The sequence below is a fragment of the Ciconia boyciana genome, chromosome 24 (genome assembly GCF_034638445.1).
Source record: "Ciconia boyciana chromosome 24, ASM3463844v1, whole genome shotgun sequence".
NCBI classification, from domain to species: domain Eukaryota; kingdom Metazoa; phylum Chordata; class Aves; order Ciconiiformes; family Ciconiidae; genus Ciconia; species Ciconia boyciana.
Window position 1 is genome coordinate 58,506 of NC_132957.1, and position 116,511 is coordinate 175,016.

Here is a 116,511-nt window from a genome sequence, read left to right on the forward strand (position 1 = left end):
TGGTCTCAGATGTTTTTGTTTCACCCTCCGCACAGACTGAAATGAGCAGATTTTTGCTCATGGAAGGCCCAATCCCAATCTTTGGAAGTCAATGGGAGTTTTTCATTGACGTCAGTGGGCTTTGGCTCAGACCTGAAAAGCTGGCTTTATAAATAAAGACGCTGCAGGTCAAGCACTGTTTTCAGTTGGTTGCAGTGATGCCATACGAGAGCTGCAGGACCACCACCTGCATGTAGGAGCACTGGGGTCCCCCCAAGGGGCTATGATACAGCCAGAGATTCAGTCTGCTACGAGCTTGATTGGGTGTTGCTTGATTGGAAGGGAGCAGGTGGACTAAAATATGTAAGCGAGAAAACTATAACAAGTCACTGTATTTGTTTTAAAATTTTTCACATTTCTATCTGCACAGGTATTTATAACCATGTTCATCATAACTGTGCTTTAGAAAAGTCTGGAAATAAAGAGCTGACGGACAGCATTTTAGTAAGATGAGAGAACAGTCTTAAGTGCTCCAAGAATGCATTATAGCATGCTGGCAAAGAATAATAGTACAGATGATCTGTGCTCCCAAGACTTGAAAGCAAGAATGATGGCATGGAATTTTTTTTGGCCTACATAACGCAAGAGGACAGAATAGATCATCTTAAGGATTTTTTTTCTGGCCTTAAAATCTACACAGCTGTACTGTACACAGTGATTCCAAAGCTGTGGTCCACAGTATTAGCTCTTTCTCCTTGTTTTGACTGAAATAATATGTAGTACTTTAACCACTGTTTTTCCATGTAAAGAGCAGCTGCAATTTGCTGAAGGACCTTATTTTTTTTTCTTTTTTTCTTCACTTGTGAAGAAAACACTGGGTTAAACTAAACATATTCATTGTTGGCAAAAGATGAAGTGTGGCACTGCAGAAATGGGTTCCAGCATCATCCACTCAAGTGTTTATAGGCTGCTCTGTGTCCTGCTTGATGCATGGTGTTTGGATTTTAGAACAGAACTGTGTGTGCATGCATTCATACATGTATTTAAAATGTATTTTTACACAAATGATAGAGCAGGTGCTCAGGCATGAAATTAGCAGATTTGTTGTAAAGAGCTTTAGGAGAGTAATGGAGGTAAAAGAAGAGGTTACGGGCAAAAGAAAAGGGGGGAAGCCTGCACGACAAGAAAAGGAGCAGAGGCGGGTTCAGCGGGGCAGTGGCGGGATGGCTGAGGGCTGTCTCTTCCATCAGCCTGCAACAGGAGCAAGGGTCTCATGCAGAAGATTCAACTTCTTTATCTTTTTATTTGCACTCCTGAAAGGTGCATATAAAATAACCGTTAGGCTAGTTCATTAGCCTTTCATTCTCACTTTGGCAGCTACAACTGGCACCATGCAAATAGCAGTATTACCTTGCAGCGACATATGTCAGAAAATCGGTTCTTTGGTGACGTTCTGCTGGGACTCCATCTGTATTAAGACTGCTATGTCATTTAGGTCACCTCATACATGTCCTAGCACGGCTGTCCCTTCCACCCTTCCACCCCATTCGTACCCTCTGGGGGAAGGCGAACAGGCCAAGTTTTCCTTTAATGCCGTAACACCCCCGGGCCTCCCTGGGTGCTCCACGGCTCCTGGCAAGGCTCCGACAGGGTGAGGCACTGCAGGGTGACCAGCACCTGCCCGTCCTCCCAGCCCCGCTCCGTGCCGCGTCCCCAGCAGGCCCGGGTGCCCCTGCTGACGGCCCGCTGGCTTTGGGTGCCCATCAAAGCCCTCCCGCCTGAGGGAGACCCGGCCCCGGGGGGCCGCAGGGCCCTCAGCTCAGGCCTCTCCGCCCGCGCCGAGAGCTCCCCGCGGCGGCCGCCCTGCGGCCGGGGGGCCCGGGCGGGAAGGCGGCGGGCAGGGCCGAGCGAGGAGAGGCCCGGCCCGGCCCGGCCCGGCCGGCGCCGGCGGGGAGCAGAGCAGCGCCCGGGCCGGCCCCGCCCGCCCCGCGCCCGCCGCCTCCTCCTCGCTCCGCCCGGGGCGCGCAGAGGCCGGCCGCGGCGCGGGTCTCCGCGGAGAGCGGGTGGGCGCCGGCCCGGCGGGGGAGGCTGGAGGGGAGCGGGCAGCGGGCGGCGGGTGAGGTAACGGCGGGCGGCCGTGGGGCTGGCGGTGGCGGGAGGGCAGGGGCGGCGTCCGGGGCGCTGGCGGGGCGGGGGCTGCCTGAAAGGGTGACGGGGGAGCAGGCGGCGGCCGGGAGGTGACGGCCGGGGAGGCGGCCGTGGCCGAGGAGGGAGGGGCGGCGGGGCCGGGGCTTGTGGCGCCCGGGCTGCGAGCGCTGCCGAGGGGCAGGGGCTCCCGCTCCGTCTGCAGAAACGGGGGCGGAAAGGGGGGTTTCGGGGAGCGGCTGCTCATGCCGGTGCCGGCCCGGCGGAGAGGCGTTGTGAGGGCAGAGCTGCGAGGACCTGGCTCCCCGCTGCCGAGGGGCAGCCGGCGGGGTGGGGAAGGGGCCGGGTGGGCTCCTGTTGGCTGCGACGACCCGGAGGAGAAGAAAACTGCTTCGCGCCGCTCTCTCGGAGGAGCTTCGCGCGGCTGGTACGGCGCAGGCAGATGGCGTGGAATCCATGGAGAAAGACAGGGTTCTCTTGAGGTGTCTTTGCGGCGAGGAAGGTCAGAGCAGCGATCGCAGTGGTACTTTTTGCGAAGCCATTCTGCTCTCTGGTAGGTAGCTCTTTGCCTGGTCGTCCGTACTTCGCTCTGAAGCCTTGGCATGAAGAACGATGAAATGGAGGGAAGATTTCCTTGCTGGCAATGAAAACTGATCCTGGAGACAGGGATGGCAAAGCTGGCCACGAGGCTGAAAGAATATGTTTGTGATTGTGATTCTTTTTACAAAGATTTGTGTAAAGGTCAAAATTCAAGTAGTAGAAGGACAAAAAAAATTCATGCTAGCTTAAAGCTGCCAAAACCCAAACCAAATGCTTGATGACCACTTCTGGAATGGTTTCAAGCCAGATCAGATGGTAGGTTTTAGGAAGCACTGGCAGTTAAGTAAGACTTGAAGTCAGGTATTGGAGCATGAGGTGAGTGTTTCTGGAATAGCTAATGATGCTTAATGTGAAGTCAGACATCTGAACTTTAGCTAGCCAGATTTGAAACTGCTTGCTCATTTATCTGCATCATGTATCAGCATCTAAAGGCAATTCCTTGTTTTACAAGTGTAATATGAAGTTTAATGACATAAATTTTGCAGAAGTCAGGTGGAAAGTGTGTTTGAGAGGAGAAATGTGGTGATTGTGCTCCAGAGGAGCCAATCTCTCCTTTGGCCAATAGGGACAACTGGTTGTGAGATGCGAGACTGTGCTGGTGACTGATGCATCTACAAGCTTAGGTTTATCGAGATAGTCAGGAGACTTACAGAGACTTGAAAATGCAGAGGAGCTTTTTCCCTACTTCTGTTTAAAAAAAAAAAAAGGAAAGAGCTTTTATGTTGTTAACCTAAGGTTGTATGTTGGAAGATAACGGACTTTGTGAGATGCTTGTGCTCAGAGGAGCAAAGAAGCTGGCAAAATTGAAAAGCTCATCTGATGTTAAGCCAAAAGTGCTTTTTACCTAGATTCAATGCTGCTGAGTGAGGAATACCTGTTCTGGATTATTAGCTATTACAAACTGGTGAAATTCATATAAAATATTAATTTTCTTAATCTAGTTCCCATCTCATGTTAGAATTATATTAAGGAGATAAAGCAGAGAGTAGAGATTTCTCAGCTTGATAGCTGCTTCCAGGCAGGAAGAAGAACAAATACCTGCCATGAAGAATGATTATTACATTGTCTTTCTGTTATAGTCCACCTAAATCCACAGAAACTGGATTTATTTGTGCAGTCTGTCACGCAGGTAATTCAGAGAGACTTGGCTTCTCTGTTCACATGTGGCAAAGATTCGATTCCTGCTGCCAACTCTACAGGCTATGCTTGAGGAGCTAATTCTGTATTTCAGCTCTAATCAAAATAAAAATGTCTCTTCTGACTTGGTGCCCTTTTCCCATGTTCTTAGACAGTGTCTGGGGAGACCCTGCTCTACCAAGAAAGAGGGACGAATGGTGGTGCTTGAGGATGTCTAAACTATCTGCTCCTACATCCCAACTCTACCTGGGGACACCAACCTGTCTGAACGCTGAAGCCGTGAGGTTGTGTACTCATGCAGATATCATCACAGACTTAAAAGTTCAGTTTCCTAGTATGCATTTTTTTGGCAGAAATAGAGCTAAAGAAGGCCCCTTTTTAAAACTTATCCACTTGATGGAGTTCCTTTTCTTCTCTTCATGAGGTCACCAGCTTGATGGAAGGCATTTTTGTTGTGGTTTTTGAAGGCTACTTATGGTTTTCCGACATCCTTTTGAGTGCAGAACTTAAATGGTATCTGGTCTGAAGGAGAGCATGAGCTCTAAGGAGTCAATATCACAACAACAGCCAATTTTTATAGACCTAGCAGTGTCCAGTAAACACAAACCCAATTCTGTCAGTCATTACTGCAATTGAGAATTTTTCAGAAAGGCATCTGAGGATCTTTGATTATATTCATGAGCCCAAGAGGGCTTAAGAAGCAAAAAGCTGTCAGGAAAGTCAGATTGCTTTCTGTCCTTTGAGATACATATCGAGAAAATTAATACTGTTTTTCTAAATTTTTATTCTGTATTATAACACCAGCTTCTATAATATTCTAAACTCTTCCCTGCAGAGCTTTTGGGGGAAAAATTGCTTTCGAGTTCATAGATTTAGACAAATTTTTCTTTTCTGAAATGTTTATGGCAGAGAACAATACTTCACAGGCCAGGAAAGGAACTGAAAGCCTCTGTAGATCATTCATTTTTGCATTCTCTGATTCTAGGAAGCAGCATATATGGGCTCAATATGCAAAAATCAAACTGCAAGCCAGTTGTTTCTACTTGTAAATAGCGATTATGGTAAATGAGTGTCTAGTCAATACAGCTGCAAGTGGTAAGGCTATAGCCATCTAGGCATACTTCTGAGCTTTGCCTCATTTTCTTCCAAGGTAGTTTACAACCACAGGACTTCTCTTTCTGGAGAGCACTGCACACAAAACTAGTATAAAAGAGTTTGGTTTGTGACCACAGCTTGCAGCAGATAGAGTGGTCTAACATCCATTCTGTAGCAGTTGGGTTGCCACATATCCAGGTTATGATGATTTGTCAAGACTTTGGAAGCAGTTGTTGTAAACAAAAGATCTCTCAGGGAATCTTCAGATCTTACTTCATAGCCCTTTTCTCTGCAAGAGAGTAAAACACAGCTAGAATGCTATCGTACACTACTTTTTCAGGTCTAAGATGAGTAGGGGAAAGTTTTATAAGCTTGCTGCTCACGCTTAAGAGAAATATGGGAGAAATACAAGCACAGAGTGTTTTATGTGATGTGATGCTGAGGTTCCCTGCAAGTTAGTTGCATGTGTACACTCAGAAATTGATTTGGGCTGCATATATAATATATTTAGGCTTAATTTTCTGGTTTGGTGTTTTTTTTCAGGTTTCTTTTGCAGAGGCCAGTAAGGACTTGATGACATGAATCCAGATATTTCCAGGTAAGGTGTAGCAGTTGGACATTTGGAGCTCAATGGAGGCATTTATTGCAACAGTACAGTTTGATCAGCTTGAGCTGCATTTCTGTAGAGACAAGTGACACCTTTGCCTCCCCCCAGCCACTTGTGCTTTTCTCTTTCACCTTGCGTTGAGCCTACACAAATGATTTTGAAGCCAGGTAATGAACTGCACTGAGGAACCGACGTGGGGTAAAATCAACCCCGAGTAAAAAGAAAAAATGTTTAAGTTTTAACCCAGATCTTTTTCTCAGCCTGGTTGTCTGTGAAGCCTCACAAATTCTTGTATTGCATACAGCGGGGTGGTGGCAGTGAAGTGGGAGTGCTGGTCAGGAACGGGTGGAGGCCAGGGTCTGGTCTTTGATGGCAGTGTTGGTTTACACTGGCTCTAATTTATAAAGAACCTGTCTCAGCAGGGGAATCTTTTCACGCTGGAAAGAACAGCAGTTTCATTTTAAGGATTGTCATGGATCTCTCCCCCCATTGATATAATCTTAAAGGAAACACGTCTGTTTCTTCCCTGGCTGTGGTTGCCTGTGCTGCGGTGTTTGGCTTTGTTCAGGTGAAAGCAAACTTACAAGAAATGAGGTTGTAGAATCTCAAGGTCTAACATCCACAAGTCAAAACAAATAGTCCGTCTTGATTTTCTGTACTGTGGGCCATAACTAACATGTACTTGTTCTCTGAAATGCTGAAAATTGAGTCTGTATCTCACAGCACTATCTGGAAAATCACATTTTTTTAAATTTTGGACTCTTTGGATGCATCCAAACATTGCTATGACATAACAAGTACACACTGAAATCCAGTTTAAAGAGGGGAGTGCAGTTTTGAAATTACTCTACTTGAGCTGTAAATGTAGAGCCTGTTGATAAGAAAAAAAGTGTATTAAGATTTCCAGGGTCAGGATTGTTTATTGTGCTGTGTTTTATCTCCTGCTTGTATTTCTAATGTCTGTTCCTGATTTCTTCCCTGTAGGAGAAAACCCATGCTTTCACCTAAAGGGAAAGGGGAAGCCAAGAGTCTTTATCTGATACAAGAACTTATTTAAAAATAGTTTGCTCTTTAGAAAGCCAAAATCCTGTAATTATTTCCTACTAGTAAAATTAATTATCCTCATTCTAGTTAATATTAATAGAGTAATTGAACCCTTCAATGGAATATGTCACAGGTTTAGAATTTACACTACCGTTTTCATTGCAGTCCAACACACTGCAGGTTGTGTTGTAAAAGCTCCAGCTATGTCTCCAGACCTGGAGTACCTCTGATAAAGAGGTGTATAGGAAGCTCTGCCAAGAGCTGGGGCACTGCATCCTTGCCCAGCAGGGTATAAAGCCCCGGCATACACAGTGCAGGTCCTTGTTTCGTTATGTCAGAGAGATCAGTTCCAGGAGCCATTACCCATCCCAGACTGATGTCTGGTGCAAAGCTACCATAAAGGGCTGAGGTGTGCAAAGCGTTGCTCTTCACCAATTGCATCCTTGCCACCAAAGGAATAAGACAGAGCTACTCCCCTTGGTCCTGCTATGCACTCATGATGTGACTCAGTGGTGGTCCTGGTCTCACACACTGGCCTTCTAGCTGTACGCTCTTTTCCACAGATTGCTGAAATATAGTGCAAGTCCTTGTTCCATGTCCTTGACCACCCTCCTCTTTCAAATAAAGACTTTCATTTTATTGTGGGTCTCTATCGTATGCATTTATTAACCTTTAGTATATCTGTATTGAAGGTTTAATATTTAATTCCACTGGCATTCCATGACAGGTTCTTCTTAAGTAAAGAGAAATCAAATGTCATCATTTTCCCGGTTTTGAAAATGCACTGAAGGCTGCTTGTTCTGTTGAGCGTAATTTTCATGGTGTATTCATGTTTACTGAGGAGTAGACCTCAGCATGTTGGTCCATAATTACACAGCAATGTCAAGAAGCCAGTGCATGTTCCCCACTCCTTTTTCCAATATGCTTTAGTTTTAATTAATTCAAGAGTAGCTTTCATTTGAAAAAATAGGAAATATGCTCAAAGAGGACCAACTGCAGTAGTTCCATTAACTTCAAGATTGATTCAGCTTTTACTGAAATTGGTTCTGATAACAACTAGTTTCTTTGTTTTAGAAGTCAGTTCCAAAAATCAAGAAATTCTTCAAATATTTTCCTTTGTAAGGTTGTTGCACAGATGGCCACAGACACGGGTATGGCATACGCCTTCCAACCAAACAAGTGCCAAGGCTTTGAATCAAAATAGATAAGGCAAAGAAAAAATCTTGAAAGATGTAAACTACAGGCTGTGTTCAAGTTATTTTTTTGTAGAAAGCAGTGTTATTTTTACCCTTGGGGTGCCATCAGAGCTTTTTGGGCAACTGCTTCCTTATTGCTCATCTGTCTGTCTTTCTTCATACATACATGAAAGATAGCCTCCTTCTGGAGGATTTGAAGGATGTTATGTCAGAGTTTGCATTTAATGTTTTCAAAGAAAAGATCAGAGGAATTTTTCTGTTTACAGATGATGCTGAAGTAAAAGCATGAAGGCAGAATTCCCAAAATAATAATTTCTATGTGATTTTTTTGTGTAAAGTTATTTGTGGTGAATTGAAGCAAGGAGAAAGTGACCCTTAGTATCTGTATTTTAAAAATAAATGCTGAGCTCAGCCAGCATGAATCAGGGCTGTGCTGCGAGAGCCACAGGTGCTGACTTTGTGCAGGGGGATCCAAATGGCTGTGGCCGTCACTCTGGCCTGTGCTCAGGGCTGGCGTATTCCCCCTCTGCAGCTGGTGTAGGCATGATTGTCTCAGCTCAGGCAGGGCAGAATAATTGGCTGCAGTGAAGATAAATTAATATATGTATTGTAGAGAGATTGGCCCAGTGTGGAATAAAGGTGGTGTTTGAGTTATCTGTCCCAGTCCCCTCATGCCTGCAGTGTAACACAGGGACTCCTCATTAGGAGGAGTAATTTATTCCTCCTCATTCCGCAGGAGGCGGAATCTGCAGCTTAAGGACTGACCATGTTGATAAGGAGAAGACTGAGAAGACCACCTCGCTAAGCAATCTGAAACAAACACTCTGTCTGTATTTGGCAGTATCACTCATTAAAATGGTCCCAATGGTACGCAAATTCAGAAACCATCCTGTAACGCCAAAATTGCTGGATAAATAACACAATGTGGTTGCAGCCTTCAGTATCATGACAAATAATATACTGTCCCATAATGAGTTGTTTATGTAATAGGTAATGCTCAGTTAGAGACAGGTTCTCTTGATGTTAGATATTGTTCCAGCAAAGATCAGAGAAGGACAGTGCCTGTTGAAAGAACGTGAGTTTTACATTCTGCTTTATAAGCTATCCATATTAAGGGCTTTTAAGTTATCTGTGTTAATCAAGAATAATTCATATTCAAATTTTTTAAAAAATAACCATCATCATATGATAGATTGCATTACTCATTAAGCAGTAATGGTTGTGAAAAGTGAGTCACAATTCTTTTAATCTTGGAGAAAGGGAAATCTTTCTATCGGTTGCTCTTTCTTAGTGTTTTTAATGTATTTTGCTTTTGCGGTAATGTTGGGAATGCAGATGTTATTCTTGGATAACATTTTAAGTTTTGTGTTTCGAAATGAAAAATAATGAAAACACGTACTAGTTTTAGAGGTATAAGAGTATTGTTTAAAAAAAAATCTTAATTTTAGACTAATTAATTTTTTTTTTTTTTCCTCTAAGCCTTGGAACAGCCTGGTGAGTTTGTGGGAACAAATACCTGGGAAACTGATGGAACTGTTGATACTGAAGTTCAAAGCCAGCTCATATGGAGTAATTAAAGCCATTGTGTTTCCTGCATGAGGGAGGAGAACAAGAACTGTGTGAAAAGTCATGCTCTGCATCTTGTAGGTGTACTAGGCTGTAATATAGGATGCCTCCCTCAACTTCATGCAAACAAATTCATCTCAACTGATAGATAAGCACTTTTCTAATCTGCATTGGCATTCAAGATGATCCAATTCCACTTTGATGTTTTCTCTTTGCTAGATCTGTGTCAGAGAAGTCATGCACATCCATCCCTTTGTCTTCCTATTTTATCACAACTGATTCTCTCATTTTGACCTAAGATTAGCAGTTCAGGAGTTCAGTGCTTCACTTAGCTGAATGCTCACGGTTGCTGGGGTGATCAATTAGAAAACACATCTTTGGGGAAATGACACATTTGTGGGACAGAGAAGGATAACCGAGTGCTTGGCTCACTGTAGGGGTTGACTGTACAAGTCAGAAGCAATGGTGAAGCTTTGAACTGCAGGTAAGTAGGAACTGTAAATGAAACTAGGGATGAAGAGCTTCTGAGGGCTGCTACAAACTGCAGAATTAAGCCTGTGGCCAGAGGTGGCAGGGCAGAAGAGGAAGAGCTCTCCTGGAAGGGAACAGAAAAGCTCGCCAAGGGTGATTCTTACAGGACAGATTAGGAGAGGGCCGTCAGACCAGAACCATACGACTGTTTAGGAATATTTGGGCTTTGAAAGGGCTGAAGAATCAGGTATTGCGTTGGACAAGCATTGCACTGTCCCATGAGCTTACATGAAAGAGACTTTATTGAGACCTGTGTGGTTTTTTAATGTGACTTGAGTATGGCTTGGAAACTTGAACCTACTAGCTGCTTTTTATTTTTCCCAGTTTTTAAGTTAGAATTAAACTTTTTGAGGCCTGATATGTGATTGTTGAGTAACAGATAGAGTCATAATCAGTTGAAAAATTTCAGTTGGCACTAGAAAAGATGTCTGGGGTATGTATCGTATTGAAAGGTCTGGGCAAATTATTTTCTGTTTCTCCAGCATCTGAACCTCCATGCACAGGACCTGGGTTGTAAGGCCAGAACTTGCCTTTGGAAGAGTTTTGAGGATCTCACAAAGTTATTGCTGCTCATGCTTAAAGTTTTGAGCCTTACTGAGTGTGTATTCTCACAGTGTGTGATTCTTTTTTGTCCCTTTCTCCTTCCAAAATCTGTGAAAATGCTTCTATTGGTGTACAAACTGCTTGTTGGTACAGTCTTTGGGGATAAATAGCATTTCTGCTTAGAGGGCTTTTTGGCAGTTTTTACTGTCTCTTAACTCAGTTTGAAGGAGAAGGTCTCACTAAGACTGCCTGACTTTTGCTTTGTTTTGGTACTGATGAATTCAGAGAAAGGAGAGGTGAGCAGTTCAGGCAGACGGAAGCTCCCTCTTAATTTCTTTGTGTGATCTTCCAACCTGAATTCTTAGCTCACTGTGGCCTGAGGCCAATAACTTTATTTTCTTCCTCAGTTCTATCAAGTGATGTCAGCCAGTGACTGCTATTTCTACAGTGAGACTGGAGGAAATAGCAAGCATTAGAAGAAAGAATGAAGGAAAAAACCCAAAGAACTTGCTGAGCAGCTCGTTTGGATTTTATAGGTGCCTCCTTGCATTTTACATTTGTACTCTCTCAAGAAACACATGTAGATCTGGGAATACATCTCTTTATGTATTTTGTGGAGATGTTCTAACTGGTACTTTGGATGCCTCAGTTGCCTTACTTGGACACTAGTCGTGTCTGATATTCTTACTAAGATGTAGGATGGTCTGTAGTTTTTTACACAGTGATGGTAGCACGTGGTGTTCTTGTGCCTTACCAAAACAATCAGCATGTGGTCTCCAGTGGTTTTTTGTTGAACATTTTTTTGTTTGTAGAGATAGTGTTCAGTAGCAGAATACTGACTGTTCCCAAGTGTCAGGACAATGAGGTTTATGTTACCTCACTCTGTGCTGGAAGTAATAAAGGAATGTTACTTCATTTAATAATGCAGCCATGGGGTAAGTGCCAGGCAGAGCCTGCAAAGGTCTTCAGCTTTTGTCTCTGCTGCTTTTTACACTGGTAGCTTAACACAGCACTTTATTTTATCACCTGATGAAATGCATCCACAGGTCCTGAGGGAACTGGCAAGTGAAGTTGCTAAGCCGCTATCCATCATATTTGAGAAGTCATGGCAGTCCGGTAAAGTTCCCACTGAGTGGAAAAGGGGAAACATAACCCCCATTTTTAAAAAGGGAAAAAAGGAAGACCTGGGGAACTACAGGCCAGTCAGTCTCACCTCTGTGCCCGGCAAGATCATGGAGCAGATCCCACTGGAAACTGTGCTAAGGCACATGGAAAATAAAGTGATTGGTGACAGCCAATATAGCTTCACTAAGGGCAAATCGTGCCTGGCGAATTTGGTGGCCTTCTAAAACGGGGTTACAGTGTTGGTGGATAAGGGAAGAGCAACTGACATCACCTACCTGGACTTGTTCAGAGCATTTGACACTGTCCCGCACGACATCCTTGTCTCTAAATTGGAGAGACATGGATTTGACAGACCACTCAGTGGATAAGGAATTGGCTAGATGGTCACACTCAAAGGGTTGCGATCAACGGCTCGATGTCCAAGTGGAGACCAGTAGCAAGTGGTGTTCCTCAGGGGTCGGTATTGGGACCAGTGCTGTTTAACATCTTTGTTGGCAACAAGGACAGTGGGATTGAGTGCACCCTCAGCAAGTTTGCTGATGACACCAAGCTGTGTGGTGTGGTTGACACACTGGAGGAAAGGGATGCCATCCAGAGGGACCTTGACAGGCTTGAGAGGTGGGCCCCTGCAAACCTCATGAAGTTCAGCAAGGCCATGTGCAAGGTCCTGCACATGGGTTGGGGCAATCCCAAGCACAAATACAGGCTGGGGGGAGAATGGATTGAGAGGAGCCCTGAGGAGAGGGACTTGGGGGTGTTGGTTGACGAGAAGCTCAACATGACCCAGCAACATGTGCTTGCAGCCCAGAAAGCCAACGTATCCTGGGCTGCATCAAAAGCAGCGTGACCAGCAGGTTGAGGGAGATGATTCTCCCCCTCTACTCCGCTCTCGTGAGACCCCACCTGGAGTACTGCATTCAGCTCTCAGGGCCCCAACATAGGAAGGACATGGACCTGTTGGAGCGAGTCCAGAGGAGGGCCAAGAAGATAATCAGAGGGCTGGAGCACCTCTCCTATGAAGACACGCTGAGAGAGTTGGGGTTGTTCAGCCTGGAGAAGAGAAGGCTCCAGGGAGACCTTATAGCAGCCTTCCAGTACTTGAAGGGGGCCTACAAGAAAGCTGGAGAGGGACTTTTTACAAGTGCATGTAGTGATAGTACAAGGGGTAAAGGCTTTAAACTAAAAGAGGGTAGATTTAGATTAGGTATAAGGAAGAAATTATTCACTCTGAGGATGGTGAGGCACTGGAACAGGTTGCCCAGAGAAGTTGCGGATGCCCCATCCCTGGAAGTGTTCAAGGCCAGGTTGGATGGGGCTTTGAGCAACCTGGTCTAGTGGAAGGTGTCCCTGCCCATGCAGGGGGTTGGAACTAGATGATCTTTAAGGTCCCTTCTAACCCAAACCATTCTATGATTCTATGATTTTTGAGACTAGTTTGACAACAGGTGCTGCAGTTCAAACCAGGTTTCTTCAGCCTTAGTAGGGAAGCATCTCCAGGTTCCTGGGGGAGGAATATGGCAGAAACAGCCGTGGTATTTCAAAATGTGCATGTAAGTTCTTGGGGTTTTCTTAAATTTCAGGAGGGTGGGTTTTGGCTTGTTCAGGGATCTGCTTGTCAGGATCTCATGGGAGACTGTCCTGGCAGGCAAAGGGGCCCAGACAGCTGGTTGATCTTCCAGGACAGCCTCCTCCGTGCACAAGTGTAGTCCATCCCAACGTGCAAGAAGGCGAACAAAAATGGTAGGAGACCAGCAGGGTTGAACATGAAACTGTTGATTGAGCTCAAACACAGAATGGAAGTATCAGGAAGGTGGAAGTGGGGATGGATGGCCAGGAGGAATATAGAAGTGTTGCCTGAGCTTACAAGAATGGAGATAGGAAAGCCAAAGCTCAGCTGGAGTGAGGGATGTGAAGGACAACCAGGAGGGCTTCTGTAAGTACATTGGCAGCAAGAGGAAGGCTAAGAAATATTTGGGTCCACTGCTCTGAGTACCTCCTGACCAAAGACATGGTGAAGCTGGAGGTACTCAGTGCCCTTTCTGGCCTTGTTTTTAACTGGTTAAACCAGTACTTGTTTTTTACTGAGCCAAAAAAAGGCATTGTACTCATCCCCTTCAATGAGGGATGATGGAGTGAGAAGAGCTGTCTGATCTGCATTCTGACGTGGATGAGTGACATCAGCCTGAAACCTGTGCTGTCGGTCATACCTGGCAGTCTGCTTGGGAGCCAAACCCTGGGCAGCCAGAGCAGCCTAGCAACGAAGGAGCCGGCAAGCGGAGCGCAAGGTATGGAAGTTAGTAAGTAATTTATGCTGGGTAAGGAAGATGTTCACTGGAGATCTAGATAAGCAAGTTTGTCTGCTTGCTGGACTTTTATTTGCAGCTTCTAACATTTGGGCATTTTATGCTTTTTTCTGGGACAGAGGTCTCCCTCCCAAAAGAGGGTTTATATGAAAATTGTTGCCTTTGAACAGAGCAGCACATGAGCAGCCTGCACCAAAGTATGAGATAGGGTTAATGTTGGTGAAAAGCTGGAAAGTCTAGGAACCAAGGCAGAGGAACCCAGCTCTCTCAGTGGGCTGAAAAGAGATGTTTTCTTAGTCGGGGCTGTGGAAGCAAATTTTCCCTTTCTGCTTTTAAAGTTAGGAATGAAGAATCAAGCTTCTGTTGGACTAGTAGTGGAAGTAAATAGTGAAAAGTTCTTTGAAAAAAGCTGAAGAATTGCAAGATGAATTTATTCTTGGGTGGGCAGCAGACATGAAATAATTTGATAGGAAACGTCAGCTGGTAGATCTAAGTGAGGAGAACATCTGAAAGCCAGGAAGTTGCGGATAACTGGTCATTGGTGGAGAAACAAGGCTGCACAAATAATTTCAAATTTTCAGCCAGCTTCCAAAGAAGAGGACGTGGAGAACAAAGTCTGGATGAGGAGAGTGAGCCTGGAGAACATAGTCTGGATGATTACAAAGGGAAGGAGATTGTGGTTTTGTTTCTTTCACTACTAGTCAGAGTTGAAAACCAGTCTTATTTAATGCAAAAACAAAGGCAGATTCTGCCAGCAGTTGCGGTTTTAGGGAAAAGACAAGGGCCTTCAGAATCACAAGAGAAAGAGATGAGAAAACTTGGGAACAGAGGAGAAATAAAGCAGAATTAGCTGCAGGTAAAAAGAGATTCATACCCAAGATTCATACCAGAATCCATCCATGTGATTGGAGATTCTGCAGCAGTTGTGGCCAGAGCAAGCAGGCTTATGATAATCTCCAAAAGAGGTTCAAAGAAATGAAGGTGTAGAGGGTGGTGGGTTTTGTAGGAAAGTTACTTTGACAAAGGGAGTGAGGAGAAGGCACGCCAAGAGAGTGAAGGTCAATAGGTGGCTCACAGACTGGATCTGTAAGGAAAGATTTTGATTTTTTTTTTTCCATGGGAGGACATTCTTAGAGAGGCATTTTTCTTAACTGATGAATTTCAGCTGAGTCCCTTGGACACTGTCCATCCGTGGTTAAATTCGCTTGATGATAAGAAAAGCCTTAAAATGGTGAAGAACCAACAGAGGGATAGGGAAAGAGAGGGATCTCAGGCAAAGGAAATGTTGTTACAGATAAGGCAATATCAGAAAGCAGGTATGACGCCAGGATAGCTAACAGGGATGAGGAAATGGAAATGAACATATCAAAGCTGAAGTGAAATTTGAAAAGGTTAATGTATTCCCTTCAGGCAGGAGACTGGAACTTGCTAATCTCCATCTCTGCATGCTGAAAATAATGATACATGTAATTAAGAATTTTGGAGCAAAGATTTTTTTAATCTATAAATTTTACCAAATCTTTAGTGGCAATAACTGATGTATGTTAGAAAAAATGTATGAAAAATGTTACAAAAAATGTATGAAAAATATTAGAAAAAATACATGAAGAAAAAATTACCCCAAGCAACTATAATCCCAGTATTGTGATCTTTAGTATGAAGATTTTACAAAAGAAAGAAAAAAAAAAAAAAGACAAAAAACCCCTGGAGACTGAGATTAAGAGATTAAATATAATATGGGTGTTCAAAAGATAGCCTATGTCACATTAATCTGAGCTTTCTTTGTTAAAATTATTTATTTCTGCATAAGAGAGGTGCAGTAAACTTCATGTCTGAACTAGTACCTTCTCTTGTGTAGCTGTAGCAGGTAGTTTTAGTTAAAGTGGAAAACATCAGGATTATGGGAAGTATCAAATAAGTAAGAAGCTGCCTAGAAGAGCTATCAGGAGAGAATTTACCCATGCAATTCTTGAACAATTGATTTCTTAGCAAAATGAGTTAAAGGTTCAAATGCATAATATGCAGTGGTAACCCAACTTCAGGAAGCATGGACCAGAGTAGGACTGGAATGCAATGGCTCTTACAATTTGAAATAAGAGGAACCTTTATAAATATGCAGAGGACTCTGTTTCTTGACCCCAACTGCTTCTCAGAAAGGTAGGACAAGCCTCTACATTTTGCTCTCCAGCATATCAAGATTTAAGAGGCTTTTTTGGTTTTAGTTATTTCAGCCATAGCCCCATGTCAAAAATAAAGCAATTTGAAGTGAGAAGCAATATAGTGCATCCTTATGGTGGTGTGCTTCCACATTAACTAATAATTTCCCCTGTGGCAGTACTGTGCTGCTGGTGGTTAATCAAGTCCTGGGAAAACTGGCTGTACCAGGAAGGCTTCTGCAGGAATACCTGTGCAAGTCCTGGCAGCGATGTCATTAGCGTGATGCTGCACTTAAGCTAATAAGACTCGGCAGACCTAAACAGCTTGGCCCAGAGCCACTTCAGGGATGTTTGTACCTGTGGCATTGTCCACCCACGAACCTGTACAATCCCCCTGCAGACAGGGGACCCTCTCTGGTATCATCAAGACCTGGAAGGCCTTCATAGGCAGAGTGAGAGGAATGAGGTGACCTTGAGTAGCACAGTGTGCAGAGCTGTGTATTTGGGGACCAAGAGCAGAAATTTGTATTAAAAAATGCGGATGTTAATGCTAGACAGTCCCCTCAGAAATCCTGTTGAGAAACAGAATCTAGTCAGAAACGGAGGAATGTGCAAAGAAAGGTTTTCCGTTTCTCTGGCTATAGCTAGTTGTATTAGCTATATACAATATAGAGAGGATTAGAAGCAGTGGACTTGTTTAGCATAGACAATGAACTGTGAGAGAAAAATACTGTTCTATAAACAGTAAGAACAACTTGTTTGTGGTGAAACCCAGTGTTAATGCAAAAGCAGGTGGTGTTAAAATTCTTTATTGTGATTATTTTGTACCCGCCAGAGGTTTAGGAGCAGCTTTCTAGTATGAGCAATTGATGCAAAAACATGGAGACCCCTCCAATACAGTGTGGTACCCTTATTGAGGGGGTTATTGTTGCCTGTCATGGCAAAAAGCTGAAAGTGGCGCAGTGAAGTCTTGGCTGTTCCTAAAATTAACAGCTTCTTGAGGTAGAGAGGAGGAGGAAACAACTTAGCAAGTTCTATGTTGGAATTTGGAAAGAAGTTGGAAGTTCAGTGCTATTGGGGTCAGAATTCGTACAGCAAAGACTAAAATTTCCGTCCCATCAATGTTACCAGTATGTGCTGCGCTAAGGTTAAGGCAGGGGGAGGAGGGTTGCAGGAAGGGATATCGGTTAGTCAAAAAGAAAATTAAAAACTCCAGTGTAAGCTTTTTTAAAAAAATCATGGATCTTTTTCTTGTTTTAAAAGCAAATTGAAAACTCCAGTGTAATATTTTCTTTTATGATGGATCTTTATATTATCTTAAGAGTATAAGCAGTGAACAATGGCTAATGCAATAATGTCTAGCATAAGCTGTAGCTGTAAACTGCAGGGCAGATACCTACACCTCGTCTTCTTCAGAGTGAGAGGGTAATTACCTAGTTCTTTACAAAGACTTGTAAGTCTTTTCTGTCTCTCTGCTTCTCCTCCACCCTTATCTCCTATATTCACGTGTAAATTTACATGAGTATTCATGTACCTATATATTAGTGTTTAGCTGGGGAATAGATTCTGTAAGAGAAGCAGCAGAATAACTCTTTGAAGACGTAAGCAACAGTTACATTTTCTGGGTAAACCTGCTTAGCCATTTTACCTGTGAGACAAGGAGTAACCTTTCTAGCTAGATGTTGTGCTTCTTCTCAATCAGTTCTGCTTTGAAAGTGAAATTGTATATAAATATGTCCCTACAGGGTTTAAGTATAGTAGTGTTCCTGATCTATGGCTCAGGGTGCAGGGAGCCCTGCAGTCCTGCTCTCTGCTGCAGCATGCAGACACTGCAGGTGTGTTCCTGTTGGCCAGCACAACAGTTTCTGCTTTCCTTGGAGCAGCTCAGGGCAGCCTGACAGCAGAGACATTTGTAACTCTGAGGATTCAGATAAAATGACACTAGCTGTGTCAACTTAAAGGATCTTTGTTGGATTATATATTGAGTGCCTGATCTTGTCACAGTATAGGCTCGGTAAGTGCCAAAGCCTTGTCCTCCCTGTCCCCATGGCATAGCTGTGATACTTCACTATTCTTGATTTCATATTACGTATATATTCTACGGCAAACTTAATGCTGTTCTTCCAGCATTTACTATTTTGCTCACTGTTTGTGAAATCCTAATGCTGATCTGTTTAGTGTCAGGTATGGGAGAGTGTTTTGCAGTGTTGGTTTTTTCCGTTGTTCTTGCTGAATGCTTTGCGTGAGAGGCTGTCTCTCTGTTGCACTTGTATTCAGAGCTGGAGGGCTTCGTCCTGTATATTATTACAAAGCTACCACTAATAACACAGGGTGCTCTGTGAGGCATAAAGAACTTTTGAGACAGCAATGGGCCCGCTTATGCTTTTCTGTGAGTGCTTAAAGGACATTTTAGACACACTGTTATCTTCAGCTTTCTAGCTGCTTCGACTTTGGAACGTGGCCTGTGTAAATTGCAAAAGATAAATAGGTTGCTTCAAACTGTACTCTTTTCTATATTTTTGCTATGTGTAAAGATAGCTGCAGAGATAAAGATATCTTCCAGGAAGGTGATCCTGACTATATATAGTTTGCACATGAGAGAAGATTAGATAATGGCTGTTTACTTCCTCGTCACTTTGAATCTAAGAATATTCCCACTAAGCAAATTGGAAGACTTATTTTATATAGTCCCCGCAGAGAGCCCTCAGCAGAGTTCAGCTGCTGTCCTCTACCAAGCGTGCATTGCATCTTTTTGTGTTGCTGCCAGATAGAGAGAGTTCTGGAGGGGGAATCCTTGGTTGTGTAATTGCAAAGCTAGCTACCGTGCAGCTTTCCCTAGCATGCCTGCTGTCTCTGCACTGTGGGATAACCCTGTGGTAGTGAAGAAATGTTTTGGGAAGAGCTGAGGCAGGGAGAAAGTGTAATTTCTCTCTCTAGTTCTCCTAGGTATTCCTGATGTCCTGATGCTTTTCCTGACTAGAGCTGAGTTTTTTAACAGCTCAGAAAGTTTACCACCACTTTTGAGGTTGGTGCCTTTCATGCCTTGCAAAGCTCTTTGTAATTCAGACACCTCGCTTAGGTTATCTGGCTTTTCTAAGCTGGTATCCAGTACCTATCTGAAGTGCACAAGCTGTTTTGGAACAGTGTCACCACGCTTCATAGTGACAGTGTGTCGAATTCATCGTAGGCTAACCCATACTCATCCAGTTTGCTTCTACATAGCCACTTTCTGCTCTGTAACTGTGGAGTTTTGGGCAGAAACCTGCGTTCACTCAGTCTACAGGAGACTCGGGGACATCCTGAGAACATGGCTGACCGAGGCTCTGAGGTTCAGCACAGTAGCCAGCCTGTCCCATGGGCTTATGTCTGTGTCACCCAAATGGAGCTATGCTGGTTAATAGCATGTTTATTGAGTGGTCTGGAAAGCTTTCTCTAGCATGTGTGTATGTGTGCTTCAGCTAGCTTCTCTCTTTTTAATGCACAACGAGCCCTGTCACCACTCTCCCATGGTGCTGGCTTCAGGTGCCTTTGCTGAATGAGCAAAGGCAAGAGGGGAAGGGAACTGGCATGAAAGGATCCTACAGCCCTGGCAGAGGAAAAGGGGACAGGGAGTGGGTAGCAGATGTTCCCACCTTAAAACAGGCTTGATGGGGGAAGCTAGGTTCTACTCTCGGTGCCAGAGAGTTGCAGAGATTCGAGATTTGGCAGGCAACTTAAAAACTGTTGCATCTTGCTTGTCAAGCTCTTAAAACAGAATATGAAGAGTCTATAAATCCTGTTTCTGTTCATTTTATGTGCCGATGGTTTTTGTCCAGACATTGCACTGGAAGGAGAGCTAGCAGAAGGAATGGAGCTAGCCTGGAAGTGGGAGCAAAACCAGTTTCCAGAGTCCCAGAAGCTGCACCAGAAAGAAAATACTGTGATCATTGTCAAACTGAAAGCTGCTAAAAGACCTGGATGTTCTTTTCAGTGCTAGTGAAGTTGTATATTAGCCTTACTGCCACTTCTTTTGGTTGCGGTTCTGCAGTGTATCAGGCTCTTGATTTTTAGGAGGTATTCTTATGTTGTGGGTTTTGGTATCAAAAGCCGAAATCAGGGAATATGCAGGGAGGAGAAGAATGCATTTTTAGTAAGATCGTTTTCCTTTTTCTTTGGGGAAAAGGGGGAGGTGTTTTCCTGCTTTGTATGTCTTAAATGGTCAGAAAGTTTGCATCCACTTGGTATCAATTACACATATATTTGTAATCAGCATTGTCATCATACTGAATTGGCTGTGTATGCTCCAGGAGAAATGAGAGTCAATTGAAGAAAGAGGGTCCTGTTCTTCCCTGTTGTAGTCAGATCAAAAGACACATTGAGATGAATAATAAGGTCCAAATCAAGAAAAGACATTATGATTCAGATGATATCCCTCAGACTCTGCAAAATTCTGGGATAAGGCAGATCTTCAGTTTAACTAACAAAGAAACTACTTCTGAATTAAAGATATCTTCAAAATCAAATGTATGATTCATTTTCGATCTGTTAGGCAGTTCTCCTTGCAGAAAATGGGCCAGGGTTTGGGCCCCCACTGGCTGAGATGCTTTCTGATACTCAGGTCAGACACTTAAATTATATGTTTTTTCCCTTTGTTTGGTAAGGTGGCATTTCCCGTGTGCTGTCCAGATGACCTCCACGGGCATCTCATTCCCACGCTTCCCCTTTCCTTGTTCTGTGCTGCACAGAGCCTGTCTGACTTCTGTCCAGAGCTTGTGGTTGGGATATTTGTTGCTACCAGCTAGAATGAGCAGCCTGTATTGGAGGGCAGTGCAGTTCATATTTGTGTATGAGGTAGAATTATCTAGCAACAGTATTTTTGTGTTTAATGCTTTGTTACACCCATTCCACTGTCTTTTATGCTGCTAAATTCTCTGATCATATATGTAAATCCCACCTTCAGGCATGGTCTTTAAAATTACATTAAGAATCCAGCTTACCACTTAGCACAACATTTCTTACCTGGGAGTACTTTCTTTAATCATTTAAAGCAGAAGATAGGTCTTTTTTTCTTTTTTTTTTTTAAAGCTGAAGTCTCAGTATAGTATTAATTATAATGCATACATATGCACACAGTGGAATTGCAATGTATAAATAGAAACAAATAAATACAAAAGATGAAAGACTAAAAAATAAGGATATGTACATATAAAAGGACAGCTGGCAGCCAGCCCTGGGCAGACTTGCTGCATCCTCATGATACCAAGCTATCAGTCTGGTAGAAAGGAACCTATGAGCCTGAGAAGCCGCAGTATTAAACTTAAAACTTTCCGATACGTCTTACTGAGAATGACACTAATGTTCTGTTGAACTCTGAAGCACTTATCTCCATTTTAGCCCTTTTTTGGTTCTGTGCCAGGAGTCAGCAGTCACTGAGCACCCGATAAAAATCTGCGAGCAGGTTATCAGTTCCTTGGGCGCAGATGTGTTCCACACCTCTTCTGCTTTCACAGCCAGATGCAACCTCAGCGAGGGTGTCCTCCTTCCTCTGCTTCACTGGCTTGTGCTGACAGGTTTGCTGCGTGCGAGGCTGTCCTCAGTTTATTCTGGTCTCTCTTCCTTCCAGGATGGCACGCTCTCTGAATGAGTGGCTGTGGCAGCATGAGTTCTGGCTGCCCCCAGGAATCACCTGGGAGGACATGCAAGAGTCTGAAGACGTGCGTTACCCTCAGCCTCGTGATCTCCTGCTCAGTATCCCTTTTGCTCTAATCTTGGTTGTCTTTCGATGTGCCTTTGAAAGGTAAGTTATTTAGTACTGTTTGGGTTTCTTGAGGGATAATGCTGGCAGTTTGGATCCAAAAGCTGTCTTTATTGTCTGTGCCACTGTATGACTGAAGAGGTCCACAGAAACTCCAGGTTATAAAGTCTGCTGAGGTACATTTTTCAGCTCTTTGTTTCCAGCCCTGTCTACTGGCTAAAGTAGTGTGTTGAATATAGAACACAACCCTGACCCTTAAGGTCTAATTATAAGCAGTGTGACTTCCTACACTTAAAACAGGTAGGCCCTAGATGAGGTTTATGCTTGTGTTTTAGAAGGCAGACACACTGTTTTGCGTTCTGTTGCCCATTACTTGCTGTTTCTGGGTCGAGTGCAGCAGAAATCATGTTTAAACTACCCAAATACAGTTAAATCTCCTTTATCTTGGGTAATGGGGATCTGGGGTATCGCACCTGACAGACAAGCCTGAATTAGATGCATTAGATTGGGCTGAGTCATCTGACCTCAGAATCAGCACCACATAGCCACACGAACACGTGCATTTCACTGACCACTGCTGTTCAGGAGTGTCATGTCCTTGGGAGTGCCATGCACAGACATTTGTAGCTGCTTCTTTCTGGCCAGAGCCATTTGAGTGTTTTGCATATTACTCTTCAGCACAGAAAATTTGGGGGTTATGGCAAAGGCATAGCTAGAAATGCTGCAGGGTTCATCGACTCTGAGTTTCATAAAGGTCCTGAGCTGGTGCTGTTGCTTTATGCAGTTTAGTCAATAGTTAGTGTGGTCTGCAACACAACATGATTTGCTGGTGGATAACTGAGATTTACCATAGTGTCAGCTACTGTCAAGACTGCAGAGTAAGTACCCTTTTGTGATTTTGAATACTCTTCAAAGTGATCTTCACTGGATTGAAAAATCCCTATTCCTAGTTGCTGATGGAAGAGGTAATCTTTTGAAATAGTTTAGTCAAATCTGCAATGGTTTTAAGCTTACAAAGAGGGAAAAAGGACAATTAAAATCTTTTTGTCATCTTTTTTAAAAAAGTGGCTGCACAAGAAAATGGAAGCAGACCCCTGTAGGCTAGAAAGGTGTTTCTTCTCCAGATTCTCTGTGATACAAGGACAGCTTGGAAAAGTTTAGCGAAGGTGAAATGATTCAGAACTCTGCTGTGAGAATGTTTTTAATTAAAAAAAACCAAACCAACAAATTATAGCCAGTATTTTTACATAAACACAAATGTGTGAATGATTCTTTAAAGAATCATTTTATGATGATTCAAAATTGGAATCCAAATCTCTTCTTTGTAAACAATACGTTTAGTGTGCATTCCATAAATTCCATGGATTTTATCCTGCACTTTTCTGGGGACATAGGTGTCTCTGTTACCTCCACTAATGTGGGAACCCAGGTGCTGTAGGTAACCATTAAAACACAAGTGACTCACATTTCTTCCTTGCTGATCTGCAAGACATGGCTGGATACAGTACTCCTTCAGGTATGCACTGTCAGTCGGTGACTCGGACACATTTGCAATGTGAAGCTGGAGATTAGCTAGTGTGTCCTGCGTTGACTAGGACTGTCCAGTTCTAGGCTCCTCAGTACAAGGCATGAACAGGAAGAAGAAGGAGCCAAACTCTTCTCCGTGGTGCCCAGTGACAGGAGAAGAGGCAATGGGAATAAACGGAAATACATGATACTCCATCTGAACATAAGAAAACACCCTTTTACTGTGAGTGTGGTCGAATGTTGGAACAGGTTCCCCAGAGGGAGAGTGGAGATGCTCGAAACCCAGCTGGACACAGCCCTCCACAGCCTGCTGTAGCTGACCCGGCTTGAGCAGCAGAGGTGGGCTGGATGATCTCCAGAGGTCCCTTCCAGCATTGATTCTGTGCTTCTGTGACTCTGTCCCTTTATTCCCCTTCCTCCTGCCACACCGCTCCTAGTCAATCTAAATATCTTTTCCATCTGCTTTTAGATGCCGATGGCCAGGTAAAAAGATTTTTTTCTTTCCCATCCAAGCGCTGCCTCAGCTGGGAGAGTTTCTGCAGGCCTGGTCCTACTCATTAATTTTAAAGCTGTTTTGATTCACAAACTTCATTAAATAAAAGCTTCTTGTCACACCCTTAAAAAAAGATAATATCACAAGCCCATTTTACAGGTGCAGGAAACCTATAATCATGCCACTATCTTACCTATGCCAATTACAGGCCGGTGTTCTGAGCTGTATTCTTGTTTGTCCTAACTCTCTGCAGTCATTTATTTCAGCATGACATTTTCTCATTCTCAGTCATTACTGTTTCATGTTGAGTTCATCCTGGAGAAGAAAGCTTCTCCCTAGTGAATGAGAGGAATCAAGTCCTCTGTTGCTCCGTTACCTTGTGTGTACAGTGGCTCTAGCCCTGTTTAAAATAATTTGCACGAAGTTTGAGAATTGCAGACAGAAAGAATGTGTGTGTTATTTCTCATTCTCCATGTAGATGGCCTTGACTTTGTAGCTTTGTACATCTGGTCTGTGGGTCAAAATGAGTGTATGTAACTAGTATACAAGTTTGGTTTTGGTGGCTTTAGCTTGGCCTCTGGCAATTCATTCTGCCCTCACCTATTATTTGCAACTGCGCATCAGGTGCAAAGAGTTTTTTTTCTCTAGATACTCTCTGTGTTCCTGGTGGTGCCTGCTCTGGGATTTCAGAAATGCTGTAATGTGTTCATGTCATTTATCTGTGTCAGAACTCCAGGAAAATACTAAGAGGCAGGAGAAGCCCAGAGGATTTTCTGCAATCCCTCATTCAGCAACTACATCAGCCACCATGCTTGGCCGATGGTTCCATCTTCTTGATTTGGAGATTAAACCTGGGAAAGACCCCGCTTCCCCAAGCATGGATTTTCCTCTCCTTGGCACCTGCTGTCTGAACTGGGAAAAACTGAGACAGTGACATCCTTTTAACAACCACTTGTTCTGTGGATTAGGTGGTGGCTGTGGGAAGAGGACATGCAGTAGCTGGGTGGGGCCTGGGAGAGCTGAGGAGGTTGTGGGTGCAGCCCTGGGGGAGAAGCAGGAGCTCACACTTAGGTGAAGCAACTCTTCTGTGAGCCAGTTTGCTCTAGGGACAGTGGGAAAATGGGGCATCCAGTGCTGGAAAGCAGAAAGCTTGTTACTGCTGCAGCGCTCCTAGTCTTTGCCACAATACTGAAGCAAGTGCTGGGGGAGACAGCTAATGATGTCCTGACAAAAGAGAGGACCTAGAAGTTGGGAACCTCTCCTCTTCCTTTGATGTTTCCAGATTGTGCTTGTGAGTAGAAGATATGTCCTGCACCCTTAACTTGGAGCCTGATTTTAAGTACCTGTATACCTTAGCAGAACTTCTCCCTTGACATATGCCTGCAAGCAGGGATGTCAGCTTCTCTATTAGTTCTATAATGTTTGAGACCCTTTTACGTAAAAATCCAATTCTTGGAGTGCTATGATTATAAAGGAATCACAGCTTCTATTGCAAAGTGTTTCTTGCCTGTGTGGTTAGGAAAATGTGGAAACTGAAGTGCTTTGAGGGATAGTAAAGCAGAAAGTTGAAAAACAGAATTTACATCCAATTTAATAATCTGATTTTGGACTTGACCAGTGATTTTTGGATGTTAGGGAACTGAATTGTCAATGTCAGTGAATTTGAATCCACATAGTTCCCAAATTGCACTGGAGGAGGATTTTAGTCAGAAAGATTAGGTCTCTTCTTAGGAGGGTTGCGACAGTACGTGAGCCATGTGTTGTACATTAAAAGAAAGGGATACTGTTGACCTGCAGGGAACATATACTTGAACTCAGAATCAGAAGAAAGGTAGAAAAGGACACCCTTTTCAAGTATTTTATTTTTAAATGTATCTTTCTGAAATTCATTTTGCACAGAGACTTTTGTTGTTGGTCAATAATCAGGAAGTATGTGAAAACAGCTTCCTGTTAGGTCCTATAGGCAGGCTTTTTGTGCAAAGATGTGGGACGCATTGTAGTATTTAATTGAAAACTGAACTGACTTGGCTCAGTTTGGACAGTAGCACTGTAGTGACTTGAGATCTTGTATCAAACGGAACAGTCAGTTTAACTTCGATGTGAAGCATTCTCCTGTAAGAAAGAGAAGGCAGAGACTATTCCAGGAGCACAGGGATAGCCCTCTGCCAAAGGAAAGCGTGAGGCTAAAAGAGATTGTGTAGTTCAAAGAATAGAAGTTCTGGTTGCTGCTGTCACTGGTTCTGCATTTCCTACTACTAGAAGATATTTGCAGAGTGGCACCCTTATAAATTCAGAAACATTTGTGGGAGAAAAAAAAAGCCAACCCCCCCCCAAGTTAAATTATTTATTGTATCTCACGCTAATTCTGAAAGTCTCTGCAGAAAGCATGTAGTCCACTCTTGCAAGGTGGGGGAGTATCAATTTATGCCCCTTCCTGATTAATCCATTTAGTTTTAACTTTGGCAGGTTTTGCACAGGACAGTTTGTTCTTTGGTGATTACTGAATAAAATGGCTCGGCGTGAACCTTCCCATGTAAACTGTGAAGGGAGGGAAGCTCACTGATGAAGAAGTAGGCTTGAGATGAGAATTGTCTCACTGACTGTACCTGGCCTTCCCTAGCTGTGGAGAGTGGTAGTTTAGTCCTCAGACTTTCTCCTTCTGTCTTCCAGAGAGCTGATACACTGCCATGATGAGACCATGCCTGCAACTGAGATGATGACTCTGTGATGTTGAAATCAGTACAAGCATCATCCTCTTAGGGTTGTACTTGGAACAAGATTTAACTGAAAACTGAGTCAGAGCACACATCCAACATGTACAAACGCCCCTAAGGAAGAATTTCAGGCTTTGATTTCCCAATGATGTTCATAAAAGTAGGATTGGTCCCATAATTCATAGTTAAACTCAAAACCTCAACAACAGAGTAATTGTAACTTTGGTTAATGACACCCTATCTTCATCAATTGCAACTGGCTTGTTTCTGTTATAGTAAGATTTTATGCCATGACCATAACAAACCAGCAGGAAAGAGAGAGAAGACAGGGATTAAACAAAATTAAGAAATCAGTCGGGATACTTTGAATAGTTTTTTAAAAAAAACTTGTTGGCAAGCTGCCCTGACACCTGGCAGAAACATTCTCTTTCCTTTTAATGTGTCTGGAAATTTCAGACCTTTCAGTTCCCAATGTGGACTGATAAGAAGCTGCAATAAGGTTCTTTTTTGACAACAGAACTTGATTACATCTTCCTCTTCAGAGGAGCTTCTATCGCATTACTTACCTTTAAAAAAGAAAGATCAGACCCACTTCAAGGAACTGCTTAATATAAGAACCAAGACCTAGTGCAGAGCTTAAGGTAAATGTTTCCTCAATTTCGGTGTAGTTACAGATATCATTGAAATACTGTGTCATTGTTCTTAGCACAGGACCTGCTGGTCCAATGTCACTGTTAACCCCTTTGATCTATCATTAAGATATAATTGTAACATTTCTTAAGAGCAATCAGAGCTAAACCCCCAAATTCCCAATGATGGCTATATTCCTCTGCCATCCAGCAGTCTGCCGGTTGCAGCAGTGCCAGGGTGCTGCTGAATTTCACTGAAACTCATCAACGCTTACACATAGCTTTTGCGATAACTATGTGCCTTGTTGGAAAGTGGCGAGTGAGCACACTTACCCCTGTCCCTTCTCTCATGGTAGAAATGTATCTTTTTCATTGGTCTTGGTGCATCTTTGAACGTTCGTGTAGCCAGTGATGCCAAAGGAATTTCCCAGAGATGATGAAAAAGAACAGCTGATCCCCAGGCCGGTGGGCTGGCGGTGCAAAAGAAAGGTGGAAATCAGCTGTTACATGAGCGAGCAAAGTGGGTAATGGTTCTGTGTGTTATGCCTTAATGTAATAGAAGTGACAACATTCCTTAGGTAGGTAGTCTGTTTATAAAATTGCCTTTGATACCCGTTAATTAAAATAAGAAACGGGTTCTTGAAAAGAAAACTTCCAAAAGACCCTTCTGGAATGCTGCTTGATCTAGAATAGTCCCTAAGCACATGCGCATATGGAGTGTAGGCTGTATGGCTAGAAGAGACTACAGGCAACCACACCATATAATCACAGTCATAAATATATTCCATACTATTTTTAAGTAAAAAGTCTTTAAACACCGACATAGTGAAGTAGCTACCACAGCTTTTTGCTACAAAGTAAAAAAAAGAAAAAAAAAAAAAATCTTGTTCCATGTCTGAATCATTAGGGATAACTAATCAGCAGACCTGCCTGAACAGCACGAAGACTGACAGGGCAGAGCAGGCTTGGGTCTCAACACTCGCTTCCTCTGCATGGTATTCGGCAGTCCGTAACACCCTGAGCAGCGATTTACAGTTGATAACCCAATCACTGTTCAGGGAAGCTGTTAGCCCCTTAAGCAAAAACCTTTTACTCCAAAATGCAGAGATCAGGTTTCCCAGAGAGTTTGCCTGTTTGGTGTTTAGCAACAGTGCTGAAAAGTGCTTCTAGGCAGACAGTCTGCTCTGTGTTCTAATGAGGCTACTTGCATGCCAGTGGCAGTGTGTAAAAGGTAGCAATTAATAAGGAACAACTAATTCTCCAGAAATTCAAAGAGGATGCAGTTAATTTGGGCCTTTTTTTTTAAACTTCGATTTGCCAGGTTTCCTGTTTGTGCCATGTCCATGCAGGACCTCACTTCACACCATCGATGAGGCTGTTTCCTACTGCCAAGGGAGAGAAGAGTGTTCGTAGTGGAGGAGTTGAATTGCTGAGCACAGTGATTCTATGCCCAGTTTTGTTACCCCTTGATAACATTTTTCTATTTATGCAGATTTTTTCTTTGCATTGTTTCACTGTTAAAGACTGAAGATGCACAGCTAGCGTAAGCACCCATTCCTTGTGACTTAGGTTTCTGCTTGCTATGTCCTTATTTTACAACTGATGTTTGACTTGCATTAGGAAAAACAGAGGTAAGTAACTCCAGTAAAGACCAAGTGCCCTCCTGTTTCAGCAGGACATTTCTTCTGCATTAATACCACACATCTGATAGAGCCTCCCTCTTGAGCCTGAGCCGACTCCTTAGTTCAAGTGGATGCCATGGATGTTCAGTGTTCTAGATTGAGCAGTGAACAGCATTCAGGCCTTGTCATCAATGTGGGACTCTGCATAAGCTGCAAGCAAGCCAGAGACCAATGATAGGTATCATGTCTGTCTCTGCAAGCTTGGGCTTTGTGCCATAATCCTGGACACCCGAGCACAGTGGATTCAGAAGTTGACAAAGCAGGATATAGCATTTCCCAACCTCATGTCATTTTGGATATTACAGCACAGAGCTCAGGACAGTAGAATACAAGTCCCACTGTTTCTGCTGTAAGTTTGGTTTCTTTTCTTCTCAGTTTCTTTATCTATCTTATCTGCTTGACATGATACTTGTGCTTAGATTCAAAATGTGGGAGATTCAAAAAGTGCAGCTTTTATGCACTACATCATGTTTTAACAGTGCTGCAATATCAGAAATCACTGTTCTATTTTTGGCTGAACCTTTAGCTTTTCTTTTGCAGAGCCATAGCCCTGCCCCTCAGTAGCAAACTGGGTGTGAGAGACAAGCAGAGACCAAAAGCTCAGCCCAACCCCATGCTGGAAACATTCTACAGTATGTGCTGCAAGAATCCTGAAGAGGTGAGTCTTTTCTTCCTTTGCTTTCCTCTAGATTTAGCCCTTGTGTCTTTAGCCAAATAAAATCACATTTGGAATCCTGAGGTTTGGTAATGCCACTCATATTTGGAAGCTCAACAAAGCAGCAGGAACCACTATAGCACTGGCCACCTGACACTGGCCAGCCACAGAGGTCATTCTGCAAATGCCATCAGTTATCAGTTCTGCTTCTGAACATGTGGGAGTAGCAGCTTTCTATAAGTAGCATTCAAAAAATTTAAATCCCAAACTTTGATGGACAGGAAACCATTCTCCCAAAGGAAATAATGACATCTCCTGTTCCCTCTTGTGTTTGCCTTATATATGGCACAAACTGAAACACAGGAGGCTCTGTCTGAACATCAGGAAACACTTTCTTACTGTGAGGGTGACCAGGCACTGGAACAGGTTGCCCAGAGAGGCTGTAGAATCTCTGTCCTTAGGGATACTCAAAAGCTGTGTGGACATGGTCCTGGGCAACCGACTCTAGGTAGCTGTACTTGAGCGGGGGGGTTGGACCAGATGACCTCCAGAGGTCCCTTCCAAGCTCAGCCATTCTGTGATGCTGTGATGGCTTATTTTCATACATTAGCAAATGCCTGTCACATCAGTTGCCTTGGACTGACTCCCATGTTGCTAGTCCTTACAGCTTAACAGGTGTGGATTGCTTGATGCTCCTAGTTCTGGGGTGGGTCATTCTGTTGGTGTGCAATCCATGAGTTTGAGATTGGCCTTTGAGGAAGCCAACTAAAGTCTTGGCTGTCGTCACAAAGATTGTATGGAGTGTCAGAAAACTGCAAACACAAGTGATGGGTAGTTTTCCCATGAGAGATAAAAAGAGTGATCTTGAAGAACTTGGCAGGATAATCCAGAGTTATAATGGCTGCTGCTGAGGGAAAAAGCACTAGCAGGATTGTGACTTGTCAGGCAGTATTAGGATTTAACCTTGTCAGTGAAGTCCCTGGATGTGACCCCTGTGGTAGGGAAAGGAATCGGATTTTGTTTCAGCTCCTTTTTGCAGGCTTTCTTGGCCTTGAAGCACTAGCTATTAACCCTTACCAAGGATGTATGAGCAGGGGGCTGGGGTTCCAGTCCCAATGGATAGTCCTAGCGCAAACACGTTGCTGCCTTGACAAGGCTGTTGCAGCATGCTTCACACTGCAGTGGGGCATGTGGAGCCCCGGGACATTCAGTACCAGGTTAAAAGTAAAAGACTGGAGGCTAACATAAAAATGCAAGCATTCATCTGGGTTGTGCAGCCAGCCTTTCTCCCCGGCTGTGGGAAGGAGTGTTCTCAGGAACGCTTGCCAGTGTGGTGGTCCCTGACCTTCCCCTTGCCTGTCTGTCTGCAAAATATGCACATTTCTCAGTAAAACTACTCCTGCCACAGAGATCTAACTCAAGGCCTAGCTTTGCAAGCAGATTTTCCCCACAGCTTTACCTGCACCCACAGTGCACTGAAGCCGGCACTTTTATCCCAGAGAATCTGTGACACCAGAGCGTATCCTCACCACGAGACTCCTGACAGCAGTGTGACGTGGAGCAAGAATGGTGCAACGGGCTGCTGCCTTGCTCTCTCCATTCACTGGTTACACCGAAGCCGGTCTTCTAGCTTCCTTCCTCTCCTGTGAGCTCTCCAACACCTGCTTATGAGTCAGCTTTTACTTGTCCAATAGAAGATGAGATTTTGCTGTTCTCAGCTGCCTTCTCCTTGGGAGGAATTCCACTTTATGGAGCAGCTGGAGAATATAAATGAGTGAATATAGAGTGAAATGAGAATATAAATGAGTTCATTTGTCTCCACCACAAGAACAGAAGTCACTAAGCGTGGAAAGAAGCACATCTGAAAATTGGTAATGAACATATTTTTGTACACATGCTCAGACTATGTAAGTCACTCTCACATGATACCATTAAGGTAAATGCATTCCATGAAAAACTATTGCTTTACTTAAAAAATAAGGCTATCCATGGTGACAATTCCAGAAGGAATATAAAATATGACAAACTTTTTTCACGTCACATGCCAAACTCTTAAGAGCCTAAGGACAAGTAGGAAGGTAATTGCAGTATTTCTGTGGGTAATCTATTGAAAAATTATCCCTAACAGGTTTACCACAACAGGAGAATATCCGGTAGGAAAATGGAGTTACCTCTGCTTATGACGTCAGTCAGGTTATTGGCTGATACTGCATCAGAATGCTGAAAGGCATGACAAGATTTGGTGCAGAACTTCAAAAATTATTTAAGCTGCAGTAAATCTTTCTTGGAGTGACAGATTTAAGGGACTCGGTCCCTGAAGACAGGGTGAGGAAGTGATTCGACAGCAAACTCCTGTGAGGAGACGAGACCTGAGTTTGAAAGTTGAAACTGGGGAAGTTCACATAAAAAATGTAAAGTTTCAACATTTAGCATTAATAACCAGTTGCTTACAGGGGAGTGGAAAGATTCTCTATTATCTGAGGTCTTTACACTAAGAACGGACAGCTTTCTGAAAGATGCCTTAGCCTGAACAGATTTGGGCGTGCCAGGAGCCTCCAGCTGGGCTCTGTGGTGGGTCAGACGAGATGCCCATATTGTCCCTTCTGACCTTCGATCCTGGATCTGAACCCTGCTGCCTCACCTGTTTTCCAGGGCGCGCTGATCAGTTTAGCCAAACAATGCGACCTGCCGGTGAGGAAGGTGGAGAGGTGGTTCCGGCACCGGAGGAACACAGACCGACCCAGCCTGTCGAAGAAGTTTTGCGAGGCCTGGTGAGCGGAAGCACAAGCCATGAGCAGCAGGGGCCTTTCACCGGAGCTGAGCTCCACAGGCAGCTCACTGCCTCCCAGCCTGCCCTCCACCCTATGCAGAGAGCATCCCAGCTCACTGCCTCCCAGCCTGCCCTCCACCCTACGCAGAGAGCACCCTGGGTCTTCCCTGCACCACCTGATTCTTCTGCAACTCTCTGCTGCTTCTCTGTTACTGAATCATTCCTTGCTTTTCCCCTTTATTTTCACTCCCAAGTCTCCTTTTACTCCTGTCTCACCTTTATTCCTTATAGGGCCTCTATTTCTGACTTTGTGAGACTGGCATTCTGCTTTGAAACACAATTGTACCCGAAAAACTCCCTACTGTTTTGCATCTTACTGCTTCTTGCTGCTTTGCTGCTGCTTCAGTGCCTCCAAAATAGTCAGCCTTTCTGTTGCCTTTCCTATGACTTCCCTTTCCCTCACTGCAAGCTGATTCTTTCTGCTGCATCTTTTCTGCAACTGTTCTGCACGCTGTTGCTTTCAAAAGTCAGCGGCAGTGGGCTAGATAGATTGTATTCTGCTGTCAGTTGACTTCAGCACCTGAAGCGAGCAAAAACCAGCACCCTTTTATAGTGGCAGAAAGAGGGGCCTGTGTGAAAGCTTGTGTTTTCCAAAGAGCAGAACTCCTCTTGGAAACAGCTGTGTGGAAATCCTCCTCATTGTGTGGAGGCACAAAATAAATCTCATGTCAGCCAGTTTTGTGAAAGTTAGTCCTGGCTAAGCTTTCCACAGAAAAGGAGGATTCTCCTGAACTTGGTTGAAATGTCTTACTTATGAGTGGCTGCTCTGCTGTTCGTGTAAGGAAGTAGGTTGTCCCAGGAGAGCCACGGAGATGAAAGAAATCATTAAATACCTGCAGCGCTATTCATCTGTCTAAAAGTGTGTATCCATAGGGTAGGCATCAACTTGGAGCTAATCGCCTCCTGCTCCATTTAGCACTCAACCTCTAATTCAAAACCCCTACCTAAAAACCATAATTGAAAAAGAAAAAAGAAAACAAGGATGTGTATTATTTATTTATAATATTCCAGATAGTTGTAGCTAGAAATATTTACAAAAGCTGTGGACAAGGAGTTGTGAAGCAACCATGCTTAATCTGCTTCCATCAAGATGAAATCTAAGCTCTCCCTGCACTCAGCTGACTTGCAGTGAATAGTAACAGTAAATAGTAAACAGTAAATACTTTTCTGACTCAGCTCACTGCGGATGGCGTCCTTCCACCTGCCCTGTATGAGCCTTTGCAGTCTGTCGGAAGAATGTCTTTCCGATGTGAGGTAGTAGCTTTGTACAGTTTATGTCTGTCTTGGAGCTCCTGGGGGTTTCATTGACAGGTGGAGTCTCTCTCTCAAAATGTAGTTACTTCTGGTTTGTTAAGGAGCTTTTTGGAAATTAAAGGACTGGTTTAGAGAGTTTTACTCCTTTGAAGATTTCCTGTGTTTAGTTTATTAGCAACTTGTTTATTCTGTTGGGGTGAAATTCCTCTCATTCCTTACAATATGTGTGCATATTGAGTGTGACCTGCCTCTGTCCACTGAACTTGGCAAACAGTTCATATGTACTTCTGTGTGGGTTTAATGTGGGTAAATCATTACCAGCTCCTGACTGAGACCAAACATGACAGTAATTAATTACTTTACATGCTAATGAATTTAGCATGCCTAATCTCCAAATGCCTAGGAGAGAGATTAGCGTTGTTTGACTTTTACCCATGCATCTGCTAGTGCTGGGAAGGTTTGGGATGATTATCAGGGTGATTTTAGTCAGTGGGATTCTTCTATTTTCTGCCGTCTCTAAAGCAGAAGAATTGCTTTTTGTGAAGTCTGTTGAATGTACTGGTGACATGCAAAGAGCCACTCCTCTTATGATCTGGGCAAACTTTGAACATATTAATGTATGTCTTTGCCTTCATAGCATCATTCTTTGAATGAATGTGATTGATACACAGAGTTGCAGCTTGATGGTTAATGAATGGGATTCTAACGTACTTTGTTTTGTTTGTTTGTAGCTGGAGGTTTACATTTTACATCATTTCTTTCTTCACTGGACTTGCTGTCCTGTACGATGTGAGTACACAAGCAGTGCCACCTGCTGTTCTACCTAGCCAGGGCCTGCAAGAATGGCAGATTTTGTTGTGAAACGTGTCCTTTCAGACCTTCTTATAGAGGTTTTCCCACCAGGTCAGTGTGTATCTTCTGCACAGCACACTTATGAGACCACAAACATATTGGACCATGCTTATTTTAAAAACTCCAGCTCAAAACCAAGATGTTTCCTCTTCTGGCAAAGCAGAAGACAATTGTGATTGTGTAAAAATACACTTCTGTGGTGTAGGAGATGGAACACTTACCTGAGATGGAAGCTGCAGGGCCTGTTTGTGTGTTGTATCCAATACCTGTTTAAGGTGCAAAACTCAGGCTTCCTTTGGAGCATGGACTGCATTTTAGTAATTTTATTTATTAATTTTCTCTTCCTTACCCAAGGTGTGATTGGTTCAGGCTCATGTCTCTGCCTTTTCTCTGATTTGATAAATAATGAGTTCTCTTGATACAAATTGAACTGCCTCAACAGGCAGAAGAGGTAATAGAAGCCGTGCATATGCTGTAATCACTGAGCTGTGGTCACTAAGCTGGGACTAAGGGCACGGGTCATCTTCTGGCTGTGTTTTAAAGGTTCCCCTGGCTCTTTTGCTGAATCCAATTCCCTAAGTGAGCTTTGCAAAACTCTGCTACACTGGCACCTTCTGAGGGCTTAAGTAATGGAAAACCTGCAGATCCCAAGACAGTGGGCACAAACTATGCTTGTAACTTCTCATTATTGTAACAAGTGAAGAACTTTTGAGCTTACACTGACTTTCAAGTCAGAATTTAAGGTACTCTAGGAGTATGAGGATTACAGGATGAGCTAGCAGAGGAGTGAACATATCTAAATCCCAACCACAGTGTTTTGTGGATCTATACATCAAAATAGAAGGCTCTTCTTTGAGGCCAGCTATGCAAGTTTGTATGGATGACCTGCTTAGCATAGTACAAGAGCCCTGTGGGAACAGAAGGGGCAAAATCCTGTTCTTCTGCATGTTCAGTGACCGTTCTAGGAATGAAAGATTATCTTCGCTTTTCGTGAAAGTCTTTTCTTCATTCAGTACACATCTTCCAATTTTCACAAAAATAGGAGGCATCTGTTCTACAGACAGCACCTCTAGATCCCGTAGCAGATAGCATGTTATTCTGTTATCTAAAATTGTACCAAAATGACTGCATTAAAAAGAAGGACAAAGAATTAATGTGACAGGGTGTATTTGCATGTGACATTTCCTGACTTTTGCATGTTTACTTTGTAATCTGAGTAGTATTTTAACATGCATTTGTTTTGTGAATCACCCTTCTTTCTTTAGAAAAAAGCAAATGTTTAAATTCTATATTAGTAGCTTTAGACTGACAGCAAAAACCTCTGCCCCATGCATCAGTGAAATAGCAGGTAGCAATAGAAAGTTATCTCACAGTAGGCCACCAGAAAACAGCCTTCTTTGCTGGGAGTAGAGGAATGTTGAAATTCAAGGATCTGGGGTTCCTTTCCAGTTTAGGTAACACGGTGTGCCATAGTTGTTTCAGAGTTTTTGCTTGTTCCTCTCTGATTCTATATCACACATATCTCCTGGTTCTCTACCTATATTTGCTGTAAATCCTACTCCCAGCCCCACTCCCAGCCCGCAGGAGGCTGTGTCTACTCCTGATTACCACTGTTGTAAAAACCACGGCTTCCCTTCTGTGTTGCTCATGCACCAGCAGGTGCTCTGTGAGAGAACAATAAGCGTTGCCTTCTTGCTTGTAGCTCTGATATCTGGAGCCTTGTAGAACTGTTATAGAAAATTACCCTTACAGATGTGGCATAGAATATGTTCCATCACTGTGCTCTAGGACATGCTTGCTCTGATCCAGTCTGGGCACCACGAAGGGTCAGTGCATGCTCCATGCAGGAAGAACTTTTGGGGACTTTAGTTGCCATGTTTCTATGAAAGTTTCTAAGCTGCCAAGTTCTAAACTACCAATTTCATATGAAGTGTGAACAAAGTAGTATCTTTTCAGAGGTTCATTACTTAACACACCACAGCATGATCCTCACCGTTAGAGGAAAAACCATGTTCCTGACACACAAGTTTTCAGCCTTCTTACCACGTTTAAGTGTTGTTGTCCAAACCACAGCGATTCTTAATGAAATAGTTGTAAGAATATTTTAATATATTCAAAACGTAACCACCACCACCCCAAACTTGTAGAAGGCTGTTACAAGTTGGTGGAAATCTTCCCTGAGCTATTTTATTTGGAACTGAGCTAAACAGCATGTGAAATTTCAGCACAATAGCCACAAATTGGCAATGTCACAAGCAACTGCAAGTTCTTGTAGTGGAAATCTCTTGGCAACTGAATTGCAGACAGTGCAACCAGCTCTGCCTGTATTAAACCACAACAAAGTCTGTAGTAGTAACCAAGTAAAGGAATTGGGCAGTTGATAAGAGAAGAATTCCTCTGGCATTCTCACATCCATGTTGCATTTTCTTTCCAGAAGCCTTGGCTTTGGGACCATAGAGAGTGCTGGACAGGATATCCACAACAGGTGAGTCATGCAAGAGGGAAAATTGCTGTTATAAATCATGTATTGTCTTCGGATACCTTTTGAAAATCAGGTTATATTAGAGACAAAGGAGAGGGAACTGAAGTAAATTCAGACTCAGGAGACTAAGAATTCAAAGCCAGATCCTCGTCAAGGGAGAACATCTTTGTATCTGGTGTAATCTAAACACAATAGAGGATGAGTCAGGAAAGCAGGAGGAGACCGCAGAAGTAAAGGGAAAGTGAGAGTTCTGACCAGGTGAGCCAAGAAACTGAAAAATGGGAATGCTCCGAGGTTTTTTCATTTGTAGAATAGACTGAGGCCAGAGAAGGACATGTTGCCTGAGGAGAAGTGAAGACTTCAGTGGAGAGTATGTAGAGCGGAGGCCATGCTCTGGATGCGATGTACTTTCAGCTATACTGAAGAATCATGTCCACAGCGCTCCCCAAGGAGTTCGTTTCCCAGTGGAACTGGCAGTATGGCCAGTAGCAATACAGCATCATTCCCATTAAGTTCAGAGGATGCTCTCTTACAGTTTTACAATGTATATTCTCATTTTTTTCACAACAGCACTGTGAGAAGCTGTCTAGTGGGTTGGAAAGCATACATCTCTTATCAGCCCAGACCAGAATAACCTCAATGAAAATTGCCAGCTAGGCACAAAATCTGCTTCTTGTTCATCAACACAAGGAGCAAAGATAGCAACCAGAAGCCAGGTACTTTTTTGCCCAGCTGCCTCCCTTGCTATTCCTACTCCTATAACTTCAGAACTTGGAAGAGTTAGAAAGGGGCTTCACCCACTGAACACAGGACCTATTGCCTGCTCTGCCTTTCCCCTTATGTTCTATAGCAGGAGCTTTCCTATATCACACTCTTGTGGATGCCAGAGCAGACATAGTAGAGCGCAATAAATTTCATTAAAGTGAAAAATCTGATTCCAACTTTGGAAGAGGTTCCTCTATCCTATGAGAGCAGCTGGTAAGTGTTCCTAGCAGGAGAGTAATCTCCTGTATTACCATGCAGGGAGCTCCCATGCACAGGATTTTACAGTACTAAAATTTCCTGGGTAGGAAATAAAATCTTTCATTAATTGAAGAGGAGGCTGAAGGAAACTCGATCCCAGTACCAAGACAAAGTGAAGACTGCCTATGTTCCAGGGCTTTTTGGTCTGGCAGTCAAAGTTAGAGCAAGACCCCATGACTGTACATGGAGGTTGCAAACCCATAAAGGGAAATCTAATGCACAATTTTAACAGTGTGAGCCATAGGAAACATAACAGAACAAATAAGTGAACAATGAGGTAGTATCTTTCAAGGTGAGTCTCCAAACAATCCACTGTTGCTCAAAGGCAGAAATTTTAGGGGCAAATGTGTAGTTCAGTGTAAAAGTCAAGCCATACAAACACGTGGTGCTTGAATAGGAATGTAAGACTAAAAGGATCACTTGGGTCCTTGCATCCTGTTCTGTACATTTGGAGTACATGTCTTTTCAAAAACAATCCAAGCCATCATAACAGCACACTGTGGTGGGTTTCACCCTGGCTGACTGCCACATGCCCGCCAAGCCACTCTGTCTCCCCCCTTCTCAACTGTACAGGTGCGAGGAAATATGATGAAAGGCTCATGGGTCAAGATAAGGACAGGGATATCACTTACCAGTTACCATCATGGGCAAAACAGACTTGTCTTGGGGAAAATAATTTAATTTATTGCCAATCAAATCAGAGTAGGATAATGAGAAATAAGAACAAATCTAAAAACACCTTCCCCCCACCCCTCCCTTCTTCCCGAGCTCAACTTCACTCCTGACTTCTCTACCTCCTCCCCACCAAGCAGCACAGGGGGATGGTGAATGGGGGTTGCAGTCAGCTCATTACACGTTGTCTCTGCCGCTCCTTCCTCCTCACAATCTTCCCCTGCTCCAGCGTGGGGTCCCACCCACGGGAGACAGTCCTCCATGAACCTCTCCACTGTGGGTCCTTTCCATGGGGTGCAGTCCTTCAGGAACGGACTGCTCCAGCGTGGCTCCCCCGCAGGGCCACAGGTCCTGCCAGAAGACCTGCTCCAGCATGGGCTCCTCTCCATGGGGTCACAGCCTTCTTTGGGCACATCCACCTGCTCCAGCGTGAGGTCCTCCACAGGCTGCAGGGTGAATGTTTGCTCCACCGTGGACTTCCATGGGCTGCAGGGGAACAACCTGTGTCGCCATGGTCTTTACCATGGGCTGCAAGGGAATCTCTGTTCCGGTGCCTGGAGCATCTGCTCCCCCTCCTTCTTCACTGACCCTGGTGTATGCAGAGTTGTCTCTCTCACATATTCTCACTCCTCTCTCCCAGCTGCTGTTGCGCAGCAGTTTTTCCCCCTTCTTAAATATGTTATCACAGAGGCACTAACACTGTCGCTGATGGGCTCAGCTTTGGCCAGCAGCAGGTCTGTCTTGGAGCTGTCTGGAACTGGCTCTGTTGGACGTGGGGCAGCTTCTGGCATCTTCTCACAGAAGCCACCCCTGCAGCCCCCCGCTACCAAAATCTTGCCACATAAACCCAATACACACACTTTCCAACATCTGTAACAAACAGGAAACGCCAAAACCAGAGCTAGTAATGTCTCACTGGCAAAGAGCAAGAAAGGTCAAGGATAAACCTGTGTATTAACAGGAACAAAAAATGTGTTAAATACAATTTCTACTAAGCAGACCATGCCCTGTGCTACAGACAATGACAAAAGAAATGCCAGTTCTCCCAAATAATCTTATCTTTGTGGGAAAAAGATCCCTTCTGATCCAGAGCTCCTGTTTGGATAACCTCCAGAGTGTGAACAGCACATACCAATCTGGGAATATCCCCCCTGGTAGCACCAGCGCATCCAGCTGTGCTTCCTCTTGGCGGCCAATCACTGGTGCTACAAAGGAAAACAAACTGAAATCTATGAAGGCCATAAATCAACACTTTGGGTAGAGAAGGCCCAAATAAATTGGTATTTGGGAGCACCATACTCCGTGGTTCTTTGGAAATGCTAGTTGCAAAGCCCCTTTAGTCATAGTAATTTTTTTTTTTATCAAATAGGTTCAGGTTTAAGGAGGCCCTATAGTGCCACAACAGCGAACAATTACTCATTAAATAGCACATATCTTGCTGAATGGGTCTAAGCTTTTCATTTTCCAGCTGTAGAACCCCAGAAAAATTACCCAGAAGAATGCAGATTACTGTTCACACTGGGATTGCACTTTCCCCCCATTAGTTTGATTAAACTGAAAAATCTGTGATCGAGTACAAGGTGTCTGAAGCATCTCCTTGAATCCTAAAAAGGGAATGATTTATTCAGCTACTACTTATCTATTTCACCATAGTGAAATGTTTTACATAGTTTTTAAAGCTCTATACTGACTGCTCAGGAATCTGTACACTGTACAAGGCCGCTGTCTTGGCCTGCTGTGCTGAAGAAATCCTAAAAATATTGAGGATCTTCCCGGTGGTTCCCTAAATGTTCCACATGGTGTGGCAAAGTGGAATTTCCCCTGCTATTTGCTTTTGCCTCAGCACAGATGACGTTTAGTAAGTAACCATGTTGTTCAATTGAAGTATTTCCCCCTGAATCTGCATGAACCAGTTTTATTGGTTTGGTTGTCTGATATTCTTTTGCCTAGGAAGGAGTCTTCACTTCCAGCCCTTGCTCTGCTTTATCTGATGGGTATTTCACTGTCTCTCCCTCTCTCACAGCCTCTCCAACCCTCCCTGTTCTGGTACTACCTGCTGGAGCTCTCCTTCTACTGGTCACTGGTCTTCACTCTGCCCTTTGATGTGAAGAGGAAGGTGAGTGGCAGCCTCAGGGAAGAATCAAGTGCAAACGGGACCCAAGCTGAACACTCAGGAGAGTGATCTCCAAGAGCATACGTATAGTGCTAGTCTGAGGTTTTGGGGGACTCTGTCCTTGCTCATTCCCAGGAATTTCCATTCCTAGTCACCGGCTTCCCTCTCCTCTGGGAAGTGGAGAACACAGACTCTGACACAGAAAGGTGCAAACTACTGCAGAGTTCTCAATCCAAACTTAAAATCCAAACTTAAAAATTGCTCGTCTGGGACTCTTCTAGGCTGCACTGATTGTAGAGACAGGAAAAGATGATTCTCCGCCAGTTGAGCTGCATGTGTTCCTAGGTGCCAGCGCCCCGACAGACAGGGTGCTGCCTGATTACATAGGCATACAAGTGCATTGAGGCTACAAATATACCCTTACAAGTAAAGGGTGGTTGTGAGTCTCCATCAGCGAGCCCAGGGGTGTGAGATGATTGTGCAAACAGGTAGGCATGCACAGGGGCACAGAGCAGAGATGGATATGGGCACTGCTTTGTGACAGAAAGGAAGCTCTCTTTATGTTGGGTTTGTCTGTACTGAATCATTGGCTCTTATTCTTCTTGTCTTCTGATTTGCACCATCATCGAACCATTACTGGTGGAGGGAGAGAGTGTTCTTTGTTGTGAGATCCTTAGTTTACGCCATAAGCTCTTCATTCCTGGGTCTCTTGGTTGCCTACATTTCTAGAATGTGTTTAGTAAAGGAGTTATACGGGTAAGACCTTATAGTGGGAGGTTTCTTAGTCATTGGGTAGAGAGATTTCATTGCTATCTGCAGGAGGCATGCTTTAACCAGGGCAGAAGGTACATTATGTATTTTATTCTCTGCTGTCCCCTTTCCCATCAGGACTTCAAGGAGCAGATAGTCCATCATGCTGCAACCATCTTCCTGATCAGTTTCTCATACTGTGCCAATTACATCCGCATTGGGACACTGGTGATGGTGATTCATGATGCTTCTGATTGCTTCCTAGAGGTGAGCTCCACAACTTACATGCCAGGCGAAGCCTCGTTAGCAATGGTGCTCTTCAGCCAAAGGGTGTCTTTTGATCTAGCACAGTATGGGCCGAGCATTATGGTGTTTCACAGATAACTCAGTACTGATCTCCTGATCCAGCCTAGGGTGCCCCGCAGAGAGCCAGGAAGAGGCATGATTACCTGCATGCAAATTGTATCGTATCTGGCTCATTAGCCTCATGGAGCATGCGCAGATGCACTGTCTTGGCCTGCTGTTTTATTGTTCTTTCTCCTTCCAGCCAACTAAGATATTCAATTACATGAAGTGGAAAAAAACTTGTGACAGCCTCTTTATGATCTTCTCAGCTGTTTTCCTCATCAGCCGCCTGGTCATTTTCCCCTACACGTGAGTCTGCTGCAGTCAAGGGAAATGGAAAAGCTGCCTTCTGAAAGACAGGATAATTCAGCTGGGTGCTGAATTTTTTGCTGCAGCCTTTGCTTTTCAATCCTTGAGCATATGTCTCTGCCCTTTGCATAGGCTACAATGCCACATGGCTGTTGCACCTGCCTTGGGGTAAACTAGGGTGTGGTCTGCCTTGGAGTTCACGGAGTAGTCTTAAAGTCCTGAATTACACTGCAGAGGAGTCCTCGGCCTATGGCTCTACCCTGCTTATTTCTGGTGGGGATCTGAGAGTTGGCTCACATGTGTTATATATAAGAAGGAGGTGACTGACCTGAAACTTAATCTGTGACTAGAGCTTTCTGGGGCTTAATTATGGCCCTACTAACAACATGCTATCCCTCTACTGCAATTCCCTCTCTCTTGCAGAGTGCTGTATAACACCTACTATTACTCCATGGAGATATTCCAACCCTTCTTTGGATACTATTTCATGAATGCTCTCCTGATAATTCTGCAGCTGCTCCATGTCTTCTGGTCCTGCCTAATTATTCACATGGTCTACAAGTTCATCCTCCAGGGCACGGTATGGATCAGTTTGTAGTCCCCTGTACATCACGTGGGGAGGGAGGGTCCACCTAGACTGCCTGGGAGCAGAGACATTCATCTGGGATGGATTCCTTTTTGCCCTAGTGAAATTATACATGTACATTCCTAACAGTGAGGTGAAAGGAACACTCAATATTATTAGGGAAAGTTGACCAAAAACAGTAAAATTTTTATGAGTCACTACAATACTGGATCCACTTCTGATGCTTGTATTCAAGAAAAATGTGGATTGGACTCCAGGGGAGATTTCCATGAACAAAGCCAGTGACATCTGAGTAAGGATCCCAACACTTGGTCCAGTATGATTTGCATTTGTAAGAAAACTAAGAAATCAAGGCAGGGAAAGTTATCATGATTGGTGAGGCCAGTGCAAAAGTGCTTCCCTTATAATCCATTCAGGATTGCACCCAGGTAGTGCTGTTCATCTCTATCAGTCTCTATGCAACCTTAGACAAATGTATGAGATGCAGCTGTATAAACTTAAGTGAAATGCATCCCACTCTTTCTGACCATAGCCTGCAGTATTTGCTGTGAGACCAAACTGCTGCTCAGCATGAAATTCTTCCCAAAATAAAAGACATGACCTAATGGCATTAGATTGGCCACATGCCAAGGACACAGTCCAGGAGTAACAAGTCAGTGCCTTGTGGGAGTTGACCTCATAGCCCAGGATGAGTTGTTTTATTAGTATCCAGCTGGGGAATTCTGTCTTATGGGAACTGAGAACAAGCATTAAAGGATCATCTTCATCCATATTGTTCCCATTTTCTTTACCTGCCTTCCCTTAAGGTAGCACAGAGCAAATTACTTTCAAATATGGAAATAGAAACTTCACACAGGGCAGAAAATGAAGATGCAACTGAAGACACCCTTTTATTGTTTTCCTTATTCTAGCGTGGGCTGAATTACCATTGCAGTTATTACAGTGTAAAATGATGAGGTAATAAATAGCCTTATTAGAAAGAAATGAACCATCAGGGAGAAAAATACTGAAGCATATCCAGAATTTTTCCTATTTTATCTAAAAATCATCTGCCATATTTGATGCAAAAATATATTTTAGAGCTTTCCATATTGAGCAGTGAATAGCAAAGAAAAATCGTCCTAAACAGATCTGTTTCAATGACGATATTTAGTAGCCCAAAGCAGTATCAGCAAGAATACAGGACATTCTCCCCTTTTTGAGAGCCATGAAATTCTCACTCCAGTCAGAAGTTCACATTTTTCTCATGGGCCTTTCTGATCTCCACAGTTTTCCTCTCTGGCTACAGGATTATCTGCACCACCTTCTCACATGATGTCCCCTAATCCCCAGTAATTAGAACTCAGCCTAGATCCTGAAGTACGAGTTTCATTCCCACGTACAGGCAGCCTGAGATACATCATTGTAATTCATGCAGCTATATAGTTCCTTGGTGAATCTTGCTAGGTTTAAGGCCTCAGCCACATTCTATGGCCATGAATGGATAAACTGAGGAATATTGATTACTATTTGTCCTTATGCTGCAGATCAAGACTCCTGCCTAGTTCCTGAACTTCCAATTCCAGAATGACATGGGGTCCAGGTTGTTCACAGAAGATAGCATCTCCTGCCCATATTGTTCTTGAAGGCAGTTTGAATTCAGTGCAAGTTTAGATTCTTACAAATCCTGTCTGCATTTGGGTGTAGTGATCTCTAGAAAGAACATCAGACCAAATAGACTTCTTAATATGGTCCAAGAGATCTCCAGAAGAACAGACAGAGTAAATAGAGACTACAGGTGTCCGTGCAGCAACTGATACACCCCTGAGCAGTTTTCAAAGCTCAGGTCACAGAAGGGGTTTGCTGCTTTCCCTCAGAGCACTCTTTCCGACAAGGAGTGTGGCACCCTGAATTTGTCCCCAATTTTGGCATCTTGTATTGCAGAGTAGAAACAGCCTGGGAAGCCAGCAAGTGCTGGGCTCCTTTTTCTAAGCTGTCATTTTATCACATTGTTTCTTCTTTGTCTTCCTTTTAAAGCAATGAATTAAATATTTACAAAAGTGGATTACAGATCTCTCAGTCAATAGCAAGAGGAAAAACCTGAACATAAAACTGAATATAGTCAGAGTTGGGTGGCTTTGTGTTGAGCTGTTGGTTTGTTTGAAAGCATATGCAGTGTGCTCAACCAGCAGCCACTCAGGCCAAGTGTGGTCAGAAGCTATCTCCCTTGTCCCTTTTGCAAAACGTAAAAGAGCTTGATTATCCTTCTTTGACATGCTGATGCCCAAAGCAGCAATGTGGATCTCCTCAGTCTTACACAGTTGTCCTCAGTCCTGGGCATCTGTGGTTTGGTGCTGCTTCTCAACCTGTACAGTAACTCCTAATGTTTATCAGGATCACAGCTAGGATTCCACTGAGAGGCTGAAATCAAAGAGACAGAGAGAATCTTGTTTCCAAAGGTGATGTAAAAGCTGAAAGGACACGGTAGAACTGTGTGCCAAAGGCAAGTGGCTGATGTAGCAGATGAATGTTTAGCCTGTGGCTCAGCTAGCACTGCTTCTTGTGCAGACTTCTATGTTTGTATTGCTTCTCATTTACATTTTTCTGTAGATGGAAAAGGACATGAGAAGTGACACAGAAGAAAGTGACAAGGATGAAGACAGAGAAAATATTAGGGAAAAGGAGAAAAACGGGATCACATATTTCAGCAACATCACAAGCAACAGTTATATCCAGAGGAATGAGTCTGAGCCATTGAACAACAGAACCCATCTCACCAATGGCCATGTCAAGGAAAGATAGCTACTGTTCACGTGCTTCTGATCTGGTCTTTAATTAATCCAGTCCACCATCTTTAGAAACAGTTTTGCTCATTGTGTAGATAAAACGGAGTGCAATTGCAATATCATAGCTGAATTCCTGCTTCCCATAAACAGAAGTGTTTATAGTCAGTGATATTTGAAGGAAGTTTTTGGTCTTTCTTCAATAAAAGCTTACTATAGGTTGTAGCCTTGAAGCAGATAGAAAGGGATCAAAGTGGTTTGACTCGTATTAGACTGTACCATAGTTGTTGTTAAATGTGTTAATCTTGAAAAATACTTAGAAAAAAGAAATGTGGATAAAGTCTGGCAATGTCAAATCTTAACCACCTAATGTTGTTTGGTAGGAATCTGTTTAGCCTTGATCAGCCTCTGGAGGCCCCAGCCCATTGCCGCCAATGATTATGGCTAACAAGTAAGTGTGAGACTCTAAATCTTAATATGGGGACACCTCTTTTGAGAAGACAGGTGCCCCATACACACTCAGAAAATTAAAACTGAGCATAGTGAATGAAAGCTTTGGAAAGACATAGGAGAAAACATTTTCTTCTCAAAGGAAATGCTGCTGTGTGCCATATGACGAGTTTTGTAATGGTCTCAGTCCCTTCTGTTGTCAGCGTTATTGCCACAAAGGTGGGAACTCCAAAGCCCAGACTGGAGAGAGTACCCACCCAAATCATAGCTGGAAGAGCTGGAAAATCCAGACAGCTGTGTCTCAACTGTCAGGTAATCCTTTAAACCTGTCTTGGAAGGAAATGCAGTCAGAAGAAGGGAGGTGACAAGGAACTAGATAATCTAGAAGGCAGCACTGATTAAGTGCTCATGTTTTCACCTAGTGTGATTGGCACAGTGGGAAATGTGTACAGAGTCAGCTTGTGTCAAGAAGGGAGTACATTTCCCCTGTCCTCAGAGGAAAAAGGATCCAGAGAAGATCTGCTGAACCTTATGGAATAATGCTTTAAAGTGACCTTCTAACTCTAGGGCCTTTGCCTAGATGTATCAAGAATAGCAAGTTTAAAGCAGTAGTCCATGAAGTCATGGTGCAGTTCTGATTCAGTTTTTTTAGATGTCCTATATCTTATATCCTGCGTAGTCTTAGAATTTGGATTCTGTAGTCCCTTAAAAGAGTTAAATTAGTATGACATGAATTTCTGTTTTACAGATGAATTAATCTGTGAAACCAAAGTATTAAGAGATTCACTGTAATGAGTGCAGGGACTTAGACTGCCAAGGCCGTGCAGATGCTTCCCTATATGTGCCCAGTAAGGGCCAATGCTAACTGGGGGGGGGCATGGTCCAAGGAAATGCCTGATTTGAGGAGGTGGTACACATGTTCAAAATTAAAAGGCAAGTGACAGCATAGAAGGACAAGGGGGTTTTCAGCAATCCGCTCAGTTCTCCTGAGATGTGACTGAGAGAGCTTTTATCTGAGCTTGTATGTGCTCATCTTGGGTTTCAGTCAAAATACATTGGATTATTTCAGAGGGGGGAAAGTGGTTCCAGCATGGGTAATTCCAGGGCGGTAACATGCTCTGGGAGGAGAGCATCTGTTCCTGCATCATCATTTAAATTTGTATTTGCTGAAGATAGTTTGTCTCTGAAACCTTCAGCTAATTTGAAGTTTGAAGTACATGTTCTGTATACTGTCATGTTTCTTTAATCTGAGTATACAATCTTGCCAATGCTCTGCAGGTAGTGTGTTCAGGAAGGATGGTTATGTATCATTTTGTACTACTGAATGTAAACATTCTTTATAAATTACTTTTGAAAGGTTTGATTGTCTGGGCTCTTTTTCTACTTCTTTAACTAGCAGGAGGTAACCTGGCTAGTTGCACCTTATAGGTGGATGTGTGATGAAGGAGACACGTATGGGTGCCTTTGCCAAGGTCACTACACATGCAGCATGCATGGAGAGGATGTTGAATACCCAGGACATGCAGTCATACTGGGCCATGCCAGTAGAGAACTGCAGCTGCCTGATATGTCTCCTACTAGGTAAAGCTGCATTTGGCCGTGGAAAAAGGGACACTTTGGGGCACCCCTACACCAGACCTAGTGGCTGGCCAGGTTATTTGATATTGCCAGGGCAGTGGCAAGTCCAAGATTGCAGCACTGGGGAGATGCATTGGACTTGCAAGGATAGGAAGAGAGAAATTAATGTCTGTTCTTCCTTCTCATGAGGTTTTAGAAGGCTAGGAAAGATGCCTGTTGTAAAATCACAACACCTCTCACCTGAGGAGCAGAATGATTCCCAGAGACTGCACAATGCACTGTGGAGCCAGTGCAGACATACGTTGATGCCTGCTGAATTTTATTGTCAGGGCTTTGCTGGCCCCCTGAAGATTGAGATAAGTTAATTAGGAGGCAAATGTGGTTCTTGTGAAAGGATACATCAAGGATTCAGGGGAGCTGTTGGACCTGATTAAGAACTACAGAGTGCTGCTTTTAGCTGAGGAACTGAGCATGACAGTGATGAGTCACTGGGGCAGATAAACTGCTGAATTTGTTTTCTTGCCATCAACTTGCTAAGGCTTAAACAAGCTCTGTGTGTAATCAGCTTCCTCCCCACGTTGCTCCACCTTCTTTCCTTACGTCTGCTCCAGTGCTGGGAAGCTTGTGAGTGCTGTGATTGTATTTATGAATTTAGTGTATCGACTCCCTCCACCCTCTCCATACTAGGGGCATCACAGCCCCCAAACACAGAGAAGCTGTTGTAGAAAACCCGCAGCAAGACTGTCACTTGTCTGCTGAAAAACCCAGCAGAGCAGATGGAGCACTGGGCACCACAGCAGAATCTATTTCCCCTGCATATTTATCACCCCATGTGCACAGGTGAGGCGTGCATCACACAGTGCGTGCCTCACATAACGTTACCAAGCAACTGTGGAAGATGAGGTGTCCAGCTCCAAGTGAACTATGAGAAAAAGAACATTTACTGGTGCTCCCATGCTGCTGTGTGGTGGGTGAGTCAAGGACTGGCAAATCCTAGGCCATCCTAGCCCAAAATTATGGCTGACATGAATCTGCTGACTCCAGGAGGCATGGACATCTCGTGCTGTTTTGGATCTTGTTTTAAGAGTAGTTTGGCACAGTTGTTCCCTTCCCCCTCCACACACTCGGGAACAGCAGAGATGTGCATCCACCACATTTTTTTTCATTTAGACATGTATGCCCAGGGGAACATTTACTTGGATGGCTACACTTTGAAAGACATTGCTTTTCTCATTCCTACATGTACAACAGACACAGTGCCTGCAGGTAAGGGTGTCCCTAAGGAACAGCAAGGCATTGTTCAAAAAGCTGAAGTCATGTCTAAACAAGGAAAGTGGAAAGGACCTGTAACTTTGGCAGATTAATGTGAACATGCAATAAAGCAGGCTAAGAAATATCTTGAGAAACAACTTGAAAGGCAATACCAATGGAATTAGAACATTGGAAAGATGGCAGGAGTCATAGATAATCGAGGCATATAGCAAGAACACTGAGACAAGCTAAGGCTAGAGCCAAAAAATTCAATGAGGTGCCTGCATATGAATTCCCTGCTTAGAAGCTCAGAGAGGGTCCAATACCTGATATCTTGCTGAGGCTACATCCCAAGGGGATCCATCTCAAGCAGTAGGTGAGAAGATATTATATAGCAAACAAACTAACTGAATAATAGCAAACCTTCAAACCTGGGTGGTGTTCACTGAAGTGTCAACAGGAAACTCATACTAGAAGAAGTTAAACTACCAACTGTGGAATATAATTTTTTGTTTCAAATCATCTTGTTATCAGAAAAATTTAAAAAGGTTCCAAGTGGGAATGTGAGGAGCTACAGCCATCTGTAGTCTGACATCCAGACTGGTCAGACTGGTAGGAAGTGTAATAAATGATGGAATTTGTGGAAACACATATGAACATAGTATTATAGGAAAGAGTCGCCATGGGTTGTGTATGAGGAAATTATGTCTCATTCTGCTGGAGTTATCCCAAAGAATCAGTGAGTGTGTGTAGAGGAAAGAACCTGCTACCTACTCAGCTTTGCAAAGGCATTCAGAAAGGTCCCTCACCACAGACTGAAAGAAATCCACCTGAGGTTACCATGAGAGACCAACAGGAATTTTTTGCAGCTATGTATTCTTGCAGGTGCCTCAAAAAGGGGGAGGGAAAGGCAGATGGCAAAATTGGCTGATAATGAAAGTTACTCATGATGATGATGATGCAGACTGACTACAAGCAGTTGCAGAAGGGTTTACAGTACTGAGGAACTGCGTGATAAAACACAAGTGAAATTGAATATGGAGGAGTGCAATGTGGTGTACATGAGAAAGTCTCCTGAAGTGCTGGGCTGAGTGTTAGCACTTTGCAATAGTTTTGGGGAGCAGTATATCAATTTAGTGCTCAGTACGTGATGGTTCAAAATGCAAATAGGATATGGGGTGTTGCAGGGCAAGATGAAGGAAGCAAAACTGAGACTGTTGGGGCCCTAAAGGTGCCAGAAGATTGTAATGGCTGTGGCCAGTCTCACCTGGGACGTCCATCCACACCCTCTGCCAGGTGTCAGAGATGATTAATAGGTGAGGGCTTTGCAGCCTGGGAAGGAAAAGGCTGGTAGAAAGAGGGGGCAAGAGAGAAGCCCCTGCTGTTATTGTTGCCTGGTAGGGACTTCAGTCATCTGTGCAACAGAGTGTAGTTGAAGTTAGCCACCTCCCTGACGCCCACTAAATTACTTTGTTGTACTCGGACATCTTACCCAACCTCCAAGCTCATGGGCAGGTCAGAACAAGTGATGCTATTTCAACTAGTCTGGAGTCATACTCATGGGATTGAGTGAGAGGTGAGGAGTGTGAATGACAAACTGTTGAGCTGGGAATCCTGATTTAGGAGTGAGTTTTATGCCTTGCTCCTACCTGCTTGCTGCGTCCTGGAGCCTCTGCTTTCTGTGCTCACCATCTTGACCAGGATGGGACTGTCAGAGGGGTTCTGGCACCATGAATACTGGCTGCCACCTGGAGCTACCTGGGAAGACATGAAGGACTCTGCAGATGTACGCTACCCACAGCCTCAGGACCTCTTGCTCTGCATCCCCGGTGCCCTGCTCTTGATCATTGTCCGATGCATCTTTGAAAGGTGAGTGCAGCAAAACTGGTTTCTCTTGTGCTGGTTGCCACCAGTGTCTTGCAGAGTTGCTCTAGCCTAATCCTTACCTGCTTCCTGACCACTGCAAAGTGGACAGGGGATTGTGCCCAAGACTGAATCTCTCTGCTTTTTGTGGCATATGGTATTTGTGTGGCAGCTCTTTGCTCTGTCTGCCCTCTCTCCTGTACCTGTAACATAACCTGTACCAGCAGGTGTGAAAAGACAAGTCTGTCACTCAGTCACACCCCAGCTGTGGGTGGAGGGTCCCTCTGGAGAGAGTTCAAGTGGGAACTTGCAACACAGATCAGGGATTTGCTGGGTACATCAGTGTTGGGAGCCCCCAGCTGAGCCAGTGTTCAGCCTGATCCTAGAGGATGCTCCCAAAGGTGCTATGTGAGCCCACACTCTCTGCGCAGAGGCAGAAGGAGGGGATGACCATGGCTCCTGGAGCTCATTGTGGGACTGCTTTGCTCACACCACCACTCCTTGCCCCGCTCTGCTCTCCTCCCAGCACTAGAGATCCCCAGTTCAATCAGGGATGATGTACTCCAGTGCCCTAGCTGTGGGCATTCACCTGGCTGAGGGAACTGGTAGTCCCCAAGGGAGCCTGAGGACTGACCAGCATCTCTCCGGGGCTCCTGTGGAAATGAAGCAGGTCCACATGGCTCAGCACAGGAGATGGATTCAGACTGGGCTTTAGGCCCCTTTTCCAGGAACGCAAGAGACTGACACATGGGGAGGTACAGACCAACCCTCACACACAGGAAATCGTGGAGCTGATCAGTTAAAGCGGGGCAGTGTGCTAGTGTGGGCAGACCTGCCCAGATGCTTCCCTGCCAGGCAGAGCAGGAGTTTGGGCGGGGGGCGGGGAGGCATGAAGCAGCAAGGCTGTGCTCAGCAAACCTGCCCTCAGCTGGGACATGGGCTTTCTCCTGTGTCCTAGAGGAGCTGGGGGAGCACTGGCCCATCTCCCCAGAGAGCTGGCTCTCACCTGCTCTGCACAGTCATGTGGGAAGCTATAGCAGACAGGGGCTGTAGGAAGAGCCAGAATTAATTCCAGGGTCATCAGGTCTTCCTTCAAAGATGTTGCGCTTGCCTGGCTTCCCAGAAACAAGATTTTAGAAACCAGTGCCTCCCACTAGAGCCTTGCTGAGGTTTCCTGCAAAGCTAGTGTTTTCTGCGGGAACCAGCATATCCCCATGTGCTCTGTCCTTGGCTCCCGCTGCAGCCAGTGGTTGGGTACTCTGGGCACAGAGCACATAGGACACTTGGACACTTGCAGACTGGTTTCATGGCACAGTCTGAACTGCTTGGGAACGTTGTAAAGGGGACCAGCATGCACTCCAACACAGAGAAATGCAAGGCGTCTCAGGGCCCCAGCAGAAGAATTAATTATTGCTTACTTTGTAGTTGTTATTGTTGTCTCCACTGCACATCCAGCATTCCTCACCTTTGCTTTGGCTCCATTGCATCTCTCTCGAGAAAGAGCATTGACCTGACAGACGCACTGGGCTTCGTGTGTGCCCCTGGAGCAGTGCTGAGTCCCTTGGGCTGTGCATGCGTAGCTGGACCCCTTGGGCTGGGTGCGTGAGCACCCAGGGTAGTGCTGGACCCCTGGTGCAGTGCATCCATGCACAGGATATGGCGCTGGCAGGATCTTGCTGTTGGCTGACCATGGCTTACAGCACGTGCACACATGTCCTTTCCTGGCTGAACTCTCTTTCCTCTTGCAGAATGGTAGCTCAGCCTTTGGGCAGGAGGTTGGGTGTGAGTGACAAGCTGAGGCCCAAAGTTCAGCCCAGTGCCACACTGGAAGGCTTCTACATTCTGATGGGCAGGACCCCAAAGGAGGTGAGTGTCCCCTGTGTCCCAGTGTCCCGAGAGCCCTGGCAAGCAACACCTTCTCTCTGTCCAGATACCTCAGCCCAACCAAACCAGCCTCACAGGCAAGGCAGTTACTGCTAACCACCCTTCCACGGAAGAAGATATATAAGCAGATATTTAGGCATCTTCCAACATCTTCAATAGCTGCAATCCCAGCACCCCCTGACCTGCTGCATATCAAATACAGGTAGTGTGAGAGCTGCTGGCTCTGGTAAGGAGGCAGCCATCACCCCCTTTGGGTAGAGTCTATGGATAGGGCTCCTTATTGTTAGCAGAACTACAAGTCCTTCAGAATCACAGAATCATTTACGTTGGAAAAGACCCTTAAAATCATTGAGTCCAACCATAAACCTAACGCTGTCAAGTCCACCACTAAACCATGTCCCTAAGTGCCACGTCTACATGTCTTTTAAATACCTCCAGGGATGGGGACTCAACCACTTCCCTGGGCAGCCTGTTCCAATGCTTGATAACCCTTTCAGTGAAGAAGTTTTTCCTAATATCCAGTCTAAACCTCCCCTGGCGCAACTTGAGGCAGCTTCCTCTCGTCCTATCACTTTTTACCTGGGAAAAGAGACCAACACCCACCTCGCTACACCCTCCTTTCAAGGAGTTGTAGAGAACTATGAGGTCTCCCCTCAGCCTCCTTTTCTCCAGACTAAACAACCCCAGTTCCCTGAGCTGCTCCTCACAGGACTTGTTCTCCAGACCCTTCCCCAGCTTCCTTGCCCTTCTCTGGACGCGCTCCAGCCCCTCAATATCATTCTTGCAGTGAGGGGCCCAAAACTGAACACAGTATTCGAGGTGTGGCCTCACCAGTGCCGAGTACAGGGGCACGATCACTTCCCTACTCCTGCTGGCCACATTATTTCTAACACAAGCCAGGATGCCATTGGCCTTCTTGGCCACCTGGCCACACTGCTGGCTCATATTTGTCTGGCTGTCAACCAATACCCCCAGGTCCTTTTCTGCTGGGCAGCTTTCCAGCCACTCTTCCCCAAGCCTGTAGCGTTGCATGGGGTTGTTGTGACCCGAGTGCAGGACCCGGCACTGAGCCTTGTTGAACCTCATACAATTGGCCTCAGTCCATCGATCCAGCCTGTCCAGATTCCCTGCAGAGCCTTCCTACCCTCAAGCAGATCAACACTCCTGTCCAACGTGGTGTCATCTGCAAATTTACTGAGGGTGCACTCGATCCCCTCATCCAGAACATTGATAAAGATATTAAACAGAACTGGCCCCAGTACCGAGCCCTGGGGAACACCACGTGTGACTGGCTGCCAACTGGGGTAAACTCCAGTCACCACAACTATTCGGGCCCAGATCATGACTCACACTGGTGCCTGAATTTTAAAAATAATTTTTGAATTAAATTTGTAGGCAGCTTTATCAGATTAATTAAAATATGCTCATCTTTACATTAATTTTAGTCACAGTTTATAAATTTAAGGCTAAGTAGTTTTATTCGGAATTCATGCATAAAATAGAGCATGTTGGAAACTATGCTTTTTAGCCTGTGAATGTGCAGACATTCAAACAGCTGGATTTTTTTCTTACATTACTGAGTGAACTATATGCTTGTTTCTTTATCATCACAAGCTAAAACTTCTTTTATCTTCAAGTTTGCTATCTGTAGGTGATAATTATCAGTCAAAATTGCACCTGAAGTGGAAAAAAAAAAAGAAAATGTATTTAGACTTTTATAGCATCCCATTGTGTACAGCTTGCAAAATTTAACCAGGGAGAGCCTGTGCTTACTTCTGAACCTGCATTTAGATATGGCTGAATTGGAGTTTTAAAATGGCCAAAATTATTTGGGAGTTCACAAATACAAATAGAGCTGATATGATTTTTTTCCAAAGAAAGGTGTTCTTTGGGGAAACATGGACCCACAGAGCAGAGGCACCTGCAGGAACGCAGCTCTTTCACCTACACAGGGACAGACAGCCTTAGGAAGGCTGAGTCCTGCTTCCCTGCTCTGTTTTCTAGGGGGACCTGAGTTCACTGGCCAAGCAAAGTGACCTGCCAGTCAAAAAGGTGGAGACCTGGTTCCGGCACCGGCGGGCCCAGGACCGGCCCAGGCTGATGAAGAAGTTCTGTGAGGCCAGGTAAGTGGGCCAGCAGAGGCTTTTGGTGATGGAGACCTCCAGCAAGGTCTGCGCACCATCACCATCCCCTGCCCTGTCCTTAGCCCCAAACACACTCCCAGAGGAGCCTGCTGCCAGCTGCGGCTGCGAAAGGAGACTTTGTACCACGAGGCTGGGTCCCACCACTGCACACACTGGGGTCAGAACCACCATGCAGCACTGCCAGCTGCGTCCTTCCTTTCCACTTTTAACTTTAAAAAGTTAAAGTTGCCTCAAAAGAGTCCACTGGTCTTGATGCAGATCAGGTTTAAATCTCGGATGCTGGAGGGATTTTGAGCAGCGATGCCATTTGCAAAATGCATCAACCTTCTTTTCAAGATGATCTTGATATGAAATTAAAATTTTAAAATATTCTCAGCATGGATCATTGGGCACAAAATAAATCCATGAAGTGCAGTTAGTAGGCAGTGCGAGCCATAAACAGAGGGAGGTAAAAACTGAAAAACACCAGAAAGTAGTGAAATCTTCCTAGCATTCCTTTTCCTCAAGCTATTTGCTCTCTCATATGAAGTCTTCCTGCATATCTCAGTAATACATGGAGTCAGAATGGAGAGAGGAGTCACTCTTGATCAAAAGAATCAGGTTATCGCTGGTTCTCAGCTTGAGGTTTAATGCTGTATATACACAAAGACCCCCATCAGGTACGAGACCTACTTTCCCTCCCCCTCTGAAAAATAAATTATTCGGTGCTTGAATCCTGTTATTATGGCTTTCAAAACATATTCTCCTCCTGAAAGCTTGTTCAGTGCTCCACACTACAGCATTTCTGAGGAAACTAATAAAACCCCTGGTATTCCTCTGCCATCACTGGAAAAAATGAGGTGCATTCCACAGGCTGTGGTATATAAGTATTTGCATAGGTGATCTACAAACACCCACATAACAAAGGAAGACAGGAGGAGGCATCCTGGTAGTCATGCTGCATCCTGTTTAAAGCTGACCGAGTACACCAGGAATTTGGGCACAGTATGGACCGCAGCAGAGCCTGGGTGGGCTGTGGATACCCTGTTGCCTTAACAGCATGTGTGCATGTGCAAACAGAGCTGATGTTCTGCAAATCCCTGTCCAAACAAGCATAGGTTCCCCTGTGGGCTTTGCAGCGTCCTGGGCACAGCGTGGGGAGCTATTCCACCTCTGGAGGAAGTCTTAATTCCTTGTTTTTTCTGTTTTAGCTGGAGATTTACATTCTATTTCACCTCATTCTTCTCTGGGCTGGCTCTCCTGTATGATGTAAGTAAGTGAGCAGGGTGATGCTGTGGAGTGACACCTTTAAAGGGTTCCTCATTCACGGCAAATGAGGCTGATGGTCCTAGGCCACTTCAAAGACCTCATCCAAAGATCATGTGTGGCCATGACTATGGGTCCAAAGCCAAAGAAAGACAAATTCAGGGGCATGGAGCAGAACCATCCCCAATCCTGATCGAGCAGAACAGTCCCCCTTTCCCTGGGTGGACCTGGCTAGGTGTCAGTGATGTTACCATGGTTTTCTGCTTGTCTTAGATCATTGTGTAAGTGATTCCCCACTGATACCCACACACAGCCCTTGCATCTCAGCCAAGAGCAGACCCTGTCCTGGCTGTGGCTGCTGCCTGTATCGAGACCCTCTGTGTGACATTCTGTACATTCACTAATGACAAATGCATTTTGCCAACCACTTTTTTGAAAGCTCAAAGGCAGACTGGGTCTAGCATGGGCAAACTGACTTCTTGAAGTACTTCTTCACATGGTCATTATGTGTCATTAAAAGGCTAGGGATTCTTACTGCTGCCTTCTCTCTGCACAGAAACCCTGGTTTTGGGACCACACTGTGTGCTGGCTGAGATTTCCACAACAGGTGAGCAGCAAGTACATGGAATCACAGGATAATTAATATTGGAAGGGGCACCAGGAGGTCTCTTGTCCAACCTCCTGCTCGCAGTACTCAGCTGCGAGATCAGACCAGGTTACCCAGGGCTTTCTCCAGTCTAGTTTTGAAAACCTTCAAGAATGGAGACAGCACAACCTCTCCGGGTAACCTACTCCACTTTTTGACTGCCCTCATGATGAAAAAGTTTCTCCTTACATCCACCTCTCATTTCAACTTATGTGTGCTGTCTCTCATCTTCGCACTGCGGCAAACAGCTTGGCTCTGTCTTCTTGCCAAGCTCCTTTTATAGGTGCTCCGTATGATAGTGGACAGAAAGTCTCTGCCCTGAACAGGCACCTCTTCTCAATGAGTTTCTCTGTAACCCAAGCCTGGCTGGAAGCGGCTCCATGTGTGTGGCCACAAAAGGGACCAGGTGGTCAGGACATCCCTCGACCTCTCAAAGCAGGGATGATGAGAGGTGTCTGACTCCCTGTGGAGGGGAGACCCTGTCTCCTCTCAGTCCCTCTGCAAACTGACCAGATCTGGTCCTGGCTTTGGACCAGGCTTGACAGTGCATCAGCAAATGGTTCAGTCATGGGGAACATGAAAACTTAGGCATGACCAAGCCCTGCTGTCCCAAACATGGGTTGAATGAAGGGGCTTTGCCCAGCAAGACCCTTCCCCTCTCCCATCCCCCAAGGCTAGGCAGGGGTGTCATGCTGCTTGTCACTTGTCTTGCAGCCTCTCCTGCCCACATTGGGCTGGTTCTACCTGCTGGAGCTCTCCTTCTACTGCTCGCTGGTGGCCACCCTGCCCTTTGATGTGAAGAGGAAGGTGAGTAACAGCAGCACAGCTGCAACCTTCTGGCTTGGTCAGCCCCTGCCACGAGGCTCTCCCCTCCTGCTGTCAGCTCCCTGGGGGTGCAAAGGACAAGGCACACATGTTGCTGCAAAGACCCCTGAGCACATGAGCTCCCTGCAGCTCTCGTATCCCACTATTGCACCTTGCGCTGGGTCCCGCTCGTGTGTGGCGTGGCCTTCCTGCCTGCTAGGCCAGGGAAGCGCTGAGGGCTGACGTGGAGTCCCCACACCTGACCAAGGGACAGCTGCTGGGTGGATATAGCATCATGGCCCTTCCCAGCTCTGGTCTCAGGTGCTGCCTGAACCAGAGGGCTGTGTCCTCCTGATGGAAGGGAGCTGGGCTGTTGCGATGAGGGTCCTGTAGATGCATGTGTGGCTTTTGCAGTGTGGAATGAGGTGACCTCCTGGGACCCATGGACCCAGCATCCACTGTTGCCCTCGCCTTGTTCTGCAGCGGAGACTGCACAGAGCTGTGCAGTTCAACTGCACAAGCTGAGGTTCAACCTCAGCTTCATTTGATTGTTTTATCTGATGACCACATCTCTCTTCAGAGACTTCATGCTTTTCCCCAGAGATGGACTCTGTCCAGCTCTTGCAAAGCATGCCCCAGGTCCCAGAGGACCTGCAGAAACTCTGTATTAAAATTACCAACACTGCAGTAGTCTTTGTAGACAGGTTAGTTATTGGACACCTGCAATGCTTCCCAGAAGAAGCAGGGTTCCTGGCAGTGATCCTCCCTGGGCCAGAGCTGTTGTTCCCAATCCCTCCACAGAGCACTCCAGAGTCATCTTCTCATACACCAAAGCATTGCCTTTTTGCACATACAGATTTGTCCAAGCAGGGATGAACCACCCAGCAAGGTCTTCTCTTTACATGAGACGTGAGAAGGCGTATTCCCCACCTGCAGTATCTCCAGCCCATCTCCATTGGTCCCTCTCCATGGGCAGCACAGGGAGGTTGAAGAGCTGCCTCCATTATGGCTAGTGGATAGGACCTGTGCTCCAGGCCAAGGGCAATCTACTGTCATTACAAAAAGCTCTTCAATACACAGTGGAAGGGTCTGGGAGGAAAACATGGGGTGTTAAGAAAGGAACTTTGTAAGGGCAGATTGATTCCTAGAAAATTGATAAAATCTGTCTTCTAGCATGTTTGCACCTGTGTGTACCTCACTGGTATTTATCTGGGTTTCCATAAACTCGGCATAAAGATGTTCATTTTTCTTGGGATTATGCAGGACCTCAGAGAGCTGTAGCATGGTGGGGAGCACTGATGCTTTGTGGAGGTGTTTAACATGTCCTCATGAGGCAGCAGCATCCAGGAACAGCTGCTGCCAGGTAGGACTGACACACAATCTCTCTTCTCATGCCAGGACTTTAAGGAACAGATCATCCACCACATTGCCACCATCACTCTGATCTTTGTCTCCTACTGTGCCAATCTTATACGGTTTGGGATGATAGTCATGCTGGTCCATGATGCCTCCGATTACATTTTAGAGGTGAGTTACCCTCACCCAGAAATGCAGATCTGTTCTCGTGTCTGTGGGTAGCACTGGGAACTGTGTGCCTTACTACATGACACATGTGGATGTGGTGGGCCGCATGGGTACTGTAGTGCCAGTGCATTTAGGAAGTATCAGATTTACTGCTCTTGGGGAAAAGTGAGTGAGTGCACAGGGACTGGGACACATACCCACAAGCCTGGTAACCCTTGCAGGACATGGGAAATCCCTCAGCACCCTAGAAGGAGCACACAGGCACATTGGACACATGGCATTTGTCTCTACAGCTTGCGAAGATGCTCCATTACATGAAATGGAAGCGGGTCTGCGAAGCGGTCTTTATTGTTTTCGCTGTGGTTTTCATCATCTCCCGGCTTGTCATTTTCCCGTTAATGTGAGTTACATTTTAATGTTCTCTGAACATGGGTGTTATACACTATTTGAGCTTCTGGAGAGATGACCCTCCATGCTGAGGGGAGGAAAGGCAGGGAACAGGACACTACAGGTAAACTCAAAGATTAATCCAACTGGAACTGAGGAACCCAAGAAAAAAAACTCCAGGTTTTTAACCACATTAATTAATTAACTATATTAATTAATCTAGAGCCACAGTCTCTGCCCCTCCATTCCCATGCTCTCACTGTCTCTCCTAGGCAGGGACTCTCTCTCACCTGGGGCTGTCTCTCATGCTGTGATGAGATGCTTAAATGCAGCCACAGCAGCTGACTTCTCATGAGCTATTGTGGCACTGGGAATGATTTAGGACTGTCTTTTTTCCATCCTTCTAAAGCCATCCCCATCACATTCTGAGGGTAATCCTTCTTCTCTACTCCTGCTCAAGACTCTTCCAGTGTGTAGGAAGTGGCCTCCTTCTGTTGCAAACACTGGTTCCTACAACAGAAAGAAAGTACAAACTGTACGGGTTAGAATTTCCCAAAAATTTCTTAGCAGACTATGAAAGGCCTGCTTAAAGCTCTATTAAGATAAAGTTAATATAGAAACAATGGCATAGTTATTTAAGTTGACCCACCATATATTTGAAATAAAACAAGAAAATCATGAGTACAAGCTAAGGATTCAGGAGGTAGGATACTCAACATGCTGGGAGGGTATCAGTAATGATACCTCCAGAAGCCATACACAGGCACCAGTCTTGGACAAGGGCTTTTGCCTACACACAGCTGCCCACACTCCCAGCCTTTAACTATGCTGAAATTGTTCCCTTCTCTTTACCACTGCCAAGTTGCCTGGAAATGCTGATCCCAGTTAACTTCCAGAAACTCATTCCACAACGCTTGCATTATAGTCTAAGGTTTCTGTTTTCTTTCAAAACCAAACGTCATTTATTACACCTAGAAGAATGTTTAAAATGGAACATGTTATACACACATAGGGACAAGTCTGCATTGCTGTCCTCTGTTCCTGCCCTAGCTCCATACCAGCACTGAATTTTGGTCCTGCTGCCATTTAGTTTGGACACCTGTGAGGCTGACTTTGCATAACAAGTCCCAGATTCTGGTGGTGAAATGGCTCCCTTAGAGAGAAAAGCAGTAAAAGTTTGAGGCCACTTTCCTGAGAAACGAACTAGACTAACCATGACTTCAGTTGTCTCTACTACAAAAAGTCAAGCCCCAATATCTCAACCTGCTGTATCATAACATAAGGATGAAGAGGATAACAGATGTTCCAGGTGAGACCAAGGGTCCATCTAGATCAGCACCTGTCTGCATCAGCAGCATGAAGCAGATGTCTGAGAAGGCAAGAGCAGAGCAAATACACACTATATCTAACAATGTTTCCAAGCTTCCACTATGTCTTAGATTTCATGTCTTAACTTGCGGAGGAGGAGGACACATACTAGCATTCGTCATTTCTCTCCTGTGCTGAACTGCTCTGTTTCCAAACCACTGCTTTCCTCCTTTCTGTCCCATCACTAATGATACAGAGTTTCTGTGACTTCTGCCAAAAATAATGCCCTGCCCAACTGCTCATCTGTACCCTCAACTCGTCCCTAACTTCAGTTAAAAAAATTCATTTATAATCTTTTTATTTAAGTGCCAGTGGCCAGGTTCCCTTATAGTTTATTTTTTTTGTCCATTGCTCCTCTCCAGACTTATTTTAGGAGAAATGCTGCCTTCTTTTGGGAAGCATTGCAGGTTTCTGATAACCAACCTGTCTGCAAAGACTAGCACATTGTTGGTGAGTTTCTGCAGGTCCTCTGGGACCTGGGACGTGCTTTGTGGGAGCTGGGCAGAGTGTGAAGCCTGACAGTGCAGTCCTAGCAGAGCTCAGCTCTGCCCTGGGGACACATGGGCCAAGTAGTTGCCCAGAAAGACACTTGACCCTTGTAAGTGTGAAGGTGCTTGGCCTGCTTTAGTCTTGTGTCTTCTGATTTGTCTCTCCCTCTCTCTTTCCCACAGCACATACTATTACTTCATGTCAAAATTTCAGTTGTTCCTCATAAGCTGTCTGATAAACACTTTCCTGATGATCCTGCAGTTGTTACACATTTTCTGGTCCTATCTAATCATCCAGATGATATTCGGTGTCATCCTCCATGGTGTGGTATGAAAAATCTTTGTCTCCTCTGCACCACCACTACTCATGAGAGACCCTGAGATCCAGGGTGACTCCTTCACGCCTCCAGGGAAGGGGTGGGAGAAATGGGACAGCCTAACAAACAGCCAGAGAACTTCTTAAGTCACATGTTGGGAGTTGTATGGATACCTTTGCTCACAGTGGTCAGAGCAGCAGCTCACCTGTAGTTTGCAGCTGTGTCCTAGTGACATGGGAGCCATCCACAGCCCCTTCTCCTCACTGCCTAACAGCTTCTCAGTATGTGGCTGGGGAGAATAGGAACCTGTTGGTATGTCCAAAGTGGAGTAAGGAAGGAACAATCAGGTAAGCCTGGTAGCACGCTGGCAGCACACCTGGTAGCTCTGAGTTTTGGGTGTGTTCCACAGGCTTTTGATGCATGCCAGAGTTTGTATAGGGATCACCGGAAGAAACCTTGTCATCAGAGACACCACTTCCCTGGCCTGCTAATGTAAGCAGATGGCATCTTGGTAGCCTCTGAGTAGATTTGTGAAGGCTTTGGGGATCTGGGGCCAGAAAAAAATCCCACCAGAGTGTTGGTGTTATGCCTTCAGCTTACCTTGAACTACTCCTTCATTGAAGCTAAATTAAGAGAAAAAACAGTTTTTCTGGAAGAAATGATGGAGCACACTCTCATCAAGTTTGTAATGATTGCAAAATGAGGAGACCAGTCAATATGCTCACTGGACAAATACATGTTGGCTTTCAGAGCTTTGACAGTAAAAAACTGCACAGGAAAATATGCAAAATAACTATATGTAGACTAAATACTAACTTATTTTCAGAAGGTCGCATTACAAGAACATTATTAGGGTGACAAAAAAAAAAGGCATTCAAAAGTTAGGGGAAACCATAACAAAGTCAACCTCTGGCAGTTTAAGTCAACCTCCCAATGCAGGGACAATTGCAACACTGGCTTTAAGGACATGATCATGCCTGTTATTTTTATTTTAGCTGTCAGTTTAATACACCAGTGCTGTGAATGAAAACAGGACTAGTCCCCTCTAGTATGTACCATGATATAGGTTTTGCAGCTTATTTAAATTGTCTTTCTTTCCTACAGAAGAGAAAAGATGCCAGAAGTGACACCGAGGAAAGTGACAGGAGCGAAGCAGAGGATCTGGCGAAGAACAAAGAGTAACGCAGGTCTCGCTGCAAAACACCAAGAGCCGGGCAGACTCTTAAAAGCAGGGAGGCTGAATAGGACCTGGGGGGAGAGGCCAGACAGGCTCACAGATGGCTTCACAGTAGTCTGCCTGAGGCATCATCCAATGTCTAGATGGAAGTGAATTTCATTGTAGTGTTTATAGGCAGTTAAGTCACTTTAGGATGTTTTCTTCACTTCTCCTGTTGGGACCATTCTTTTACTACTACTCTATGATCATTTATCCAGGGGAAAAAAGGTCTACGAGCCAAAGTCTCACTATAAACAGAAGATGGATTGATCAAGCTGCTGAAGTTATGACACCTAACTGCAGTTATCTCAAAACCTTCCCAAAGGTTCATGAGATAATAAATTACAACTGCTGAAGATTTAACTGACTTGCAATTTCAGAGGATAGTGGCAGTCACTGCCAGCCACCTCATGAAAGGACTTGCATGTGAAAGACACTAGCTTAAGTGGCAAGTTTTCAGTTGTATCATATAAATTGGTCAGGCTTTGGGAAGGATAAACCATATCTGCAAATAAGGCCTGGCCGACTGATACAAGCTGTGTTTGCTGTGTGAATTATACAAGATAGCAAAATCTTTTAGACACATGAGCTAACTGAATGTCTACTCAGGGAGAAGGCTCCTAAAATTGAAAGCAACTGAAACTCTTCCAAATGCACACTTTTCCACCAGAAATTATCATTTAGTTTAAATGGAAACTTTCCATAGGGATGTATTAATTTTGTTGAGGTTTCATTTTCAAAATTGGAAAATAAGAGTGTTACAATACTAACATTTTAATGGGGTTGGATGACTTTTCACCTTATAATATATTGTATCTGATGTAATTTTCAGAATTTATAGTAGAACATAAAATTTAAAGTCAATGTAAAAATTAATTACACCTAAATCAAAGAGTCTGGTTTACCTAGATTTTGCATGATGCAGCAGTTTTTTAGAATATCAGATCTTATGTCAGTAGGAAAATCTTCTTAGAAACTTGCTGGAGGTCTGACATCACTGCTAACTCAAAGGCTCAGAAATGCAGAGGACAGATAAATCTACATGTATATATGTCCATAAACAATATACAGAAACCTGCAAACAGTCTTTAAAACATGTTTTCTACTCAGGCCTTGAGTATGCTTCCAAGAGGTCTGACACATTTTACACAAATACTAGGGGAAACTGTTTCTGAGAAATGCAAAGAGGTGGAGAATGAAGGACAGTGTAACTAGAACACACGGCTGTGAAGAACCATGATCCGTCTCCCACATCTGACCTATGCAAGGCAAAATATAAAGTCAGGAAAGACATGTGAGAGAAAGGCAGAAGGAACTGAGCCAGCATTTCCTTGAAGGATTTTGACATTCAGATCTGCAGGAAGCAATGCTGAAAAGCAGCCAGCCACCTATCTCTGTGGGATGCCAACCTTCAGAAGGCTGTCGCCTAGCCCCAACTAGCTGTACTTTGCTGGGAGTGCAAGACCCTTCATTAGGATACCAGGAATTATTTCAGCCTGTTGATCAAGGATGATGCTTTCTTTTAAAGCCCCAAATGATACATGAGAATATCAGCTTTTAAAAGATTTATATAGCCTCTAGGGCACAAGAGTACAACTGGCCATTGGACTCAAAGAACAGGCCCAGCCTTTCATTGCTGCCAGCCTCATCACAGGGGAAGCACCAACTCTGCTCTTAGCTCATGGAGCTGGCAATGCCACAGCCCAGCTGGAGGCTGATAGAAGGACTAGAGCCAAGGAGTGGAAGCCAGGCTGGATTGAGAGCTCCACATTTGCAGACCTGAATAGAGTAGCTCCTGCCATCCTGAAGTAGTGCTCACAGTGGTAGGGTTGCTTTTAATCCACACCTCTTGGTTTTTAAGGCCTCTCCCATTCTCTAGAGATGATAATCATTCAGCTCAGGAACTCTCTTAAGGACATTTTCCTTTCAGTGTTGCTGCGTCATATCAAAGAACAGACTCTGCTAACACAGATGACAGCAACACTTGTAGAGTAACCTCTTGGGTCGGTGCTGTTGCACTCTCCCCTTCTCATCCAGTCAAGCAGACTTGTGTGGCAGCCATTCTCTCAGCTGCTCCACTTGGGAGCCCTGAGTGCCCTTGGAGACCTATCCCATATTGCTGTGTTAAGTCCATAGTCCTGCCCATCAAACCTTCTTCCTCATACACAGTCTTTAAGGCTACATGCAGGTCCCTGCTCCTTGCACCCTCATTTCAGTGCTTTGGGATGGGGATTTTTATTCTGGGTCTGTACAGCAACGAACCCAAAGGGGACTAAGAAAACTGAAGCAAGACTCTTAAGTGCCCCAGTTTGCAAATCACTATCATCACATACCTGAATGTATAAATCCAGAATAGCCTCCCTCCTTCTGTGGTGCTCTCCAGCCTGGAATAAAGGTAATTTTAGCCATAATTACGTAACTTGGGAAACTTGCTTATTTCAGGCTAAAATGATACCGATACTGGGTATGGCTTGACTGCAGTGGTTGTTTGGGGTTTTTTTTTTTTGCTCTGTCCTACAGCACTAAGAACTCACACATCCTGCTAAAGATTCCCTTGACACACATTTGACTTATTATTTTACTCCTACAATATTTTCTAACACTGATGCAATGACTTTCCTGTCTCTCCCAGCTGTTCAAAGGACAGAGAGCCACAGAGGTTAAAGGTCAGAGCAGCCCTTTATTTAGCATCAACCCTGAGTTTATGTACCATAACAACAGTGGCCACTATTTCCAATAGTGACTTGCAACTCACTGGCTTTTGCTTCAAGTTCATTTGCCAGATAGAAAAAAATCCCACAAAGTTACCAAGGAACAGATCTATTTTCAAAATTTAAAAATCTCAGACCAAACTTTACGCAATCTAACTCCCATCAGCTGTAAAGCACATAACTTTTTCTTTTTGGTTATGCTGGATCTGGCATCACTCATGCTTATGTATCAAATCTTCGCACAGAGACACACCCATGAATAGGAAGGGGGCAAGGAAGTTTGTTATCTATGACTTGGCACATATCAATGTAGGGATCAAAGAGGACTACAACAGGGAGGGCACTGTTCCCCTTCCTCTGTCCAAGGAGATAAATTCGTCCATTCACAGTGCTGCATCCCATGAAGAACTTCTGGGTCAAGCATTCCTCATCCACCTGGGTCCATTCATCTGTCTCCACATCAAATCGAAAAGCTCCCCCTCCTATGGTGTACAGAGCACCATTCAGTGATGTGATGCAGAGGTCATACCTGGGAGGGAAGAAACCCTTTATCAGAATCAACAGAGAGATCTGGCCCCTGAAATATTCAGTGTGACTTTGGTCCTCATATCAAGACTCCCATTTAAACAGAGAATCACAGAAGTGTTGGTGGGACAGGACTTCTGGATTTCTCCAGTCCAACCTCTTCTTGGAGCAGGACCAACACTAGAACCTTTCTCCTCCTGCCAGGTCCCAGATGATTATTTCTTACCTTGGAAGTGGGGAGAATGAGATGACATCCCAGCTGTCCGTCTCCGTGTTCAGCCTTTGCACTCCATCATATACATGTCCATTTTCATCCAGGCCACAGACCACATAGATCCTGGTTCCCACACTGACCGCATCTCCTCTCTCCACAGGTTGAGCCATAGGAGTCATGCTTTCCCACTCCGACTCCATTAAAGCCATGCGCTCCACTGCTGAGATTATCCCTTCATCTGTGCTCCCCCCAAGTACATACAGGTAGAGCCCTGCTCCTACTGCACAATGGCTATTGCGGGACTTCTTCATGGCAGGCCCTTCCAGCCAGCTATTGTCCAAGCAATTGTAGATAAGCACCCAATCCACACTATACCACACAAACTCATCCCGGAAATATCCTCCTGTCACAAAAAGGAAGCTCCCTGGAAAGACAGTAGAGAAAAGTATCAGTTACGTGAAGGCTGAAAATTGCTCCTGAGGACTAGGGTTCTCATTTCTCCCTCGGCTGTACTGATGAAGTGCAAGATGAGCAGAGAAAGTTACTGCTCTTTGTATCAGTTTGCAGTATTTGATTCATCATCTGCACAGAGATGCTGGGCTTACAGGATGCAGTAAGTCCTTCCAAGTCTGCTCCCACTCTTGAACAGAATCATGGAAACACTGGTTGGAAAGAACCTCTGGGGATCTCATGTCCAAACTCCCACTTGAAATGGGACCATCACCAATACTAAATAAGGGAAGCCATGGTATTGAGCTGTCTTGAAAGTCTCCAAGCATGAAGATTTCATAACATCCATGGGTAAGTTTAACTTAACAGCAACTATAAATCAGAATTCACCATCTGTCAAAACCACTATGAAAGAGAAGGCCAAAAAAATATGCTGCTTAAAGTGAAGTCATTAGACTCACTCCAGATAAAGCTAATGTGAGGAGTTCAATAGTTTCTGCTATATGAAAAGAAATATTGAGCCTTGTTTAACATTCTCCCAGGACTAAGGAAAACAAAACCGTTCTTTGAATGAACACAAATATGAATGAGGTTTTAGCAATGCTGAACAACGCAGTTTTGCAGGGAGTTCAGCTGAACTCCCTGCATTTGGGTCTCTCAGCCTCAACTGTTTGCATTTGCTCAGTCCCACTTCTCTGTAAGTTACCTACTGCTGCCACTGCATATTGGGTAAGGTTCCTGCGCTGCAGTGGAGAACAAGCCTGCCAGGTCCCTGTTTTAGGTTGAAAGAGAAATAATTCTTGCTGTTCCTTGTCATGCTTTCCTCCCAGGACATATAAGGTGTCATAGCTCCGACCAACATAAGGACACAGTTCCGTATTCTGCCAGCTGGGTGGAGGACAGCTGTCTAATTTCTTTATTAATCTGGAAAAGGTATCTGTCTCTCCAGAGCACTTGCTGCGTTTCACCAAGATATCGAGGAAGGACAAACTCAGAAAAGTGACCCTGACTTTGCCCACCAAATCCAGAAAGTCTTCCTCTCTCGTTGCTGGGTCCTCCATTATCCACCTCATAATACTGTCAAAAACCACATCTTCTCGCAAAACGAAGAGGTCATCGCTTTTTAGGAGCTGCATCAGCATTTCTTTGGGTAGTGCCTTAAATTCTTCCTGGGAAATCACATCCCCCCAGTGAGTGAGAGCCACATTCATAGCAGACGCATACAGCTCTATAAAGGCAAATTGCTGCGAGTATGTCATCAGGCCCAGGCAGTTGGAAACATGCAGCTCTCTCTCCAGAAATTTCTCACACAACAGTTTCACCCTGTCAAACTGAAAAAAATCAGCTGTTTCCAGTAAGCTGGTCACATTTTCTTGACCTATAAGCACTTGGGCTGTGCGAGTGAACTCAAGTAGTGCGTGAAAAGGCACTGCATCTATCCCTCTGATCACTATGTGGTGTTCAGAGCTCTCTCTCGTCCCCCCAAAAAACATGGCTTCAAAATAACGACTATGTACTGAAAGTACTCTACGGCTGACCTGAAAGAGTCTCTCTCCAACCTCAAGAATTGTGTCTGCAATCATTTCTGTCTGAGGTTCCAGCTCCTCTTGTTCTTGTGCAGGCTCCATGCTTGCTGACTGCCAGGTAGTTAAAATTAACTCAGCCCTTATGCAGCCTTTACTCATGTGAGGTCTCTGGAAACATTATCCCCCTAGCTAGAATAAATACAAGATAAGCCAATCTTGTCCTAAAAATAGAATGTGTTTTCTACCCTCCTGCTTTGCTCTTCAGTCTTTTCTGCTGCTTTCAGAGCAGCAATAGCAGGAGAGCTGTATAACCAAAAAAATGCAGATTTAATTGGCATCTACCTTAGCCAGATAAGGCCACAGCAAATCAGGGGAGCTGTTAGCCAAACAAAGAGGCTGGACTATGAGGAGGAAAGAGGAGAAACAACCAAAACCTTCCTCAGCACTGACTAAATATCACAAAGTTGTAAAAGAACATTGAATGCATTTGGAAAAAAGTACCCATTACAATACTTTTCACTTCTTCAAATCAAAGTCATAGGAAAGCATGAGACTTCCTGGGAAAAAACACTGATTTCCCCAAAGCTACATCCTTCATCAGTTCAAGTTTAATATCAAATTCCAGATTGCTTGCAGTATTTAGTATATATTTAATATACTAAATATTACAGTATTTAGTAAACATAAATATTGTAGTATTTAGTATATATTTTTATATATATCCTTTAGTAAGAGATGGGGAGAAGGAATGAGCCCCCATTCGAACCCAGACAGCTGTCACATATTCGGTCATCCTCAGTGTCAATGCACTAAATAAATATAGTCATAGTACAAGCAACAGCTCACGGATTCCACACAGTGAATTTTTCCAAAGTGTTTAGACCAAGTTATTAAGTGGAGAGATTTGCATAGTGACCTTGAACTAGTGCCCCTTATCCCAAAGATCCCATCCCAGCAAGACTTGGTCCCATTTCTTGGTGGAGTTCAGCAAGCAGAATAGTGCTATCTGGCTCAAGAGCACCTTTTTTCCCTGGAGGTTCCCTCCTGCATTTCTGGAAGAGGCAAAACTGCTGTTACAAATGGTTTTATGAAGAGTCACATTTAGGAATGAATCCAACAGAAAAGCATATACACATTTAAAATTCAGCTATCATTTTCATATTCTTATTTTCAGGTACTTGACTCCCAAACAGAACCCAGAAGTCTGCACTGCAGAAAAGGACAGCCACATATCTTGCAATGAAGACTGAGCAGGAAATGCTGAAAACATGCCCCTCTCCAGAGTTTATGCACTTGATACATGACCTCAGGCAGATCTCTCTGTACCCTCTGCATCTAGAACCTGCAATCCACTCAAGAGAGCTCCAACAGGTCTGTTTCTGATGCTACACTCAGAAAACAAAGAGAGTGCAGAGATGGTGCAGCATGTTATTGGTATCAACAACCAGCAATCTCTCTCCCACCTAAGGGACAGTTCAAGACTCTACTCAGGCTGATAGCAAGCAAATTCTGCTCCAAAAACTCTAAATAAAGAATCTCTTTTGAATTGTGCAATTGCATGAACAACAAGTTTGTAGTGTTAGAAAAAAATTATGTTGGAAGGAGCACGACTACAGACGGCTCTGTGAACCACTCAAAGAAGGAACCCCTAGGAGATGAAAATCCAGAAGCGCTCAAGTTTACACAGGCAATATGCCACACAAGACAACTGGTCCCTAGTTTCATAGCCTCCTGGAAAAGTCACGTACACTGAACTGGAATTTATTTACTTCAAGTTCCCATCCACTTCAGAGCTGACCCAGGAAAGGCTATGAATGGGAGTATGGTGCTGTTGCTAAAATGAACAGCCAATACAACCTGTCCTTGGCATGTTTTCTTGACAACCTCTAGGAACAAGACTGCTGCTACCACCAAAACATTTTACTCTGCCACAGCCTCCTCATAAAGGGTCCTCAGGAAAAGCAGGTTACATACAGCCTATGGGCACATATCCTCTAGTAGACAGTCTTTAAAATGCCTAAGAGAAATGCACGAGTCCTCAGAAAAGCAATGAGGTGCTCTCAGTCATTTCTCATCAATTCCCTGTCTCAGAGTGGAACACAGCTTCTGATCTGGTCCCTCCTGATGTTGCTGTGTTTACATGCCTCCTGAACAAATTTAATTTACATTTACAACTGTGGAGAACTGCAGTGTCAGCTGTAGAGCACTTTTTCAGACTGAAACCCAGACATTTAGGAACAGATTAATTTGTATTTATTCAAAACTCCTCAAATCTTGCTATTTCTGCAGTATAAAAGAAATAAAAATGTTTACTTACAAATCAAGTTATAACAAGCAGAACCACAAGTGGATAGCTACAATATAAAAATATGCAGTATTTCCAGACACTGCCTACAATGGAACTTTAGGATCTTAAATATTCTTCCCCTAAAATTCCAAGTATTGAATAGATACTTCCGTAAGGTTCATGTCACTCAGCCAAGAATCATCCTAGAAGTTAGTCCAGTCCTTCTGTAGAAGTGTGGGATCCTTCTGATACACAGATCACAGCCCACAAGATCCAGAACAAGTGCTAGAAAACATCTTCTTAGCTACACAGCTTGTACAGGTGATGACAAGGTACTATACAAGGAAAGTCATTTTCCTGCATGCGCTGGAGCAAGCAGGCAAAAGAGACTGAACTCAGCAGCAGGAAGACTACAACACAATGCTTCCCAGCTGAGTACTGACATCTAAGAGGAAGAAAAACATGTTCTAATGTATTTAGGCTTTAGATAAAATACATTTTTTATGTATTTAAAAATGTAAATAATATAACCAATATTCAGGGCATTCTTTACTAATTTTATGTGGTTGTTTCAAAACTCACAAGATCAAGAGGGTCTCAGACAATTCCATGACAATGTATTCTCTCCTGTCAGCTCTAAACAATATAGTTACACATTTATTTGAGGGGTAGGGAAAAAAAATCAGAACTTACTTCTTACACACCATGCCCCATCCTCTCATCACTTATGGAAAGCCACAAAAATAAAAGTTGACCATTCTTTCACACTAACAAATACACATTCAAACTCCTCCCCCAAAACAGGAAGCTTCTCACACAATGATAGTTTTCTCTGATGATTTGCACCCTTGAAGTCTTCAGAGACAATCCAAAGAAAGCATTAGCCATCTTGCTGCTGAATGAAAGGGTTTGGAATAGCTTCCATTCCATCCTGTGGACAAATAAGAACCACAGAAGTCCCTCTGCAGACCACAAGTCCCAGCTGACGTGTGTCTTCTGTTAATTTGTATTGATCATCTGGATCTGAAAAGCAGAGATCCACAGTTACAATGGCAACATAAGGAAAATAAACCAAATTCCATCAACTTCAAAAGGCACATACGCGTTTTTTCCAGGTGTCTCTGCATTGTTTTAGTGAACACATGAACTATAAAAGTAATGCAGCAGTAACATCTGATATCTTCAAGACATTACTGATTTACTAATTTTCAAAGTAGCACATGCCACAGTGAGCAATAAAGAATTCAGAACAGCGGAAGACATCTTTTAAAGAATTCAAAGGCCCTTTCATTCATCTAACCAAAAGCATACATAAAGTGATTAAAAATGCTCCTGATCCCATTTCAAATGCCATTATAGACAAACATTTTGGGATCAATGCAAATCAGAAAAAGACCCTGTCTTCAGAATACACTAAGTATAGAATGCACTGGTCCATTCCCAGACCAAGCCAAACAAGGCTGAGGATGGGGACAGACAAACACTTAACACAGCAACAGCCAATTCTACCCTCCTTGAGATGTCAATACATTTGATAAAAATGCACTACACTCATCTTTTAAAACTCCCTTCTAAGGGCAAAATTAAAGCTTCAGGTGCTTCTTGTAAGCAGACAAGAGAATACTCTTCAAAAACACTGTCCTATCATATGATAAATTTTGTTTCAGAGGAAGGAAAAGGACATGGGAGCATTTAGCCTTGGATGGGAAAAAGAAACAAATAATAAAAAACCCTACAGCTCTATTAGCTCTAAGAAGCTACAGAAGGCTTTAGTTCCACAGAAATGCAAAGAATGCATTTACAGTAGAGTTTAAGACAGTAAAATACTAGTTCTTGCTGAGATGCTTTTCCTGATTTGAGCAAACCAGCAACCCTCCAGCAGTATAAAGAAACGCAAAAGCAACTGCCTTATCTGAAGAGACACACACTACTTTATTCAAGCTTTAGAGGACAAGAGCGCCAAATGAGTTATAGAGGAGCTCAAGCAAGGACTACCAAGAACGTTCTACCACAGCAAATGTGCTTACTCCAACTTCTGTTATCTTATCCCTTCCCTTTCTTTACAACTTAGTTATCACGAACATGTCTTAGTTCGGATGATGTCAACCTGTAGTTTCTGGTTGTTCACTCACAGAGCTGTAAGATTTCTGTTAAGAAAATTATTCGGGGGGGGGGGGGGAGATTTACACAGATAGCATATTACTTACCTCGCATATATTCAATGGTACCGTCAAGCACAAGGTTCAGAAGAGGGTCAAATCCTTTCAAGACACCACTTGCTATTGAAGACCACACACAAAACAATTATTAGAGACCAAAACCAGGTATACAGCAACACAAGACTGCGAGAAGGACACATTCAGTTCTCCAGCTCTGTTTTCTCCTTCGAGCAAGGCTATCAAGCAAATGAGACCAGAGATACTAAGCAGTGCCCTCTTTATCAAAGTGCAAATGCACGAGCACCTGGTTTGTGTTGTGCCAACTGAAACTTACAGGTTTTTCAATCAATTCTTCAAAATGCTCTTCAAGACACTAACATTTTTGTTCTCAGCCAATTTCAGGGGCATTTTAAGAATACTTCAGCATAACAAATCAATACAAGTCACACCACAAAAAAACCCAAAACCAAATAAACACCATGGCATAGCAAAAAAGTGAGGCAAGACTGTAATATTTTGAAGTGTTTTCCTCAGAAAACCCATCTTCCAGGTGCCCTCCTGGAACATAATCTCTTTAGTACAAGCAGTGCCTCCATAGGAATGCACTGCAGACAGACAAGCACTTTGTCCTAAAACAGAACATGATTCCACAAGACTGGTCACTTAATAAATCGCAAGACTACACAGAATGATCTCCGGGTTTGAAAAATACTTGTTGATCACCAGCATTACTGTCATTGCTAACAGCCCAAATCAAAGAAGAGAGTCTTGCAATCCCAGGTGTTATATGAAGATCATAAAGGAACTTGGCGTTGATTTTTTGAGAAGAAAATCAAAACCAATAGATTCAATGGAATTGTCAACTGCCCAAAAACTACAGAAAACCCCAAACCCCATATCTATCAGTAAGGAGTCCATGTAACTTCCAAAACCTCATAAGCACCAGGTCCTAGTGGAGTTTTAAAAGAGATTTTTAAAAGCAAACCGAGTTTGCTTTAGCAAAAGCTTCTGCTGAGCATCTCCCACGCAGCATGCTGTTAACTTTCAGACAAGCGGTCTGCAGGTGGCACTATCAGCTGCCTCGGGAGGGATAGCTGTAGACACGGTAAGGGAGCAAGTAAGGGTGGGAAATGACATAAGAGCCTCAAAAGCGATGAAAAGACATGGTGAAATATATTGAAAAAATCTGTGAACTCCAGGCACATTTAGCATGTTAAGAGATGAAAAGGATGATAGGTGTATTAATCATAACACCCATAAATATTTCTTTACTGCTTTAAGTGCAGCCTTGCAATGTGAAAAAATAGCCAAAAAAAAGAAGACAGTTGAAGACAACTAATAAATGAAGATGAAAGAAAGGTGCACGAATGAAACATAAAGATAAAATTTCAGCCAGGGGATTAATGGAAAAATTAAAGGAGATAAGCTTCACACCGGTAACAGCAAACAACGACAAATAAAAGCACCTGCTGCTCATCGTCATTCCTGGAAAGCAAGCAACATGACCACAGAGGAGACAAAAGCCGACAAGCAAAGAGCGAGGCAAAACGCCAACGTGCAAAGCGAGCTTCACACTGCAGAGGCACAAGCCGCATCCCCGGCCCGGGGCCAAGCACTGGCTCACCTTCTCTCCCACCTTGGAATTTCACTCGGATTGTTTTGTCGATGTACTTGGAGAGGTCCAAAATACTCTCCTTCTTCTTCTTCTCCTTATCCTAAAGGAGAGGAGCAAAGGCAACCTGAATTGAAAAGAACCCTCCCCTGCCCCGCCCCTCTCCTCCCCTCCCCTCCATAACACTTCTTGCAATAACGCTGTTTGCAATACGGCCGCGGAAACCGCCCCAAGCAGAGCTCCACGCCAAGGAAGAGCAAGAGGACAGGGCTGACCGGCACGGCGGCGGGCCGGCGCCACGGGGCGCGCAGGCCTGTGCAGCACCGCCATGGCACCCACGGCCGGACCGGGCCCACCCCTGGGCGGCGATGACCAGCGGGAGACGAGACGGGCCGGGCCGGGCTGGGCCGAGACGGGCCCACCCCTGGGCGGCCACAGCCAGCGGGAGAGGAAACGAGACGAGACGGGCCGGGCCCCGATCGCCGCCCCACACGAGGCCGCACGGCCGCGGAAACACCGCTCCTTACCGCCATCTTGCTCGCGCCACCACCACCTCCGCTGCCGCCGCTCGCCATTTCATTCGCCGCTGCCAGAAGTGACGTTGTACCGCGGCGAAGCCCATTAGCGGCTCACGAGTGCGGGGCGGGACTTCCGGCGCGGGTTGCTGGGTTACCCGGTGCGGAAGGGCCCGACCCGGCCCGGTCGGAAACAAAGCGGGCGGCGGCGCAGCGGGCCCGGTATGGCGGCGCGGCGGGCGCGGCTCCGTGTCTGGCTGCTCCTGCATTTTCTGCCGCAGGTGGGTGGCTGCGCCGGCCTTGGGAGCTCCTTGGGCCCCCCTTGGGCCCCCCTTGGGCCCCATGCCTGGCGGGGGGGAGAGCCCTGCTGGGATTGGGGGGCAGCAGCCGGGCGGGGCAAAGCCGATCACGGGCAAAGCCGGGCGCCGGCCTGATGCTGGTCCCAGGGCCCTGGCGGGGCCTATGGTGCTGGTGGCCTCGCTTGGTCGGGCGGCGTTTCTCGGTCTGAGACTCGCCTCTTACGGCGACTAACGGCGCGGAGCAGAACCTGGGCTGCCCGGCTGCAGCAGGAGGTGCCGCAGCCCTCGGCAGCGGGAGGGTGTTACTGGCCAAGCTGCAGCCCGCTTTTTCTGGAGGAAAGAAGACGGCATCGTTCGTACCTCGGGCTGCGCCCCCACGTCCGTGTTGCGTGTCCTCCGCGATTTAGCAGTATTTATATATGTATATTTGGGGTTGTTTGGGGTTTTTTTTCTTCTTCTTTCCGCAGTTAACAGCATATTCCTTATCGGGTCCCTGTCGGGCCAGCAGCTTTCTCCAGGCAGTCCTTTGGGAAGGGTGCACAGGCCAGCGGCTGGGGCTGGGATCCTCGCAGCAGGGTTGGCTCTTGGCTTTGGGTTCATCCCAACTGACAAACTCGCCCTCAGAAAGCAGCCAGCAGAAAAGAAAGGGGATTTCTGCTGAACCTGACTTCATAGCCTATCTTGAGTCTTGCATTCTCATTACTTACAATACTAATAACTTTTGTGGGATAAATTTTTAAGGGTGTGACAAACTAGGCATGTAATCCTGATACAGGAGAGGGTGGATTTTTAGCTATTGCATTGCATGGTGCATAGCTTTTGTATTTTAAGTTCAGTTGTCTTGTGTTCTGAAAAAGTTGAAGTCTCATTTAAAGTTCTTAACTGTTTTTTAGGTAATTTGGAGGGTAGTATGTCTTCTTGAATATTATTGGTGTAGCATCTTAACATGACAGTCTAATTTTTCCCTCTTCCATACCTGTCTCCTTACTGATTCCTTGCCAGTGATCTTTAGTTACAGAATGGTCTGGTTTCTGGCTAACTTCTTTTTTTATTTCTGCATCATCCCTTTTTTCTTTTCTTCCATCATCTTTTCCTGCATCATCCCGTCTTTATTCCCCGCATACCCTGTGCATTTTGACATCTCTATTAATGTTTCAAGTGGACTGGTAGTGCCAGCAAATTAGGCCCCGCAAATTAAGATATAAGAATGGGTCAAGGACTGGCATGGAATCAGTTTGATCCATCAGTTTGGAAAAGGTGAGCACATCACAGTGTGGAAGGACAGCAGGTGAGATAGTCCACTGGTGGATAGATACTTGGAGATCTTGGCTTCAGCTCCATGCATTGCAGCATACTTCCTTTCTGTAAGTAAGTCATTTACCATGTTTGTGCAGTGGAGTAGTGTTAACATGCTTGAGGAAGCTTTGAACAGGCTGGCCAGAGTGCTGAAACAGTCCTGCTTGCAGCAGCAAAAAGCAAAATTTACTGTATGCTGCTAATATGTTTCTGTTAGCCAAGCTGGCTCATTTAAAGTTTGTTTGAATACCTCATATTTTGCAATACTTCTCCATCTTTTGTACTTGCACTTGTCGGTATGGTTTTAGGTAGCACATCATCCTCAGCTTGAGGCAGAGAGGAGCACTCTGATGCACTTGTATTGCCGTGATACACCAGTGACTGATGGATGGGGTTATTCTGTGGGACAAAGCTGACAACTTTCACAATGAGCTGTTGTGTGCATTTTCTGTGCACCAGCTGTACTCATTATCAATGGCTTACTCTTGTCTTAGTGCTGTTGGGCATATTTGGAATATATCTTTGTCTCTCTCCTTGAAATAGGATAATAGGATTTTTATTTTTTTTCCCTGGGGCAGGGGGAAGTAGTGTCCACATTTGCTTTTGAACTCTGATTTATGTAGGGAGAAGGAACAGGTTGGCTAGTGAAGCATGGTGCTCTCAAATTTCGGCCCTCATCTGGGAACACCTGAAGAGGGGTGTGATCTTATAGATCCAAGTACAATCTGCACTTAGATCTTGCTTTGGTATCTGAGTCCTCACTTTTCATTTAACTTCCTTCTCATTCTAACCATTCCTTCACGGCATTGCTACCTCTCAGTTGTCCTGTAACAATATCAGATATACATGAGCCTTTGACTAATGAAGAATATAGTAACATGATCTGCAGTGAGCATGTTGGATCTAGCTCGTCTTCACTATACTAGCTTTCAGCAGAATATTGAATTGAGTTGTTGGTTTCTGTATTTAAAATCAGAGCACTCTATGATGAAGGTCCGAAGAGTTGAAGAGACTCTGAAATTCTGGATTAAGACGGTGGTTGACAACTTAGTCTCATTGTGAGAGTTGAATGAAACACACAATTGTTTCATTGTGAATATGAAACTCTCTCCACTGTACAGTGGTTGTTGCAGGAGTGTTTTCTTTGTGTGCAAATTTGCTGTCTGCTGCTAATGGTCTCCAAATTGATCGGTGCAGTTCATGGAAAAGAACGCACCCCAGCTCTTGGGAACTCCGCTTACTACGTGTATTGCATGATAAGAGTAGGCATAGCTTGTTCATTCCTCCTTCAAGGAACACAGCTCCTAGTGTCTGTTAAATCTCCCTGAGATTCAGGTGACCAGATCAGCTGATAGAGCTAATGAAAGTGGAAAAAGTGTATGGGGCATCCAGGTGAGCTTGGGGACAGAGGCAGGGAGGAACAAACAAGAATGAGCCACTAGGTTGGCTCAGTCACTCGCGTTGCAGTTTCTTGAAATATGGTTGAGCTGAATTACTCCTCTCCACCTTCTTCCATCCTTTAACTTGCAAGTCCCAGTGGTTGTCTCTGAGCTGCATTAATTCACCAACATGACAAAAAAACTTAACTTGGCAAAAAATTGGGGAGTGTTCTGCTCTTTTAATGCATTAAATAAACCATGGAAGGTCTGATGAGGTTCAGAGCAAACAAGTGTGCTCTTCTAATGCCACAAACAATTAGATTGGCTCAATTACCTGTTAAGTTGTGCCCTCAGACTTTACACTTCTGTTGTGTGAAAACCTTTTCCTTGTTTTGCAGCTTTATATAAAACACTTTGCTTTGTGTTAATTATACAACAATCTTCATAAAGCTATGATTCTAGCAGATTTCCTCACAAGCAGAGGTCTTGTGTGTGACATGGCACTGTGGTTGAATATGGATGCCTGATTGGTAACAATGTTTAAATACAAATACTCTCTCCTTATTCATATAGGGAAAATAGATCATTCCCTACTTAACTGGGAGAAGTTACTTCTGCTATTTGAGGCTAGGAAGCCCATTTCTTTTGAAGCTTGTTGTAGTGCTTTCTAAATCATATGTACTGTAAGAAGCAAGTATCATAAAACACCTTATTGTCACAACAGCTGCTGTTTTTCTGTCGCTGTTTGAAAAAGGCTGGGCTTGATATCCAAATACTTGGAAAAGAGCCCTTGGGCGTTGTAGGAACGTTGTGTAGGATCTGCACAGGAGATTACATTTTCTCATGGGTTAATCTAGGATACAGAGTGATCTCTAGGAACTAAGAATCATCATAAATGTTGCCACCATCCCAGTGCATCAGCTGCACTGCGTTGAACTTACTTTTGTTGTCTGATACCTAGTGACATAAATAAAAACAAAACTGGAAGCATCAAAGCCCAATGGTACTGAAACAAGAAACTCTGATGCCTATGGCTCTGCTTAGATGGGAGGATAAGAACAAACTTGTAGTGGCTGTTAACAGACTTGAGAACTATGCTTTGATGGTAAGTGATTATTGCCTTGTAAAAATGTCTGTTAATCCACATTCTTCATGGACTCCATTCTCCATGGACTTTCTAAAACTCTGTACACCCTCTTCTGCTTTTAGTCCTGCTCATATTCCCTTTAGTTCTTCTCATCCTTCATTTTTTACTTGGCTTTTGGCACACAAAAACACATAGCTTCTAAAATGTTTTGAGCACTTCACATTAGGAACCTTTTACTCCCTTAATATTTCTTTAAAGAACATCCATTAAGTTGCTCAGAAAGCATAATTGTGTATTACTGTCTTCAGCGTGCCATTTGGGGATTATTACTGAGTTCCAGTAATGGTTATCTAAATGGAAATGTAGCAACACACCCTATACTTATTCTCTTGTTTTAAAGATGCGTAGCTTATATCTTATAAATGTAAAACTTTTAACTGTACAGGTTGATTGTTTCTCAGATGCATAAAGCTGTTCAATTACAGGTAGCTAGCTCCTGCAAAACTGCCTGAAGCTTTTGGAGGCAGTTGTACACATAATATTCAAAACTGAGCTACTTGATGGTTTTTTTTAAGCCCAGTCAGATCCTGTAACAATAAGCAGGAAACACTTTTGTTCTGGTCTTTTGTCAGTGTCTGTATTTGGGTCTCTGTGGCTTGTTACTCGTGAAAGTAAAATTCAAGATAATAATAATAATGGATTATTTTTCAGTACTTCTTCCTTCTGTTGAAAGGGGTCGAGGTGCTGTGGTTGGATAGCTCAGATACGAGTTATCAAGTCCACCATGGCGAATAGTTGGAGTTTTTTGCTAAACACGTTTTTTTTCCTCACTGCATATGCACAACAATATCTCCCTTCCTCCCCAAATAGCTGTGTCTTGTAAACTTGCGCTTTGCTGAAGTGCCTTTAATCTGCACCGAAATAAACAATGTAACCTGCTGTGCCCAGTACGCTTCAGGACAAATGTAATAGATTTTAGAGCACTTAATGAACACTAACGTTATAAAAAAAGGAAAAAGTTGCTGCATGAGTTATCGAAGACCAATTATATACAAAAGAGCTAAATATAAAAATCTCTACCTCCTGTATATTTTTAGGATGATGTTTCTCTACTGCTTTGCTGACATCTTGCAGTAGAATGGCATCATTTATCCTCCAGGCAGTGTGGAGATTGTTTATGTTTAAAGGATGATTCTTTGAAGTGTTACAAAAAGCATCTTTTTACCGTGAGTGTCTCCTAGGGGTGCAGGGTAGCTTCTGTGTAGTGGGGTTTGAAGTGAAGAGGGAGAAATGAGAGTGATGGATTCTTTTAATGGATTTTTGAACAAATGCATTAAGACACAACTTTGCCACTGCCTCCAGTCGTCTTTAGCATCTTGTTTCTCAGACCTGGAGAAACAAATGTGTAAGATGTTTTTGTAAGAGTGTAACTGTGTAACTATCAAATTATTAGTCTGTTTAGCTTATGAATGTTAAACTAGATGTTGACAGATAAGTCTGTCACAATTTTCTGTCTAATTCAGTAGCAGCAATGGTTAGGGATGTTACGTTGTGTTTCCCTTCAGAACAAGGTTTCATCAGTTCTGGTAGGCACAAGGTGATTTGCTTGGGGAAAACTAAATCTGAGCAACAGAGCAATTAAATCTGTCTTCAGTCAATTACTTCAGTTTTGTTTAAGAGTGCTGGACAGGAGAAAACGACAAGGAAGACTGGGAAGGGAGGAGTTGGATCTGTGGGTAGAGGACAGTAGGACATGCAGGGGGATGGTAGAAAGATAAGACAGTTAGATGGAGGGGGGGTGTTTGTTTTGAGAGGTTTGTTGGAGGTTGTTTTTTTCTGAACCTGCTGCTGGTGGTGGTGGTGGTGAACTGATGGTCTCCGCTCATCCTGTGTCCTGGGCTCACTAGTGAATGGGCAGCGTTCCGCCAGAAACAAAGTGTGTGACTAGTTAGTGTGCGAGCCAGGTCAGTTATTGTACGTGTTTCAGATATTATTTGGGGTTTTTTAAACAAATTTCAAAGTGCTAAGTGCTAGCGAGGATTATTGTGAGTTCTCAGTTAAAATGCCAATAAAATGGAGAAACTTCCCCTTACAATAGGAAGCAAATACCCTTGGAACACAGAAATGATAATAGGAACAATCTGTTTACATTAACGATGTTTGGTACTCCTAAGCACTGGATTCCCAAATCACTGGGCTAAAATAGTATTTTGAGAATGCTACATTTAGTATGTGGTCAGTTTTTTTCCTGACTATCTGATAGCTCATATGAAGCTAAGTACAGATATAATTTACATTTGCTCTCAGCATTGTCTTTTTGTAGTCTACAGCACTCCTTAAACCTTGAAGTTGCTCTGTAAGAGGACTGTGAGGTTCTGAAGCAGTAATTAAAGATTAGCAAGACTCTCCCTCTTCAAAAAGAAGCATTGATCTGGATTTGTACAATTGAATTTAAAAAGAAAAAACAAACAAATAAGAAACCACAAAAAAAAACCCCACACCAAAAAACAACCCTCAAAAGTTAGTTTTTGTCCTGCTTTCTGAGCATTTCTTCCGTATCTGAACGTTTTTTTTATCTGAAGCATTTAAAGCTTCCTGCAGCAATGGTCAGATCTTAATCTTAAATTGAATGCTTAATGTGGTGGTGTTCAAACCTGACCAGATGGGTTGCAGAATGCACATGAAAAGGCGTGGTACCAAGCAGCTGATGTTCAGTATTTTGCATGAAGGAAAGAGTTCTTAAACTTACACTTTTACAGTTAGTGGAGGTGGTGCCTCACACTACTTCCAAGAGAGTGCCTGCAACCCCATTGTTGCTGCCCTGAAGAGCATGGAAGTGTCCCATAGAACTTAACGGTGACTTGGATGATATTAAAATTAAATTCTGCATGCCTTCTCATTACAGCAAGGAAAAGACCCTATCGTCAGAGACTGAAGCAAAGCGAGGTACCCATTTGCCACTTAGAACTGGGAGGAAGAAGGAAGGAGGATTTGTATCAGAGCCCTTAGACTGCAAGAACAGTAACAGTAGACCTCATGATATACTTTGTGTTTCTTCAACAACTTCTGAGGGCAGGGAGGATTTACAGTTATTTTCGTTCAGTTAATATGAGAATGAAGTCACCACTAATTAAAGTTAAATAAAACCCACTAGTGGTAGGGAAGTTGCACGTACTTCCATGGTTGCTTTGTCTTCCTGATTTCTGGTTGCCTGGGTAAATACCTGCGAGGACTTGGTGTACAAGCAGACAACTACATGAACTCCACAAAAATATTTAATTTTGCAGGTTCTATATATGGTCTTGTAGGCATTTTTGGTCTGGCTTTTTGGGTGGAAGATGAGGAATGTATCTGGTACTCATATATGTCACTATATGCAGGGAAGGGAAGGAGGGGAGGAAATATTTAAAAGAACAGAGCTCATCATGAAGAATAAGAAGATTGGTGAATAACTCTGTAATAAGGAGGTGTTTGTTAGTATCTGCTATGATGGGGGGGGGATAAATTTAAGTAATTCTTGTGATGACCAGTCCTCCTATGTAACCCCTAGGTCTTTCAGTTTTGCTGGAAAATGGCCTGATACAATCTGACATAATCAAAATAATGAGGAAATTACTGTGTTTGCTATGTATTATTTCGCAGGGATGGGAAGCTGAAAATATTTGTGTTAAAAGGAGCACTTTATGCGGTTAGATGTAGTTAGAACACTTAGCTGAATAAACAGACTACAAACCGTACCACAATTGAGAAGATGCCTTAAACTGGTATATTTGCTGCATGTTACTATTTACTTTTCTCTGCAGCCCTTGTTCTCTCTCTCCAAATTCCTATAGGATCTGTGTTCTATTACTTCAGTTTCCTGGAGTTCTTCAGAAGAATTGTGATGTTTCCATGAGTAAGCCAACTAGGATTATTCTTGCTACCATGAGTTGCTCCCAGTGTGGAGGCAGCTGCAGTAAAGGCTGGTGTAGCTCCAAACTGAAGCCAGGCTGCCTGTCAACTCGAAATAACTTATACCGCCTATCAACTAGAAATAACTTATACAACAAGCATGCCTTGATTAGGTGAAGACTTGGGCTTCATGTGCAGTCTTTTTTTTTTTTTTTTTTACCTTTTGAAGCTTTGAGGAATTAGTAATAGTTTTTAAAGGGTTTTGAGTGAAGAATCATAGGCCAGGTTGTTATGTTTGAAACCCAATTTGTGACTATCTGTGCATGAGGTCCACACACAGCTTTGCGTGTAGTATTCCTAGTTCTTCAGCTCAGGACTGCAGCCTGGGCTGTACTTGGGTGTAGAGTTCAGATGGTCCTTCCACTGCAACTCAGCTCTGTTCCAGAAGCTGAACATCAAGTTAAAGGTGGCCAAAGCTCATGACTCTTGATTCAAGTAAAGGGATTTTTACCCATAAACAACTGGAGTGAAGCTGTCACGTTCTGCCTCTATGACCTTGTTGTAGGTTAACCCTGGTAGGCAGCTAAGCACTACACAGCTGCTTGCTCACTTCCCCTCCCACCCTCAGTGAGACGGGGAAGAAGAAAGGAAGAGTAAAAGCCAGAAAACTTGTGGGTTGGGATAAAAATTGTTTAATAAGCAAAGGAGAAGTAGAAGAAGAAAGAAAGAAAGAAAACAAGTGATGCACAGGCTCACCACCACCCACAGGTATCACTCACCACCTCCCACAGGTAGACCAATGCCCAGCCAGTTCCTGAGCAAAAGATGGCTAACCTCCTTAAAAACCCCCTCTTTTCACTTTTCATTGCTGAGCATGATGTTATATGGCATTGGAATATCTCTTTGTTTAGTCATCTGCCTGGTTGTGTCCCCTCCCAACCTCTTGTGTACCCCCCAATCTATTCACTGGAGGGACACAGTGAGAAACAGAGAAGGCCTTGACACTGTGCAAACACTGTTCAGCAATAGCTAAAACATTAGTTTATCAGCGTTGTTTTGGTCACAAATCTAAAACACAGCACCATACCAGCTGCTATGAAGAAAATTAACTCCATCCCAGCCAGACCCAGTACAGACCTGTAATTATAACTCTTAGATATGTAATCTTCACTACTTGTAGCAAATATTGTTGGAGTTTTGACAGCAGTGACTACTGGTGACTGAAGCAGTGAAAAGTATATGCAGTATGTAGTCTTGAGAATCTACATGTGCTACTTAGGACATAAAAAGAGAGCCGATGCTGTAGAGTCTTGTCAGACCTACAGCAAAGGTGTCCAAGGCTGAGTTTTGGAGTGATGTGAATCTGGAATTGATCATTACTTAGGCTGTACTTTCAGGAGTTGGTAGGGGCCAGGCCTCTTCTTCTAGCTCTCTTATCTGTTCTGCAGTAGTCCAGCTTCTTTCTATTGCTCTGGTTATATACATATATGCACCATTCTGGCTGTGTTGTTTGGGGTTGTGTTTTGTTTTTTTAAAAACACATCCAGTAACATTCAGTGAGGTTTCATTTGATTCTTTGACCAGTTCCTATGTAGAAGAGAATCTGCCTAATGTGTCTGAGTCTGTTTGAAGTATGATGGAAATATTAATAAATTCCACTGTACTCCCTGCACAGATACTGAAACTTTGTAGAATGTTTTGTTTTTCTTTAAAATACAAAGGCTAGTCAACAGCAAGTTATGCCCATCATTCTGCTATTTCATGTGACCCAAAATTCTTCTAGTGAAATTTTTGTTACGTTTTCAGGTGTACTGCGAGTATGGGATGGTACATGTCCTTTCAGAGAAGGGGAACAGCAAAGGAAAAGACTACTGTATCCTCTTCAACTCTCAGTGGGCCCATTTGCCACATGATCTGGGTAAAGCTGTAAGTACCTAGCCAAGCAATGACAGAAGAATGTATTCAAAAATGCCTTTGTTACAGGGAAACTTCTAACTTGGATTAGTAGAATTTGAAGCAACTACTTTGTTTGCTCTACTTAGAAAATATTTTTATCTGTTAAGATCACCCTAGGCAGTGCTATGATGGCAATATTCTTCTCCAAGCACCACGTAGAGGTAATGACTGTTTCTGGTTCAAAACAAAAATCTTCCTTCTGCACAACATGACCAGTTAATTGAAAATGGCACTTACATGTGGTTGGAAAGGAGTCTTTGTATGTCAGTATGATACAAGATACCACGTGGCCTTGCTAATATACTGAACTGTGACCTTTAGTGCTTTCTCACTGTTCATAGTTCTGTCAAGTGTAAGACTAAGTAGTGTCAAGCTTTTGCTGCATTATCCAAAGCCTTATGAGCTGACAATTGAGTCAATTCTTCACTCTCTTCCGTGAGAAAAAGTTACTGTCACTGACTGATGAAATCAGCAAATGCACTTTGAATGAGCTACTAATTGGGGAAGATGTGGAGTAGTTGATTGATATTCTGTTCATTTTATTCATTGTATTCCTTAATCTATCAGTTGAGTGCTAGACAGAATTATTAATGTTCCTTTTCAATGTATAAAGTCTTAATTACCTGTGGTGGGTTTATCACAACTGCAGATTACTCCCTAGATACATAGGTAGCTCAGATGCTGCAGCTGCTTTTGCCTTGTGTAGACCCAGCCAATAAACTCTTGCACTTGACTTGACTCCGTGTAACGTGAAGTCAGTGCATGTACGCACTGTATCCCTTTGCTTCAATAGCAGAAGTGGGAACACAGAAGTGCATGAAGCTGGTTTGAAAGGCTTAGGGTCTTGTTCGGCTGGATCCAGGCAGACTTCCCATGGAGTCTCTAGCATTCTGGACTCTAGGATTTGTGAGAGCTGGGGACTATGCTGTAGACGTCTTGTTTCAACCAGTCTCATAAAAATTCAGTGGAGACATATTTCAGTAGCTCTGCAGGAGCTAATGTAGTCCAGAATAGCTTGCACTGAACTGAAGCTGAAGCACTCAACAGGTTCTGCCCTGCCTTCCACAGAGCACTTGGGTTGCCTATGCTATATCCTTGCCTATCCCTGATTCCTTCCTCAGCCCTCCTTCTGCTTGTCCCTTCTTTCACATTCTCCCTCCTTCTCCTTCCCTCCAGTACTCCAGCAGTACAATTTATTAACTGAGGCGATGCAGTGCACCAACCTGAGCTCACTCTGCATTTGTGTTGTACTATGATAGAGCTGATAAGCTTTCCTGAAACCTGGACAACCAGGAAGTGTGCGTAGAAACGTTTTACTGTCTCTAGAGTAGGAGCCAGGTTGGAGACAGCAGTTTTCTGAATAAGCTTGGAGCTACTAACAGCTTGACTCTTAACTTTCCCTCCTAAAACAGTAGTCAGTTATGCAGGTATTTGGTATTGTATCATGTACTTGTGGATTTCTAATACAAAGTGTTACATGTGTCAGCTTTTCAGGTTAAAACTTTACCCTGACACTTGTCAAACCTAACAGCTCAACTCCTAGCAGTGGTGGGGCTGTGACCGGCTTCTGTTAGCACAGCTCACACCAAGAATCAGTTATTAGGTAGATAATTACATTTTTCAGGTGACTTGCAAATAGAACTGGGCAAAGATGGGTGGTGTTTAGGTTTTGCAAGGAACAATTTGTGCTGGTGTTATTTCTAAAACCTTGAAGTGTCTTTGGGTTGTTCCTGTGTAAACATACCAGAGTAGATGTCTTTGGGTGTGAGGAGGGCCAAAACTAAGGAATTGGGGCAGGCCTGCAACATCTCTGAATCGCAAGCAGTGAGAGAAGCAGCTTAGAATCCAGTATCCAGGTGCTTAGGATCCAAAATCTCAGCGAACTGGATATGGTTGGTTTCAAAATGGAAGTTTATTTTTGTTGCCTATGCTTTTGTACTTCACCCCAGCCTGTGTTTGTGTTTCTAGCTGTTCATACCCTACATCATCTCAACCTGCCACTCTGTGCCACTGTAGCAATTATAACACTTTGCTGTACTCCTCCTACATCCTGGATGCGTGTATCAGAACAGTTGCAGTGCTGAAGAAAACAAATGCAGGTGTAGATCATAACCCAACTTTTATTACCAGCAGAATTCTGTACAATAAGTTGAAGCAAGGCAGGACCCTACGTAATAGAGAGGGCAGCACTGTTTCAGCTTTCAAGTCTCTCTGAGAATACTCTATCACTCCATTACTTGAAAGTTCTAAATTAGCCTTTAGAAACGCTGTGGTTTCTGCTCTTGACTTCTATAATTTCAGTTAATGTATTTAACTAATTTATTTCTTTTCAGTCACTCTTGCAACTGCAGGATCAGACAGCATCTGTTTTGTGTTCTCCTTCTGATGTACCTGATGGGGGATTTAATAATCAAATCCCCATGGTGATGCGAGGGAATTGCACCTTCTATGAGAAAGTGAGGCTTGCTCAGATAAATGGAGCTCGTGGACTGCTCATTGTTAGTAAAGAGAGACTGGTAAGTCTCTTTGTGTCTTTCTATGTTGCTGATACTCCTCTACTGTTGGATATTGTCTTGTTTTCAGTGCTTGCTGCTGGTATTTGATGCTCCTCTTTAAAATAAATAATATATGTGTGTGTGTTTAGGCCTGTACATACATTGCATAGCCATGTGTGGAAGTAATACAGCTGAAGGAAGGATTAATGAAACAAGAGGAGGTACTCATTTAAGTAGGAAGAGTACTGCATAGGGCCCATGTAATATTCAAGTCAAGGGCTCAGAATGATCCTTATGAAATACTGGAATCAAAGAAGGAGGTTGGTTTCTTGACTCGTAGTGCTACCTTCAATGAGATCTAAAGCACAGTGAATCTAGTGCTTTAGATTCAGCTGGAGTATCACCAGTGTGTGTTTTGTAAAATTAGTAGTTTTGAATACTGTAGTCAATACTAGAGGCACACATCAGTCATAAAATCCATGACCCTGATGTGCAAAAGGTACTGCTTGAAGTTTGGTTGCTGCATTTTGCTGTTACAGTCATTAATGACTTATATTTTACTGGAAACAGGCATACATTTTGACTTTGGGTTTTTTCTGTCATTATGTTCCTTTCTAGAATATTTTCCAAATTAAAGAGAAACAGAACTTGCAAATTTAACCCTTTTGAAGTAGTAGAAGTATTTTCAGAAATGAATACATTCTTACCTGGTCTGAACTGTCTTTCAGGTTCCTCCTGGGGGTAACAGGAGTCAATACGAAGAAATTGATATTCCTGTGGCTCTGCTCAGCTATACTGATATGTTAGATATTGGCAAGGTAAACTCGATACTAAATGCTCTGATTCATACTATCTCATTTAAATGAGTCATTGCTCAACAGTATTTGAAGTCCATCTTAGGAGCTTTGAATCTATAGAGAATTGTACTCATGAAGATGGCATTATTATGTTTTGGAAAAAAAAATGCAAATCTCTTGGGAGGTTATTTCTCATCTTCATAATAAAATAAAAATGGTGCCTGGTGCTGGAAATAAATATCACTAATAGTAGAGCCAATAGATTGCTCTTAAGTATTTACAATAAAGCTTGATTCTGAGGTTGCTTAGTGAAAACTAAATAACTGAACCTTTGCTAAGATAGCTTTTTGGAAGTTCTTAGTAACTTGTACTTGCCTCCACAGAGTTTCGGCAGCTCAGTGAAAGGGGCAATGTATGCACCGAATGAGCCTGTGCTAGACTATAACATGGTGATTATATTTGTCATGGCTGTGGGGACTGTTGCAATTGGAGGCTACTGGGCAGGAAGCAGAGATGTGAAAAAGTGAGTAACTGGAAGGTAGTATGTCAGTTTTCTTGTATTTTTCACAGGAAAAAAAAATACCTGGTATTTATCTAAAGATCACCTGGTAGCTCTGCTAATGAGGTTTGGAGACTGTCTATATAACCAGAGTGGGAAAATGCTGATGTGACATTTCAAAGGCCCTGAGCCTTGTATTGGCTTTGTCACTGTATGAAATTATTAGAGTATAATTTGCATGTAGAGTATTTTAGTATTTTGCCTTGTCAAAAAGCCAAATGTTTGAAAAGCTCAGAAGGAAAATCGGATAGTAATGGGCTTCCTATTTGGGCTTTTGCAAGAATTCACCATAAAAATCTTTTTTGAAAAAATAATAGAAACTGTTTTTACTAGTGTAGTGCAAAACAAACTGATTAGATGGCTAACAAATACTATGTTTATTGTGAATCTTTTATTGAAATTTTGTGGTTACTTTTTGCCTGTAAGTGGACTTGGGGGGAGGAGGTCATCTGTGCCACACTTATTTCTAATATTTACTTTATATACACAACCTGACTTTAGGATTTCTTCTGAAGTCAGCAAATTATTCTGTGGTAATTTTCAGGATTCTGTTGAGTTGTTAGTGAATGAAAAATAGTACTTTTGATACACTAATGCAATGATTACTGTTTTATGCATTGTGTGAATGGACTGATTATAGCCATGTTACTCTTTCAGGCGGTACATGAAGCACAAACGTGATGATGGGGCAGAGAAACATGATGATGAAACAGTTGATGTGACTCCAATAATGATCTGTGTATTTGTGGTGATGTGCTGCTCAATGCTGGTCCTCCTTTATTTCTTCTATGACCACTTAGGTACTCTTAAAGTTGTATTCTTCAATATCACAAGGCTGCCATCATTTCAAGAACACTTTTACTGTGAAAATAATTATGAAACGGCTGTCTTCTGCCATGTTTCTTCATCCCAATATGATTTAAAACCCTGTAAGAAAACACACTGAGTAGATTTCTATACCTACTTTAATGAGGTTGCATTAGGTGATCATAGAGCTTCTTTCAAAAGTTAAAGCCTGTGAAGCAGATACAGACTTAACGTCTTCTACCTTTTATTTTTGTCAAAGGTGTTCTCAAACCTATACTTGTCTTTCTATTGTTGTTCAGTTTGAAGTTAAGTTATGGGATCCAGGATAAATTTTTTTATAATGATGATAAGTTTCTACTGATCACTTATCAAATTGATTGACAAAAGAACATGAGAGCCTAATACACTGGAACACTGGAACTTCCATCCTCATATTTCTGAGGAAGTTAGGAAAGATGCATCTCATCTGTATGAATTCACTTTGCTACTGAGTGATTTTAAGAGTTCCCTTACAACGCTCACATATGCTCATAATGAGAAGATAAACACTTCACCATAAATTGCCATTTAGGCTTATGATTTAATGACTGACTTTAAGAATATTAGCACAGAGGTTTTGATTTGTTGAAGTAGCTATTGCATAAAGTACACCTGAGTAAAATGAGCCAGAATTAGATACTTAAAGAGCATAAATCTAATCAACAATCATTTGAATTCTCTGAATTTAACTTTCACTAGTGAAATGTAAGCCTTATTTCTCATTCAGGCTTTTTGATTGTCTGTTCTTTATTCAGCTGGGATATGGAAAAAAGCATATCTTAACTTATCCTACTTGGACTTACTACTTTTTCTTTCTCAGTCTATGTTATCATAGGAATATTCTGCCTGGCTGCCTCAATTGGTCTTTACAGTTGTCTGTCTCCCTTTGTAAGAAGATTCCCCTTGGGAAAGTGTAGGTATGTGGCAACTTCTAAATTTTTAATAGGCAAAATTAATTTTTTATAATGTTGGGTAGGTGTGGGATTTACAACATGGTTTCATATTTCAAAACCTTTTTAAAGGACAAGGGTAACTACATAGACAACTGTAGCTTTGGTGTGTTTCATTTTCAGAATCCCAGACAACAACTTGCCTTATTTTCACAAGCGTCCACAGGTCCGGATGTTGCTATTGGCGGTACTATGTATCTCTGTCAGTGTAGTCTGGGGAATCTTCAGAAACGAAGATCAGTAAGTGTGTATTTTAGTTTCTGTGCTAGAAATTGTAATATGTTTTATAGTATAAGTAACTGACATCCATAAAAGCCTAAACTTATCCAGAATTCAGGAGTGACAGGAAAGATACTAGAGACTTGGGCAGAAATTCTTAGTTGTTCCTTATGTACTTCATCTTTGTCTTGTTGGTTTCAGTTACGGAAAACTGTCTCTTGTTAAGCTTGAATTTCTCTGAGTCCCAGTCCATATTCTGATCTCTTTGGCTTAAGGCAGCGTTTCACAAGTGGTATGGAAAGTTGGACACAAGTTGTCTAACTTATTTCTTCAGGTGATGGTCTGCATGTGCATTTGCTCAGAGAGAATAAGAGCTGTGGAGATTGTCAGATCTTTAGTTTCTCTCAACTGTCTGGTATGGGTAAATAATTCTCTGTCTCCAGTATTGCTGTGGTACCTAAGTATAGCATGTTCTTCTTGCCCCTTTTGTTAGAGAGTTTTGGGTATTTGGGGTTTGGTTGGTTTTGTTTTGGTTTTACCCCTTACCTCACACCCAGATGCTCTAGTTTCCCCATATAGAAATTATGTGTTCATCTTCTTGGTCCCTCTGTCAGGGACTCTGTGTTGGATCTGAAATGCTGGCTTGTGTTTCTGCTGATGATAACAACAATGTCTTGCTTGTGCCTTGAATGCCTGTTATTGCCTCTGTGGGGTCCATTTTCTGTGTTAAGGCTGTGGGTCATTCACTGACAGAACTCATAAATCCAGGAAGCATCAGCTCTGAAACACCTTTTAGAGAAATAAGTGTCAGACTTGAGGAATACAGAAGTACTATAGAGCTATTCCAGCCTGGGATATTTAGGACTTAGGAAATCCATTTTCTGCCTCAAAGCTGGAGTGGACCTGAGTGTACCCCTGCACAAAGCTCCATTAGCAAGTGCTCAGGTATTGATCACAACAGCATAATCTCTCATCTGCATCTAGACCTTAGCAATTTTAGGGAAACCTTAGTGTTTCGTCTCTCCAATGCTACTTCTGTTTGATCCTAGCAATCAAGAGTAAAGCAGAGAGCCTTGGTACTTCTATACCTAACTTGCAAGACACAATCAAGAAACAGCCCCACCTGTAAGCTTCCCTCAGCACACAAGGGTGTATACATATACACAGGCCAAAGGACCCCACTACTTCCCATTTTGGTACCCACTGACCTCGTTCAGCCAGTTTTCAATCCACCTCACTGTCTGCTCATGCAGCCTATACTTTATCAGTTTCTCTGAGGATCTTGTGGGAGATTCTCAGTGGAAAGCCTTACTGAAGTCTAGGTAAGACAATATCCCCGCTGGTCTTCCCTCATCTACCAAACCAGTCATTTCATTGTAGAAGGTTATCAAGTTGATCAAGCACAACTTCCCATTTGTGAATCCATGCTGACAATAATGTTGATTTCAAGCAAGTACTTCTAACAAAGTTTTTTGTCCCAAGCAGGTCCTTAGTGAGGACAAGGCTTGGTCTGGCTTTCCTACTGTTTCCTGCAAAAATGTTACTCTCCTCTTTCATTAGGTGGGCCTGGGTTCTGCAAGATGCTTTAGGAATCGCTTTCTGTCTTTACATGTTGAAAACAATTCGCCTACCTACATTTAAGGTATGAAAGTTAAACAGATGTGAAAGGAGGATGTTTGCCTGTATATACTTGAACAGAGGAGCCACTTATAATGTAGTACCTTGGCTTGGAAATGCACTTCCATTCTTATGTAGCTTGGAAAAGAGTGATGTAATGAGTATGATGTAGTGGCATGTGGTTGTTATGCATGCTGTTTGGTAACTTAAAGTTCTGTAGAGTGTTGACTACTAGTAAATCACACACCACACACTCACTTGTGGGGTTTTTTGAGGATTTTTTTGTTTTTCAAATTTGACACACAATTGAAGCATCATTCTGGTGTTCTTTCCAAATCTTCCAGAACTTATTCAGTATCCTAAGATAAAAATCAGTATTGGTCATTTAGTTGCTCTTTAGGCAGCTCTTCCAACTCTGTTTCAAGTATCTTCACCTATAAATGTTTCCCTGTACAGACTGGCCAAAGTAATGTGGATACTGTTTCAAGCTATGCCTAGCATCCTCCAGAGAAAATGTAGACCTTCTTAATATTTCCTAACAAATTGAAAGAGCACCATCTCCAGATTTTACAAGATAAAGAATTTTAGGGACTAACGTGTAATTTTGTGTATAAGAATTACTTTATTTTATATGGTGCATGCAAGACCCAATTCTTCCATCTAAAATATTTAGGAATTAAGAAAAATACGTGGGTGACTTGCTTTAGTCCCTGTTAGCTTTTGCCTTGAATAGTCCTAAGTTGCTAATTATTAATTCTTTGCCGTTTACTAGTACATAGTATGTAAATACCAAGTATCTTGTCTCTTCCTTCAGGGTTGTACCTTGCTTCTCCTGGTTCTCTTTGTGTATGATGTATTCTTTGTATTTATCACACCTTTTCTAACAAAGGTAAGTAAAGTACTTCCCTAGTGCCTGCTGCTTACAGAGCAAAGTGTCATGACCTCATTCTCTGTGTGTTCCTAAATGATCCCAGACCTGCTGAGTGAAGTGCTGATTTACAATTTTCCCCTTTTTTCTTTAGACTGGGGAGAGTATAATGGTGGAGGTGGCTGCAGGCCCATCTGATTCTGCCACTCATGAAAAGGTACTGTATGTGGTCTGAAAATATGGCACTAACTTCCACCTATTACACTTTCAACTTCTCTAAAATTCAAAGACTGCAAAGCTGAAATGGAGATGCCAGTCTGAAAAGAATTTAATGTGGAAATAAGCACTCCTGAGCTCTCTGGAAATCTACACCAAACACAGGGGGCAAAGCAGACTTTTAGTAGTTCATCACAACAGCTTTGGTCTTCCTTTATCTTGCTTTAAAATGGTTTCAGTATAAGGAAGCTGGTTAGCTCAGCCTCACAAAAACATGTGACCACATTTGTAAATGGAACTTATTGCTGATGAAGCATATCCTTTTTTTACCTAAAGTGATGAAGCTTACATGATCAGTCTGTCTCTTCCCCCTTCTCCCCTGTTTTGATAATTGCTTTATGAAAAGCTGAGGCTATAGGCAAAGGAGAGAAACATGAATTGGAGACAGAAAGAAAACAGAAGTCAGTATTCAGTGGTTCTGTACCATTTGACAGCAGCCACCTGCATTCACAGAGCTGTACAACATGATGTGGCTGACTGAGGGAGGAAAGTACATGAGATGTAGCAGAGAGTGAGATACAGTGTGCAAAGCAAGTAAGAAATGAAGCTGTGAGAAAACTGGCTTTGTTAACTTAAGGATGTTGGGTCTCTTTTCAGCAATGAATGTAATAGTGTTGCATGGGAAAATACAGTAAAGAAAATAGTTCTTTGCAGAATGAACTACGAGTGGATCAATCCATATAATCCATACTAATTTCTTTAACATCTTACATTCTTGTCTTTTGTACCCCTTTAGTACTCCTTTAGTTTCAGTTTCATGCACAGAATGAATTGTATAGAACAAGAATGATAGTATAAGTAGATAAAATTATTCTGGCACTAACATAAGAAAAAAAGAAAATAAAGTTTCTTTAATGTACTGTGTTAAAGAGAATACGTGTTTGCAATGAACTTTGCCATACTGCGCCTCAACATTGCAAATTATGTAATAAATAGGACACTTGGGGAAAAAGAAGTCTTTAAAGTAATTTGAAAAATCACTTTTTAAAATTATTCAAGTCTTTACTTGTTTGAGACTTTTATTGTAACCAGTAGAATGAAATATAAATGGTTATTTCTTATGCATGTGGCAGCTTACCTAAATTTTTTATGTTCCTGCAGTTAAAGCAGAGTGGATACCCTATTACATGTGAGGACTTTGAAATTAATACAGTGTTTTGAGATGTCTGTCATGCAGACATCACTCCTATCTTAAATACATTTTGTTAGTTGTCAGTAATATTAATAAAAGATTTTAAACATAAGGATCTATAATGTAAAAAAAGATACATTTGCTCTATTTGAAGTCTGCATTTTCAGTACAACAGGAACAAGTTCTAGTAGATGGTGAGAAAACAGCTTTTTATAAGGCATGTGTGTGTCTCATTTCAAGCTCCCAATGGTCCTGAAGGTTCCGCGGCTGAACTCCTCACCGTTGGCTCTGTGTGACAGGCCTTTTTCTCTCCTAGGATTTGGAGACATTTTAGTTCCAGGTATTTCTTGTTTAGCGTGTTAAGAATTTTACTTGTTGCACTGTCATATTAGTTTGTACTTCAGCTTCAAGTGGGAAGTTTGATTTGACTTCTATAAACCTGATAAATTTGTAAGTATATCTTTTTAGGTTCTTTTTTCTGCACTATTCACTTTTTCCATAAGAAATTAAATGCACATTAATCTTATGGTTCAGTTTCACATGCAGCGCTGTCAAGAAATGTAGAGAAATCTCAAGAGTTGATTTAGCAACTAATTTTATAGTATAAAACCTCTTTAATAGTATGGTGATAGAGGAAATTAGTTGTCCATTTGCACATGATTTGAATACACACATACCTGACCGCTCAAAACTTCATAATCTTGTTAGTCACACAACATCCAGTGTTTCTACCACACCTTCTCTCAAATTTGACTTTTAGATATTATGTAGAAGTATGCCTGGCACCGCTGCAGGTGAAAACAAGTATGTATCTTCTGGCTTTCAGACTTCTTCTGAGAAATCATTTGTTTATTTTCTTGTATTTTGGGAAATGTGAGCTGTCATCCCCATCCATGTCCCCTTCCCCCCTGACCTATAATAGGTATATTCGTTAACCATAAATTTCTACTGTCTTTACTAGGAGCTGGAAGGGATGAACTTACCCTTATTCTTGTTGTGAACACTGTATTTTTACAACTGTTTATTAGGGATGGGATGAAATTTTGTATCTAAGATCTGTGTATTTGTAGATGTTAATTTTATTATTAAAGTGCTTCTGTTGCACTGGGCTTGTGTTATCATAGAACTGTTTTGTAAGCTGTGCAGCCTCCTGAACGATGCTGTCATAGTACTTAAACACCAGGGTGCCCAAGTAAGTGTTGAAAAAAAAAAATCTTAAGTTCCTAGATAATTTGATGGGTTTGTGTATCTTAATGTGTGAATGGGTTGAAAGCATGTTATAACAGTTCTTTCCTTTCCTAGGCTTACTGGTAGCCTATTGCCATAGATTTGATATTCAGGTGCAGTCGTCCAGAGTATATTTTGTAGCCTGCACAATAGGTATGTATAACAGCGACACTTGAACACAATACCTACAGGAGTTGCTCCCTTTAAAAGCATACCATCGAACTCCTATTACATAGTTTGTTTTTTTATTCTTCTCCTCCTTTTATTATTAAACAAATATTTTAGCAAAGTACTTTTGCAGCTAGACCTTCCATCACCAAGTTATCTGATGTCATTTTCCTGAGCTGTTTTGTCTGCCATATATAAGGGGAGCTTCTTGTTACCATGGTTTGTCTCACTATAACCCTTACATCTACTCTATCTTTATACATGCTTAGCTACTCATTCTGGTTTCTTGATTCATGAATGTTTGAGTTTATTGCATATGAAAATTCAGGTTCAGGGGTATCTTCCTTTGACTTTGTTCTTAACTTTCTGTGTATTCTAAAAATCCGTGATCTGCAATGCCATGAGTTACATTATGATGGCCGTAACACCTCCAAATTAGTTTTCTTCTTTAGTTTGTAGAATCCACAGAGTTACATGCCATGGACTTAAAGATGACTGATGAATAGGCTCTTACAGATTTCTGTTGGCTTTGTTACAAAGTATTTATGCTAGCAAATTATGTTATGGTAGCATAACTTATGCTAGCAATTACGCTAGCAAAAAAATATGCTAGCAAAACACGCAGTTAATGTCATGAAAAATTTTCCTTAACTGCTTTAGAAATTATTTTGAAAAAACAGCTAGGTTCTTGGACACTTACAGCAGGGTTAGAGAGATGCTTTTATTTCGATGTACCAAATCTTAAATAATTTCCTCTCATATATACTTGAACGAAACTGTTCTCTTAACCTGGTACTTTCAAAACACATTTACAGAAATTGATAGGAAAATGTTGTATCAATGAAGAGTCAGCAGCGTATTATTGCAGCAATTAAAACTAACCTCATACAGGGCTGTGTTAGCAAGATTGAGTCAGCAGTACGAGAGAAGTGATTACTCCCCTCAGTTTGGCAGTTAAGACTGAGTCTGGAATACTGTATATAGCTTGGGGATCCCTGGTGCAAGACAGACATCGACATACTGGAGTAAATGGAGTGGAGGCCATCAAGATGGCTGAGGGCTGGAGCACATGATTTTGAAAGAAGAGAAGGCAAAGAGGAGATTCTGTTGCTGTCCACAGCTACCTAATGTGAGGATGTAGAGAAGACAGAGACAGACTCTTCTTACAGGTGCGCAGGGATAAGATGTGAGGCAATGGACTGAAGTCACAAGAATTAATATTTAAATTATATATAAGGAACTCTAACATAATGTGCCTGGAAAAAAAATTTTTTTTAAGAACTGTAAAAATTCATCAGGTATTCTAATCATAGAATAATTTAGGTTGGAAAACACCCTTAAGATTGAGTCCAACTGTAAACCTAATGCTGCCAAGTCCACCAGTAGTAAACCATGTCCTGAAGCACCACATCTACACATCTTTTAAATACCTCCAGGGATGGGGACTCAACCGCTTCTCTGTTCCAATGCTTGACAACCCTTTCAGTGACGAAATTTTTCGTAATATCCAATTTAAACCTCTCCTGGTGCAACTTGAGGCCATTTCCTCTTGTCCTATCACTTGTTACTTGGGAGAAGAGACCGACCCCCACCTCTCTACAACCTCCTTTCAGGTAGCTGTAGAGAGCAATAAGGTCTCCCCTCAGCTTCCTTCTCCAGGCTAAACAACCCCAGTTCCCTCAGCTGCTCCTCATAGTACTTGTGCTCTAGACCCTTCCCCAGCTTTGTTGCTCTTCTTTCAATGTGCTCCAGCACCTCCATGTCTTTCTTCATCTGGTTCCTGAATAAAAATCAGTTGGATTTGGCCTCATTGTTCTGAAAATGTAATGGAAAATAATTACAATATGAGATCCTATCTGCTTCTGTTCTACTTAATTTTTGCAGAATATATGCAGAAATTAAATAGAAAGTAGTAACAAATTATAACACACAGCTGGCTTGGATTTTTATTTTTTTTTAGTGGTGTTACAGGATAGTAAGAAACAGCCAAAGCCAAACCAAACAAGAAGCATGTGTTATGGTCAAAATAGTTGTCTGTATCTGTTGAATTCATAAATACAATATGAGGTACAACATTTCATTTGTTTATTTTGCCTTTCTCAAACTGCTTAAGGTAATGATTTAATTGCACAGTATGGACTAGGCTGATCACACTACTTTCACAACATGTTATTATCAATAGAAAGACTGTAGTATCTCTGTTAAGTAAATCACTATTCCAAGTTTACATTGTGTATATAATGCTTCTGTCTAAAGAGGCCTGAAAAAATTCTGGAGATGTTGTTTTACATACTACTTGAAAAAAGTTCCTGTTAGAATGCTCATGTAGCTAATTATTTAGTTTTTGAACAGAGCTATATCTGAATAACTGTGTTTTGCTGGTTTTATTTCCTTCCAGCATATGGCATAGGCCTTCTTGTGACCTTTGTTGCCTTGGCATTGATGCAGATGGGCCAGCCTGCTCTCCTCTACTTGGTGCCCTGTACTCTTCTCACAAGCTTTGCTGTGGCTCTTTGGAGAAAGGAGCTTGCAATGTTCTGGACGGGCAGCGGCTTTGCGGTGAATACCAGTTTGATATGAGTGTCTTCAAGAAATACTAATATTATAAAAACCTAACTAGAATTAAAGTTGAGTAAAATATTGCAGTTTTATCAAACAAAACCAAACATTTTTGTTTTGCTTGATTGCTTGCTTAACATACCTTTTTGCCTCAGCAGGGTTTTCTTTTTTTAATGTTTATGGCCACTTAAACTAGCTAGTGAAAAGTAAAGTAGATCTTGTCTATCATTCTTGATTCTGCCATAATTTTACTGGTTTGATATCTGTTGAAAGTGGTTTTTTAATTATTATTATACAAAAATATAACATTTTATAATATTATATAAAATATATCCCTAAAAATATTTTTATTCATATTTTTTCATAGGCTACTGCTTATGAAGGTAGAAATCTAGTTTAATATAATTATCACTTTGATTCACTGTGGTACAAGTGAAATTAATTTGATTCCAAAAGGAATAATTTCTATCGTGATGCATGATTATAGGTTTTGAATAATTACTTGAAGGGCAAATCTATCAAGCTAGAGCTTTCCCCCAGTGAGTTTTATTTTGTTATTCAATTGTTTGTGATAACCTTCACAACTTTCCTCTAGAGAACTGAATTTAACTGTTGGAAAAATATTTTAGATCATCTGAAATGTAATGGAAAAGTTGCCAGTTGTACTCTGATAGTAAAGGTGGCCAAAACCAGAGAATGACGAAGTGCCACAGTGCTGTTTGCCTGTTCCTGCGTAATCAGCAGAGCACGTCTGAAATCAGCAAGGAACGATCAGGCAGAAAGCAATTAAACACATTTCTGGAAGAAAAATCCCCTTCTGTACTATAAAACGCAAAGACAGGGTAACTGTGTATGCATGTGTCCACTATTGGAGAATGATAATGGAGATGATGGACCTTTAACCTTCAGCTTGTATGACCATCACTCCTGATAAACTAGACACAGTAATTCCTGCTTTCCATCATTCTGACTGTGATCTTCCAATTACAGAAAGACCTACCTCAGCCTCCCTTGGTGATAGCTCCTGTCAACTGTCCTGAGCTTCCCAAAGATAGCAATGTACCAGCCTCTCAACAAGACACAGAGCAAATGACCAATCCTACCCTCCATGTGAAGGAGCTGCATGGCCCCACCTCAGCTGCAGAGGAGCTGGCTGATGCTGACACAAAGACAGACTGGTCAGAAATTTCTATTGCACACAGTGAGGAACCAGCTGGTCAGAATAAGGACGACCTTGAAAGCAAATGCCTAAATGCAGAGCAAAAACAGCTGGAATAAACGATGTGATAAGAACTCCTTATTTTCCCTCACAAAAATGTCCGTATAGAACCAGTATGTATTTAGGACTGGTTTAGTAGTGTTTGCGTTCATTGAGGAACCTCACTGGGAGTCTGATCATCAGATCCAACAACGAATGTTCTGCCTCCAGCTTTGGTACAGCTGTACACTTCAAACATCCTTCTGAAATATGGTGCTCTACAAGGGTTCTGATGTATGGATTTCAATGATCATTTTATTAGTGAATGCCTTTGACCATTCCATTTTTATTATATCGGGGTAGCATTAAGAGTCTTTATTTACACAGTACTCTGTGCTTGTGTGGCTATTTTGCTGCTTTAGCATAGTATAGATTAACATGGAGGAAAAGCATTGAACAAGTCTGCTACAATGCTTAGTTGAGAGAAACATGATAGGTTTTTTTAGCAGTTTCCGTATTGTCACCTTTTACTTTACTTTTCCCTACTTGTCAAAGCCATTGATACAAGGGAATGCTTTAGTATAAACTGACATTCAGGAAATGCAGAGAATGGTTAAATTACCAGCCTCTGAAAATATTTATACTACCATGGTGCATTAAATGCATCTCTTAACTTTTTTGTCTTTGTTTTTACTTCCAGGTACCTGGGTTGGCTACTAGTCTAGTTTAAAAGGCAGGATGAATGGAGCTACAGGAAGCTTTCTAAGCACTCATATGAACTCTAGGGGCTGTCTCTGAAAATAAACAGTGTTTGTCACAGAACGCTGTCTGGAAGCAAAAGCATATTAAGAATATTTAATGTTTTAGAATAAAATACAAGCCAAATAGGTAAGAAGATAGGTAGTAGCACTATATTAAGCTTAATAGGCAGTATTTTCATTGGGAAAATGTTAAAGTAAAGCAGTAAAATTCATATGTTTGGGGTTTTGAGCTTCTACTTGTTATTTGTTTAAGGAGTATAATTGCGATTTCTAATTCTGAAGAAAATAACTGGTGTTTTCATTCCCAGGGAGCACATATGGTGTGATTCAAAGCTACTTGCTGCTCAGTAACTAATCAACTGCCTCAGTTATTTTTTTTGTCTTTGTCCCAAGAGTAGCCAAAGCATGGCCTGTCAGATTCTGGAATGAGGCTGTGATCTAGCCTATTATTTTTGCTACATGACATTGTGAAGGACTAAATTTGTGAATTTAAAACTTTTTGGGGTGCAGCTCATCTTACTTTATATCCCTGAAATTGTGTGTTTTCCTGTATAACATGACTGAGTCTTTTATGCATCAACTTTACTACACATAGAGGGATGATGTGATTTGCATACTATTTATTCCATCTCTAAGAACATTTGGCTTTATCAAAGGTGTCTGTTCTACACTAAATTGCAATCCCAGAAAGGCTCAAACACTTCACATTAAAACTGAAATAGAAAATGGAAGTATTTTAGGATCCTAGAATATGATTCCAAATTGCATGGAAGAAATACTCTTCAGAGTATTTGAGAGCCCAAAATGTCATTTACAAAAGTATCATCATAGTGACACATAGTGATCAGAGGCAATGCTTTTAAATTAGGAGTCTCCAGTTGGCATGTTGTGGTGGGTTGACCCTGGCTGGATGCCAGGTGCCCACCAAAGCTGCTCTATTACTCCCATCCTCAGCTGGACAGGGGAGAAAAAGTATAATGAAAGGCTCGTGGGTCGAGATAAGGACAAGGAGAGATCATTCACCAATTACTGTCACAGGCAAAACAGACTCAACTTGGGGAAATTAGTTTAATTTATTGCCAATCAAATCAGGGTACAGTAATGATAAATAAAAACTAAATCTTAAAACACCTTCCCCCTACCTCTCCCTTCTTCCCAGGCTTAACTTTGCACCTGATTTCTCTACCTCCCCCCCAGCAGCGCAGGGGGACGGGGAATGGGGGTTGCGGTCAGTCCATCACACATTGCCTCTGCTGCTCCTTCCTCCTCAGGGGCAGGACTCCTCACACTCTTCCCCTGCTCCAGTGTGGGGTCCCTCCCATGGGAGACACTAACTTCTCCAACGTGAGTCCTTCCCACAGGCTGCAGTTTTTCATGAACTGCTCCACCATGGGTCCTTTGGACGGGGTGCAGTCCTTCAGGAACAGACTGCTCCAATGTGGGTCCCCCATGGGGTCACAAGCCCTGCCAGCAAACCTGCTCCAGCGTGGGCTCCTCTCTCCACGGGGCCACAGGTCCTGCCAGGAGCCTGCTCCAGTGCGGGCTTCCCACAGGGTCACAGCCTCCTCCATGGGCTGCAGTGGATATCTGCTCCACCATGGACCTCCATGGGCTGCAGGGGGACAACCTGCCTCACCATGCATGGTCCTCACAACGGGCTGCAGGGGAATCTCTGCTCTGATACCTGGAGCACCTCTTCCCCCTCCTTCACTAACCTTGGTGTCTGCAGAGTTGTCTCGCTCACATATTCCCACTCCTCTCTCCAGCTGCAGTTGCACAGGTTTTTTTTCCCCTTCTTAAATACATTATCCCAGAGGTGCTACCACTATCGCTGATGGGCTTGGCCTTGGCCAGCGGCAGGTCTGTCTTGGAGCTGGCTGGTATTGGCTCTATCGCACATAGGGGAAGCTTCTAGCAGCTTCTCACAGAAGCCACCCCTGTAGCCCCCCTGCTACCAAAACCTTGCCACGCAAACCCAATCCACATGTTGCGTTGGATTCTGAAGGGCTCTCTTTTATTGTCTGTTAAATTTCAGCCGTTGTCTTTTTGGCTAGGTCTTCCAAAAGTTTGCCCTGTGCTTTTTGGATGATAACTTCTGTTCTTATCTGCTTCATGTTGAGTGGATAGTATCCTTTCTCTAGAATGTGAAAGGCTTTCTGTAAAAGCACACTATGGTTTCAGAGTTTCACTAGCTTCTGCTTAAAGCCTCAAGCCTTGTCTGATAAGTTGATTTAAGGGTGAGCTTCTTGAAAGGCTTCCTGAGTCCAAAGGCCTGTGCTACATTTAATTTACAAATCACACTAATGGAAGATAGTAGTACTAAAAAGATCTGTTTTTCAATCTCCTCTTTAATGGGCTATGTTACTTTTGCCAGCAGTAATCTGAACCAATTATTACTAATAAAAAGCAACAGAGACATTTTACTGAAAACTTCAGCCAGTTGGATTATGCCTTAATTTAAGCCATTGTATAAGTATGTATATTAAATTAAGAAAACAATCCTGTGTTTAAATAATGAACCTGACAAATAGCAAGAAAACAAGTTTGGAGACTGACTCAAAGTTCTATGTTTTTTTGCCTTGATTGTCTTTCAGTCATAAATGTTATTTGGAATAGCTTTTTATATACTTAAAAGCCAGTAGCTTTCTGATGATGAAGCATTAAGTTTTATCACCTACTTGAAAGTGTATTTTAACATTTGTTCTCGTATGTTGTGGGTTAGGAAACAGTTTATTTCTCAAATTGTTTATAACTCCATTAAAATGGAAGAATTCATACCACTTAACTTGTAGGCATTTAACAGTTGCTTTGTTCACATTGCATTCTAGATAGGTCTGCTTGGAGCATGTGCTTCACTTTATGTTTCCGGGGGTTTTTCCATCTGTTTTTAAGTGTGGTGGTTTGGGTTTGGGGTTTTTTTTTTTTCTTTTTCCAAACTACAGTGATCAATGCAGAAAAAAAAATAGCTATTCAATGCAATATCTCCAGTTAAAGTATGTAAACTGGCAATGAGTTACATACTTTGACTATTCCAGTACTGTACAATTCGGGTGACCCTGGAGCACCAGTCTGTCTGCAACTGTTCGGACCCTGATCCTGGGCAGTTCAATCACTTCCATCAAAAACCAAGGCTGTGCTTTTTTGTCTTTCAAAAACCTCCCTGACCAGCTTAATGTAAAGCTTGGTGTTGTATAGGAAAATGTGAAGATATGTTCAGTGTAGCTGACTCTGATTTTGTTTGATGATTGCAGATATACCTCCCACACCAAACTTGAGTTAAAATGCTCAAAGTAATGAAAGCAATGTTGATGCGCTTTTTGTTTACATCTTTCACATACTAAGCCTTTAGCTAACTACCTAAAAATTCAGTAAGGATTCTGTTTCTGAAAACTTGTATGTATTCAGGGGAAGCACTTGTTTTAGTCAAAAAAACCCAACCCAAACCAACAACAACCAACTCGACTAAAAAAAAAAAACATTACAAAAAAAATAAAAAAACTTTTTGGATCACAGTAGTGAGGATCAGATTCTTTCCTGGGTCTGAAAGTACTAAATATCAGTGTGTTGGACCAAGTGTTTGGTTTTGACTGTGTCTTCCTGAAGGGTTGCACAAATGCAGCTAAAGGTAGAATGCAACCTGAAAGACTTTACTAAGGGTGACAAGTAAGGGAGAACCCTCTTTTAATTTTGAGGGATTTTCTTTTCTTGTCACAAATGAAGAGCATTTTAAATGAAACATATAAAAAACAGGAAAAAAATTTTTTAAAATATTCTGTTTTTACCAGGGGCAGTAAAAAAGAGTACATCCACATATGTAAGAATTATACTTGTGAAAATATTTAATGTTTTCTCTAAAATTGGACAAATGCTGAAAGACAGAAAATCTGCAGCACAGCATATTTTCCAATATGTTTATTAACATATCTAATAGAAAGCTTCATTTAGAAAATTATTAGTTTCATTTTTTCCTCCTCCTTTTACATTAACCATACCGAATTTCTTGAACTTTTTATGTGATGTCTTGATCTCAGACAATCAGTCAAGCTTTTCCTTCAGAAGCTGCTCTTTTCTTACAGTAGCCCTCTGTATGTCTTTTGTTAAGAATGCCTTGCAAGTTTTGATAGCATTTTTCAGACATGCATATTTCTGTGTTTCAGACTTGGTTTTTGCATCCGTGATGCATTGCTCAGACTGAGAACATATCATGACTATAGTAGTAGTGCTTGTAGACTTCTAAGTATGCTGGGAAATAGCACTGACTGTGGAGCCAGAAAGAAACTAGCTAGTAAACAGTACTGAAATAATACGATTTTGAGCTTTAAGAATGTGGCTGCATTCATTAATGAATTAATACGCCATTTGGGAGATGCTGTATATTTACCTGCAGCTCTTTCTTTGTTCTCTAGTATCTGATGGGCAACAGAATGCTTAGAGAATTTAAAGGTAGTTTTATGCTTAACCTCAAACCATGTTCTCCTATAGGTTCTTGCTTTGAAAGCTCTTTTAAAACACAATACTTGGGTCCACGCATATGCTCAGTGTCTCCTGGATATCTCACCCTACAGTTTGTAGAACTTTTCCTGGCTAGACAATTTAAAAAACAAACAAACAAAAAAAAAACCAAAACCAAAACCAGCCTATATTGGGTGTTTGGTAATAGTGTTGCCTTGAAGTAAATGCTTACATGCAGCTATTTTAGTGCAAGATCCTGCAGTTTTGTTCTTGTCTTTCTTCTCTTTAGCCCCATGGTTGGCTAGTGCATATATTTCTGGTTTCTTGCACTACACTGGCTGTTTAGGATGTAATGCCATGTAATATTTCTTTTTAATGGCAGCTTTGTTGATTATCAATTAACAAAACATAGTATTTTGTATATGCTTTCATCGTTTGGCATGTTATTTGTAGTACATTCATGAGTAAATAAGCTGGCTAAGCAGTAATGTGCAACTAGTGCATATTGACACTTGACGTGCATCACATTGACACAAGTGTTTGAAACATACCAGCAGATCCAAATATTTGTCCAAAGCCTGCAGAGATGGTGCCTTTTTTCCATGACAAATATAATCTCTGATGTTTTAAAATAAAATCTGTGTAAGGGCTGCATCCTCAGGAAAATGAGGACATTATCATTAGAGAGTCCAAAAGAGAACAGGAGCTATGATCAGAGGTCCAGAAAACATCAGCAACAAGGAAAGATTGATCTTTAGGTATTTTATCTAGAGTGTGGTTTCCCAGCTGGCTGGCAGGACATGAAGCACAGAGTCACCCTAACAAGGTCTTTGGCTTTTCAGTTTAGGCTCTATGCTAATTTTGCTAGGTAGGATGGAGAGGAAAAGGATAAGAAAAAAGTGAAGGTGGCTCAGAAAGCATGAGGAGACACTGGAAAAGAATGGCAGTGGAAGAGTTTACTCCAGAGAGGTCCAAAGAGAAGACCTAGGGCACATATGATAAATATCCAAAAATCTGAAATGCTACTGCAAATTGGAACAAAAAAAAAAACCACATTTTTTTCTTTTTCAAGTCAGGATGGCATTAGAATTAGTAGACTTAAATTACAGTAAGGGAATTCTGGGGCTGGTGGTAGAAAAATCTCTAAGAACAGCTAACCACTTAAGTGGTTAGCCATGGGAAGCATATGAAATCTCTATGGAGTAGGGCTATTTCCAATGCATGCTATTGCTGAGCTCATCTTATTCTGAGAGCAGAGAATTTAACCACGTAGACGAGAGCTGTGTCATGCCATTTGCATTAGAGGCCAGCGAACAAGCCCTGGCCCACTTTAGTCCAGGTGTAGTCGGAGGGTCAAGCTTTCTGTAATTCAATGCCATCATAGCATGAGCTTTATCACATAGCAGTCAGTTTATATCTTACGAGTGCTGTAATGGAGTTTTGCAAGCATTGTGAGTGACAATTCAGACCTTGTATTACAAAGACTCTTTTGTTTTTGTTTTGCTAATTTAAAGACGATAAGTCCTCTGGAAAGAAACCACATCAAAGCACATGTTAAATAGATGCAGTGCTCTTTCTACTGAGATAAGATTATTTTTTTTTTAATGTATGTTTACTTTGTTGAATTGCATTGAATGTTTCTGGCACCCTGGAACATTTTTCAGAACAGGACAGCCTTGTGTGCTATCAGAAGTTTCCTTTGGCACTGGCACAAGAGAATTGTGTCTTCACTGACCCTCTGTATCTTCTGCATTTATCAATTATGTGCTCTTCTGTGAGTGTTTCACCTTTGCCTTTTCCTTTTCCAGTTTTGCAGGTATATATTCAAATTATGTGGAGTAAAGATGAGGTTTTGCCATCTGTACGTTAGTGATAGATGATAAATAATATGCTTAAATTGGCTTTTCTTGAATTGGGAACTAGTATATTGTGCACAGAGTCATCTATAATTTCAGGAACTAGTAGAGGACTTAACTTTGTGTGATGCAGTGACTCAGTTTTGGTTCTGTTTTCCTAGCAGCTGTGGGAATATTACAACTCTTGGTCCTGTTGTTGATCTGGTAGCCAAGAGTGACAAGTGCGCATGCTCCTGGGATAATTTGGAGCCACCTTCCTTAGTTGAAGGCAGCACTATAGTTTATCAAGTTTCTCACAATATTTTCCTGCATGTTAGCATGCAAGTTTAGCTCCAGATGGCAAACTTCATCCAGGTATTTACCTCTGAGAAATCTTTGAGATGATCCATAGGCTAGAAATTTTTGGTTGAGAACTGCTTACTGCTGACACACATGCACTGTATGTTGTGAACCTTCTTTGGGTGTTTAATGTAAATGTTGGTTAGCTGAAAATATGCCTGGTCTCAAAAAATATGCAAAAAAATATGCATGGTCTCAAAGTAAACAAGCTCATCGTAGCTCCTAAAAAAAATTAGTGACTTGAGCTGGTAGGGTGCCCTGCAGTACCAGATAAACAACACCTAATAGTCAAGTACTGCTGAAAGACTTCCAGTACTGAGAGTGTGATGCTCTTTCTGAACAGCAATACCCTGTTCAGTCTGTGCAGTTAGTTCAGTGGCGCTTCCAGGAGACTAGCCCTTCAGTGATAGATTGTACACAAGAGTCATAGCTGATATTGTTTCCAATATAATAACCTTTTCCTTAAGTCAGAAGTTTGTAAAGGATAGAATAGCTCTTTTCATCTTAAAGGTGTAGTTGTAGTCAGGAAAATGCCATAAACCTGCCACTTCTCCATTGTGGATCCAAGCTTTAAATGGCTGGGATGGTAGGAAGCTGGTGATGTCTGGGAGGAGCACAATCCTTGACATGCATTTTCCACAGCAAGAAACCAGTAGGGGTTTTTTTATTATTATTCTGCTCTGACTGACGTTGTTCCCATTCACGTTGAACAAAAACTGCAAAAAAGTGGTTCAGGTTCAGTTTGACAAAAAAACCCCCAGTGGTGCAGTTCAATCTGGTTTGGGTCAGAATCTGTTTTTTTCATAGCTGACAGTGGAGGCTTCAAAAAAAATGAGCATGTCACAGATGTTACCACAGACTCTAACGTGGCAGCAAGCCTGTGTGGGGAGATAGCCTTATTTCTCTGTAATTGCCAGTTCATGGCAATGGTCTGCATGCGCATCTATTGCCTGTTTGTCTTCAACTCATGCTTTGTCACTTGTCCTCTCCATCAACCTTTTGATTCTCAGACTTTCATAGAGCCAGCAGAGGCTGTGGGAGAGCAAAGAGAAATCTCTGTTTCATAGTGCACTCCTAGTGCTGTCTGAAAAGCGTGCAACTGCAAATCGGTCGCTGTAGCCCAGCCTGATGCCTGGATTACGTGTTGCATTCATCATGGGGGGTTCCCATTTTAACACTAAAAATCAATCTTTTTGATCCTAGAAGTCGCTGACAGTAAGTATGAGCTCTGGTACTTTCAGCCTGGCAACATATGAAAGCAAAACCTAACTGTTTAAAGAAAAATATGGATTTACAGCCCTGACCATGGATGGTCTGCTCATTATTTTTAACCATGTTCCTTCAGTTTCTCCATCCAGCCCAGTGCTGGAGGAACTGGGGCTCTAGTAACATTCTAGCAACGCGCAAGTCCCCTTTGAATGATGCTAGCGTTACTTTACTAAAACTGAATTAGTGGTGCTTTGTATGTGGATCTGACGGGAGGCTGGAGGCGAAAATTTAGAGCAGTATAAAGAGGATTTATGAGATGAGAGTAAGATACCTATTTGCTTAATGCTAGTTTCTTGGATGCTTGGTAGTAGCTGCTTTTAGTGAGGAAGTTTTTCCTTGGGAGGTAACATTATAAGTAGAACAGTTTTAAATGTCTGACGTCTTTGTGGAAGGACTTTGTAATAATGTTCAAATAATAGTATATAGGCTAGTGCTATGAAGAGTGCAAACTCTAAAGGTTGTTAATTTTAGCACTTGCAAATGCATACATTTAACTGCATATGTACGCATGAGCAATACACTTTTTAAACTCATTTCATACAGTGCTGAAGGAAGGATTTTCTTGTCATCCAAAACTTATGATACATTTTTGCTATTTTAAGATCTTCTATGCAGTTTGGCCCCTTAATTCAAACAAACAAACAAACAAACAAAAAACAGCTAAGGCCAGTGTAGGAAGACTGGTGTGAAAACTCAGTTCAAGTATTCTTCTTGCACAGGGGCTACTATTGCCAAACAAACTGAAGCTGTGGAAATGAAGTACAGATGGGACATAAAGAATGAGCAATTTAGTTCTCTAAGGATGTAGTCAGTCACCAACAGCTGTGTCAGGGATGCTGATAAAATGAATATCCTTCCCCGATTCCCTGATTTTTATCTTGCATCTCATTTACCTTGTCAGTTAGTCAGTTAATCATATACACTATACATATTAGTTTCATAGTTTTAGTTCACTGGATTGCTGAATTGTAGACCCCCTTGTGTGAAGAGGGTAATTCTCTCCTTTCACACATACTGTAGAAGGTATAGTATTTGCTAGGTGATGACTTGCAAAATTGGTGCATGGTATCTACACGGATAGATGAATCAGTAATTTTGTGACTTTTATCTATGATATAAGTATCATATCTATGGTACAAGTAAGATTATTTTTTTGTTGTTATTGTTTGCAATTAATAACAAAGAACTGAATATGTCACCTTACTAACATCTTCCTGTGCTGACAATAGGATAGAGCCATTGCAAAGACCAAGAGAAAAAGCAATGTTGTTTCCAAGTAGTAAAAGATGTTTTTGGTAAACATTTCTGTTGTTCCAAAACTGTAGGTCTTACTGTAATAGGGTTTTCAGGTTTTCAGGTTTTCATGCATCAGGTTTTCAGTTCAGTCTGGGTGGGTTCTTTCCACCCTATGTCTGTATAGCTCTTCATGGTTTTGATATCAGCCCTCCCTCTGACTGAATTACAGCCTTGTATCCAATTGCACAGCATATCATAATAAATATATTTTTATATATGTAAATACATTGTAATACATAGCATTTCCAGTGACCAAATGTAGATTTGCTTCTTCCTTCTGTGATGTAACATGGGAAAAACCCTATTTTAAAATTAACAGTGGGGGGAACAGAATCTTAGGACAAGAGATGAGAAATATCCCAAGGGTTTCTGCAGAGTGAATTTTCCATGGAGTAATTAAGCCTATTATTTCAGGCATACATAGATATGGTGAAAGAAAACAAACTTGAAAATGACTGGTCAACTGAAATTGCAGTGGTTTTTTTTCTTCTGTTTTGCTTTTAAAAAACAGTGGAATTTACTTTCCTTTAGCCTGTTGTAGTTTAAAACCGTAAAAATTTTCTAAAACTGTAAAATAAAGACACTTAATTTTTGAACTGAATTTTGCTATTTTGTATCACCTTTACATTTGAAATCCAGTTGTTTACTTCTTTTTAGTGTTTGCACCAGGATGTGATAAAATGTCTTTTGTAATTTAAAAGATTGCTGCACACAGCTTCTGTCTCAAGCTGGATTCCATGCAAAATTCTTAAAACTTGCCCGTGGCTTTTTCAAGTTTTCTTTTAATATGCAAGACCCAATATCAGAAAGTATTTCACATCCCCAAACAGCCCATGCAAGTCATCTCTTTTTCCCTGCTTTTATAACCCTGATGTGATCGTTGTACTGATACAGTCAGTTTTGACTCATCTGTTGCATGTTGTAGTGCTATTGCTTGGGAAGGAAGGTGTTTACTAACCGTCCCTCTTTTTAAAAAATAGTAAATTTCTACTGAATTACAAGGCAAGTCATGGATGTATCAGAGAATGGTACCAACTGAAAACAGGTACATTTACACTCTCTGTTTTTGTGCCCATGGTTTTCAGTATGCCCTGCATTTCACTTTTAGATATACAATACAGCTGGAAAGACAAAAATTGAGAAATTTCTTGTGTTGCCTGGCTTTTAAAAAAAAAAGAAAAACAGTTGCAGCAAGACAGCCTTTCTGTTCGGGCTGTTGCTGGGGAATCAAGAGACAACTACTTCCATTCAGACAAAGAGGGTTCAAAACCAGAAAGACTGGTTTTGTGTTAAATAAAGGGTAGTAAATATTAAGATACAGTCTGCCCACAAAGTTCATCCTAAGGTATTCTAAACCTCATGCTATATTAGCTGAAACAGTAACTAGTTCTGGATTTAAACATACACCTGTATACGAGAACAAAATTAGCATAATGAACAAGTTGTATGACTTTTATATTACTGTATCTGTTGCATAGACATGGACAGAGCATTTGCTTAAACAAAAAACAAAAAACACCTAAATTATTGGTCTTGGCACGGAGTAATGCTCTAATGGGGAATTAAATCATTCAAACAGGAGCATGTCTTCATCTGGATCTGGTGATGCCCTAAACTGCTGTTCTGCTAAATTCTTAGAGTAGAACTGGCCCATGGTTCTACCACCAGAACCACACGTGCATAATCTATCACTATTGATTATCTTAATTACATTCAAAGCATCTCCCAACTATCTTACATATTTACTAAAGATCTGTCCCACGCAACCATTTCTGCATCTGCAGGAAGTTTGTGTTGCCTATTTACAAGCATCTTATCTATGTACAACTTGCTCATTTTTGCAGCAAGAATGCCCTCAGGGAGTCTCTGGAAGGAAAGGCTATATTCTCCACCCAGGATGATGGCTCATTTAAGCACAGGAATTAGTCTATGCACAGGTGCTGCCTGAAGGTTGTCTTCAGGGCATACTGAAATTCCCACCTGGAGAGCTCCTGCACCAATTGCTCAAATACTTTCTTGTTAAGATCTTCAGTCAATTGCCTAGTTTCAAGTCAGTTCATTGTCTGAAATCAGTTCATTATCTCACCTGTGCAGATGATTAAGTGGGGAGTTCCTGGACCACCTAGGGACTTGACTTAGCTGCACTGGCTGTGCACACAGGGACAACCTTGATCCCCAGCTATACCACAACTAAAAGACACACTTGAGTTTCGTACTCACAGCTCACTGTGAGTTCCATAGTTCCATAGCTCTTGCCACATATCCCAAATTATTTTAATTTTTTTTTCTCTTTTAGAAGGGAATGAAGATTGCATATCATACATAGCAAATAAGAGAGAGCTTTTCACTCACTATAATGAGCTGCAGCAGCCCAGGCTTCCAGCATTCACAGGCCCAGCGCTGTTGTGTAGTAGAATCACAGAATTGTTTAGGTTGGAAGAGACCTTTAAGATCATCAAGTCCAACCGTTAACCTAGCACTGCCAAGTCCACCACTAAACCACATCCCTAAGCACCACATCTACACATCTTTTAAATACCTCCAGGGATGGGGACTCAACCACTTCCCTGGGCAGCCTGTTCCAATGCTTGATAACCCTTTCAGTGAAGAAATTTTTCCTAATATCCAACCTAAACCTCCCCTGGCGCAACTTGAGGCTGTTTCCTCTTGTCCTATCACTTGTTACTTGGGAGAAGAGACTAACACCCACCTCACTACACCCTCCTTTCAGGTAGCTGTAGAGAGCAATAAGGTCTCCCCTTAGCCTCCTTTTCTCCAAACTAAACAACCCCAGTTCCCTCAGCTGCTCCTCATCAGCCTTGTGCTCCAGACCCTTCACCAGCTTCATTGCCCTTCTTTCAACATGCTCCAGCACTTCCATGTCTCTCTTGTAGTGAGGGGCCCAAAACTGAACACAGTATTCGAGGTGTGGCCTCACCAGTGCCAAGTACAGGGGCACGATCACTTCCCTACTCCTGCTGGCCACCCTATTTCTAATACAAGCCAGGATGCTCTTGGCCTTCTTGGCCACCTGGCCACACTGCTGGCTCATATTTGTCTGGCTGTCAACCAATACCCCCAGGTCCTTTTCTGCTGGGCAGCTTTCCAGCCACACTTCCCCAAGCCTGTAGCGTTGCATGGGATTGTTGTGACCCGAGTGCAGGACCTGGCACTGAGCCTTGTTGAACCTCATACAATTGGCCTCAGCCCATCGATCCAGCCTGTCCAGATCCCCTGCAGAGCCTTCCTACCCTCAAGCAGATCAACACTCCTGTCCAACGTGGTGTCATCTGCAAATTTACTGAGGGTGCACTCGATCCCCTCATCCAGAGCATTGATAAAGATATTAAACAGAACTGGCCCCAGTACCGAGCCCTGGGGAACACCATGTGTGACTGGCCGCCAACTGGATTAAACTCCAGTCACCATAACTCTTTGGGCCTGGCCATCCAGCTGTTGTTTTTACCCAGGGAAGAGTACACCTGTCCAAGCCATGAGCAGCCAGTTTCTTCAGGAGAATGCTGTGGGAACTGGTGCCAAAGGCTTTACTAAACTCCAGGTAGTCAACATCCACAGCCTTTCCCTCATCCACTAAGCGGGTCACCTTGTCATAGAAGGAGATCAAGTTAGTCAAGCAGGACCTGCCTTTCATAAACCCATGGTGGCTGGGCCTGATCACCTGGTTGTCCTGTACGTGCTGCGTGATGGCACTCAAGATGATCTGCTCCATAACCTTCCCCAGGACCAAGGTCAGGCTGACAGGCCTGTAGTTCCCCGGATCCTCCTTCTGGCCCTTCTTGTAGATGGGTGTCACATTTGCTAACCTCCAGTCAACTGGGACCTTCCTGGTTAGCCAGGACTGCTGGAAGTTATCTTCCACACACTCCAGGAACCTCCTAGACTGTTTCCTCTCCACTGTATTGTATTTCCAGCAGACATCTGGTAAGTTGAAGTCCCCCACAAGAACAAGGGCTAGTGATTGTGAGACTTCTCTCAGCTGCTTATAGAATATTTTGTAGGAGATGGAAGAAAGTTACTTGAACAGAACAATAGTGATGATGAGTGAAAATACAAAGCTCTGAATTTCTTTAGCCTTTAAGCATAACATTAGGTATTAATCTGTAGTATTTTTCTTTTTGTGGGAATTGTATTCAGACAAATACAGTATTTTGAATTTTGATCTCATTTTTTTCTGTTTAAATACAACTCTTGTATTCATGGTTTGTCAGTCTCCACATCCCTTCTCTTCAGTATCACCTCCAAGATAGACTTGACTAGATCACCTCTGCATACTGCTCTCAGTAGAAGAGTTCCTTGGGAAGAGATGCAGCTTTGGGAAGAGGGGTGCTATGCATCTCCAGTGGCTCCTAGGAATCATCCTGTTCCCAGCAGGTGCTCCTGAGCAAGTCCAAAACAACGCCTGGCTCTAGCCCAGGGGAATATTCCAACCTTCTCAGGTATTTTTAAAGGACTGCTTTTTTCACTTTTGCCTCACTGGGTAACTGCAGTGGAGCAGAAGCAGTAATCTACTGTTATATCTTATTTTTGGGTTGCCGTATCAGATCAGGACAGCTGTCGCTAGTTCTTGCGTAAGAGGTTTCCATTAAAAATCTAGATGCTTTAGGGAGAAAAAGTTAGGAGTGCAAGTGACCTCCCATTGTTCCTTCCCAGATATCCATCAAAATGTTCTTATGGTCTTTAGCCTTGTCATGGTCAAGTACGTATGCATCCTCTGCTAGTGCATAGCCATATAGTCCAGCCGTTCAAATGTTCCATGTTTTCCTCTGTGTGCAGCAGGGGAAATACTCTTTTCCCTGGAGGATTCAAAGAAACACCATCTGAGCAGCAAGCCTTGGCCTGGTGCCTCTTCCTAGATCTGTTTGCTTCCCAACATGGGGATGGACTAGTATAGACAGAGGGCATTAAGGAGCTGTGTGGACTCTGGCGTGGGGTTAGTCCATCCCAGGAGCAGAATTTTTCAGTCTTGTTGCACTTCAGGAGGTTTCTTTTGTCCTGCCTACTGCACTCTGTTATCACTCCGACTTATTACTGTCATGTTAGCCATAGGCAGTAACTCTTCAAAGCTGGCAAAAAGATCCACAGTACTACAGTGATTAGGGCGATAGTCCTATTTCAAGTGAGAAGTTAAGTTAGAGACCTCCAGAAGCCCATATCAAGAGTATATTTATTTTGTACCTTACCTAGGATGGCGATTAGCAAAGGGACACAATGCTGTGGCTGTTACTGAGCTGCTCAGTGGCTACCATACACTGAAAACAATTCCATCAAAGTTCAAATAACTTTCATTAAGAAGTTAACAAGTCACTCAGTATTTCTATAATACTTCTGTGGAAAAAAAGGAGGGGAAACATCTAGCAGGAAAAAGCCGTATAACCATCAGTTTTCTATATTTATAAAAATCACTAGTGCAGAATTGGATTTTATGGAAAAATATGTTTTTCTTCTCAAATTTCCTCATAAAGTTATGTACAAGTACTATTTCTTCTATTGTTCCTATATTCTCTTATATTTGGATTGATTTATCTCTCTGAAATCAAGATTTAAAATTAAATTAAATCAACAGATACTTTTGTTGTTCCCTTCAGGTCTAAAAGGGAACAACATTTCCCTTCAGTACAGAAAAAGAAAAATGAAAAAAAGAAAATCTGCGCTGAAAATGTGGCGTGGGGGTGGTGCTGCAGACTGTGTGATGCCCATCCTTGATGTATCAGAATGGGGTTCTGATGATAAAATAACTCTTAATTTCTGATGACTTGCCATAAGGTGTAATTTTCTGTCCCCGTTCCATTTCTCAGTTGTTGTATCGCAGGAAGAGAACCTGGAGACACAACCATTTAACCTCATGTTCATTTTTTCCATGCCCTCAGTAAAAAGGCTTTCCCAGGAAGCAGAATGAAACGAATGGTCTTTGAAATCCTTTTATGTAAAGCCCTCCTTGCTGCGTATTTTTGCACCTAGAAATTTGCTTGGCCATTGAAATAGCTATGTATCCTGTGCAAAGCATTTTCCAGCACTCCAACATGTAACGTAGCAAACCAGCTAAATACTATTAAAGGCATTTAAATCCTTCTGGTGCATCACAATGTTTTCCTAATCATTCTGTTGAATTTCGAGTATTATATTGCTTTAGTGCAGTGTTTATTTTATCTGTACACTGTAATAGTGTGTGCAGCAAACCTGCAATGAGCAGAGTGGCTCCTGTTGAGTTTGGGTGCCAGTGATCACATTCATAGTGACTGTCTTCTCGCTTAACTTTGATGTGTTTGCTCCCAGCCCTTCAGCAGGAGTGCAGAGACTGCTACTGCTACTCTTCATTTCTAACCTATTCTGCCACTAATGCACCTACTAGATTTTTGCTGGTTTCTTCTCTTATTGCAGCCATATCTCCCCTCCTCCCCTTATTGCTTTTGGGTTTTTTTGCAGTTTTGTCTTCTCCAGTCCCACAAAGATATGTGCAGGTTCTCCTTTATCTGCTGAACTTTTAGGAGGACATCAGTCTCCTGCTCAACTCTTTCATGGGGATGTACGTATGGGTACCCGCAGTCTGTCAGTAAGGACAGGAGCTGCTTGTGGCATTCACTGGCTCACTTACAGCCAAATGTGTTTCTATTCAGAGATTAGTGCATTTTCCTGGTTCATTGAACCTGCAGGAGGAATTCTAAGCAGCCAAGTCTTCATTATTGGTGCTCAGGAGGAAACGTGAAACAGGTTTCAGTGGTTGCTGCTGGGTCTGGAGAGATCCGTGGGACAGCAGATGTCAGGAATGAAAGAATACGCTCTTATCAAAACTGACTTCAGAGAAGTCTCTACAATCATTTTATAATTTAAAAACTTTCTGTTCCTTCCTTGCTTTAAACACACTAACTGCTAAAGTTTGCCTTTAATATTGAAGCTGCTGAGGATCAGAAGTGGCAATTGGGTGACAGCTGACTGTGTCAAGTGTCAGGCAAAAATTCATATTAAAGCAAAACCAGTTCTCAGTTTTTTATGTGTTTTTCCATCTTTTCAAGATGGCAGAAGGGTCATTTGTGGGCTCAAATGCCAACTTCAGCACAAGGAACCCTTGCGTGTCCAGTTTTAGCCTCTGCCGTAGGG

The 116,511-nt window shown here is 42.8% G+C and overlaps 5 protein-coding genes across 8 annotated transcripts; 3 read left to right on the forward strand and 2 right to left on the reverse strand.

The window, feature by feature from the left end:
- Positions 1-3,776: 3,776 nt before the first annotated feature.
- On the forward strand, positions 3,777-46,975 carry LOC140643509 (ceramide synthase 4-like). The gene is made up of 12 exons (XM_072845356.1): positions 3,777-4,145; positions 5,500-5,554; positions 21,630-21,803; positions 29,347-29,464; positions 32,114-32,232; positions 34,277-34,334; positions 36,832-36,882; positions 40,598-40,690; positions 41,576-41,704; positions 41,985-42,091; positions 42,515-42,671; positions 45,267-46,975. Exons 2-12 carry the CDS (start codon positions 5,535-5,537, stop codon positions 45,456-45,458), a joined length of 1,218 nt encoding a protein of 405 aa, XP_072701457.1. The 5' UTR covers positions 3,777-4,145; positions 5,500-5,534; the 3' UTR covers positions 45,459-46,975.
- Positions 46,976-50,420: 3,445 nt separating this feature from the next.
- Positions 50,421-62,570, forward strand: LOC140643703 (ceramide synthase 4-like). The gene is made up of 10 exons (XM_072845865.1): positions 50,421-50,587; positions 52,330-52,447; positions 54,470-54,588; positions 55,800-55,857; positions 56,411-56,461; positions 57,215-57,307; positions 58,703-58,831; positions 59,122-59,228; positions 61,255-61,399; positions 62,493-62,570. The coding sequence occupies exons 1-10, from the start codon at positions 50,421-50,423 to the stop codon at positions 62,568-62,570; spliced, it is 1,065 nt and encodes a 354-aa protein (XP_072701966.1).
- Positions 62,571-65,282: 2,712 nt separating this feature from the next.
- Positions 65,283-70,134, reverse strand: LOC140643674 (kelch-like protein 23). The gene is made up of 3 exons (XM_072845793.1): positions 67,211-70,134; positions 66,067-66,478; positions 65,283-65,844 (listed from the first exon to the last, which is right to left on the reverse strand). The coding sequence occupies exons 1-3, from the start codon at positions 68,187-68,189 to the stop codon at positions 65,538-65,540; spliced, it is 1,698 nt and encodes a 565-aa protein (XP_072701894.1). The 5' UTR covers positions 68,190-70,134; the 3' UTR covers positions 65,283-65,537.
- A 966-nt stretch (positions 70,135-71,100) lies between these two features.
- On the reverse strand, positions 71,101-74,754 carry LSM7 (LSM7 homolog, U6 small nuclear RNA and mRNA degradation associated). 2 transcript variants are annotated; one of them, XM_072845792.1, is made up of 4 exons: positions 74,616-74,754; positions 74,113-74,191; positions 72,525-72,596; positions 71,101-71,340 (listed from the first exon to the last, which is right to left on the reverse strand). In XM_072845792.1, exons 1-4 carry the CDS (start codon positions 74,661-74,663, stop codon positions 71,198-71,200), a joined length of 342 nt encoding a protein of 113 aa, XP_072701893.1. In that variant the 5' UTR covers positions 74,664-74,754; the 3' UTR covers positions 71,101-71,197. The 2 variants fall into 2 exon arrangements, with proteins under 2 accessions (XP_072701893.1, XP_072701892.1); XM_072845791.1 differs by having other exon boundaries at positions 74,101-74,191; positions 74,616-74,746.
- On the forward strand, positions 74,548-108,840 carry SPPL2B (signal peptide peptidase like 2B). Of its 3 annotated transcripts, none has more exons than XM_072845789.1 (15): positions 74,548-74,884; positions 84,362-84,481; positions 86,845-87,027; positions 87,735-87,824; positions 88,187-88,326; positions 89,020-89,162; positions 90,029-90,125; positions 90,282-90,398; positions 91,938-92,019; positions 92,809-92,883; positions 93,017-93,079; positions 94,511-94,610; positions 95,573-95,650; positions 98,064-98,292; positions 99,215-99,355. In XM_072845789.1, exons 1-14 carry the CDS (start codon positions 74,828-74,830, stop codon positions 98,243-98,245), a joined length of 1,527 nt encoding a protein of 508 aa, XP_072701890.1. In that variant the 5' UTR covers positions 74,548-74,827; the 3' UTR covers positions 98,246-98,292; positions 99,215-99,355. The 3 variants fall into 3 exon arrangements, with proteins under 3 accessions (XP_072701890.1, XP_072701888.1, XP_072701889.1); XM_072845787.1 differs by having other exon boundaries at positions 74,559-74,884; positions 98,064-98,224; positions 99,215-108,840; XM_072845788.1 differs by lacking the exon at positions 74,548-74,884 and adding an exon at positions 75,025-75,280 and having other exon boundaries at positions 98,064-98,224; positions 99,215-108,840.
- Positions 108,841-116,511: the final 7,671 nt, after the last annotated feature.

Coding starts and splice junctions, on each gene's coding strand:
- LSM7 (XM_072845791.1), bottom strand. CDS start 74,663: ATGGCGAGCGGCGGCAGCGGAGGTGGTGGTGGCGCGAGCAAGATGGCG. Junction 74,192..74,615: donor GTGGCGCGAGCAAGATGGCG/GTAAGGAGCGGT, acceptor CCTCTCCTTTAG/GATAAGGAGAAGAAGAAGAA. Junction 71,341..72,524: donor TACCATTGAATATATGCGAG/GTAAGTAATATG, acceptor TCTGCTTTTCAG/ATCCAGATGATCAATACAAA.
- LOC140643703 (XM_072845865.1), top strand. CDS start 50,421: ATGGGACTGTCAGAGGGGTTCTGGCACCATGAATACTGGCTGCCACCT. Junction 50,588..52,329: donor GTCCGATGCATCTTTGAAAG/GTGAGTGCAGCA, acceptor TTCCTCTTGCAG/AATGGTAGCTCAGCCTTTGG. Junction 57,308..58,702: donor CCTTTGATGTGAAGAGGAAG/GTGAGTAACAGC, acceptor TTCTCATGCCAG/GACTTTAAGGAACAGATCAT.
- LOC140643509 (XM_072845356.1), top strand. CDS start 5,535: ATGAATCCAGATATTTCCAG. Junction 32,233..34,276: donor AAGAAGTTTTGCGAGGCCTG/GTGAGCGGAAGC, acceptor GTTTGTTTGTAG/CTGGAGGTTTACATTTTACA. Junction 36,883..40,597: donor GGACAGGATATCCACAACAG/GTGAGTCATGCA, acceptor CCTCTCTCACAG/CCTCTCCAACCCTCCCTGTT.
- LOC140643674 (XM_072845793.1), bottom strand. CDS start 68,189: ATGAGTAAAGGCTGCATAAGGGCTGAGTTAATTTTAACTACCTGGCAG. Junction 66,479..67,210: donor ATATGCAGTGGCAGCAGTAG/GTAACTTACAGA, acceptor CTGTCTTTCCAG/GGAGCTTCCTTTTTGTGACA. Junction 65,845..66,066: donor TCATTCTCCCCACTTCCAAG/GTAAGAAATAAT, acceptor CTTCCCTCCCAG/GTATGACCTCTGCATCACAT.
- SPPL2B (XM_072845787.1), top strand. CDS start 74,828: ATGGCGGCGCGGCGGGCGCGGCTCCGTGTCTGGCTGCTCCTGCATTTT. Junction 92,020..92,808: donor TTCGCCTACCTACATTTAAG/GTATGAAAGTTA, acceptor CTCTTCCTTCAG/GGTTGTACCTTGCTTCTCCT. Junction 93,080..94,510: donor ATTCTGCCACTCATGAAAAG/GTACTGTATGTG, acceptor TCTCATTTCAAG/CTCCCAATGGTCCTGAAGGT.